This window comes from Fringilla coelebs (genome assembly GCF_963513975.1).
Source record: "Fringilla coelebs genome assembly, chromosome: 2".
In the NCBI taxonomy this organism is placed as follows: domain Eukaryota; kingdom Metazoa; phylum Chordata; class Aves; order Passeriformes; family Fringillidae; genus Fringilla; species Fringilla coelebs.
In genome coordinates, this window is record NC_140029.1 from 77,026,573 (window position 1) to 77,167,414 (window position 140,842).

Consider the following 140,842-nt stretch of genomic DNA (forward strand, 5'->3'; position numbering starts at 1 on the left):
ACTTCTGCAGTCTGGAATTGATGGATGGCAGTTGAGGTTTTGACTGTTTAGAGGCAGTGTGAGCCCACTAAAAATTTGTTCAACAACTCAAGAACAAAAACAATGTATGTTCTGGTGATGAGACATTTCAAGCTGGATGATATGAGTTAGGATATACCTAACTTGGTATCAGGAAAATAATCAATATAATCTAATTAAATGAAAAGGCTCTTAATTTTAATTAGCAAAAGAGGTCATAAACCCCCTAAAATGCTTGAGCATAAAGGCTCTGATATTTACATTCATGCATGTACACAAATTAAGAATCATACCAACTCCATCTGCAGTGTGGACTTTGGTTCACACATGCAGGGGGTGTAATGATTGATTTACTGATGTTAGAGTAGGATCATTTTATTTTTTCTTTGTAGCAACACAGCTGATGATTTAAGAATACATATGCATAGCATAAAACAGAAGTAAAAATACTGCTGAACATTTTCAAAACTGCATAATGTAATTGACAAATTTTTAAAATAATTATTGAATAAACTTTGCATTATTCTGATTTCTAACACTGCTACAGTTTGGGTTCAGGTAAAGAAAGTTCTAAAATAACAGTGAACACTCCAATACTTAAGCTTTAGAAGTATTTCATTATATGCAAAGCTCCAAAGCCCTCAATGGTATTTGGAGTTCAACAGAGTAGTTTGTCACAAGATCTTAAATTATTTCTCTTGTGATGCCCAGGTCTATCAGGTTTTGACACTCAAGAGCTCTACAGACATTTGTAAGAGAGACCTCAACAAATTAGAGGGCTAGACAATCACCAACCACATAGAGTTCAACAAGACAAAGTGCCAGATTCTGCACCTGGGATGGGGCAGCCCTGGATGTACAGACAGACTGGGGAATGAGATGCTGCAGAGTGCAGTGCTGCAGAGAGGGACCTGGGGGTCCTGGTCTGTGGCAGCAGTGCCCTGGCAGCCAGGAGGGCCAGCCCTGTCCTGGGGGCATCAGGCACAGCATGGCCAGCTGGGCAAGGGAGGGGATTGTCCTGCTCTGCTCTGCTTTGCTCTGCTCTGCTCTGCTCTGCTCTGGGGCAGCCTCACCTCCAGTGCTGGGGGCAGTTCTGAGTGCCACCATATAAAAGAGACTTGAAACTGTGGGAGAGTGGCCAAAGGAGGGCAATGAAGGTGCGAAAGGCCTTGAGGGGAAATTGTATGAGGAGTGGCTGAAATCACTTGCTCTCTTCAGCCTGCAGAGGACTGAGGGGAGACTTCACTGCAGTCTGCAGCTTCCTTGTGAGGGGAAGAGGAGGGGCAGACACTGATCTCTGCTCTGTGGTGACCAGTGACAGACCTGAGGCAACAGCACAAAGCTGACTCAGGGGAGGTTTAGGTTAGACAGCAGGGAAAGGTTCTTCACCCAGAGCATGGCTGGGCACTGGAACAGGCTCCCCAGGGAAGTGGTCACAGCACCAGCCTGACAGAGGTCAAGAAATGTTTGGACAACACTCTCAGGCACGTGGTGTGACTCCTGGGGATGGTGCTGTGCAGGGCCAGGAGTTGGACTTGAGCAACCTCGTGGGTCCTGTCTAACTCAGCATATTCTGTAATTGTGTGAACTATAACTTAGAACTTTGAAATATTTACATCTCTAATAGTGTACTTTTTTAGATACTGTTTTAAAATTGTGCCCAGCTGCACAGGTCACTTTTATAAGATCAGCTTTTTAAAATTTATTTATTTTAAAAATTATTTATCTATTTACATCAGGCTAGGAGGGTATGTCCTTCTCTTCCAGACACAAACCAAGAAAACTTCGCTTAAAAACTGTCAGCTCAACATAAGGATTATAATAACACTCTACAGCCATTTATCAAATGAACTCAGAAACTAAATCCACTGCAGAAATGTAGTTATCTCCTTGAGAGAAACTTTTCATCACAAATATAAGACATTTGTGCTCCAGTAAGTGTCCTTCCTGTAAGTGCCATGTGGAGTGGAGTAGTTTTGATCCACATAACCATCAAACAGTCTAGACACACTGTTTAAGCCTTTCTGTTTTCTGACAGAAAATTCTTCAGCATGTTGTTTAATAGAAACTGCAATTTCAGAATTCTTCTTCACTCCACAAATTTTCAGAATGTGCAGTAATGCCCAATTTTCCTCCAAGGATACAAGGAGGATAGGCTGCTCTGCATTAACACTGGATCTTCTTTTGTCCATCTATTTTGTTTACAAAATTTGCTAAAGTTTGGTCAGGGTTTTGTTTGTTTGTTGTTTTTTTCTTTGTAGTACTGATGATATTTAATGAATGGCCAACACAGTTAGGGGAGCTCTTTAATGTCCATCTGCCTAAACATAGAAATCTGCAAAGTTCCCATCAATGCATTTGATTTAGAGGTGGGAAAGGAACAGTAATAACAGGAGAACATCCAGTTACCAGGGTTTTGCCTTTTTATTTTTATTACAGTTTGCAACATAGCAGAAAGATAAATTTTGATACACCCATAAAGTGTTTATTTTCAAAAGCCTTTTATGAATCATACATAGTACTTAAAAGATGACCAACAGATGAACAACTAGGCTATTGGCAACCTACAGGAAAGTTTGTGCAGTCTGAAATGACATCAGCTACTGCTGTTGAAAGTCGGTACGTTATCTGACATTTAATTATCACATATTCTGGTTACTCAAGAAGAATTTGAAGTAGTTCATCCTACTGTAACAACTTAAATGACAGATATGCTGAATCTAGTAAACATGCCAGTTCTCAAACTTATCTTGATGGTAAATGTATGATTTTGCAAGGAAAACAGATAGGAATGAGACTTGACAAGGGAGGGGAAAAGAGGTTAGCGGTCATCTCACTACCCCAGCCTTTTTGTATCCTAAACTTCCTCGCAGTCTTTACAAAACCAGATACAATACAAGCTATTCACAAAGCTCTAGCATCATTTCAAAAAACAGAACTAGGGGAAGTCAAGCGTGCATCCTTGATCCTTACTGTTAACTCAAGTTTTATTATTATCTAAACATTTCTTTTTTTTTTATTAACTAGTTTCTGGATGACTATTATGACTTCTTCCACTGTAATCCAGTAAACCTATTTTTAGTGAGCTACCAAATAAAACTTTAGCTGGTGGTTACTAATGAAGAGTTAGTAAAGAGGATGAGAAACAGGATGAGATCAGAGAAAGAGTTCATGAATAAAAAAGTGACAACTATGGGAAAATAACCCCTTACAATGGAATATTATATTTGCTTTGTGTAAAAGTAAATTCATTGTTTTCATGTTATGTATATTACTGTAAAATCCCATATAAAAATTATCAATACTTACATATGCAGACACTCTGAAGACTGTAGAAATAATACGTATTTCTTTTGTTTCAGGGTTCTTTTGAACACTGAAATACAGGGGTATAATACATACTTAATATATATCATAAGTACTGATAATTAGACTCTTTAATTTATTAAATTAATTTTAAACATATGCGCTGTATCCTTCCTCAAATTTCATGAAGGCCAAATTTATAGCTAAAATTCAACTTATGTCATATTGAGCATGAAAAGTTATGTGGTCATTGTTAGGTAACGTTATTATGACATTTTACTGAAAAAAATTGAATATATCTAGTAATCTGACTTGGTTTCACTGTTCTCAGCTACCAAATCACACCAATATTACCCAGACCTAGATGATTCCAAATACAGAGTTTTCATTTTGATAGATATGAAAAATTATGCAGCTAAACATTTCATAAAAATCTTTTCACATATTCTTTGAGAAAGAAACCTGCAAAGTGAAATGCATCTTAATACAGACTACAAGAAGTTGCAGCAGTACTGGTGAAGAAATACATTCTTTAGCTCATTTTTAATTAGTATGTAATTATAGTTTAGGTTTATTTTTTCTCCTTTGGAATTTTGTATATATAGTTAGCTATGCAACTAGGGATGGGATTAGTTCTGAGCTTTTACATTTCTAGACTGTTGTTGTGAAGATTGCCATTTCTTTAATCACATTTACTAATAACACAATATTATTGCAAAGAATCCAGGCATCTCAACCTATTTGAAGTATTTTAATATATCATTTTTCCTCAAGTCTGCCTTAAGTGATGCTTAAATTTCTTCAGAAATTAGATCATGCAACTGCTATTAATTTATCTAATTTTGCAGATTCTCACTTTCATTAACTCACTGTGGAACAGCTGAGGCTTAAAACTTCCATAATTACATGCTTCCAAGAAATGCATGTCTCAAAACCTGCCTTGTTACAAATAGGTTCCATTCCCAAGAAAGGTCCCAGTGTAGACAAGTTACAAGAGGATGTGTGAAACGCAGCCCAGCTGAACACCGCACCAGGTCCCAGCCGTGACAACAGTCCCCTGTTACCAGTGCCGTGGCAAAGCTTCTTTTGTAAGAACAAAGGAACCCCAAATCAACCAACAGCACCTTTGTTGATTCAATCTCTGCAGCCAATAAAAGAGATTGACTCTCCAATTAACTGATTTCATCTGTAGAGTAATGACAGAGTTGTGTTTGAACCTATACTGTGAGGCTGATCTTCCCTGTGGTCAGTCAGTAATGAGGCTTTCTCAGAACTTTTTGTTGCATCTGACATGTTGACATACTCAACCGTGGATGAAGACAGCATTGCTGAAATCAGTACTGACCCCAGTTGTGTGCCTTTCCACCCCTCCTGAGATGATTGCCTTCCCAGCAGGACAGCTCAGCTACCTCATGACTCAGCTTCTGAACCACTGCAGTTTACAGACCAGTGCATTAAGCCAAACTAACCCAGATGTCACTTTAGGCTGACCCACCAGGCTGTCACTGCAGCAGTTCAGAAACTCTTCAACCATCTCTGTGGAAAGAGTGACAACTTTCAGAACTAGACATAGCGGATTAGTGCATTATTGCCTTCTACCATATATATCACCACCCCCAAAAGCAACAGTTGTATTTAAGTTACTCTGCCTTCAGATTCTTCTGTCAGAAAACTATGCTACCAATTTCTAGTTTCTTAATTTCCATGTTATATATATATATATATGATACCAAAGTAAGAGTCGACAAAGAATAAGTTTTCCTATTTATTCCATGACCTTGAGATATTTTCCCCTTGTGGTTAGCTTCCTGTAAGTAATTTTTCAAAATGTTTATTTTCAGTACTTTGGTTATTTTTTAAGGCAAAAAAAATGTGTCTGTTAAAATTGGATGAGATTCTTCCTTTGCGGACTTGAAAGAAAATCAGAAGGCTGCTTTTTGCTCATTTGCTCTATTTCTTTTTTCCCCCTGAAAGGTTTTAGAAAAAAACTATCTTGTCGTTCTGAAGAGGATAGTATTTCCTTAAAAATAATGTTAATAGCCCCACATTCTTTCAAATTGTTAACTTCTAAACTATTCATTGGATATGGTAGTTCATCATTTTAATGTGCATCTATTCTCTTTTTATGAAAAGCAAACATCCTCATGGTCTCTCTATTCACTTTGGGCTTTATTTATATCCTAACCTTACTGGCAATATTTTACTAGGCTTTCCAAACAATAAAAGAACAATGTAATGTTTTCACATACATACATTCATTCATTATGGGGAAAAGGGCATGGAGATGGAAGTTAAGAAAAGAGAAGAAAACAATCACTACTAGATGCTACAGCAGCTGTCACCATGGAGAGACACTGTCAGAAAAATCAGGGATTAAGTACAGAGGACAAGATTTATCAACAGAGATTCATAGATTATATTTTAATTAACAAGTTTTTGTTATGTAAATATATCCTTTAAATCAAAAAACTAAAACAAGGGATAGGGATTTGAAATTATTTAGGTTATACAGGATACAACACTAGAATTTTGGATGGATTCAAGTGATCACAGACTAATTACCGATGGGTTAGTAACAGACTACAAGTTGTGCATTACTTTTTTAGTAAGAATATATCACTCTGCCATTTAGTATGTCTGTCTGCCATTTAGTAGCTGTATTTGGAAGTCCCTAGCTTGTAAAATATCTAGAGTTGTTAATTTCAAAAAAATTATTGCAATCTCTCATAATAAAGCAATGCACTTAGAAATGCTTCAATCAAATGAAACATCAAAACTTTTGACACTATTTTGAATGCTATGCCTTGGAGTTAGAACTCAGGTATGGCCAGAGAAAAAAAGCTTTAATAAAGGTAAGTAGGAAAAAGCTCATTAACAGGTCTGCTGCTCCCTGCAGTAAAGGCACTTCTGTGGAACTCTTCATGCCAAGGCTCTTGCCTATAAGGAATACTGTAAAAGGACTAAACAGTGGCAGTTTATACATCCATAAGCTTACTGTTATTGGACTGAATTCATCTGTGGCAGCTAATTTTTCAATGCACATCATCAGCCAGCAGCTAATAATTATTGAAGTATCCATTTGTTTTTTTACCAAGCCTTCTGATCCTCAAAGATAAAAATTAAACCTTAAGGTCAGTACAGTTTACAGAATTTTTAATACCATGAAAAGCTTTTAATATCACTTGATAAAGAGTAGAAAGTGTCCAATGCAACTGTAATCCACGATACAATGAAAACACACAGAGGACAGCAGTCTAAAAAAAGAATTGAAACAAAACTTGGTATTCAATAGGAATTTGAGGATGAACTTTTTGGTAAAGATAATTTAAAAGATTACTACTGTAATCAACAATCTCTTACTGAAAATAAGAGGCTATAAGAAAGTAATTTTAATTGCTATATTTTCTGGTGTAATTTGTAGTGTAACACAGCGGCCAGAAATTAGAAATTAAGTCAAGATTATCATTAGTGTCCCTATTCATAGCCTGTTACTGTCTTTTTCCTTCTTAACATAACGGAAGCATCATTTTGGATAAACTGGGAGCAGGGGGATATGAGACCAAGAAAAAGACAACTGTGATTCTGAAGGGGGAAGAAAGGTCTGAAATGTCAAGATCAAAAGCTTCTCTCATGGGACTGAAATAACTCAATACCAAAGGAGAAAGATAAAAGATTCAGTGAAATGGTAAGTTTTGTTTTCAGCTGGTAACCAGTGCTAACACCAGCTCCTCTGGCAGTGAGAAACCAGCAGACATTTACAGGCAACAGAGAGACACATGGTAGACAAATTCTGAAGATCAGTTACCTCACTTGAAAACTTGGGAGGATAGAAAGCAATCAGCCAACTGGCAAAAAAAACCCCAAAACAAACCCAAACAGCACAGGAACATACACTTGAAATATTTTCTTCTAAATATTTTATAAAGGACAGAAGCAGCACACAAGAGGAAAATACAAAGGGCTAATAGGGAACAGGTCGAGGATACAGAAAAGGTAAACTTTGAAAGCAGGATGAAATTGTGAGAGGATCTTGGCAGAGGCTTTTTTTCTGTTTTAAGTAATAAGAACTATTTCACATCCCTATCAAATTTTACAGCATGAAAAGGAAAAAGAATGGAAGGAGGTTTAAGGAGATAGGAAGGTAAAGAAAATGAGTGGCTTAGAACAGAACCTGAACATGTTTAGGAAAAAACAACTCAGTAGCAAAGGGGAGCAGTAAAGTGAAGGAACTGATTGGATTTTCACTTTGTCCTAGATTAATTCGACAACAGAAGAGCAGAAATAGCTGCAGTCAATGCAGAGTCACCTATGGCCCAGGATTGAAGGAACAAGCAACTAGATTCAAGTGCGGAATGAACAATATAAAAGAAAAGGGAGGGTAGAGTTAAACATTGATGAATCCTTTTATGTCAGATGCTGTGTTTCTGAAGAACCCACTTGATTCCCATCTATGTATGAGATGAAAATACCAAAACTATTAACAAAAATATAATACCCTACTAACAAAAATTTTAGTGATGTCTTTTACACTCTTTATATTCCTATAAGCTTAACTAAGAATGAGTCTGTATAACCAATAACTGCATTCCATTTCCCAGCAACGAGAACATAAGAAGTTTTGTCAATCAGAGAAGTCAGAATATGGATAAATCAAAGTAGGGCAAAAGTTGTGTTTTTAGTCTGAATCTAAACCTCTGATCAATTACCTCTAATCTCAGTGGAAAAAAAAACCCTCACATAAAATTCCAAACAATTCCATACACCAAACCTGGTAAAAAAAAAGTGTGTTAGTTCACCCTGTCATAATAGCAAGATTCTATCACTCTTAGCTTTACATTGTCAGAAGAGTATTTGCAGAACTAGGAAGACCAAAATCCAACTGTATTAAAAAAAAAAATCAGCATGGATGAAGGATACATGGAACTGAAAGTTTCAACTAATCATTTCAATTTTTAAATCCTAAATTAAAAGCAGTCCAATTGAAAGTAGCCCAAGATCATACAGGCAAGACTTGATATTTTATCAAAGGCAGTGGGAACAGTCTGTTTCCAGTACTATGCTGTGTTTTCAGCAGATGATTACAGAAAAAAAGAATCTTTAAATTGGGAATGAATTATAATATATCAATGCCCATAACTGTAATATTAAAAATGTTCTTATGTAGGACTAATGCAATTAAAATTGCTTATATTTTGCCACTGAACTACTGCCATTGTTCCATGGTATTTTGATAGTTGGACACATATAAGCTTGCAGATGGATTAAATAACAGCCCCATTTTTGAAGCAGTACTGTACAATAAATTTACACAAATCAACACTAAGCGTCTATGGATAGTACATGTACACAGTTGTACAAAAAGTGAGTAACACTTACCTCACCAAGTCTTTATAAAAAGCTTTCGTAGTTTCTAAGTATGGGTCAACTACATCTTCAAACTGGCAAAGAGTTCCTCCAATGCAAAAATGCTTAAAAAGACAGAACAGAAATTCCTCGCGATCCAATTGAGTGAATAAGTCATAATGGTCCGAATCCTCTAGAAGCAAGACCTTGTGGAACAGGGAAAAAAACAAGGAAATCAAATTGTTGAAAATTTATTTAGGATTCAGTTTATAAATAATGCAGCTAGTATGCTGTATGGTACACAGAAGTTATGTTTATCTAAAATATATGGATGAGGGACGGTATTTCTAAATCCTTCTTCCATTGATGCAATTAGGTTCAAAATTCTTACATTTAATATAAAGCAGAATCACTGTCAGATTTATGGCCAAAAGACAAAAAAAGGAATATTTTTCAAGTCTTGTTATTTCACTGGTTAATTATCTGTCATGCTAGTGAAACAAGCAATCTGAAAATAATCTACCTATATTTGATATGTCAATTGCTGTCAATCAATTTGATAATCAATTGCCGTAATTGCTGGTAACTGTTTTTGGTAACATTTGCTTTTTCATTTTTAAATTGACACAGTTATTTCACATTTCTAAGGAAATTCTATGATCTCCCAGAGGAGATCACTCAAACTCCCATCATTCTTTATTACAGACTCCAGTGAGCCCTGATCTGTAGCCTGGATTAGCCAGATATGCATCCAGCTGCCTCCATGCATGTCACCTGCCTTTTGATGAGATATTATGTGAACACAGAGGACTTTCTAGATCAGTGTCAACACTGGTTCATGTAAATGTGTTCAGGAATTGTAACTCACAATGGCTATGTCAGCCAAACTGCAGATGCCAGCCCAGGCAAACTGGTCAAAGTTAGACATGAGCCCACTGCTCTCTGGCTCTCTTTATAGCAAAACTACACAACCTGAGTAAAAAGGGGTCAGGGCAACAACTGTTCTGGATGGCCACCTCATACATATCCCAACCTCCTTGGCTAAAACTAGAGAACACATGGCAGGTAGGAAAGAAACATGGAGTCTTGCAGCCAAGGGCTAGCCTCTGACACCAGGAGACAGTTTGGTGCCCCCTACAGTCTTCTGTCCTAGAGCCCTGACTAATTAATTTGGAATTTTGATGTCATTCCTGGATTTTGACTTATTCTTTCTGCTCTCTTAGGTCCTAGGAGTAGGAATCACCTTTGTTTCAAACCAATGTTAAACCCTAAACTTGCATATGCTGATACACACATCACTTCCACTGGAAGGAAACTGAGAAGACACTGAAACCCCAACAATCTCTAATTTTAAGTGTTGCCTCTAACCTTCCTACATACAATATATTTAATTTCCAGAAAACATTTCACATGTACACAACTTATAAATAAATACATAGTATTTTGAACTGCTAGGCTACAAACTACATCTGAAATTCAAACATGAGCTTGAGTTCTCACCTTTTCCCAGAACTTTACAAGACAGACCAGTATTTCAGGCCACATCCTGTAACCAGTGTCACTGGTTCAAATACATTGCCTTCAAAGGATTTGCCAAGTGCAAATGAGTGCAACTCTATAATTATTTAGTACTTATGTTGATTATATATACAAGGAAGAGCAAAATCCAGTTCTCCCACACTATGCTTTGCTAATGCTACACAAACATAAGTTTAAAAAATGGTTTTAGCTTATGAAGTCAAAAGAAACACAGGAAAGACATACATTGATTAAAAGGGTGCCACTGCTAGAGATTCTTTTTCAGATAATCTGCTTTCTGATACTTCCACTAGAGTATAACAAACAGTTTCACATTGCAGGCCTGTTCAGAAGTTGTATTTAGTCATTTTCCAGTACTATACTGAAAAACAATTTCCTCTTCCATAGTTCCTCTTGCTTTAGAGAAAATGTATTAAGATGGCTTTCTTTAAATGCCTTCAGATATGATATAATCAGCATTCCTGTCCAGGAATGCTTCAGGATGTAGCTAATGAATACATTCAATTTTGTCCACTACCTGGAAGGCTGGGTGAACCTACAGTTCTGAGTATCACAGCACCTTCTCTTTGGACCCTTTGTTTCCCCCTCCTAAGCAAACGAGCAGCTGCATTTCCCCACACACCCCACAGCACTGACTGCCTGATTCATAGGTGGGTAGAAGAAGGCTTTACCTTTTTCTCCCACCTAAAAATGAAAGAGGGCTCACCTGGAAAATTAATTGCTTTTACATATTCAGGCACTGTAGTGCCTCAGTTGTTTGTAAACCATGGCTACTGATGCCTGTTTTTACCACTGTCAGAAAAAAACCAACCTGAAAAATGCGTCCTTATAGCACCTAATGGAATAGGAAAAATTATAATAAATTATTCATTACTATACTGACCTTCCTTAATTCATCAGAGATAAGAATATCATCATAATAGTCATCATAACATTTCACAATAGTTCCAGTTTCTCTAACAATTCCTTCAGAGTACAGCCGATCAAAAAATGACATGGAAATCTGTGTACAGGGTACCACTGTAGCTTCAATTTTTGTCACTTTGGAACCTGGAAGATATAGAAAGCTGGTTGCATGTTTCATGTTTTTAAAAAAAAACCACACATCATGTAAGTATGACTCAATCACAGAGTCCCTCAAAAAAAAAAAAAGCCAAAAAAAAAAAAGCCAAAGAAAGCTAAGAAAGAAAGAAATAATAAATGTAAAGAAAACATGAAATTCATCAGAATACTACTTTCCATTAAGGCTCAGGTGTCTGCTCCCCCTGTTGGTAAATACCATCAACCGAAACTAGGGATAGATGATGGAGCACCGTGTGAACCCAACATCGCATTAGATCACACCCTTAGAAAATCATATTCCACAGCTTAAGCATTAAAGTATCTCAGGACATATGCCAAATTTGGCATGATGAAGTACGGAAGTTAATAGCTGCTAACAGCACCCCACAAAGTAAAAACCAAAATAAACATGGCCTCGAAGAATTTTTGATTTGTTAAGTATTATATTGAACTTTAAAAAAAATTACTTTGTAGCCACTGTAGGCTTTATTAAGCAGTTATTTCAGAAGATGAAAGAGGTACTATCAGCACTTTCTGCATGAATCTGGACTATTACCTCTGTAATCATTAAATGCAGAATTTATTTTTTTATCATTTTTTCCCCTTTGCTTGCAGATCACCCAAGGCTGGATCCTGTTGCTCAGAGACATCTAGTGCCATTTGAGATGCCTGCCCTCCAGTATTTTCCTTAAAGAGGTATCAGTCCATAAGGGCACATACTTTCTCTATATACAGTGTTACATCTACAAATCTGTCTGCATGGTGTTGGATAACTTATGGCATCTCAAATAGCATTAGGCCCCATGTTTAAGAAGCTTTGGACTCGGCCCAGTTCTGTCTGCTCTCTGCAGTCCAAGTGTTCAGCCCAAATGTTAGAACATGTTCTCCACCCATCTCTAGGTCTGCCTGAACAACCTTCAAAGTGCTTCTGAACAGAAGAGGGGAAGAGAGCGCAAGTGAGCATTCAGCACAAGGGCAATGTGTCTCAGCAGAGAGAATATTCACAACATTCCAGTTGTCCATGAGTTTATTCTTATCTCTTCTCCTCTGGAGGTTCCCTTGATGGGAGACTGGCCAGCAACATCACAGTATCTAAAGGCTTTTTACCATAAAATTTAAGATAAAATTCAGTGCTGTCCTGATAAACTGACCTAAAGGATTACTAAGCAATACTCTTCAGGAAATGTACAAATTTCTCTCTACATGACTGTATTTCAGGACCAGAAACATGCCAGAAAGGGATGCATGAACCATGATGCTTCCAAGAGTGTACCAATCATTTCACTCCAATCCTAATATTTGTAAGCACAGCATAAACTAAATTTTCTCTTGCCCACACCTGCAGCAAACCTTGGGATTTCTGCCATATACTATTACATAGATAACATACATACTTATTCATAGGTTAAGTAGGGCTGGCATTTTAATACCTAAACCTGGGTAAACTGTACCACCTGACCAATCAATACGAGGAAAAAAAATAAAGAGAAATTATAAATTGATAGCTTGAAAATATGCCTACTAAAACTAAGATACTGACAGGAAATTTTAAAATTATTTTATTGGACCATTGTGATGCTAAGAAAATCTGTTAAAGACAAAACCACAGCATTTAATTGCTTGGCTTCCTGTCTACCGACAATGGTTATGAAAAAGGGCACCTTTTGTTAAAGAATAAAAGGTTTAATACCTTTGCCTACCTGTACAGATAGTGACTATACAAAATAATCATATTGCATAACCAAGAACAAGTCAGAAAAATCATGAATAACAGCTTTACCAGCTATGCAAAAAACCGAAACTGATTTATATTTATTTATTTGTACTTCCTCCTACCCCCTCACTTTCAGTTTCCTCTAACTTCTAATTCCCCAGCTCCCTTTCACAAGGATTGAATTTTTATTTTATAACGGATTTATTATGAGACAAATGAGCTTTTATCACATAAATTATTTTAAAATTAACATTAAAACTTGAGTTGACTAACAAACATCAGATGCTAAGTGACTTGAGAAAAGTGAAAGATCCAATTACTGAGTTAAAAGTATGGGAAATTTAGATATTTATAGGCTTTAAGTTATAAGGATTTTATTAGTGGAAGGGAAGGAGACTTCTGCTGTGAAAAAAGGTTTTATGAGAACTTTAATAATGAAAAAAAAAAATCAAGAGCTTTGTAATTTATTCAGCAGTTCAGAAAACGAAACTACACATGGAAAAGTTTAAATACACTGGAAGGTCCTTCTCTCTATTTGAGAGGTGAGATTTGAAATTCAAAATTTCCTGGACAAGAATGATAGGTTTTAATAATACCATAAAAGTAAGCAGTGAAAAAGGAAGAAGAAATGCCTTGACAACTCTACAAGTAGAAAACAAAGAGCTGAGAAATCCTGAAACAGTTTAAGCTTATTACAACAGCCAGCTCTGGAATATCTATAAAGTGCTCCCAGAATACTTTTAAATTAGCACATCACATATCTAGTATAGGGCAGATTTGGATTTGGTATATTTAGAATTCCTCCAAAATCTAAGAAAGTTTTTTATATCAGAAAAATATCTTGTAACTTACTATTTACAAAACAGTTTATATGTAATGCAAGTTCAGTGCTCAGTATTAAAAAAATATGTTATTTCAGAAGTAAAAGGTGTAGGTTGATGATTTATGATTTCATATGGCATCTAACATTCTTTGCAAATTATAACCTATAATAGTAGTTTAAAAATTGCTGATTTAAGATTACCTTCCAGATTTTAAAACCCTATTGTAAAGACAGAAATTGTTGAAGCTTTAAGCACACATAGCAACTCAAGAATCCTTTTTAGGCAAATCCTAATATTTTATTTACACAAATAGATGGTAACTTTACCCCTTTGAAGATAAATTTTCAAGCGTTAATTGAGCTTAAGCAGATACAGTCCTGCCTCCCTAAGACTGCTGACAGGTGCAAGGCCAGCAATGTATCCAGGGAAAAACGACTATTTAGTTCTCATTGCAGCTATTTAAAAAACACAAGACTCAATACATAAATGGGTATGCATCAAATTTGCTCCTTTTGCTGCTTCTATTTTTGAAATATCAGAGTAACAGATGGATAGGTGGCTTAAAGCACACCAGAAATATCAGATACTCTGCCATGCAGCCATAACAAGGTGAAAAAATATCCCTATTAGGGAAATTGCCCTATAGGCAAAAAAGTTTGGTGTGAGACTAAGTCATTAAGTATCTTTCTGATGAGAGGAAGCAGACTAGAGAATATCCTTGTGTATAATTTACCTAAAATGTTTTATTTCAAGCAATGTTGAAGCTGAACTCATTGAAACAATGTATTATTGTGGAATTCTACCCGGACAAAAAACATGAGTAAAAAGGTGAGAGGGGACCACAGCCTTAAAAAAGAAAAAAAATTTTATGAAAACAAGCACTACTGTAATATTTTATTAATTTCCTTTATAATGCTGACATCTTTCTGTGGGTCCATATATACTTTCTGCCCAATCTCATGGAGGGCAGGGGTAGGGAGTTTTCTATGGATCTATCTAAACCCCCCCTATATGATGCATTCAAACTATCTATCTCCCTCATTAAAAAAAAACAAAACACCACCCCCCCCACAAAAAAAACCCCTAACATTTTTGTTTGTAACAGAATAAATGTAGTATTTGAACCAATGTAGACTATGTATTTTCTTCAGATTTTCCAAAGGGCAAAATAAGCATGTTTCCAGTATTTTTTAACAGGTATGTTGTTTTAAAGTTACTCCACAGTGATAAGCAAATGGTATATCTGGATTAATGTATCAGTATGTCCGAAGAAGAAAATACTAGAAGATGGTTTTTACCTCCTCCCACTCACAGCTAATTCTTACTATATTTTCAAAAAATGCACATGAAGACTAAGTATAGAAAAATGTGCCAACATTCCTCACCAAAAATAGGCAAAGAATGGGAAGATGAAATTTTAAGAGCAAACAGGGTATACCAGCTGTTCAGGATTTAGAAAGGGAACCCTTCCAGTCCTTGAGACAAAATGCTTCACTTCTGTGCAGAGGAAGATTCAGCAGAACCAAGAGTTAAGCTGGGTTACTTGGCAAGAGACCCTCCACTCTTAACACAAGGTATGTAACCTGCTGACCTCCACTACAGGGACTGTCAAGTTGCAGACTAGACAGATAGCCTAAAACAAATCCTGTCTAAAGCAAGAAAAGGTTTACTACTGGCTTAAAATACATCTATTTTCTTTCTGCTTGCTAGAGAAAGAGGTACCTGAAGGGGTACTTGACAGATTTCTTGCATTTTATATATATTTCAATTGTTTTAACGTTTGGATGAAGTATTTGGAAAATGGATTTTTGCTGACAAAAAAGTGGCAATGTCTAGTGTCACTGTATATAGTGGGAAAAACCTATGCCAATTCCATAGAGCTGAAATGGAAAAGTTAGAAAATTCCCAAAGCTCTGTTAAATATTTACACGCAGTAATGTTTGCAGACAAACCAAAAGAAACGAGGGCTTCCCACTACCCTCTTCTAAGATACTTCTATTATGGAAAATCACTTTGGCAATATCAGAGATGGCATTATGCATAAAACACCATTACATTATCACATGCAATTGCCATGAATTTTTGTGTGCCATTTACATCATGAAAAATGCAATTTCAAAGTGGAGCCACAAATTTGCTGTTTGCTTTCGGCCTTCCTGCTTTACTGTCTCATCAGCATCTCCAGATCTAATGGATTGTGTTTAGAAGTTTCTGATATGACAACAAAGTTGAAGTGACCCTCATAGCATGGCTGCAGGCAGAGCAACCTGTCCCATGGGACTCTTCTGGGCCTCCATCACCACGGCTGTACAGACAGCAGATTTACACGAGCTCAGGGTGTGCTCTACCAATCCTCTGCTCTCAAATTTTATTTGTAACAGAGCAATCATCTCAGACCTGTCCCAAGTCAGGTCGCAAGTTTGCCCTTTTCTAACATTTGCATATGTTATCTGCATAAGGTACTATTATAATTCCACAAATAATGGAGTTGTTTATGTCTGGATACATGATCAGGTCAACTGGATGCTACAAACCATTTATAAACAGCTTCAGGTGCTTGATTTATGGAACGATGCAGGGGTCAAAGAAACAAAGGCATAAAGGGTGACTAGTTATTTTATTCTAGAAGTAGAATCTCTTCCTATTACTTAGTAAAAGAAGTAATTCTTTAAGATATTTCAACTAGGTGAAAGCACACATATATGAACTGTCATTATGGTAAATTAGAGTAAAATAGTTAAAACAGACTTTTTTATTTAAGATTAATTTATTCTAAATTTACCCAATGTGGTCCATTGTCCTGAAGCTGACAGTAACTTTAAACTGGAGTTCACACTTGGATCATTAAAAAATGCCTATAATATTCAAGTAAGAGAATACAAGTTAATGAAATGAAACAGAAAATCATCAATTTGAATATTTCAATCCAAATTATAAGGCTCCAATTAGTAAGCAGATTATGTATATCTACCAGTATGTGTACTAAATATCACACCACCAAATCCATCATTTTGTAACTCAGTGTAGGCAGTATCTTCTATACACAGAAGATCTCTTCCGGTGCATATTTATGCATATGTGCAGTATTAAATTTTTATAATAAAACCGTTTTAGTCCAAGAACACACAAAAATTTATGAAATGGAGGTACTAAAAGTTGAGATTGAAAGTTCTATCTCTGCATACAATGTTGGGAGTTAAAAATGAAATGCCAAGTATGATTTTAAAATGTACTCTTTTTAACTAAATTTCAAGTTTGGAGAAGTGTAGAGACACCCAAAAATTATTAAACAGATAAATAGTAAGATCTGAATAATTCAACTTATTGATTTATCAGTTAAAAGAAGGAGACATCCATAGTAATGTTGATAGCTGACAAGTTTCCATGATGATAAGCCAACTAAGAAAACCCACACTTACAGAGTGAATAATCACTGAAGAAACTGCTAAGAAAATGAAATTACGGATCTTTCAGTTTCTGTATCACTAAATTTCTTTATCACTCTTCTGAGACAGAGACATTGGATATGACATGTAATGGTCCTTTTTTCCCAATTACTTCACAGCTCTTCAGATTTCATAACTTCACAGTGATATCTTTACATTTTTAATTCAAAAGAGACAAGCATTGAGACGGTAAATGTGTATTCTGTAAACTTCCATAATTTGAAATGCTTATCAATAGAAGATGAAATAAATATTGGTGCATCTCTGTGTGAATTTCTTTGGGATATAAAGAGGCTGAATTCTTTATCCAGGATAACAATATAAAGTAGACATATAAAATAATCAAAGAGTTGTTTTTAAAACAACAGATGTAAAAATCACATAGTTCTTAAAACCCCAGGTTTGGGGTTTTTTCTGTCTGCAAATAGATGAAGAGATTTGACTTTGCAGACAAGAGAAATGGAGGACACAAAATCATCAAGCTTTTTGAGTCTCAAAAAGCTGGGAGTTCAAAATTCCAGCATAAAGCAGCAATAGCATTCAATAAATTTCAAAAGTTATATTTCCAGATATGTGGTGCACATGCACATCTAATTGCACTCTGAATTTACTGTGAGAAATTTACTGATAGCTGTGAGCCCGTACACTGTTTGAAGTCTCACATTACGTGGACTTCCCAACACGAAACCCTGCAGCCAACATCAGCATCCAGTTCAGATTTCCATTCTTGGGAATCCTGAAAGGCTAAATTGTTCCCTCTTAAAGCAGAGTAACATTAGTACAGACTAAAATATTTTTACTGGACAATACAGTTAACCCACAAAGTCAGAGACTTGAGTACCACACCTAAATCACCTCCTTTCAAGGAGACAGTGAGCAGGCCAATAGCATTCAACACTGCTAATGTTGAATATAATTTCATGGTGGGGGGGGAATACTTAAAATACAAAGGATTTAGAACTACCATAAGAAACTCATCCTTTTGATAGGGCTTAAACTGCTGGTCAAAACTGAACGCCTGTGCTGTGATCCTGCCTTGCATGGACCTGAAATGGAAAATGGAGATTAAATATTCTGAAGACATACATAAAGCCCTATTCTGGCCGATTATACTTTATGTTTTCACCCCCATTCTCAGTCACAAGCGCCTCCAGCCCCTCGTTGGAGGGCTCGGGCTGCGCTGGAGCCCCGCTGCGAAGCTGAAATAGATCTCGGCTCGCTGTGGGAGGCCAGGACACACGCCTCGCACCTCAGAAAGCGCGGGTTGCCTGCCTGGAGAATACCAAGGGGACTTCAAATTAAGGGGTTGGGGGGAATAAATGAAAAAGAAAAATTAAAAATTAAAAATAAGAGAAAGAGACGCGGACCCTCCGCCACCGGAGCGGGCGTCCTGTGGGCGCGGCCCTCAGCACGGCCCGCCTGTTCCCCCGCCGCCCCTAGACAGAGGCATCCCGCAGCGGGCGCTCCCCCCACCATTTGAGGAGTCGATCCGCGATGTCCCTGTCCTGCAGGCAGGAGAAGGTTTTCTGCGGCAGCGCTCGGAACACGAACCGCGCCGCGCCGCGCCCGCCCTCCGCGGACATCTTGCCGCGGCCCGGCGGTTGCCGTGGAGACGGCGCCGCTCCGGCGCAGAGCCCGGCCCCGCTCCCGAGCGTTCCGCCGCCCCTGAGGGCCCGCCGACTCGGCTGTCCCCCTTCTCTTCCTTGTTTGCCTACAAAATCCCTTAATTCAACACCAGCCTTCTCCCCTCTCCCTCTCTCCCTGTCTCTGCGCCACGGAAACTCAGGCTTGCCCAGCAGGCCGAGGCAGGGGCTGCCATTGCTGCCTTCGGCGAGGCCACCCCGGTGCCGAAACACCAAAACTAACTAGGAAAAGGCCAAAGTTATGAGTTATGAGCTTCGAGCGAATCAGGGCTGCTGCTTGCTTCCCAGGATGCAAAGTCATTTGGGAACAGCAAGGCCGTGCTTTCAAACTCTTCCCAGTCGAAATTAAAGGAAAGACTATTGTTATTTCAGGAAATTATTTCCTCAAGTCTAGTAATGTAAGGGACACCTTACACAGGTTGGGGAATTTCCTGCCCTTTGCAGGGAAAGCAGTGAGAATTTAAGGCTACTGCGCATCTCATGCTATTTCCTTCTGCAGCCTACCCCCTCCAAAGCCTGAGCTTGCTTAGCCACAAATTTCCAAAGCTGTAATTTCCCCATGGATCTATTGCTCAGGCTTAGCAGTATTCCCACGTCTAAGAAGTTTGGCAGTGCTTTTGTTGGTTTCTAATGATTAAAAAAAAAAAAAAAAAAAATTACTTAAAAAAAAAAAATTAATCTGGTTCACATCTTTGATTCAAAGTCAAAACTGCCAGCACACATCACCTGGTCTCATCGGCCTCTGAAAGGCTCCCAAAGATTTAACTTGTGAGACATTCATCAAACAGTCTTGTACCAAAGGAATTCAGAAGAATTGATATCATAAGCCTGTTAAGAAGCCCTGTGTTAACACAGTTTCAGTAGAATTAATTGCTCACCACATACTCACTAGATTTTCTAACAGTGCAGTGGGCTGCAGTTCAGCAGACCAAGTTGCTGTATAGCAGCTATGCATGTGAGATTTAAGGAGCCATTCTCCTATATTTTCTCCATTCTGTTTTCTCCAAGCATTTTGCAACACTGTTCTGTGGTTTTTTTCCCCAATAAATTTTGTTCACACCTCAGCAATGAGGGAAAATAAGGCTATGGTATACTTCAAGATGTTTAAATGTTTAAAGATTTTTTAATGGTAGCTCAAGAGGGGATAAAGAAAAATTGTGCATTTCTTCTCAGTGTTTAAATATAATGTAAAGTGGTAGCATGTGAGACAAATTATTATAACCTTCTTCTCAACAAGTCTCCACCTACTCCAGCACTACCCCGTCTGTTAAATTCCTCTTGCCACTAATATTATTAGCCGGTGATTAAATAGCCAAAGTGAAAGAACTGGTTTGGGCAGGGAGTGATGTGTAGCAACAACTACCAAACACATAAATTCTTAATTTCAAGTTGTGTGGGCTCAAATGCAGGATTTAAAAACCAAACAAACAAAAGACTGAAACTTTAGGTCTTTATGGAAAAAAATCCTACTGACTTCAGTGAGGATTTTATTTGATTAAAGTGTTGAATCAGCTAGCATATGCTCAAAGTCCCACAGAAATCTAGAGTGTTTAAACACTCAGATGAATCAGGAGTAAGGAAATGAGCAAGGACTTCAGGACTGGCCCAGAGGGATCAGGGCAGGAAACTCTAAACTATGGAATTAATTTCTTTAATGTTGTGCCATTTACCTATCATAGATTATGATTCAGTAGTTCCAGTTTAAGCAGTACACAATAATAAAAGCTAAATTGGGACTTTCAGTTTAAGCACTGACCTCAGTATCCTCTGATGTCATGAACAACAGCCATGTTCATGGCTGTTGAAGAAAGTCAGGCACAGTAGTCTTTTAAACACAGACATTGAAATCGGTTTTTTAAAATGTTGAGGATTTTATCGTCTCACAGTAGACATTTGGAGGGTGGAAAGTGTATCTTTCTGCTGTAAAATGAAGTCAGGTAAGTATATACTGTTAAGCAATAGTAGTCACTCCCTTTTAGGCAGACGAATTTGCAGCACTGTTTGTTTTTCACTTATTTTCTTATGTGTGATTGTGAAGAGTTTTACACTGCTGAATAAACTGCAGGCCTTAAGTGCAAAGCAAACAAACCAGCCTTTCCATGGCAAACAAAAATCAAATTACAGAGGACCAGCCCTGTTGTACCTCTGCAAAGTGCATCAGTCTTTAAGGCAAAGGTCAGATGGTGACAGAGGAGCAGCCTGTTCCAGTTGGGGTGGTAGTGAAGAACCTGAATGACAGCACCTCCCTCCCTCCTGCAGAAGTCTTCAGCGTTGCTGAGGGATAGTTAAGCCATGCGAATTAGCCAAATGGAGGAGGAAAGGGGTAATTATCAGTTTATACATTAATCTGTGAAATAAATTAGTCTTTCCAGTGTTAAAATAATGTGGGATAAGTCTGATGGAAAGTGAGTTAAAATTCAGATCCTGCATCCAGTTTGTAATGAGGACTAGAAACACCCGGCATAGAAGGCACTGTACATTACAGTGAAGTTCAGATCCTGCAGAAGATTTGTGGGGTATCAATGTCCAATTATAGGCACTTGCACTGACAAAAGATTACAGGTTCAAGTCTGTGAGAGACAGGGGCTAATTAGAAGCCAAATAAGAATGTGTCTAAAACAGTGAATAGAAGTCTGTGGTATATTTAAATTTTTCCCTTTCCCCACCACCACCCCAAGGGTTACTCTTCAGTAATTCAAGATTGCAAGGCAGGAGTCATTTTCTGCTCCAGAGTCAGACTCTGGATCCTCAGGTGAGGGCAGGAATTAGCACCTCTGCTTGCTCTGCTTTTTTCTTTTAAAAGACGACAAACTGCAGGCATCACCCAGGAAGAGGAAGCTCAGGATTTTACCATCTTCCAGCCTGAAGAAGTCCAAGCTCAAAGCTTTTATATCTCGAGTACCTCAACCACTAGGGCTGTTGTCACATCCTGAGTTAACTTGGTGCTGTGCTAGGAAGTGTATTTCTAGATGAGTGACAGGACCCTACAGAGACTCAGCAGCCAGTTTTTCCTAGTGGTAGGCCTGCTACACTCAGTGATCTTGGATCAGACAGCTGGGTGGGACAGAAGTGTAAGGCACCTTGATTTGAACCGTAATCCTCTTGGTTTGGGAGCTGCATTTCAGCCCCAGCTGTTGCCCCAGCTTCTTGTTAGAGTTGCATGGACAGCATGCTTGTGCCTGGCCATAAACCCACCAGTCCTGGGCCTGACCTGAGATTCAACCTGTCTCATCCCTTTAGACTGGTCTGATGATCTGGACTCATGGTTAAACATGGTCACTGTTGCCAGACCTGCTTTGCTGGTTAGGGTGCTGTGGGATAGGGCTGTGTCAGGGAGGGCACTGCCCTACCAAATTTGCTGTCACCCTTGCCTGCCAGCTCAGCTGATTTTACAGAGCAACCCCCTCATGCAGCTACCTGACACTCAGTGTGTGGTTAAAAGGTTGTTATATTTATGGCAGATTTTTCCATATTGTCTTTCTTAGTTTAATCATCTATCTGAGTAACTGCTCCATTAATAACCTCTGCTTCCAAAGGGTGTGTGGTGCATTGCTTTATACACGCACTACAGGCTATTATGAGGCTTAATTAAAAAAAAAGTAATGTATATATCTAACATGTAATGTATATATCTAAAATATGGGTCATTTACAATTTGCATCTTAGAAAGTATTTAGAAATAAGTAGTAAAGAAAATATGTCAGGTTTAATATCTACAGTAATAGATATAATAATAGAATAAAATAATGTGAGTTTAGATATCAAAGCAGCAATCATTGCAACATCTAGATTTTCTTTGGTCCTCAAGAAAGAGACATGAGATGCTGGAGATGCACAGTTAGAGTTAGAATGAGGCCTGGGAAACTCAGCACAGTGTGTGTGGAAACCATCCAGGCCTATTCCCTCTTCTCCAAGAGGGAAAGGAAGAGGATTCACACTTTTAAGTCTCATCTCTCAATTGCAGTTTATATACTCTCCTGAAAATTCACTGCCTTCTTCGAAGGTTGGTGTCTAGGCACTTCCTCTGAATCAGATATGGGCTGCTGCTACTTTTAAAACAAGCAGAAGAAAAAAAAGGTTTCTGAGCTGCTAATCCTCTTTTCAAGCAATACATGAGTTTATCATTTATACAACAACTGAGATGCCCAGTTTCAAATTCACCTTATTCTTTGAGAGTTCAGCAGTATACCCCATTTCTTCTAGGCCCACAAGCTAAACATATACTTGCATACACGGTTTTCCTGCACAGTTTACATACAAAAGCTTACAAGGTGTCTGGGTAGTTGTGTCTCAGAAACTGCTTCACTGTGTAGAAAATAATTTTTTACTGTAGTAGTTGGAAAACATAAACATGAATTTGTATCTATAATTTCTCAGTTAAGGACTTTATGACTCTGGGGCCTGTTTGAGTTCCAAAACACTCTTTATTACTTGGATTTAGGCCTGCAAATTCTTCATAAATCCTATTGTTAAATGTTTTTTACTTATTCTGGCTAATTTTGTTCCTTATTATTTCTGTAGCCATGCTTCAAGGAAGTTCTGTTACAAATTCCTTTAAAGTTTATCTCCCTGTATGTGCCTAAGCATAGCAGAACCAGGCTACCAGATGTGCTGTTTTTCTCTGGGTGTTTGTAGGAGTGACTGAAGGTCTGGGTGCTGGAAGATTGATTCAGTTGCTTGAGCTTTTTGTCTACCACTCAAGGAGGCTGGAACATTGTCATGGGGCTGTCAGATATGACACAACACCTAGAGGAGGCCTGTACTGCTCCAGACTGGTGGCTGGAGGCCAGCTGGGAATTTTAAATGGCAGTAGACTTAGAGGTGAGAGCTGACACCTGGGGGTATGTTTCAGGTTCAGAGACATAATTTTAGGTGTCTACTTGTAGGTCTTTATAGATCAGATAAACTTCCATTATCATCAAAGGAGATCAAGATCTCAATTTAATTGCAGAGAGAGGCATTTCAGATGCCCAAGGTAGTTTTCAGATTGCCCCAGATACCTCTTTTCTGGTTTTCTGGAATGGCAGCTAGAGGCTTAGTCGACTCTTAAGTAGTGGTGTATCTGCCAGTTCCAGAAAGGCCATACCCTTCTTTGTCTCAGATGGGACTAGGAGACTGTGTGCAGGCACCTGAACTGAGTTCCAAGTCAGTACTGTGCTTAGAGTGAACAGATTTATTCAGTTGATGAGATGAATAAATCTCCATAAGGTGCTCAAAACTTCCTAAACTCCATAACTGAACAACAAAATTGAAAGCACAACTGTCTCTTCTGTTGTAAAATTACTTACTATCCCTCTGGGTTCTGTACACCTTACTCTCCACCTATACTCTCAATAAAGCATCTAAGACTATTACCTTCCCACCAGTATTTTGTACCTCCCAGTTTAGCCCCTCTCCTCCAAGAGTAAATGACAGCAATCTACAGGATCCTGTCTCTCTCCCTCCCTCCCTCGCTCCCAACTCTCTCACATTGTACCCAGCCTTGGGTTACTTTGTTCCTTTTACCCACACTGACCCTCAGGGTTCTTTGCATCCTCTGCTGCTCTCTGTGCCGTGGCTTTCAGATCTCACTCACATGACCTTCACTTTGTGTACCAAAGCCAGAGAGTTGTTGATTTTCCTTACAAAGAGAGGGCAGAAATATATCACCACTATCTTTTCCCCACTTCTTCTTCTCTGAAAAGGGGACACAATATTTGTTCTCTATTTAAACATCTTTTTGCATATTTTATATCAGACTGCTGAAGTATAGATGGGTTCTAAGCAGTTCACTAATGTATATTCTTTAAGTGTTTATTCTGTTAATTATTCACCTTGATATTTCTTGGCTCTTCTTACTGAATGGGACTTCACAGGGTTTCCATTTTTGGGATATCAAATACAAAATTCAGTAAGTAACGTAGGGTTTTACAGCGTATAATACTGCATTTGAGGAATTTATTAAAGGTTTCAAGGAGGGAAAAGGAAAGCTCCATTTCAGAAGGAAACCATGGGTGCTTATCCAGCAGGACATATTTACTAATAATATTGTTGAGGTGACTTTGGAGGTGCATGTGTTAAAATTAGCAATGAACAAGCAAAGGTTTGCCTGCAATATTGATTTTACATTGAGAGGGATGATCATGACAAATCTAAATGTAGTTTGACATAAATAGTTTGAAGTTAGGATATTTAGGACCCACAGAGACCTTGATTTCCCTCATATGTGTATATGAACATGTGTCATGTATGTGAGCTACCCATCAATACATTTCACTTAGAACATTTTTGCCTAGTGAAAAATCAGGATGTCCACAGCTGCTGTCAAAGGCAGGAGCTATGAAGGGTTAAGCCTTACTGTGTGGGGTTTTTTCTCATCCAGAGACTGAGGCTAAGGTAAGGAGGGAAGCTATTAATATGTTAGATTTAGAATTTAGCACTGTTGCCTATCAAGACATCTGGTTTTGGCATTAAATTCACTCTTTTTGTGGGCTGACAGGCAAAGCAAGTTCCGTTGCTCTCTTAAAAGCTGGGTAATAGATCATGTGACTTTTGCTTTTATAAAAATAGCTTTTATTGCAAAATCAATTTTTCCTTTGTCTACTGCTTATACTGTTTAAACAAAGCTTATGAAGCATTGTAAAATAAGGTACCCAAATGTCATCTTCCCGTCTGTCTGACAAGCATCCTTCATTGCATAATCATGGATCTTGACCTAGGCTGTCAGAGAGACTGGCAATCTAAACCCCGATCCAGTCTGGAAGGGTAGAGAAACTCTGGTTTTGGATTTGTCTACTAAATTGATGAGGTTTTTGCTGAACTGCAGTATTTGTTCTTTGACCTTTATAAAATGCCTTATTTGCTTGTGAACTTATTTTAAAACCATTAAACTGGTCTAAAAATCCTATGCAGATTTTTTCTTGCTATTGTTTTCAATCATATAGGGAAATCTAGTCTACCCTGTTCTTCCTAGCCAGGGGAGGAAAAGGTGGACTCCATTGTGAATTTGCTTCTTCTGGACTTTGCAGAACTGAAGTCTGTTCCCAATGTGACCACAAGCTTCTACTGCAATCTAAGCGAGTGATTTAGCACTAGACCACAAAGGGCAGAGAAGGTAATGCTGTTGGGCTGAGGTGACCAAGATCCAGGTTCTTAGTTGTATGTCTGAGCTGCCACTTTGGAAGGTCCCACTCTAAGCAGAAGGATACCTAAACTAGCCAAGAGGAAACAATATCTGACAAAAGGACAACTTCGGTATGAACGATGAGAACTGAGTCATGCCCTCAAATTGAAGTGTCCCTGATTTCAGTTAAAAACTCTGGCTGCCAATTCTTTGGCAGAGCATGTTTATGCTCTTCAGCTCAACAAGTATGGCACTTCTACCCAAACAGACATTTTCAACTGTGAGGCGGATGGACCCCTGTCCTATACTGCCCTCTGATCTGGAGGTTATAAAAGGCAATACATGAATGCACATTTCCCCAAGGGTAAAATCCACACAGATGAAAGGAGAATGGTGACACAGCCACTGTGTCTCTTGTTTTATGCAGGATTCTCTCTACCGCAGGGAATGCTTACTGAATTGAGCATGGGAAGTCACATCAAAGAGGAAAGTCTACACTTTGAATCCTGGTAGGTCTAGGACAGATATTCTGTGAAGTCAAGCTTAAGATTGTTTTAGACTTGTCCATAAAAATAAAGAAAATACCAAGAAAAGGTTTTCTGGGGGGAATTTTCCCCCCTTTTAAATTTTCCAGCCAATTATCTTGCTGTTTCCCTTCACAATTATGATTTCTACAGCAGCCAATAGACTACCAGCCAAGACATTTTTTCTCAAGATGATGCCAGAACCTCCTGCAATGGAAAAGGGAGAGATGTTTCATGCAATTTGACTCAATATTGTTCAATATGAGATAAAGATTTTTCCAGAGACCTGGAGATAATGGATTCCTTGCTAAGCATCAGGTGCTATGACTGTCCTAGTTCACCTGTACAAATTCAACTCTGGGACAGACAAACATGTCTAGGGACCTAAGCATAATAAGTACAGGGGAAGAGAATGCACTCATGTAAATGTCTGAAGCAAAAGGTTCTTGTTATTCTACTTAACCTAAGAGACAGGCTGTAGCAATCAGGAGTAATTGAAGAGTGAGGGTAGCCTTTCAAGGATATCTGAGAGTACTAAGGCAGCACAGCCTGAAGTCAAATATAGGGTCAATTTAGGAAAATGAGCGTTGTCAAAACAAAAATGTCACTTAGTTTAATTGAAAACTTGACATTTCTACATTTTCTATGGAAGAAACAGGAAACAGGTAAACTTTTTGGTTAAGTTCCAGAAATTCTGTGGTTAATTCAAATCTGTTGGTGGCTCTGGGACTTTTCTTCAGTGTTGCAAAAGACTGCAGGGTTTCCAGGAAACAGGAAAACCTAACATAGTCTCCCAGAGCAGAGCTGAAAATCTAAAGCTTGGGTTCCACAGCTTGTGATAGAGGTCACCAAGTGTCCAGGCTTCTCCCTCAGTGCAAGACTGAAGTTCTCAAGTTCTCATTAGTGTTGGAAATTTTAGGCTCTGAGGACAGAAATATAGAGTTTAGGAATCCAGATCTATTTGCACAATAGAGCTATCTTGAGTTCACAGAATAGGAAGATCCAGGTCCTTATTATTCTACCAAGCAGGAAACTAGGAGGGTTTTTAGGGAGAATTCAGAGTTTTGGTTTTGATTCATGTAAATTGAGATTATATAATGCAAGTCTGCTTCTCCAGAACTTACAGTTACACAACAGAATAAAATAACATATCAGTGAATGTGATTGTTATCTTTGCAAACTCCTCCTCCTAGATCAGCTGGTGTTTTTCTTCCCTACTTTCCATTCTAAGCTTCTGTGTGGTTGCTTTATAGTGTTAAATAGTAACCTTCTGACAGCATTGAACTTCAAAATCCACATTGAAGGAGGCAATTCCTCTCTCCAGATGCAGGTTCAAGACTGAAAGGAGAGGTGGAGCTCTTCTTTATGGGCATGAAATGTGTGGCCTAAATCTTGTGTATGTCCTCTGGTAGGAAACCAAATGAGAGAGCTCATCACTTTGTCTACAGATGCCAGAAGATAAAAGGATATGTACACTAGTTTGCTTCCGTAATTTATCTGGTGAGAATGAGTTTGCACCTGCAAATTGAACAAAAAAGCTGTCACCAATCCACAGCAACTAGATCATGATAGTATTCTTGCAAGTGCAGAAGATTCTTCTAAAATCTGTCCTTATATTGTCTTCCCCACAAGGTGTTTGCATCTCCTTTTAGTCCTTGAGTCTTACAAATCATGCTGTGTAGTTATGACATCAGCATCAATCTTGGCTTCCCTTTGACTCCATTCTGGATCAGTATGAACGAGAAGAGCATCCTCTTAGCTCTTCAAATGAGTGTGTACATCTCAGTTACTAAAGCAATACTGTCCTGATGAGGAAATGACAAACTCATTCTAAGATATGACCCAGTGAAGGGTCTCACTTGTGTTTTGTGCTGCACTGTTTCATTTGAATAAAATAGTATGTAAGGGCTTTCTTAAAATGTTTCCAAGAAGATATACATTTTACTTGGAATAGCAAGAAGCCAAACTGAGCCACAAACTATGAAATTGAGGAAAGCAATCTATTCCATCCCCTGCAAAAGACACTGAATTGTCCTTTCTGTTCAAATAATGTGATGAAGAACGAATAGTCTTCTTTTATTCCTTAGCAATGAGTTTGAAAGAGAAATGGCAACATTTTGCTTTTGATTTTAATACTTTCTGTATTTCAATGTCTAAGTTAAAATTCCTCCTTGCTAGAGCTCAAGCTAAGAAGTAATTCTAAAGTTTTCAATTTACAAACTTAATAATCAGAAGTCCTGGCAGAAGGATGTGAGGTTTTTCTTCTGAGGGATGCATGATTTACAGTGCACAATCTGGCTCACAGCAGGAACAATGGGATCATTGCCATTTTCTCTAAAGCTGCAATTCTCTTCCTATTCATGTTGTAGTTCAGCTGAGGAATATTTAGACTAGAGTGGTAAATGTTTGGGTATTAAAACCCTCTTAGGAAAAAAAAATGCATAAGGGGCATTTAGAGAACATTTAGAGAACTAACATTTAAAGAAATTATTTATATAACAATAGACCAAGAGGTCCTTGCCAAAATATAGACTAATTGTGCCAGACATGTGCGTACAATAAAAGAGTTTGTAATCTGGAGGAGAGGTGTAAAGGGTTTTCAAGCTGTATCCAAGACACAGCAAGTAGGGAAAGGTTAACATGCTCTTAATAAATCCATTACTTCCTTCAGAGCTTAATCTATTAAATGCTCTCAGAATAGTACACAATCTGACACTTCACAATTCTATTTCGAGATCTCCATACATTTCAGAAAGCGCTGCTTAATTTTCTAGAGAGCTTGTAAGCATTTCCTTATTTCATAAGCACAAAGAAATACAATGATTTTTCCAAAAGGCTTGTGAGAGAACTTCATACATTAATATCTTGAAATGCAAAATGATCACTTTTTGTGGATACTCAGGTTTACAATCTTAATACAAAATTTTACAGAACATACTTTTTAAAGTTAGATGTAGAACACATTGAGAGTTATTAAGAGAATATGCAACTGTTCAAGGAATAAACACGGGATCTCAGGAAGCAATTTTTCATACTGATATATCTTTTAATTTGTCATCAGACAATTCAATCTCTGATGTCATATATCCTGAGAACTGTAATTTTAGCAAATCATCAGGCTCTAAGATGCCATTACTGTTGCCATTACTGAAACTTGGTGGGTCAAATTCCTTGACTGGAGTGTAGCAGTTGATGGCTGCAGGTTGTCTAGGACAGACAGGCAAGGAAGGAGGATCAAAGCGGTTGCCCTCTACACCAAGAGGGGTGTGTGTGATAGAGCAGGAAGAGATCTCTCTGAAGAATAGCCATGAACAGATTGAAAGCTTATGGATAAGGATCAAGATACTTAGACAACAGAAGGAACCTCATGGCTGGTCTCTCCTACAGCTTGACTCATGAAGGGAAGCCCATTGGTGAAGCCTTCTTGCTCCAGCTACAGGAGGTATCACACAGGCTCTTGTCCTGCTGGGGGACAGTAACATAGCAGGATCAAGTACACCCCCGGCAAGTTTGCAGATGATACCGAGCTGAGCGGCATTGTTGACGTGCCTAAGGAATGGGACACTGTCCAGAGAGACTCTAACAAGCTCAAGAAGTGGGCCCATATGAACCTCACAAAGATCAACAAGGCCACATGCAATGACCCAGCAATGTGCATTTGCAGCCCAAAAAGCCAATCATATTCTGGGCTGCATCCAAAGCAGTGTGGCCAGCAGGGTGAGGGAGGTGATTCTGCCCCTCTGCTCTGCTCTTGTCAAACTCTACTTGCAGGGCTGCATCCAGCTTAGTAGTCCTCAGCACAGGAAAGGTGTGGACCTGTTGGAGTGTGTCCAGAAAATGGTCACAAAACCAATCTGAGAACCACACAGCCACTCATCCCATCCTAGTGGGATGGGGAGAGAATCAGAAGATTGCAAATGAGAGAACTCATGGGATGAGGCAAAGGCAGTTTGATATGAAAAGCAAAAGCCACACATAAAAGCAAAGCAAGGAATTAATTCACCATTTGCCATGCACAGGCAGGTGTTCAGTCATCTCCAGAAAAGCAGTAACAGTTGTGTGTAACAGTTACTTGGGAAGACAAACAACCTCACTCTGACATTCCACCCCTTCCTTCTTCTTCCCCCCACTTTACATACTGAGCATGATGCCATTTGGTCTGGAATATCCCTTGGGGCAGTTGGAGTCAGCTGCTCTGATTGTGTCCTCTCAACCTCTTGTGCACCCCCTTGAGCATCCTCATTGGTGGAATGGGGTGAGGAGCAGAAAAGGCCTTGACTCGATAAGCCCTTCTCAGCTATGATGAAAACATCTCTATATTATCAACAGACTTTTCAGCATAAATCCAAAGCACAGCCCCATTCAAGCCACTATGAAAAAAACCCTCTATCTCAGCCAAAACCAGCACAATGACCTTTAAAGGTCATGTGCAACCCAAACTATTCTATGAACCTGTAAAAGAAATTTGATTACATTGGAGCACTGAGGGTCATCATATATATGTAAGGTGGTCCCTGCATAGAAGTATTCAGATGTTAACAGAAAAACTTCTAACTCATTGCCATCAAGCTCCCTAAGGTAATTGAAAACATAGTCAGAAATAGCTTATTCCTGTTCATTATTTGGTTAGCAACCAACTATAAAGGCTGGCAAGCTACACCTCTTGCTCTCTGGGCAAAAATAAAGTGAATGCCCTTCCTAGGATCATGTTTATTTTTAGTGTCTTCCTTTATTCCAGACATTTATTTTAGCAAAATCAACATGTTGACTATGTCCTAGTGAACCCTTGATAGTAAATGTGAACACTCTCTGCAACATTATCAGAACAGACAGATTTCTCAGACTCCCATCCTGTCATTGGACAAAAGCCCTCAGCTAGACAACACAACTGCTTGATTTGTGGGAAAGGCAATGTTAAGAGCCGTAAATTGGCATTAAATGGAATCAGAATTGTTTGCTCCTTTTCATCTCATTGAACATACAGACTGTTTGGCTGTGTTTATACTGCTGAGTTGATTCAAGCCTGGAAGCTGAATAGCACTGACTGGCTTGTGTCCACACTCCACAGGGTCAGCTCCCTGTAAACTGGCTTCTCTCAGTGACAGCTGAAGGGCTCCAAAACAGAGTCAAGGAGAGCAGTAAGAATTAAGCCATGTAACAGTAAGTGTGAATGCCTAAGCTCATTACCTGGTTCCCTTTGGTTTGGAGGTATAGATATTCCCCACAGAAAATATACCCAGGTGCTGTGAAAACTTAGAAGCAAGTGATTGGAGCACCAGTGATAATGCATCCATCTGACCAACTTCTTACCCTGCATAGGACCATTCCCAGGAATCACACCATGTGCCTGAGAGCATTGTCCAAATGCTTCTTGAACTCTGTCAAGCTTGGTGCTGTGACCACTTTCCTGGGAAGCCTCTTCCAGTGAGTCTATAGGAGCAGATGTCACAGCCTAGAAAGAAGGCTCCTCCTGGAGACTTTCAGGGATATTCATGTCTGGGGAAGCAAAGCAGAGACCTGCTTCTCAAGACCATTGTCACAGCAGGAATCACAAAGAATTCTGTTGAAAGCTGGACTTACAAGAATCACATGTACGTTGGCATAGCCTAGGCAGCTGTGCCTGCTTGCACCCAAGGGTTGGTTACCCCTCCTGCATGTATGTACACACACACACAGCAGGGACACAAAATTCATATACATGGACATGCAGATAGAGCTGTGAAATAAAACTAGCACAAGTCCTGTTTGTATAAAACCAGATTGTGCTATGGCACTCAGTGTAATATTAAAACGCTGCTAAGAAATCTTCCCAACAATGGAGACATTGATTTGCTGTGGTCCTTTTAAGATGTTGCCCTGGGCTGCTATTGGGAAGCTGCTTTGCAGGCTGCCAGATATGTCTTTTTGTTGTGTAACACCAAGGGTGGCTTAGGACATGAGGCCATCTGAAATACTGGTTAGTCTGGGAGAAGCCAAACCCGACATGAGTCACACTCACACTGCATCTTGGTACAGTGTGGGGGTGGGACACTGGCACACACTATCTCCTCCTCTCTGCCTAGCTCTTCGCAGCCCATAAACAACTAACCTTTCTCCAGATTTAAGCTTGGGGGCAAACTAACACTTGGGTAGCATGAGCACTCAGGAGATAACAGGCACAAAAATCCAGCAGATACCAACAAAATAGTATAGATGTACTTTGTGTTTACTAAATTTGAAATAGCATTTTTCCTTTGTGTTTAATCTTCCATCCAGAGTAACTCAAACTTTTGTAGTGGAGTTGGTTAGGTTGGATTGGAATAATTATTTAGGTAATATTGAAAACTCTGCCTTGGAATCTTGAGTCTAGAGATTAGGAAGGTATAATATTAAAACTCCACCAGTAGTAAATATTGAACATGCTACTGCAATATATTGATTTTCCTTGATATGCTCACAAGGTGATATGATATTGAAAATACAGCCAATTGTCCCTTAGTGATGGCCAGATTATCTTTGTGGAGGTTAAACCATGTCCTAGGCACACAGACATGTGATCCAGCTGACTGGTGGAAACTGTAATCCAAATTCATCGGGCAGAATGTCTGAGCCTATGTATTTTATTCAACTCTTAAACTACCTCTGTAGCCTTCCTCTATAGGAAACAAGTGGGCTTAGAGGGAATGTGTTTAGGCAGTGACCTAACATTCTTCTACTGTTGGTCTGTACACTTTAACTGGCAGCACAGTCCTGGGACTCTTCCCCAATGCCACATTAATAAAGCTACCTGGTCCAGGTGAAAGGAGAGTTTATCTGTGTGGTTGCAAGCTGTAGTGTGTCACTTGTTTTTGGGGCCAGAGAATTGTCTCTGATCCATTTTATTTACTGACAAATATAGCCAAATTGATCCATGCAGAGCCAGCTTAGCTTCTGAACCCCCAGTGTCCCAGTTGCAGATATCTCAAATTTTCTCATTTTAGGTTTGGCAACACAATTTCGCATTTACTTTTGGAATTCCAACACTTAAGTCACTTGGATGAAGGAGAATGGGCTACAAGTGAACAAAGTTTTGTCTACAGGAAGGTGTTCAGTTTGGCCCAAGATATGCCACAGGTGAATATACATTAGTGATCATCATGTTTGCGTGTCACATGTCCTTTTATAGCCAAATTTGGTCATCTCAGCTTGACATGTATTTTTTTTTAAAACAAATCACAATATGACAAGAGGGAAAGTGAAGAAGTCAGTAGACCTCTTCTTAGTCTGCCTCCAAAGGCATGCGTGTGACCTAACTTCTACACGGTGCTTATAGCTGAGCTCATCTGTAACCTCTCTTTCAAATCATTAGAAACAAATAAATATTTTTAGGGACTGATTCATCTTACCTATTTCAGATATATAGGAACAGGTGGATCATATCTTAAAATTGCCTGTTTCTTTCCAGTATTTATAAAGGAAGCACTTGGCAATACTCTTATACATAATTTCTTCACATTTACAGGAGATGTACATAGCTTCTAATTACTCCCTCTACAATGGTGCCATACAATTATTTGTTACATTTTCTTCACCCTTTCTGAATAAATCCATACACAGCAGAAGCAGTCTATCAAGGCATAGCTTTTGCTCATGTGCAGTTCTCCCCATGGTAGTAAGGCAGTGAAGGGTAGGAGCGCAGACCTCAGTGGGGTGTAGGTGACACGTGGTGGCCCAGGGAAGGGGTGCAGCTTGGGGGCCCTCCTCAGCACACAGCAAACACAGTGGCCATGGACCTGGTGGGACCTGGGCTCTGCTACAGCTGCAGTTTTACAGCGTGGTAAATCTCCGGCTTCTCAGCTGCCAAAGGAAACATGAGTGGCCACAGGAGTCGCGTTCTTTATAGGAAATGAATAAGCACAAAAGGGCCATCTGATACCCCACAGGCTAATGTGTGAGCACTATCTTATTAAGGACAAAAGAGATCTGAGGAATTGGCAGAGATGTCAAATTTAGTACTCTGGCTTTTTAAAATATGTTAATAATTTCGTCTTCTCTAATCCTTCAGATTTTTTCTTCTCCAGAAGAAACAAAAAAAAACCCAAAACCCCCGTAACTTTTAGATTCATTTGGTTTAATATAACTTGCATTTTATAGCACCAGAAGGATTTTAAAATGCTGAATTAATTATGGGCCAGATGTTGTGTGCAGGGCCAAGCTAAATTGATAGGACTGTTCAGGGCTGCCACAAAGCTGTGTGTTTGTTGTCAGTTCTCAGGAGAAGGGTAACGTGGCTGACAGCTATGTATCACGTAACAAGAATTTTGACTGAGAAAATCTGTATGATTCTCAGAGTTATAATGTCTTTTTAAGTGTTTTCTGCAAAATTTCTATAAAGGATTTATACCTTGGTATTCAGAAACTGAACTAAGCATTGTCATTGGATTATTTGATTCACCTCAACTTGCTGCAATGTGCTCTGTGCATTTATTGCTCTTTTTGGGTGCCATTTAAATGCTTTTGTGCTTGGTTAATAAGTCATACCTGAGATTTAAAAATCTTTCCAAAAAATGTGGACGCATAATTTCCATTAAAATGAGTGGGAACTTTGGACCCTGTCCCTAACTTGGACTATTATAATGTCATACGAATAATTATTCATCTCAGTATATTGAATACTTTATTTCACCTTCTCTCCTTTCAAAACTAAGAAGAAAAATAGAATAAAATAAGTGCTTCTGATAAGGATTTAATTGCAACATATTTGTTTTGAATTTGGATTTTTATCAATAGCACAAAATCCAAATTAAAGTATTTTGCAGAGAATAGTCCCACTTTTCAGAATCATCTTGCTTCTACGTTCAAAATTCTCCTCCCATGTGTTCTATATTCCTAGCTCCATGCAGCAAGCCACAAAACTCAAGCTCTTCCTTGGCTTCCCATTTTGCAGAAGACCCCATATAAGAGTGCAATGATATATTTAACAACATAAAATAATAGATATATACAATTTAGTATGTATACACTATAATACTTATTACATATCTTGATATAATAATATAAGAATATTGAAAAGTAGCATTCATAATGCTCCCCTCCATGTGGTACACATCCCCAATGTTTAAAAAACCTGTGAGTAACAGATTCTGAGCTATCAACGCGCTGAATTAGTAGGGACATCTGACTCCCCAAATGGGGTCTGATCCATTTTATATGACTGTTTTAGAATATAATCATATTTACACAAATTGGATGTAGTATCTCGATATTCATCTTCATTGAAACTTTAAAGCAAGAGATTTTGTCTTGCATACAGTTTAATTTACCAATCTTTGGTATGGCCAATAGGAAATTGAAGTATGTTTTGGTGGAGCTCCCTGTTTCTGCCAATCCTACTAGCCAACAAAGGCCACTTGAAAAGATAGATGAAAGAATTTTAGTATTTACTTATCTTGGAAAAACTGAGCCCAGATGACAGGACTGCAGAAAATAGAGCCGTTAGGTGTTCTGCAGGAAGGTGGTACTGACTTTCTTCATGCTGTGCTGGTGTTGGGTTGAAAGGATATTTTTCTTTTGTGTGGGGTCTCTTTTCCTCCATTAATGGCAGATTCAGAATAACTTAGAACTGGTCTCAACATTTTTTATATTGGATGAGGAATGGAAATGAGCCACTCTCCAAACATTTTCAGCACAATTTTCTGTATGATATTCAGGCAAAGCGTATCCTGATGATGTTCTCATCATTCCTGAGGATGTTCTCATCATTTGGGTTGCTATAATGCAAATTATGGAGACTTACAAGCTGTCTGGAGAGGACCTTTTCACAAGGCTATGCAGCCATAGGCAGCCATAAGAAAAAAAGAAATGGTCTTAAGCTGAAGGAGTGCAATGTTTAGATTAAACATCAGGAAAAATATTCTCTACTGTGATGGTGGTGAGGCACTTGCACAGGTTGTCCAGAGCAGCTGTGGACTCCCCATCCCTGGAAGTGTCAAATGCCACTTGGGATGGGGCTCCGAGTAACATGGTCTAGTGGAAGGTTTCCTGCCCATGGCAGGAAGTTTGGAGTTAGGTGATCTTTAAGGCTTCTTCCAATCTCTACTCCATGATTCTGATATTTGTACAGAATCTCTCAAATGACATGTACCCCACAGCATTCTTAGGTGAAAGAAGAGATGAGACTGAGTCTGCTACAAGTGCTGATAAAAAGTAAAACAAAACTAGGGGCAATATGCTCTCTCCAACTCATAAGCACAAAGGACAGTTGCATTGGACCTATATGGTCAATAAAGTAATACATTTAGGCCACAGCTGTGCTGGACACAGTTCAGGAGATCTTGCTGTTCAAATTACCATGTGTACCCAAATGGCTTTTGGCAAGCTTTGCACCTTGCTGCAGGATCTCCTGGGAGTGGTAATGCCATAGTTAGCTGAGTTTGAAACTCCTTTCCCTTTCCTCTTCTCCTTTGCAGCCTGCCAAAGCTTGGATCCAGAAGCTTCTGGCCCTGCAACCATTTTCCTTAGGTATTGATATGGCAGTGGATTTAATGACACAAACAGAGAAAAAAAAATTAAAAGTAGGCCTAAACTGAGAAGAAAAGAGGAATATTTTAGTATTTTAGCTGCAATCATAAATCCCGGAGGTATTAATCTGTGTAGCCAGCATTTATATTTCTGTGTAGCCACTGTGCAGTGCCAGGAGCAGTTTCCTTGTTGAAAATGGTCCCTATATAGTGTTTATTGTTACAGTGCCATTTCCTCTCCTTTCCTATCATGTGCTCATGGTCAGAAGAGCATAAAACATCTACCAGATCCCTGAAAACAGGAAAGGTGGGTGAGTACTGAGAGCATACAGGGGGTCTCCCTTTTGCAAGTATATATTTTCTAACCAACAATTTCTCCTTTGAATGTCCCCTATGTAACAGCCCTTGAGGATAGCCTGGAAAACACTTGTTTTAGCTGCAGTGCTGTCCATGACAAGGCTCATGAGTCAGAGGCCTGAGGTGTCTCAGGTCCTAGCCCTGGGTGTTCATTAACATGTTTTGGGGCTGTGAAGTACAGCTGAGCCATGGGGATGCAAATATCCAGAGGAGGGGAGGATGGACAGATCGAGTCTGTGACACCTTAAGTGACTCAATGGTTTGACTCAGAATTCTTAAGGGGTTTTTTAAAACCTAAATGACTCTGTGAATTTAACATGAGCTATCAGATCTTGTGAGCAAGGGACCTAATAGGGGTTCAATGGCACCGAGATCGGACAATGTGGTTGTACCATTGCAAAAGCAGGAGACAGACTCAGGACACAGATATTCATTTATAGTAGAATGTCACCTCAGTAGGGTTGGAGAAGTATTTTATATTCCTCTTCTCTGTCCTAATTCATTGGGATAATGAGGCAGCACAACTGCTATGACTACTGGTCTGTCTATCTATCCATCTATCTTAGAGTGACTAGAAGCCAGAGCTAATGACTTAGTTCTCCCAAGGGTATTAGCCCCTGGAAGATTCAGAATGACATGATGTACCTTAAGAGGATACATAAGGTACATAAGGTAAGGACACAGGTGCAGTACCTAATCCATATCCAAAGTTTGGTTCTCACCCAGGAACAGAAATGCTACTACCTTGAGTTAACAGACTACCTGGGCAGCAGTCATTGGTTTGAGGCATTTGAGACTCCAAATCTACTTGTCCTTGAGTGCTCTGAAAAATGAGGCACCTGTAGAGAACACGTAACAAATGTAGCTAATGGGGAACACACATTTCAGAGCGAGGTAAGGGGTGGGGTGGAGGAGCTGGCCTTGGTAGGCTGTTGTGGAGGGGTCTAATCCTCGGACAGTGAGTTTGCCATAATGGTTTGCAGTAGAACTTTCTGTCAAGTTCACCTTTTTTCAAAATCAAAGTATGGGGATCTATTTTCGTATTTCATATGACTGAGTGTGTGAATACAAAATATGATTTAAGACTCACTGTGGAGCTTGTTTCCAAAGCAGAGGACAAAAGCTTTCTCCTACAGTTCTGTTTGACCTGTGCCCTGCTTTTCTTACTCTGGCACTAGGTCCCCAAAAACATGGAAAGGGCAGTTTTCAGAGGGGAGGCTGGGTGATCCTGCTGTAAGCACTGTATTGGGTGTGAGTGGCAAGGAGACTAAGAAGGTTAACACAAAAGGCAATTGAAAACTTTTTTTTTTGTTGTGAAGATTTAACATAGAATTCATTGCTTTAAGCCTGGCCTTGTCAGATCATTGCCCTTTGACAGGGCTTTAATAACTGGAATAAAACAAACTGTCAGGATTGTCTCTCCAACTCTTTGTAATAAAGCATAAATGCTAGAAATCAATTGCACTTGGATAGGAAACTTGTAAAGGAGAACTTTCTTTCAAGAAAGTAAGATTTATGGGAAGTGTGGCTTTTGTGGGAGATAAAGAATAGTTAAAACATTTGGAGGAAAAAAAAGAAGGAAAAGTTCACCTTTTTCTATCACTTAACACTAAGCATTCAGCCAAAGGAAAAAAGGTATGGATTAAGCAGAAGACTACCAAAGCTAGATAAAGCTTATAATTCACATATTGCCTAGAAAATGTCATTCATTCCTATCCTAATTATTTCAGATTTGGCCTGTCTGGCATTCAGTGATAAGTCATTAGCAAGACAGACAAGCTGCTATTGCAGTCCAGTCTGAACTCTTCTGGAAAAACATGCAAAATATTGAAAGGCACAGAAAAAAGTGAGCAACATGTTCCTATTTCCCCAGGCTTACCAGAAAGCAGAGGTACAGGATAGGAAGCAAAGATCACCTGAATCCATTTCAAAATGTGTTGGGAAAATTAAGGTGAAAAATTCTATGCAACTCTTCTGTAACATTGAGGCCAGGAGTTGATGAGAGGATGTTGTATAGTTTCATTTAAACTCTATTGAGAGTTCAGGCAGAGGAGACCAAACAAAGGTCTAGCTACAATTCCACCACAGGATTTAAGGATGACTATTGCTGTTCATTCAACATGCAAAGACTCAGCTGTTGTGCCTTTACTGCGTCCTATTGTCACAAACTGAACACACCAAAGGTGTGCTATCAATCTGTACAACGTCCACTGTCCTCTGTGCTCCTGTGCTGCAGAGTGTTTCTGTATGTACAGTCTGGCCAATCCATGTTCTTTACAACAGGAGATGCTATTTAGCAGCAGTTTTCGGTGATGTGGAGCTGGCTACGGTCTGAAGGTTTGCCTGACATGTTTCTGCTGCCCTGTCTCCTCACCTACTCTTGGGCACTTAATATGTGGAAACTGCCATCAAATTTGGGGTTGAGGGGCCTCTCACCTGACATGTGCATCAGCTGTCTGGGAGAACACAGCTCATGAGAGTATTACTACAGCACTTGATATTTGACAGGACCTTGAATAACAGGCTAATAGAGCTGTGTGCTTATTTATACCAGCAACAGCACAGTAGTCAGTGCAGGTGAAATTGGGAAGTCACATGCTGTGATAATGATAAGCTGTCCATGTTTCACATGAGTATGAGAAAGTGGTGATGACAGCTGTGTGGCACTTTGAAGCCAGATGCCTCCTGTATTCCAGATACAGTGCCCTTTAATCTCCTAAGAGCCATGCTGGATTTTGCTGTGCTCTGCATGACTTCATGTCTTGCTGCGACACTCCAAGACAGCCTCCTGCTGAGGTTCTCCGAGCAGAATTGGTCTGCGGGCTTCAGAGCTGCATTGTGTGCACATACGGACAGGTCCTATTTTCTAGCATGGTGAGCATGGAAAAGAACCTCCATTTTCTTTCTACTGGTGATCAGGTCAAATTGCCTGGCAGCATTACTGAAGAATTAATTAATGCGCTGTACATCTTCTGGATGCACAATGGCTGCTTGGCTGTTCACAAAAGAGCAAGTTCTCAGCACAGAGGCTCTGGGGCAGCAGGAGGAAAAGTAGCTCTCAAGATGTTATTTCACCTTCTGTTGGTTCTTCTGCACTGGAAGAACGCTCTTTTGGTAATTATGGATGATTTGCAAATATTAGTTATTTTAGAGTGACTCAACCATGAACAAACATAAATATGTGAAAAGGCATTTTAAGCTATGTCTCCAGAAATCTTTACATGTAATAAGCTTGAGTATGATGTTTCAAGTAATCATTCTGAAACTCATTAAGGCCAGAAACATAAGCCTTAGCTAAGTGCAGATTTAGACTACTCTGTATGTGACTAGCTATTTTCCTGAGAACTTTCTGACCTAACTGTGTGACAGAAGCTTTCTTTTTTAAATAACCTTATGAATGTTTGCTGGCATGGCAAAGCAAAAGAACAAGATACAATAGCCTCTTGGTATAAATCTCTGTTAATGAGATCAGGACTAGAAACCTCATTGTTCAACTCACATTCTGTCTGAACACAATCTGCTTCTCAAATTATAAATCAGGGGCAAGACACTGTACCATTGTGTAACCCTACACTCTGGCTCTGGAATGTTTCCTAGTCATAAGAGGATTGTCATCATTTCATTTACGAGAGAACTATCAAACAGGCCTGGGCCATATTTGGTCCACAACCCCCCCTCGAAAGAAGACAAATACCCCTGCTTGCAGCAGGGTATTTTTGCAGCAACAGCACAGAAGCATGCATTATAGTGTGCCACATCCTGGAGTCTAAAAACAAAAGAAAAAAGCACTGTCAGAAGCAGTGCTCATTACTAAGAAAACTAATTTGTTTATGCATACCCTATATATCTGTATGCCTCTATAAAACAAACACACATATGTGTAGTAAGATCATTGAGTTGGAAGGTTTAGTTCTGTCTGCAAGGGCGCATTTTGTGCATGAAGCCTCTGCCATCCCAGGAGACCTTACAGCATATTCTGCTTCAGAAAGAAAGAACCATCCCCTCTGACAATCTCAAGACAGACAGAGAGAAGGACTTAGTCACAGGGTGTGGATGGTACAGTCATTTGAAGAGCTCTGAAGGACATAATTGCTTTCACATTTTCATCCAGCTTTCTAACAATCCAAGAAAATGGGGAAAGACTTACTAATTTACTGGCTTAGAAGCTGTCTAGGAAATCCCAAGCTAACTCATTAGCTCCATCAAATGCAGGTTGTTAAACAATTAACCTAAATGCACAGCCTGACAGCCAAGTCACCTTTTGTCTTTGGTAGGACTTAATCTACAGGAAGGGAAAGAGGTTCACCCTTAGCACCCTGTGTTCTGTCTCTCTAGTTCTGCTTGCTGTTAAGAACAATATCATGAAAGTTCTGTGTAAATATCATCCTACCCCCATATCCCCACATAGCTCTGTTCTCCAAAGGGAGACTGTGGGCATGTGCTGACTGGACAACACAGAAATCAGTGCTGCACTGTGAATAACCATGAGAGAGTAACACCAGCACTCTGACTGAATGGCTTCTGAAGGCTGTCTTCCCCAGTGCCAAACCCTTTGCCTACAGCTGAGAACAGAGTTCAGACCTCTTGAATAGATTGTGTAAGTTTTGCTTTTTATTAGATGGCCAAATGGAGAAATCAGAAAGGGAAATAACTTCCACAGGCAAGAAATTACCAAATATTTAAGTCAACCTGATACAAAACACTTCACATAGCTTTTGACTAATCTTATTAAGCTAGTCTCAAAATCTTACTTTGAAGTGAAAAGTCAAACTTTTAAATATAAAAAAGAAATATTTGAACTTCAGGGCTTTTTTCTTTGATAAAAACTCTGAATATTAATTATTTCAGCAGCATTTCCTTTTTTAGAAATAAATGTTTTCACTTTTTCAGTTTGCTTCATGGCACAACGCTTGAATGACCATTCAATAACAGATAGTGGTCCATTCTACTGGCATTTTTACCTAACTGCAGGATGACACAACCTTCAAGAGATTCAGCATCTTTTAAAGTCTTATCATGGCACAAGTAAGATGGTCAAATAAAAACATTACTGAAAATTGAATAAAAAGCATACAAATTGACCTCTCCTCTCCTCTCCTCTCCTCTCCTCTCCTCTCCTCTCCTCTCCTCTCCTCTCCTCTCCTCTCCTCTCCTCTCCTCTCCTCTCCTCTCCTCTCCTCTCCTCTCCTCTCCTCTCCTCTCCTCTCCTCTCCTCTCCTCTCCTCTCCTCTCCTCTCCTCTCCTCTCCTCTCCTCTCCTCTCCTCTCCTCTCCTCTCCTCTCCTCTCCTCTCCTCTCCTCCTTTTTTAATTTTTCTTCCTCCTTTCCATTTTTCTTTCCTTCTTTTTTTCTTTTTTGTTTTTGTTTCTCTGATAGAGCACAAACTACTGGATACAGACTAAATAAAAATGTTAAACAATTGCTTCCTTCTCAAAAAATGAAGAAAATTCATATATACAATAATAGAAATGTTATATGTACATTCGCGTCACCCACAGACACTTCGGTCACCCTGGATCACTACCACCATTGTTGCTGGTTTGGGATTTATGGTCACTATTGAAGGAATCATGTAGCTATGATTTGAAATACAATTCCAAAAATATTGTGGAGTCATCTCTAGTTATAGAGGGTCAAATTCAGTTTGGGTGAATTCTCTCTTATAAAAGCATTGGTATTAGAGAAGGAATCATTATGAGCCAGATGATTATGAATATATGATAAGGATGAAAAAAGGCTATGACACCTCCTGTCTACTTGATGGAGCAGATGTGTTTTAGTGTATTTGGTGAGAAGTAAGTCTGGTCATTCCCACACACCACCAGCCATGTTTTAGATGGCACTCTGCCCACTCGTTTCTGTTTCCTTTTGTATTTTGCATTGTCATTCTTGTCTTGTCTGCAGAATTTGACAGTATCAGTCAGGTTCTCCTCCCAGCAGGGGTTTTACCAAAGACGCTGCCACAGAGCTCAAGACTTGTGTACTCTATACTGGCCCAACACAGGCAAATGCATATTTTGAGGTATCCCTTTTGTCTCAAATGATTTGATGCACCCTCCTAGCAGCCTGTGGTTGTACAGCACAGTAGTGTTCACTGCTGCAATTCTACACACATGTTGGCTTCCCCCAAACACTGTCATAAGGGTTTTCTTGTGCCTGTTTTGCCTGCAAAACAGAGTGTTCAAAATGCTTGAAACATCATTTACAGGTGTCAGTAGTAGCTCTGCAAAGGCCTTCCCCCTTCACTGGGCTGCAGTTCTTTTAGCCTGTGAATCTGGTAGCTAAAGAAAATACTTTTTTCCCCATGAAAGCAAATTAACCGTGAGCAGTGGCTGGAGGAGGAGAGTCTCTGACTTCTCCCAGTCGCCCTCTTCCCACCCATTACCGCTGCAGCTCTTGCTGCTTCCAAGACCATATCAATGAGCATAGGCAATGACCCTGCAGTCTAATGACCACGGCTGGAAGAAAGTTCCAGAAGAGAAAGGAGAACCAGAGCCTTGTTCAGAACTCCCAGGCTGATGTGGCAGCTCCAGCTGCAGCCCAGCCAGTCCCTGTCTCGCTGTCTGTCCCTGTCAATGCTGAGGACTGTTCACAGTGCCCATGTGTCTGTAACTGCACCTACCCCTCACATCCACATGCCTGTCACTTCTGCCTCCAATGCTAATGGCAGGCCTCAGGTACATTGGCTCCTGCCATCCTAAAGCCTAGATGCAGGTGCTGGAGTGGATGGTGGCTATTTGCTGCGGTGCCCTCCCAGATATAGAGGTAGGTAATTTTCTTCCTGGCAGCACTGGAGGCTGCTACACAGGTGATGGAGGAAAAGGCGGACCTTGGTAGGGTACGGGTGCTTTCACACCCTGTTAAGCCCTGATGGGGCATAAAAGTTGTGCTAACATCAGCCCATTTCTTCTAACCCGGGCATTCTCCTGGACATGTCTGCACTCAGAGGTTCTTTGTCAATGACACCCTCATGAGGCTCTGCTCGGCCTTTTCACAAGTGCTCAGAATCCAGCTGCTGCCCCTGGGCCCGCTCTCAGTGCACATTCCTGATGCCCAAGGGTCACCCTGTTTAGACACCTAAACCAAAATTATACTTCACTATTGTCATAAGAGCCAAAGTGACCTCAGAAACAAGGTTATTACCTTATTGAAGGTAATATTACCTTAGTTTTAGCCTGTAATGCTAAATCAAAAAACTAACTTGAAATTACTTTCTTGGAAATGTAAATGCAGGCACCTGCTTTTGAAAGAATGTCTTCAGGTAATTGAGGAAGTTGACTCATGGGCTTTACTTTTGCCACCTAAATTGCCACCCAGGAGTAGAAACCTGGTTAAGCTGCTGCTCTGGCTTGCTGACTAGCACTACCATAGCCTCTGGTATTTGGATTATTTGCTTTCCTCTCTCTTAATCTCTTTTGGGAAACCTTCCCCCGCTATTTAAATATGAAGTCCTCACCATACTGGAATGTCACAGGGGACTGCTGACAAACAGAGATGTAAGGGCTCAGTATTTCAGGGCAAACCAATTTTGAGTTCCAACTCAAAATGCTCTTTGTTAGTTTGTTTCATGCCTTTTTCTGGGAATTCTACATTTATTTGAGACCAAAGACCAAGTAAGTACTGACACACATCAACATCCTTTAGGCATGTGGACTTCAGCTATAGTTTCCTTTTCTGGCAGACCTGTCAGAATAGATGGCAACAGTGGTCATAAGAAACCAAGTTTCTGCAATTTTGATGTTTAAATAAAGTTTATCTTAACAGTCTCCAGACTGAAGTCAGCCCCTTTCAGCCAGATTTTTCCTCCAAAAATGTAGTAATGCCTAGCTAGAGGAGAAAGGTTATTTATTATTTATTATTTATTATTCCATTCTTCAAAATATTTTTTTGAAAAACTCAATCTTTCCCTAAACTTCTTTGTAAAATTTAAGCTGCTATTTGCTGTATGTAGTTCACCTTAGTCTTGGCTGACACAATGCACCAGCAGGTAGCTCTAAACCCTGAGAAACTGTCCATTGTTACAATAGGCAAGTTTTCCTCTTCTCTTTTTCTTGAAAGGCTGGTTCCTTCCTAAGCAATGTCAGCACTTTTTAAAGACAATGATATGATGATCTTGGTATGATGGGGAACAACAAAGTTTTTAAAATACTTTTGCTAAATGATCATTTAAGAGCTTCTTTTGGGAAGATGCATTCCATTTATAGAATACCAGTGTCTAAACTGGGGGAGATGTTTCTGTGGTTGCACTCTTATGGCACTGAGTGCACTCCTGAAATAAGGCTCTCCTAAGCTTCCCTACACTTTGTTTCAAAGACTAGCAGTAACACTGTGTAGGGATCAGGCACAGCTCTGGTGGAAGTAGAGGAGTGCTTAACCCCCGAAACCATCCCTACAATTGTTACTGTGTAGGTATGAACAGAAAATCAGGCATCTAATACAGAGTTATAAATTGAGAGATTTTGTAATTTCTTTTTATTGCTTCTTGCAGCTAATTGCAGCCTAAATTTGTTAACTGATTCTGCTTGTTTAACAAAAAAAAAAAAAAGAGATATGGATGTGGCACCTGGGTACTTGGTTTAGTGGCAAACATTGTGGTGTCAGGTTGAACTCAATGATCTTCCAACTGATATGATTCTGTGATGTTATGATTCTATGAATGTTTATCTACTTTTTATCAAAACAGCAGAAGAAGTGAAAAAGAAGAAGTTAAAACTCACCATTTCTTAGCAATTAACTAACGTCACAGATTTAGGTATCATGCTGGTTAATAAAAGGCCTTTAATCCAGAACTGGCATAACAATTCAGATGGGTTTTTTAAGATTGATTTTACAACAATGTGCTGAATAAAATAGACTTAGTTATCCTAAAAATGCTTACCAGTCAATTGACATTCATTATTTGAGTTTCTGCTTTCTTCTTAATTTTGTTGCTAATTTTGTATTGTCAAACATTATACACACTGCATATAAAGTACATAAAACCACAAGATCCTGTAGCAGATAATGTCAGTGTCTCCTGTACAATTGCAGTAGGTTGCCAGCTGGAGGTAGTCTGGTACTGCTGTGAGGCTATTGCAGGGCTCACCGAAGGTGAGGACATGCATTGCTGAATACTCTATAATAAAACAGAATATAATGAGATATGCATGTATATAAACAGAAATGTGATTATGTATAACATTCAAGAAACATCACTTCCATTCTCTAAACAACTACATACCTTCATCTGGATTTAGAGGTTGATATTACAGAGGACAAGGTCCTTCACAGAAATTACTGAGTAAATATCCATATTTTATCTGGATGCTCTTAAACAAGGACAGCTGAAACAGGTTGTTCTCTTGGTAGTAAAAATTTAAAGCCCCATTGTTTCTCCCAGTAGATTTGATCTCATTCATCTGTACTTTTTCTGCAGCTGGATACTTGTATGACAGTTCATTCTTATCATCAAGAAGAATTCCAAACCAGTGGCTGAGATTTGAATGTATATCTATACTTGGACACCTGTTTCAATGCGTAAGTATATACTTGTAGTGAAAGAAGGGTCTTAAATGTCCATCAGAGAACTTAAAGTTCCAGAGACTGGACAGCCTGAGCAATATCTAGTGTTTGTATTTTATTCATGAAATAAAAATCTTGTAGATGAATTAGTGGGAGAAAGCTTTGTTGCAGACCAGTCAGCCAAGAAAGAATTCTGTCTACTGAAAGCCAGGAAAATGCATGGGTGAGGAAAGCAGCTTTGTTTCTTTCTTTTTTTTTTAATGTAGGACAGAGCATGAAGGACCAGAGAAAAAGCTCAAAAATGCATTATTAAAACACACTTAGATCCAATAAAGGTAACTGTGCAGAAAAAACCAAAATTTACAAGTTGTTTAGCCATAAACAACTACATTTATAAGATAGGAGGCAGAAGAAAGGAAGCTGAGGTTCCAAGTCACTCCTATTACTGAGATTCACAGGAAGAAGGCACTGATGCACAGTTGTCTTTTCAGAGTCTCACTTCAAAACCAGGCAATCATTTTGAATTTAGGAGCTGGGATGCTTCCTGGGGTGTTTCAGTCTCAAATTCAGAGAGTTGCAAAAGCCTTATGAATAAAGAGTATTTTCTTCAACATTTTTGTTAACATCTTATCCAGTAAAGTATATGCAGTATGTGAAGTAGATCATCTTGGGTGTGATCACACAGCATGTACAGGACCACCAGAGTATCAGGCCCAGGCAGCTATAGGAAAGGCAGGTCCTCTTTCACCAACCTGATCTCCTTCTATGACCAGGTGACTCACTTAGTGGATGCAGGAAAGGCTGTGCATATTCTTTATCTGGACTTCAGCAAAGTCTTTGGCACAGTTTCCCACAGCAGTCTCCTGGAAAACTGGTTGCTTATGGTGTGAATGGATGCACTCCTCACAGAGTAAAAAAACTGTCTAGTTGACTGAGCCCAGAAAGTGGTGGTACCTGGAGTTACATCCAGCTGGCACCCAGTCACAAGTGGGTTTCCCAAGGGCTCAGTGCTGGGGCCAGTTCTTTATCACTGATCTGGATTAGGGGATGAATACACTCTTAATCACTTTGCAGCTAACACCAAGTTGGGTTGGAGAGTTGATCTGCTGGTGGCTCTGCAGGGCAATCTGGACAGGCTGGATCGATGGTAAAAGTTGGTCAAGGCCAACTGTATGAGGTTCAACAAGGCCAAGTGCTGGGTCCTGCATCTGGGTCATTGCAACCCCACACAGGGCTACAGGCTGGGGGCAGCGGCTGGAAAACCGCTCACTAGAAAAGGTCCTGGGGATGGTCATCAACAGCAGCTGAGAATGATCCAGGGTGTGCCCAGGTGGCCCAGAAGGGCAGTGGCATCCTGGCCTGGATCAGGCAGGGTGTGGCCAACAGGAGCAGGGCAGTGACCGTCCCCCTGTGCCCAGCACTGCTGAGGCCACAGCTCCAATGCTGTGCTCAGCTCTGGGCCCCTCACTGCAAGAGAGACATTGAGGGGCTGGAGCCTGTCCAGGGAAGGGCAACGGAGCTGGGGAATGGGCTGGAGCACAAGGGCTGGGAGGGGCAGCTGAGGGAGCTGAGGGTGTTTAGCCTGGAGAAAAGGAGACTCGGGGGAGACCTTACTGCTCTCTACAACTGCCTGAAAGGAGGGTGTAGCCAGGTGGGAGTTGGTCTCTTCTCCCTGGTAACAAGTGACAAGAGAAGAGGAAACAGCCTCCAGTTGTGTCAGGGGAAGTTTAGACTGGATATTAGGATGATTTTTAGCATGGAAAAGGTTGTCAGTCATTGAAACATGCTCCAGGGTGGTGTCCACATCCCTGGAGGTACTTAGAAGACGTGCAAATGAGCCCACTATATGGGCTAGAGATGCCACTGTTCATTGCTGGGATAATGGTTGGACTTGATGATCTGAGAGAAGTTTTTCAACCAAAACAATTGTATATTTCTAAGTCTGTGGTCATATCTATAATTTTTCTCCAGTGTGAATTTAGAGTATAGAAGAATGATGATACAGAATTATAAATACTAGCTCCTGCATCATACACTGAACTTTTGAAAAGTAAATTTTATACTTCAGACACTCATATGCCTATTCATTTCTTTACATTCCAGGTATCATATTTTGTTTCCAGCTGACAAGATCTACAACACATGAAACAAAATACAAAAAGATAATACCTACCACTTGTAGAAAATGGTATATCTTCAAGTCAAAGTAGGAATTCATTGCATTAGCAATAATTTTATGAACTACCATGCATAATTTTCCCTTTTCTCTCTACTTTGCTAAGAACTACAAACTATGAGTTACATATACTTCAAATGGACCCTGCTAAATGACTGTTCCTTAAAAGTTCTTGGGACTTCCTGGACTTAGCAAATGTCTTCAAATACCAAAATGGAAATGAAGCCAGAGGATGAGGCAGTCTGACATAAACTGTTAAAGCCTGTTTACAGTAATATAAAGTTCATGTTTGTTGGGGCTTTTTTAACATATACAGAAAATAAGGCAAGCCAGCTGAACAGATTGATATCAGTATTTTCAATTATATTTTTACAATAAAATAAGCCATAAGATTAGTTTGTAGAAATTAAGTGGAACACATTTAAATTAAATACTTACTAAGGGTTGCTTATCTGCAAAACATGTGAAGCAAATGGGTTTCTGGTAATGGCTTTTTGAACATCTGAAAAAAGCATTAAAGTATATAATGAATATTAAATAAACAAAATACTTCAATAAAAATAAGATTCACAGTCAAATATTCAACTAAAACTTTCTGAAGATTGTGAAAATGTAATTTAATAGTACTGGTTTAATTTCCCCTACCAACAGCTGCTGAAGTATAGGCCATACCTCTATTTTTAAAATTTGCATCTAATAGTATGTGAACAAAAAATTTAGTACCAATAAAGACATTTAAAGCTAGAGAAAAGAATGCCATCTACTCTCCAGCAACAAATATTCCAAATGTAGATTGGCTAGTGATTGACTGCTATTCATTAAAAAGACCAACATAAAGCTACATGATTTTTCAATTTGGTAACATGTGAAAACAAAGCCAAAAGAAGGGATGCAAAAAGATAAGTTTAGAAAAGCAATGTACTTGTATGACGTGTAAATACCTACAACACTTAGTTACTTACAAGTACTTACATGTAAGTCTACTTGTAAAATTTCCCAGCTTCCTATTACCAATATTAATCCCCAAATAATTAGGCATTGTAATTAAATTTCTGAGATACATATGTGTACGTGTATGTATTGCACTAACTTTCACAGTTACTTCATTTACAATCTGTTAATTCCTATGATTCTTTCACTGTTTCTTCTGTATTTGCTATGTACTTTTCTTACAGTTTTCCTCTTCATATTTCAAAAATTTCAGTGTTCTTGCTCCCAGTTCTTTTGCTGAATTCACCTTTCCCTTCTTTGTAGTTTCTCTGTTACTTACATCAAAATTTAATTCTATATACTCATATTTCTCTTTTCATATCTACTTTCTTAACCTGAGGACATCATACTGAAAACAGTTTTCTGGTAAAAAATGGATTTTTTAATTTCCATTTGCCTGGAAGCAATAACCACAGGTTCTGATAAAATGAAATTCTGAACAACAGTTTGACAGAGCAAGAATTGTAAGCTACAGCTGCCCGAAGTTTCTAAACAATTGCAAAGATCTTTAATTCTGTTGCAGTCTATAGGAAACTGAAGCCTTTTTCTTCGAAGTCAGACTATTCACCATGTAATGTAGAAATATATGGATAGTGTGCAGAAGTTTAATAAGCCCTGGTTTAGTTTGATTCCAGTCAATAAGGGGTAAACTTGGGTAACCGGACCATAAATGGTGCAGTCCAGAAGGAATAGTAGTGGAATAGTAAAATGAAATCAATGGCCTTTAAGAAAGCACATTCTAATAAACTCAAATAATTGGTATGTAAAATTTTATATGAAAAGAAGTGCAAGGAAAATGTAAAATTCAGGAGAGCTGGCAATTCCATGTAGAGCACAAATGGCAAGCAGTTATTCCAATCACAGAAAAAGCCAATCTGCCAAGCAGAAGAGACTAAGTCATAAGGTCCCCATTGATTTCAAGTACAGGAGGGAGCACACAAAATACCAAAATTATGCCAAACTCATGTGAATTTTTAATGGAAGACCTGTATGATCACATCAGTCAAAGCAAATCCTAAAGAAGCAAGAGACTCAAGGAGTTTGTTCTTCAAGCGCAATATCATAGGATGACTAATGAAAGTGTTAGCTGATTAATCCCTGGGGAAAAAATGATTAAGAACAAGTACAGACTTTTTCCCCACATTCTTCAGCAAAATGGAAGCTGTGACTGGGGAGTTCATATAAAGAGCACAAGTATAAAGCAGGTAAGAAATCCACCTGGCATAAAGGAAGAACAAGTTAGAGAACACTTAGGTAAGTCTGCCATTTTTTAAATGGTTGCACAAGTAATATTCATTTATACATTTAGATTTATCAGCAGCAATGTCAGAACTCCTTGTTTATTATTTCTAGCCTTTCAGAATTAATGGAGAAGAGGAAAATTCTAAAATATTAGAAGTAAGAAAATGAAAAGCCCATTCATTATAAAGGGCTACATTTGCAAAACTGTATGACATAGAGGGCAATAATTTGCAAAAAGAATTGAAAAAAAATGAAGATGGATAAGCTTTGGAACAGATTTCCAAGTGAGGTTGATGCACCTGATGCACCTTGATGGAACAATTTTGACAATCATCTCTTACAAACAACAGGTATCTGAAGGTATCCTCCCATCACATTTAGAGTTATTTTTTACAAAGAAAAAGTCATCATAATTTTAAATTAATTTCATTGACTTAAAGAAGGGTTTCCTGATTTTGATACACTGTTTGATACATTTAGTAAATAATAATAATGATGATAATAATAGTAATAATAGTAGTAGTAGTAATAATGATGATGATGATGATAATAATAATAATAAAAAATAGAATAATAATAATAAAAAATAGTAATAGAAGAAAATATTTATATTACAGGATTCCTGTTTTTAATCCAAAACAATATATGGCAACAAAATATAAAGGTACTTAATCAACTGATGTAGCATTATATTTATTATCCAACTTACTTTGTAGCTTTTGATCCAGACAATCCAGAGACTGGAAAATCTTCTGTTCTTCTATGGAAAGAGTACTCCTGCCTGGACACAGAGCCCTTTTAAGCAGTGAGAGCTGTTTGGCTGGTTTCACAAGGTCCATGACTGCCAGGATTTCACCCTCTGCAATTGGTGTACTTGCTAGTTTTTCTGCCACTAGAAACTGAGCAGTGCTTTCTGAAACTGAAGAGATTACAGGGGGAATTTCAAATGAGAAGGGCTCATTTGAATAAACATTTAAATAAACTGCTCTTTTTCATAACCATAGGTCTGTGAAACACACAAAATTGACTTTAAAAGAAGAAAAAGGTGGGAAAATCAAGAAACATGGTATGTTAGAAAATGAAATAATTAAGGACACTAATTCATCTTACAAATGGCACCAGAGTAGGTACTATTGAGTTTGGAAATATGTAATTATAGCGAGCAATACTTGTCCACATCATACAGTTATATGTGACACATACAGTTAAAAAACCCCAAGAATTGAATAAAAATTGAATTTATGTTGTAATGAATTTATAAAACCATTAATATCATGCTAAACAATGCTATATCTTATCTTTACAGGAAAAAAAAATGGTGTATAGAATTACCCTTTCTTAGAATCACTGATGCCAAAAGACACAAGCCATGTTACACAGTGGGTATATTCTGTCATTCTACTTTATGTATAACAAAGAACTGAAGTGAGTTGTGTTACTATACCTTCCTCAGATTTAGAGATGTTTTTCACCTCTTGTACTGGATCAAATGCAGATTGAATGGGACTCAGCTGGACAGCACATAATGAATTCTATCAAAAATATTGTAAGAGTATTTTAAGTATAATTTAAAGTAACTATACTACCTTCTGAACAAGTTATAATATTTTGCATTGCCAAATGTTTTCAAGTGAAAAAAAAAATATGGTACACAAATAAAGAGATGCATTATAGTTGGTTTTATTCTTTTCATTAGCAAATTGATAACAAGCTGACTATGAGCATTGATTCAAAATCACATGACCAGGAACAAATCGTTGATATTCTGAAACTCTTTCCATTTTGAAGATAAATAACATTTTTATTTTTTTATGGTATTTTATATTAACCTGTGCATGATGAGCAGGCTTCCATATTTTAGCGATGACACTTTGTCTTCTGCATTCTGAAAAACCTTGGTGTTTATTTTCAGAGTTGCCAAAAACCTGATTTTGTCTTGTAACAGGACCACCACCTTAAATGACATGCAGACAAAAGTAAACCAAAATGTATAAACAACATGATAAACATGGTATTAGCAGAACTAACAATGTGGAGTAAATCTCTCTGTCCACATTTAGATTTTTACATCTGATCTCCATAAATTGTCTTGGATGTGGACATAAGCAGCTTAAATGAAGCCCCACGTTGACTCCCAGAAAGTAAAGATGGTCTGTACAAGGGTACAAGGTGTTACCAAGTAAAAAGCATAATGAAAGGTGAGTGTGATATAAAAAAATATCAAATAAGTATAGTAGTGGGCAGAAAACATGTAGTAGTTCACAAAGTTTACATGATTCACAAAATCACAGAATGGTAGAGGTGGGAAGGGACCTTCTGAGGCCATCTGGTCCAGTGCCCCCACTCTAGCAAGGCTGCATAGAGGTCATTACCCAGGACCATGCCCAGATGGCCTTGGAGTGACTCCAAGAATGGAGACTCAAGAAAGTCTCTGGGCAATTTATGCCAGTGCTCAGTCACTCTCACAACAAAAAAAGTTTCCTGATGTTCAGAGGGAACTTCCTGTAATTCAGTTTGTATCCACTGCTGAGGTACTTCCAGTGGGCACCATAAGTCTAATAAGTCTAAAAGTCGTCTTTACAGCTTCCTTCCAGGTATTTAAAGACATTGGTAAGACTGCCCAAGGCCTTCTCTTCTCTAAGCTGAATACTCCAAGCTATCTCAGCATTTCCTCATAGGAGAGATGCTCCCATCCCTTTACCATCTTTGTGGCTCTTTCCTAGACTCTCTCCAGCATGTCCATGTCTCCCTTGTACTGAGGAGCCCAGAACTGAACACAGTATTCCAGGTGTGGCCTCACAGGCATTGTGAGGTTTAAAAGTCATGGATTTAAACCTTATTTCTATAGCTTGGCATTTTGTAGTTAATCTTATTAATTCCTACATCTTTGTGCTAATTTTTAAAAGGCAGTACTGTTGTGCAGCATTTTCTCTCAGTCAGAGAGGTCTAATCTCAACACCATACCTCAAATTTATCTCAGTTCTGCCTGGTGTAGCAATGCATTTTCAAAATGGAAGCCTCAAGTTTCAAAATTAAAATTATGTTCTTAATTAAACTTTCATGCATACAAACTGGAGATGCAAATTAGTATTTTCATGCGCAACTCAGGAATCTACATACCAAGGAGATAATATATTCCTATTTGTAAACACAGTTACTAGATTTGTAAATGGAGTTACTTGATTTAAACAAATTACCTATTTATTTACACAATAAATATTTACATGTGCAGTTTAATGAGCAGTTCATAATTTGACCAAGAGCTGCATTACTGATTCTAACACAATTTTATTTCTTTTCTGGTTATTAGTGACATTAAAGCAGCATTCTTATCACTCATAGAAAAAGAAAAGAACTGATCCTAGAAACATATTCGAAACTAGTTATCTGGCTGCTGTCATCAATAGTAACATGACGCACATTAGCTTTGAAACATTGTCATTTAGTTATATGCAAATTATTGTAACACAATACATGGTGCTGAATAACATCTGAAAAGGAAAGGAAATGTGATCATGTTATATTAAATATGAGATAAAATTTAAAAAAATAAAAGAAAAAGAAAAAAGAAGAACCCCCTTGTTATATTAGTAATCACATAATGTTTTTCTGAAAAAATAGAATTCAAAGTTGCTTTATGTCTATGCATCAATACTTAATTTAATTAATTTGCAAGACTAGATCAATGCCAAAGAGAGCATTCATTTGAGATATATAAGACAAAATAATAATAATCAACAGTATCTTTAGGGAATGAGATTTTGAGCAGTCTACTGCTATTTAACTTTATGCACGTTAATTAGTCCCGTATTTGTCACAGGCTAAAGGTTATTTTTAAAGCCTTTACTGACTGAACAAGAAAGGTGTTAGAAATTCTAATATCCAGCTAGAATAATATGCTATGTGCCAGGCAGAAGATATACAACTTGAAGCCTGGAAGCCAAACTAAATTAAGATCCTCATGGACAACAATTGTATTCATCTGGTTCTCACTTTCTGTACATTTGGCAAAGCATTGCAACAGATCACATTTTCTACAGTGTCTTCACGGACCTCATGGAACTCTGCAGATATTTTACTAGAGAGCAGTGCAGTATTCAGTCTCACTGCAAGCATTTTAGGACAAGACTATGGTGTCTATGTGCATTTGCAGGCAATTGAACAAATAGCAGCAAGTCAGTAAGAGTTATCTAGAGTATTTAAAATAAAGAAGACTTTCAAAATACAAAATATAAGCAGCTACTGAGAGAGGGCAACGCATTTTAAAAGGCAGTTACTCAGCCCTTCTCTAAAAGAGCTGGAGGTATGTGTCATTTAAAGCTGCAGTGAAGACATTGTTAGTAGAGCACAACTTGGACCCAGGACATTTCCTGATTCATTGATCTGATGTGCAGATAAGGCCGTCAAGAGACAAAAATCTCTGCTGGAGGCAAGGCGTGGTAAAGCAAGTCTTCATTCATTTCCAGTGTAAAATCAAATAGGTTAAGTCACACAGATCTTAAACTCATCTGTTTGACTTTGAACTGGAACTGACAAGTAGATAATATTTTCTGTTCCCACCCCTGCTTTAGGCCAAGAATATTCACCTGCTTGCATCTGCTCTTATACAACAGAGCTGTTCTGAATCACTCCATTAAAACTGTAAAAACTGTTAAAACTGCATTACTGTAGATAAAACTAAAAATGTGTGGGGGGGTTAAAGTTAAGGATATTCATAGTTTTGTCAGAAAGTATCTTTGAGTTCCATGGCCAATTCTTGGGGTGATCCCAGTATGCAAAGCAGTTTGAAGTACTGCTTGTATCTGAAGCAGGGACTACAGCTCTCAGGAGCTCCAGCTGCAGCCCTCAGTAAGAAGCAAACCAGCATACTACATAGAAATTACAAGCACAAGGATGTCATCAGTGCGCAAGGCACAGAATACAGCTAGGCTGAAAGGGACAAACAAGGCAAATCAAAAAGCATGAAATGTCAATTGAAATGTAAACTCCAGGAGATTAAAGTTTATTCTCCCAAATATTTCTTATCCATCTTTCCTGTATCTTATTAACCAATCTGTGCCTCATATTGTTCCCAAGGTTAATTTTTAATAAAATGCAGAATTGTTCCTCAAATTTCTTAAAATTCTTTATAAATCAGATACACCTTGCAGCAGAGCAATATTTGCCTGGCAGAAGCTCTTTAATTTTAACTAATCTTTAATTTTTGCTCAGCTTTTAATATTATTATTGGGACTAAGTCATAGTAATTGTAGGCATTTAGAGTGTTAGCATTTTAAAAACACAGTAGAACTAAACTTCTTTCACTCTCACGTGGCAGTTGGACAACAAGCTATCACTCTTAGCTACCTTGTAAAACTCACTTGTATAAACTTAGTCACTTCCTCTGATATCATTATTCAGACCATCTGTCACATCTGCTCATTAGTCATGAATATCATCTCAGGGAAAATACTTCCTTTTCATTTAATATTGCAGAGAGCTATTATATATATATAAATGAAGACTGATGTTTGAGAGGCCTCTGGGCACCACTAGAATAGAAATGAGAATGACAAATGGTGAAAGCTTGTTAAAACTGGCTGTGTTGTGTGAATGGATGAAAAGGTTGGATGTTTTAACTGAAAACAAATCTGTGATGTATTTGAAGAAGACTTTTGTCTGAACATTCCCCCACCCCAGACCCAGAAACATGACTCTTACCAGTAGCAGAGTCTTTTGGAGCTTGAGTAGAATGTGCTCCGTGCCAGAAGGTGCTTGTTTTTCCAGCTGCTGGGATATGATGGAGATGTAATCTATTTTCTGTGTTAACAGGTCTTCTCTCAGAGCAAGTTACTGAATGATCTTGACAGGCGCTTGCCTTAACGTTATTTACAGAACAAGTACTTTTTGCCCAAGGTTTGTATTTGGCTGTGCTGCAGTCAGGTGTAGAGATGGCAGTGGCCAAGCCAGCACAGCCAGCAATATTCTCACTGTTTTCTTCACTGTTCCTATTTAAAACCTGACTGGCTGGCACAACATGCCTGTCATTGAAATCACTGCTGCTAGCAGCAGTAGCTTGCAGGCTGGCAGGCGGCAGTGACTGACACCCAGGGCTGGCTGTGTTCTCAACACTTCTGTTTCCTGGCAGAGGTGTGGAAGGTGGGTGAGGTGCGAGGTATTTCCCTGGAGCTTTTTGAGTCTTCTTGGCTTCAGTGGCTGGCTGCAGTTGGATAAGAGTGCCTCTTCTCTTCTTGGGCACAAAACGTGACTGGACTCTTACAGATGTAGCTCTTCTGGTCATTTTTGCCTTATTTTTGAGTTGATCACCTTCTTTAACTTTAGCATTATTGCTACATACTGGGGGTTTACTTACTTCATCTTTTGATAACATCCAAGCTTTCTTAGCAGAAAAGGATCCTGTAGATGTAAATATATTCTGAGATGGGTATTCTTTATTTGATTTTTCAGTGTTAATGTTTGGTTTTGGCATATAAGAATTTTCCTGATGATTTTTTATGAACATGGGGTTTGAAGGCTGAGCAACAATACTTAAATTATTCTTAGGAGTGTTATTTGCAATTTGAACACATTGCAGTTTTGAAGACCATATTTCACTGATGCTTTTTTCACAGCATTTTTCCTTATTTTCTATTATTATCTGGTCAATTTCATCACACCATTTTAGCTTCCTATTGCATTTTTCAATTTCTGAACTTTTCTTTTTTATTTTTGCCAGTTCTAAACTGTCTCTGATAGATGACATGAGTTGAGTTCCAAAACTGATCGCATGGTCTGTAACCACAGCTTTGAAATTACTAGGTTCATATTTAGAACCCTTCTTCAAGATACTTCTGAATAACTTCACTCTTTTTCTTTCAAGAATATTATTTTTCAGGATTTTGTCCTGTGCAGGAGTGCCAGAATTGAACTCTGTATCAGGTAACAGTGACATATTTTCAACTATATTTCCCTTTCCTTCTTTATTATTCTGTTGCTTAACTTCCAACAGAACTGAGGCATTTGGTATGTCCTGAAATAAAGATGTTTCTGAAATAATATCATTCATACATTTAATATTTTCTTCTTTTGTTTCAGTCATTTTTCCTAAGGTATTTTTTAAAAAGCCTGTAATGATGTTTTTGTCCTTTGTTAATATATCAGCTGTGCTGGGAATGCCAGTGGAACATCCCTGATTAGGAAATAAGATTACAGATGTTGCAATAGGTTGACTGGATGCTTGCATAGATTTAGTTCTCTCCTGTGGGGTCATTTTAAAACTCTGATCTTGCATCAGATCCTGAATTCTTTCTCCTGGCATAGAATCAGGGCTGTCCCAGGCTCTGCTAGGATTGAAAACAGGATGACCAGTGGCAAATGTGCTAGCTGTTCCAGAAGATGGCTTGCTTCTGTCTTTTATGTTTTGCAGAAAACTAAATTCATTACTTACAGAGCTCTTTTGCTTACCAGAGGGAGAGAGTTCTGCAGGTTGTTTTCCAGATCTGCGAGAAGCAGATGATTCCTCTTCTGAAGTGTTTACGTGTTCAGCAGGAGTTAGAACATTATGTTTAGCTAAAAGATCATGAATAGGTATGTTGTGGTAGTGTAGCAAATCTACATTTCTCAGACAATTATTTAGATGCACATTTTTAGAAGTACTTTGATCTGTATGAGGTAAACCATTATTCCTAGTCTGGCATTTTTCTGGATCATACAGGGCACAGTCACACTGTGTGGTAAAAGATGATTCACTCTGTGTTGTGCAATTTCCATTTTGTTCTCCAGCCTCAAGACTGTCAAGGCTCATCAGGCTTTCTGAATCATCTGTTTCTTTGACTTCTTGATGAAAATTCTGAAATACAGACATAAAACCAAACTCTCAGATTTATCAGAGATGGGGTTTTGCTGATAATAATTTTTCTTTAATGAGAGATTAGACCAAATAAATATTGAGCCTAGTGTTTTTGTGACTTGGGGTTGTATCTCCATGCGTGTTTCCATCAAGTCAAAATTTACCTGGGTTAAATTGCAAAAGAAAATGACATAGTTTGGGAAGAAATCCAGAGGAGAGAGCAGCATAGTTCAACAAATTTAATCTTAAATTATATATAAATCTGCAATATTAAAAAAGGAACTAGATTTATATGAACAACAGTACTGTTTCTGAATTTTCCTACGAGACTGGGTGGTTTTCATTCTCTGTAAGGGTACTTGAGTTATAAATTGAAAGAAAATCCATGAAAATGAAGTTTTGATAGGGGATCTACCCCAAACTGCAACTTTTCCATATTAATAGACTGAGTATATTTCTTTTGATAGAAAGTGCCACACGTGATGAGGAATTTAGCCTTGTCATGGCAAACACAGAAAAGTCTCTTGGTTATCATAAGCACAGTGATTAACAACTTCCCCCAGTGAAACTCCTTCTTAAAGTCTTTCAGAAAGAAGAAAATATCTCCTATTCTATGAGGACAGATCAAGTCCCAGGGCATAAGGGACTCATCCACTTCCCCAACCTTTTCATTAAATTTTAATGGAGTCATGAATAACAGCAACTGGCACCATCTGAAACACAGTGGAACAGCTGTGTGCATGCATATACAAATATTTTCTTCACTATTACTCCTCTATCAAAGCACTGAGATGCTGACATGGTTGCAAATACATACTTTGTTAAGTACAAGACTTCAAAATACACATGAACAGAAAGGAAAAAAAGCGTGTTGACAATTTTCAGTCTCATACACTCTTGCCTGGAAGTTCACTTTCACACAGCTCAGAAGCAAAGTAATTTTAAACCTTATGTTGGACAAAATTGGTGTGAAAAATTAAGAGAAGCTGAATTAGATATGCACTCTTACACAATAAATGGAAAATGTTTCAACTAGCAAAATCTCTTAACCTAGGATGAGTGACTGTATATGCCCTAGCAATGACACTGAATTAACATTTTGAAAACTCACCAAACAAACACAGAATTCCTTAGCGAATAATAACACATTTTTGTAGTAAACATTTTTTATTCCAATAAAATTGTTATATCTAAATATTGTATATTTTATAGCTGTACAAATATATTAAACTGCAGAAGAAAAAGCTTAGGAAAGACTTTTTATTATTGAATTAAATCTTATCTTGCACTAAATGTTTAGAGGTTGGTGCAGTTTTCCGTTATAGTTATGATCTGAGATAAAGATATTAAATAGAAGATCAAAGAAGGAAGTGTAGGGAAAGATCCCTTTAAGGAACATTTTCAAACTAAACCTAAACAAACTGGAGTCCTTATAAAAGAATAAGTAGCACTTTGGTAGTTATTTATTGACCTTTATTTTTTCTGAAATTATATGGTTAACCTCAGCTTGAACTTCCCCAAACACGGAAAAAGCATATACTCAGAGTTTTTTGCATCAGGCCAAATTTAAGAATTAACTTTGAAATTTTCAGAAGGGGAAAAAAAAAGTGAAAAGAAATTACAGCTGTCAGGCTTACTTCTTGTCTAATTTGGAAACTGCACCTGTACAGCAAAACATGTGTTTCTCAAATGACAGGCAGAAGAAAAATTTTGTAAAGATAGATTTTAAAAAAACTTCTCTTGATAGCAGGTTAGTTTGAGCAGATAAATCTGGAGGGCGCAAGAAAACTTCCAACTTTCAGAAATTAAAATAAAAATATCTACGTAGCTGTGCTCCAGTGGTTGAAAATAGATTTGTTCCTACATTATATAAATAAGAATGCTCCTTATAAATCAAAGCCCCATGGAAAACAAAATCTTAGTTAAGGTAGCATCCAGAAATGTTAGGAACTAAAGAACAAAGAAGGAGTTCTCATTTAAACACACACTCACTCTTAGTTCATGCAAATTTAGTTCATTTACATTTATTTTGTTGCATCATACAATTTCATCCTTTCACATATTAAAGATGCTTAACATTCTCATTAAAATATTTACATATTTCCCACTTTACAGTACCATGTAATGCAAATGAATGTCCCATTTCCTTGTAAAAATGTATAATTAGAAGTACTTCTGCAGAAATAAAAAAGCATTCAACAATTATCCTTTTTTAGTGATCAATGAGTGCAGGGAAATAAACCTAGAAATCCCAATGACTTTATTTAATCTGTGAGAAGATTATAGGATGATAAGAAAACAAAATGTTGATAGAGTACTATATTGTTATTTACTGGATTTACATTTTTCCTGTTATATAAGTGCCATTTATTGTACAGCCTATTGCCTGCATTATCTTATGTTATGATGCATGAAATCTAACACCCGCACATATCCACATTCCTAGGAAAGAAATACTTCCGAGGAGTTAAAGAGGTCACTTGTATGTCTTAGGACTTAGAACAGCTGTGTCAAGCAACTTCATTTTAGTAAAGCACTACAACAAAGGGAAAACATGAGCCTAAAAGATCTTTCATAAGGCCAGTGAAAGAACAACATAGCAACAAGTAAGATTTTAAGTGAACCTGACAAGTGAATTTTCTGGCAAAGGACTCCATCAGAATGCTATTACACTAAAGAGCTACTACAAGCGTATTTGACATTTTCTGCAAAAGAAGTGCTGACTGCTCATAATTCCAAGACGTGAATAGGAACACTCTTCTGAAGATAAAATCCTGAAAAAATGCTACCTATTATAAAAACCAAGGCTCCTCACACCTCTCACACTGCTTGCTATTTTTGATAATTTCAACTGGTTTATTTACAGAAATTCTTTGCTTTTCATATGTGTATATTTATCATGTTAGACTTGACATTGACTGTGAAGTAAAAGACATTACTGAACTTATTTAGATGCAAAACTCACTTTCAAAGCCAGTGAGGTACCTAAACAACTCGTTTCAAATTTACCAACTGTGGAATTGGAAAGTCCATTCAAAACTAATAATCGCATTTCTATATAAGTTTGAAAAACATCATGTACATAGCACTACACAATACTTATTTCTCAGAAGATTTGGGTAGACTCAAGAGAGCAAGTGACACTGGGAAAGGATTTTGGTGCTTACCTTACACAAGAGTTCCATTCCATTGTGCCAAACCCACCACAGAAGCTCTGAAGGTGCAGGATGACCAGAGAAAAGCTTACTATCAACACTGCTGTCTTTCCCGGTCTGATGCCTAGGTGTCTGATCTCCTCTCAGGCTAAGAATACAGAAACTACCTATATATGAATCTATGAGTTTTTGAAAGGACCTATTTGAAATATCATCACAGGATGCTAGAAATGCAGTTTCACACTTCTCAGTATAAAAAGAACTTGTTTCTAATTTCATAGGCATGCAGGCAATATCAGTAAGGCCTGCCATCAGAAGATTTTAAAAGAAAAGCTATCTGAACACCGAATACCAATGTTTCACTCTGATTTTCAGTCTTAATAAGCCCTGAGGTAAATGTACATAATTGTGTAGGAAACAAATTTTCAGCTGAACTTGTCTCTGTTGGTTTAGCACCTCAGTACTCAGAGTGTTGTTTCTCAGGTACCCTGTCCCAGGTGTCTAACTCTTACACACTAATCTGGTCATTCAGTTCCAGGAATGCAATTTATAATGCTAGGTAAAAATACGATTAAAATTGTTAAATTATAAAATGGTGAGGCAGTGTGCGTCATAATGCATTGTTCCCATTTTTTGCTTCTAACCCATTAATAAATGCAGTTTGAGCAAGCATCATCTACCCTGGAAATTTGTCTTACAACAATAGCATGGGATTGCCTAATTAAAAACCATGATAAGGCAGATAATCATATAGAAATACTGGGCATGGATATGAACTATGAATTCTAGAAGTTCTGTAGCGTTTAACTAATAATAATTTTAATTACTACAGTTAACAGATTTGAATGAACTGAAGCCATAATATCAGTAAAAAAGAATAGATTAATACTATTTGACCAGTACACAGTTCCTGAATGAATCCGTGTGTGAATATAATTTTTAAAATATTCTCTCGTTCAGCTAAGGAACCCTACCAGAGCTCTTTATTAAAAAAAAAAAATAGTATACATTTTTTTAGTCGATGAAAAAGAATCACTTTTACTTTTAGCAATGTACTTTGTAAAGATGGAAGAGTTTTTAACATGGTCTCACTGTTGTGCAATGCACAGCAACAGCCAGGGCAGAAGGTGGATTTATGTAAGGAAATCCTAAAGGTCAGATACAGAAATACTTTTAGAATCAGGGAACATCTCGAGTTGAAAGAGATCACAAGGATCACTAAGTAGAAAGCTGACTCCATACAGGAAAACCTGAAGGCTAAACAATATATCTAAGAGCATTTTCTAATACTTATATTTATATCTTTCTAGAAATAAATTTACCTAATAAGGAAGTTTCATGTAATTTCCAACATTCACCGCATGCTTCAGTTATCTTGAAAAAAAATTCTGTGACTTATATGTTACCTCTCTTACAAATTCAACTTTTTTCAATCAGATATGTTTCAAGACATACATTCTTCCTAAGAACTTCACAGATTTGATTTTTAAGAATTTGTACAAGCTTTCAGCATCAATCTTCCCCCAATGAGCCTACAAAATTCAAAGGCTAATTTTTTTAATCTTGCCACTGTTTGAAACAGTGAAATTCTTTGTTTAGCACAAGAACTTCCAGTCTTCTGAAAGAGGTCCCAGTTACTCTCTGCTTATCCTTGTCTTCTGAATTTTGGCTGATTGGTTTGATGCTTTATTTTGTACTTTATTTATGGTGAACCATACTTATGGAGATATGCAAGTATTTGGAATAAACTGTCCAGCAAAGCTCAAGCTACTAAATACTACAGTAGGACTGCTGCAGGTTTATAATAATTAATATTAGAAATAATTAAATAATTGATTTGGCTCCTGGTTACCCAGGCCACCATTAGAATACTAAGATATGAACAGAATACTAGGATACAAAAATGTAGCTGAATTCTGTGTTGCTTTAAAATTCACAGAAGTCTTATCTTTTTAAAAAAACCTAAAACACAGCTCTGCCATCTTCAAAGGGGCAAAATTACTGTGGAGATTGATACTTTAATCTTCATGAGAAATCAACAGATTTTCCAACATCCCCTTGAGACACCTGTATATACTACCAGTGATAATACCATGTTAGTATAATGCAGCATTCTGATAGACCCATATGCACCAACTTTATATCTTCCAGTCGCTTCCTGCAAGCACACGTTTTACTGTAACTGCAGTACACTAAAGATTTGGTGCTGCTATTTTTTACTCTGTTCCTTTCTTTCAGCTACATTTATGAACATCTTACTCTGTTGCAGTAAACAAATCTCTCCAAAACCAGACAGGAAGTATGACAAAAATATTTTAGTGCATATCTATATATAGTGCATATCTATCTATCTATCTATGAATGTAAACCCAAAAACGAAGTCATGTTAATATGTATGGCAATTCTTATGAAAAAGCTATATCCTTGTAAAAAAGGAATAGGTATATATTAAAGGACAGTATCAATTTCCTTGCTCCTGTGGTTTGTGAGCTATGCTGTATATACAACAATCAGACAATTACAATTAATTATATATCCACAAGCAAAACCTTATCCATGCAAAAGTCTAACTCTGAAACAACCTGTTTTGTACTGAAAATCTCTTTCAGCTTCAATCCTACATTATTACCCATTCAAGAAGGGCTTTGAACTGAGGAAAGACACTGTTGAATGAACTCCAGATGGTCAGGTATGAAGATTGCCATAGGATTTTACACAGCACAAGCTTAGAATAAGTTATTTTATGAAAAACCACCCCCAAAACCTCAAAACCTACTCTTGAGGAATATACACAATCAAAACAAGTTGGAGCATTTGGGTAAAATAATTTAGTCTGGAGATACATTTCAATTTGTCTTTATAGCACATGTGAATTTTGGATTACTGAAATAATGTGGAAGATAGATGTTAGTCACAATATTGGTTCAAAGCCAATGAAAACTGAACACCTCTCCTCCTGCCAAGACGAAAATAAGTAAGGAAATCACTCAGGCCTGTCATATAATTTAAATGATCAACATAAAAACGTTAACACTCACATTTACAAGTTAAAAAATAGCCAACATTTCTAGATTTAAGGTGACTATAGAAACCTGTTTCAAGTTGTTGAATGGTCTCTGCAAAATCGGGTTTGACTTCTGCTTCAGTGTCATTTTATCCTAAGCATCCTTATCTGAGTCTGTTTTCCCACTAACTAGCCTTGAGCACTCTCAAGGTTTTTGATGCTTGGGAAAGACTCTGTACACAGCACTCCTTTCTTCCATGCTGGTCTTGCCTATGGCTCTAAAGAATTAGACTGGCAACACCTCTTGCAGAAGGAACTTTTGGTTAACTCATTCCAAGTCATACAACAGTTTTTCCATCCGTTACCTGAAACATCTCCATTTCACAGACACTGTGAAACTCAAAAGCACAATAACACCAACAGCTAACAGCTTTACAAGTGAACTCCTGCAAGGCAGGTGGTGCCCAGACCATTCAGTGGAACATCACTTAGAAAATATTCTTCATTGTTTCTCAGACAGTTTTGTGATTTTATATGTAACATGTATAAACACACACAGTACAGTAAGATACAACTTTTTCCTGTATTAGACAAAATATATTTTGGGTTGCAAATTCTGAGAAATTATACCAGTGTTCCATTCATATTTCAATAAATATTGAAGTATTTTTTTCCAAGGGGAATGGTATCCATAGAAAGAGAGGTATTGAGTACTTCAATGGCTGCCTAATATTCTCAGAATAAACAGCAAACCAAGGTAAAAATACTGCTTCAAATCAGCCTGAAAGGGATCTAAATTCAGATTTCACAGGTACCACTTGAGTAACCTAATTATGGTCATATAAAGGAGGGAATAGGAAAATACAATCTCCATGTGATAATCTACACCTATTTTGTCTTGAATTAGCTCTTACTTCCAAGTATTTTGTTTAAAAAATGAAACTATAGACATAAAATATAATGCAACCAGTTTAATTCAGGCATAATGCAAATTTTTTTCTGGTAGAGCCTAGAAATATTGTACTGATCAAAATAATGTTGCATGGCCACAAAATTGAAGAGGTGACAAAAAGAAAAAGAGAAAAAATACCTGAAAAATACTCGTCCTTGTCACAACTGAGCCATTTAGTGGAAATTTTCTAAATTATTCAGTCCAAGACAGGTACCAGAAATGGAAAATTTCAACATAAAGAGTTAACAGTTCAAAAAAATGTTGAGCACTTTGGGACTAATGTAATTTGGTTAAAAGCTGCATGCACCTTTAGCTAAAGACCATGGTACTAGCTCCACCTTAAAGGATTTATTTATGCATGCAATAAAACCAGGAAAGGATGGAGAGACAAAACCTTTATTTGTTAATGAAGTTAGCAATATTAAATTCTTCAAAATGGAACATATTCATGAACATAAAACAGTAACTTGATGTACTGGCTTGGATGAAACTATTGCACAAAATAAAATCTACTGCTCTCAATACTTAACACAAAATAATTTTGGAAAACGGTAGAAGCCACTAAAACCCTTGGCTTAGCAATGAATCTGTACAAATATTTAGAGATGTAAAGCAGGCAACACAACAAATCTACTGGTAAGGGGTCACACAGAACTTTATTGCCCTGTAGGAAAGTAAAGAATTTTAGGAATCTTTATAATCCTGTTGGGCCTGTAAAAACAGAAACAAAGAGAGGTCAAAGGATCTCAATGGATGGCTAGGTTGCAAAGCATGTGCATAGTGAAATACTTTAATTTCAGAAATTACTTTGGACAACAGGTAGTATCAAGACCACTGAAGTGTATTGATTTCAGTAGGAGTATTTGAAATCATTATAAATGATAAATTTTATTAATAACAGTATTATATAAATACTATTTCAGAATACAGGACATCACAATGCACATGCACGCCAGCCATCAACACAATCCAAGTATTAAACTTCCAAAACTCAGGCCTTAGAACAAGGTCAATAGCTTTCTTGACTATTTTTCTAATCAGAGTCCAAAGCATGCAATTTCAAGAAAGCAAGTCCAAATGTCTGAAGTATAAATATTTACATTTTGAAACTATTCATCAGAGGAAAGAAGCTGAGCAACCCCTAGTGGTAGCAGAAAAATACCTTCTGGAAAAAATTCAAAATTTTTTGCAGGTATTTTCAAAAATACATTAATTTGTAAACACAAATTCCTATATTATATGCACTGTCCAAAGTTGATGATAACATTTACAAAAAACTAAAAGTAAAAATTTATGCATGACTCATAGCCGTTTTCCCCTAGAATTCAATTAGGAAGTGATAATTCTGTTTGATAAAACACTCCAATATAGAAGTCTTAAAATATATTTAGAATAATATTTTTATATATTTTTCTCAAAGAGAATGTGTTTTGTTTTCTAATTCTAAGATGTTCTAATGCAGCTACTGCCAAATTCAGCATCATCATTTAGGGAGGGACTTGCAAACTCTCTACAAGTGAAATGCAAATGTGATATTATTAAAAAAAAAGCTAATATTTTTTGGATTTTTTAAAAGAGGTTATCTAGAATTCAGTTTTATCAGCTCTCTATAGAAATTTATAGAAAATTGTCACTTTCTCTTCCTTCTTTTATGCTTAGAAATAAGAACACTGCCAGCAGAACTATACTTTCTCTCCATTCAACTTTTTTGAACCTCACTCCAGTTGAGTGAGATTTTCTGTGTTAGCCATCAGCTGCTCAAGATTTTCAGGCATAATCATCAGAAAAAAGTAGATACAAAGGCAGAGAGGAATGCTCCTAGAAATATCAATATCAAACCATATCTGAAGTCTCTAAAGTCTTTCACTAGTTATCCATACACTTGTATTAAAAGGGAAAGCCCTTGCTCTATGGCCCCCCATGATTCTATGCCTGCAGCCATGACCAAAATAGAGGGACGGGCTTCATGGAGTCCAGGTCATTTCAGATACCACGACTCTGGACACCAATAAGATATTCTAGAAATAAAAGAATGAGCCCCAAACAATGCCCTCTTTTTTCCAGAAAATGTAATGTTGAAGACAGTATTTCCAAAATCAAAGACAACACTGAGTCATAAAATCACACTTAAAGATGCACAACTAAAAATCACCTCAGAGCTCAGTTCTTGATTTTCACTGTTTCTAAGGTGAGTTTTAAAACTTATTTTCAATCTAAAAATTAGTTTAGGCAGAAAAAGCTCATTATTGGAACACCTGCAGCTATTCCAAGGATGATAAAAACGGATCTCAAGAGTCTTGAAGTCAATCTCTAACATATCATCACACCAACATTTCACATGCCATCATAATACTGCTATAGCATTTTGTGCCGTCACAATCAGCACAGCAGAAACTTGGGTGTTCACTGAAAATCATCAATTTAAGTTTAGAAACTTAAATCACAAGATCACAAGACTCCTGTCATCAACTAATGGCTACCAATGTCAGATACAAGAAGTCTGATATACAAATCTGACATTAACAGGAAAAAAGGACAACATAACAGGTATCTTGGATGAATTTGTGAAAACATTCTTATAAGTATTTTTAAAGATCTCTGACTTCTTACTGGAAAATATGTATAATTTTACTAAAAATAATCTATTGATAAGGCACAGTAATGTCTCCCCTCCCGTACTGTCTAATTGATAAAGACAGCTGAACAGAACTTTAATTTTTTTTCACATTTAAGAGACTTTGTGTCACACTTAAAATCATCTTGCAATGAATCATATGAAAATGAAAATATCATACCTCCAAGTTATTGAGATGCTGTTTTTCAAGGAGCTGCTGCATTTCTTTCAGATTTTTCTGGAAGAGAAGTTGGCGACTGTCCGTGTCTGTTCTACTGCTCTCCTGTATTATTTCATCACAGCCAAACATTGCTGAATTCCGCTTCTGGCAGAAAGAATCACTTTTACATGCACGACGTGATGAGCATGACGTGTCATCTGTGGTTCTTGATATAAACAAGCAAATTATTACTCTGTCTTATTTCTATTCATCAACTGTACATTTTTAAATATGTTTCTTACCAAAAGTATAGAACTTTAATAAGGGATAAAGAGCCCAACAAATGCTGTTAGTACTATTTGAATGTGTCCAACACTTTCCATTTTAGAACTTCTCACTTGTTTATTTATAAATAGAATGTTCTGATTGGGTTGTTGGGTGACTGCTCCAAGATACATTAATATGGAAAATATCAGCCAACACTTTGGTAATTTATAGAAACGGAACATGGAGGGGTTTTTTTAACAAAAGAAAAAAATCCAAACAAACAGGAAAATGGGCTTTATTTTTCCATAAAGTTGGCTTATGCAGAGTATAATTATATTGATGCTGGAAGGTATTCCCTTACTTCAAAGAGCAAGAAGGCTTTCCAGTATCCAGAGAACCCAAATCTACCAATGATGTGTAATGTCAGTATTTGTGGTCTATTAAAGAATCAGTATTTGCTGCCTGACAAAAAAAATCTTTAGAGTAGCTAGTGTAGTTGGGCCCTCTGACCAGCTCTTAGTTGAAAAGATATGTTTTACATATGTACAGAAATTCAATAACCTCTTTCCTTCATTTCTATCTATTTCTTCAGCTTAAGGCTTTTCTTCTGAGCCTTCTCTTCCTGCACCTAAAATTGTCCCTTTTCTTTTTACTGGATCTGTTTCAAGTGGGTAAATAATCTAATAAGACCTTTTTTTTTGTATTTATTACACTTATAATTTTAGGGCAATGGAAAATGGAAACTTTCAAACCCTTAAGATTATTGTTATTTTCCAGGAGATTTTATACAAGACTACAAAAAACATTGGCTCAATTGCAGTGACCTAAGGAGAGCATAAAATGGAATTTATTATTTCTGAGGAGATGGCTGACAGCAAAAAGGGAGAACAAATTCACATATTTTTTTACTGAACTTAGAAAACTATGTGCTGGTTTTTTTTGAATGGTAGATATTCTCCCTATCCCAAATCTTTTTTTGTTATTGTGGACCATACTGACTGACACCTGGCCCCCAAAAATGGATGGTTGGTTTTTTGGACACACAAAACTTTCTTTATATTTATTTGAGTGCTTAGACCATTAAAATTGATAAAAATTTCTACATGCTTGGACCATTTATATTTACAAAAGTTTCAACATTCCAACTTTTCTACAGACCATTTTTGATATGTCATATTAAAGTTTATATCCCAAGACTAAACTTCATCAAACATAGCAATTTTAAACACCAATAGGGAAATATATTCTATAAAAAGAGCAGCATGCCATTTACACACCTAATGTACAAATATCCCTGTGCCTGTTGGCTAATGAGTTCTCCAAAACCTTTGCTTTAGCTTTCAATAACTAAACCCTACTAGAAGCAAAATGGCTCTACTGCAGCATGGAATACACTTATTAGGTGTTTCAGGACTTTTGCTTTCTCCAAGAGGAGTTAATATGTCTCCATTGTTTAATTTATTTTTTTACACCTTTTAAACGACAGACATTATGAATCCTAGAATCTTGTAAAATTCAGATATTCACTTGGGTCTGAAGCTATCTTTATCTTGCATACTTAATACAGTATTCATTTCTTCCTTTAAGAGGGAACTGTCAATTAATTATAGGCATTATCTTTCTGAGGAAGGGTAAATTCTAAAGATGACACAAGACTTTTGGCTTCAGCATTTATAAAATTGTAAGAAGCAACAGAAATACAGAAAGGTATCTACTATTTCATATGAGTTAGTTATTACCTGTCCCAAAATTTCCAATTAAAGGGATTATAAGAAATGTTTAAAGCTTTACAGCTCAGAACTGGTGACTTTTTAAGAACCTTCTCAAAATACTCTTCTGTTTTGTCTGTACTAGCTGTCTTGCAACCTTCCAACGGGTCATAGTGGACTCAACTTTTCAGATGCTGGGGTAACTTATTTTCCTTTTTTTTTCCTTGAGAAATTTCTAATTTCAAACTTACAGAGATATAATTAACCTCAAGATTCTTAGCTTTCTCTCAAATTGGTTACTAGGGGAAAACAAATTGTAAAAGATTATGAACATATAAATATAATTTTCTTAGGAAAATAAGTTAAGAAAATGAAAGCCAGAAAAAGAACACACGATCATTATTAAAGGATAGTGAGTTTTTTACATTATACAAATAAAAATAGAGTGAAAGTGCTCTAAGAAATGGTAAGTGGTTTGTGCAATGTGTTGCACAAGAAGCAGCTTGAAAAAAGTTGAAAAATAAGGAAAGTAATGATTAAGGCAGTGAGATGCTGTACTTAATCAAGCTTATGAGTGAAATGAGACAAATGATCAGAAAATCTGAGATAGGGTTCAAAAACAGCTATGTTTTTTGCCATAAATGAAACTTAGATTTAACAGGTAGATTCCTTGTTTGTTGCTATGGTTTTATTGCTGCAATCTTCCTATGAATGTTGACTAGAAAATAGCATGAGCGTTAAGCTCTATGAGTTATAAAATATTTTCTCCACTGACCAGTTTATCATCTGAAAATGTGTTAATCAGAGCAGAGATACATAAACTAGTTGAGTATCAATGTCAGACTGAAGAACACACTGAAAGCCAAAAGTAGGGAGACCCCTTTCAGGCAGAATTTATCTCTGTTCTGAAAATCTGCACAATTTATATCATGCAGAAAATGACTGAAATGCAGAAAGGAATAACAAAAGAAGCAACAACAAAAATAGCCCCCTGATCTGAAATGTTAAAGAAATGAGAGGTTAGGAAAGAGATAATCAGGAACTAGTAGGAAATACAGCAGATAAAGTATATATGAAGGAATATTCTGTTATAAGTCAAGGTATCTCAGAAACAGTGCTTGGGTAGAATGAAAAGTATGCAAATAAAATTTTATGTGATATAAAATGAAATTTCAGGTCAAATTGTTACCAGGACACTCTTGATTCACATAGAGAATGAGCAATATAAAGGAATGATAGCTGGAAAGAAGATCCTTGGGTGAACATATAAACTAGTATATCCTTGAATGTCAAAAGGAGAAAAATCTGAATAAAAAATCACCTAGACAGAATAATTCTGAGAACAGCAAATGGTTTGATAACCATGGCAATCTGAGTTGGACTATAACTGATTGGAGATTGGGTTAGTCTTGACTGTTCCCAGAATTTGACCGAGGGGAAAAGGTTTGTGTCATGTCCTCTGCTGTCTTACCAACTGGAAACAAACAACTCTACGAAATTGTACAATATTTCATTGGATAAGTTCACAGAAATGATCTCTTTGCCACAAGAGAAATGCCCTACAATTTCTTAAAGGTAGTTGTCTGCTGTTTATTGAATACAGTAAGAAATTTACTTCCTTTGATCATCAGAATGAACAGGAGTGCTTACCTGAGGTTGAGTTTGTTTATGTTTTGCAAGCACAGTCCTGGGGTTAAAACTGATCCTTTAATTTGTTCAAGAGCTTCTTCTAACTGAAAAGCTGCTTTTGTCTGGACTGGAGGGATCAGAGCTAAAAACATACAATGGGGAAAGAGTTTTTTAAAATTGGAATATTTTACCATAAATGGTTTGGTTAAGTTGCTGAAGTTTGGAAGCCTAAATCCAGACAGTTACAATAAACACAGTAGTTTAGCATTATTAGATATGCAAGAGCACTTTGAGTTCCTCTGAAACAAAATCCCAGTCTATTTAAGTGTTTACAGTCACACATGTATTCAACAGTTTTGCTATTTGCTTTTAAACTGCACCATTGAAAAAATACAAGGTTAAAAAAATCTAACTTTGTTTTTACATCATGATTATTCCACTCATGCACTAAGCCAAAGTTATGGCTTGCAGATATTTTACAGAGGCCAAATTGTAACTTAATAATTGAACCAGTGGGGAAAGAAAAAGTCCAGACAGGCACAATGTGTTGCCACTTTCAAGTGAGTAGAAGTAGGATAGAGAGTAGCCGAGGCAGAATTTCTATAAAGGAAAACCAAGAGAAAAAACTGTTATTCCTTCTATTGCTACACAGTCTGGGCTGTCAGTAGAGCTATGAAGAAGCCTTAAACCAGCACTGCTCTATTTTGTTATTTTAATCTGACATTTGATCTTGAAGTCAGAGACATTACCTCACAGCTGGCACAACTGCAGTTGGGAGAGTAAATCTGTTAAAGAATACCTAAGTAATAGACCATATCTTAAGCATTTGAACACTGGAAAGTTGACGGGAAATCAGACTTGGCCAATGCTGCTAAAAACTCCTGCCAATCTGCGCTGATTCCAAGAAAGCAGGAACCAAGCTGAAGTGATCGTTGCTTCACAGCAAGAGAACGGCTTAGAAAGTGGACTAATTCAGGAAAAAAAAAGTTATGTATACCATATTTATATATACTGGGACTGCATTTACTCAATGAAAAATAAAATGCACATTTTGGAATATTTTATATCCAAAGGTTCAAAGACGGGATCATTACACTATCCTAGTAACTGGCTTTGTAACATCTCTCACCCTGCTGTGGAAGCACAGTACTGCAACCAATAAGCACACTGCAGCCAAAAAAGGGGGGAAAACCCAGGAAGCCACAATACCTCAAGGAGGTCATGTACTTACTGTGACTGGAATAAAGTGAAATATCTCAAAACAGAGTTTTTAGAAAACAAAAAATCTGGTTTTATTTCCCCTACCCAACTGTCTTATCTATCAGATCTGAGCTTCTTGTTAGTTGTTTGGCTTTTGTGAATTCAATTACTTTGAGTGAAGTTAATTTTTCTGTTTACTAACAGAAAAGACTAATGGCCTCCAGAGGTCCCTTCCAACCTTAACTAGTCACTGATTCTGTGAATATAAAAACACTTGTATTGTGAATAACAGTTAATTGACAAACCTCTTTGTTTCTGCTGAGAAAAGGACTGATGAGCATGTTGGAACTTAGCAGTTGCCTCCTGAAATTTAATTTTCCTCTGCTGCAGAACTTGTTCTCTATATCTTTGTTCTTTTGCTTCTTCTTCCTTCTGTCTTTTTTCAAAGGATCTGTATATAAGAAGCAAAAGTAGATAATTCCTGTGTTTATGAATTACATTTACTGAAATACTAGTAACTTACTTGCTTACCAACTTGCCATTTTAGTACAAAAGCAAATTGTTTGTTCATAAATTAAATGCTATTAACTTCAGCACAGCTGGATTTTTAGAGCTTGTTGGAAGGTAAACAGGACAGTGGGTGATGAAGAGTCATAAAATATTTCAATTTCTTAGCCTCAACCAGGGATTTTTTATATGGGAATTAACACACAGACTTGACCAGTTCTTGTCACCAATGTGACTTTTACAAGCCTTTACAGTACCACATAAGTGTACCATAGTGAGCAGATCAGTAGAAAGGTTAACTGCAAATGCTCTGTGTGTGCTTTTCATAAGCTGTTGGGGAAGTAAAAACAGTTAAAAGTTGTTATTTTGAAATAACACAAAGGAACTACCGCTTTTATTGATAAATATACAAGAGTAAGTATCAAGTTGTGATTGTTAAGAAGCTTCCGGAAAGACAATCAGTTTAGCAGCACAAAACGGTATAAAACAGTAACACAAAACTATACTTGACAGAATCTGTTATTATTAAAAATAAATTAAATGGCTCCTCTCACTGGTTGGAAAGCAAAGCAGACTCTAGTCAAAAATAACCATCATCACAAAAGTTTCCTTCAGTAGGCATGAGCTTCATGAAGCTATGTAGAATCTTTTCTCCTGCTGACAGAATCATCAACTTTTACTGACAAATTAGCTCCCTGAGTGAAATATACCCAGAATATTTATTGGCACAGTGTCTATGCAGGCAAGTCATATTTAATGGTTTTAAACTAAAAGAGGGTAGATTCAGACTAGATATAAGGAAGAAATTTTTTTACAGTGAGGGTGGTGAAACACTGGAGCAGGTAACCCAGAGAGGTTGTAGATGTCCCATCCCTGGAAACATTCTATTCTAAAAGCAGTAATACTGTAAAAGTAATGGTCTTCACGTGAAACTTCCAAAACCTGCCATGCAAAGATCACTACAGCTGGGAGCTTCCCATCTGTGTATTAGAAATGTGATTTAACAGGTCACTAATACACTAAGTAGGGTCCCCTTCTAGCCAGCATTAGTGCAAAGTTTAGCCAAGTTCTTTGTTTCCCTCATCACAATAAGATACCTTCCCATAACTCTAATCACTAGCAGTCGCTTCATAGTTCTTCTTGCTTAATGAAGCAATGCTGCTACTTCACAGAGCTCCTCCTTAACTCAAGCTATTTTAATTATTATTCCCTTTGCTTTTCAGGGAAAAAGTTCAAACTGAAATAATTAACTTGACCCTCTCTAGTATCCCTTCAATGTGATGACTTATCTCCTGTGAAAACAAACACAAAAATGATTTGAAATAGGTACTTTTTATTTTAGAAAGCTTAAAGGCTGTAATTGCACAATAGTAAAAAAATAGAAAAACTGCCAACTAATTCCCAAGTACACACTTATACAGGAATATTCACTTTAATCCACTTGGAAGCCAAAGCATAGCAGAGAGAGAGAGAGAAAGAACTTTTACTATTTTGAAAACTCATATATACATAGCTGTCAAAAAATGTTAGAATGAAAAAGTAGAACTAAAGTTCATTGTCCACTTTCAGTATTCCTGAATTTCACTCACCGTAAAATCCAATACAGAAATACGCAATTTTATCTTGACTAAATGAAATTCACAGGAGAGGAAACAGACTTGCTTATCCTCATAAGTACTTTAACCACATTCATCTTGAAGCCCTTTAATATCTCTAGAAGCTGATCAAGGCCTTTAGTTGAACTATAGTTGTTAAATTCAGACATGTGGCAAATTCTACAACTTAACACCTGGAGTAATTCCAGCGTATAACTCCAAAAAGGAGAAAAGTCAATTCTGTCAGAGTATTTTTTTTCAGATTATTTTGAATATGGCTTAGCTACACTCTTCCACATTCCTAATAATCAGTATTAAAAGTTGTTCCATATACATGGGAATGAGAAAGTCCAAATGCTGATGCAAGAGGTCTTTTTCAGCACAGCTCATCATGACCAATATTTAGTTTGGATTAAGACAAGAAGGAGAAAAAAGGATCTTACTTCAATGTAAGAAATACATTAAAGTTATTCGGTGAAGCCTTATTAACTTCTTGACCTTGCAGAATGTATATTGGAACACCTAGGTTCATTATGTAAAATAAATAATTTTAAAAATGCACATTTCCCTCTTACAGAAAAATATTTAAAGCAAGTGTTTGTTCATGCACTCTCCTTAAGTCACCAGCTTAGGTTCATATCACAGATGTAACATTGGCAAAAGAGTATGGCTTTAAGATGGATAGCTAGCAGAAGAATTTCCTGACTGCTGTTTTTTTAACCCAATTTTTCTGTCTACTATAAACAACCCAGTAGTGCAGCAATTTTTGAAATGGCTGCCAAAATATTTATGGAGAATTTGGAATACAAAACTTCAAATACTTAGCTGTCTCACATATACAGACATTATGTGGAAGGCATTTTTATGTTGAAAACAGTATGACTAGATGGTAGAACAATTTCCTGGTTAATTTTGTTAAATTCTCTTCACAGTGAAGTGATAGATGCTACATTCCCAGGTGGACTAAATGCTTACTACTGCATTGGATGAAAATGATAATTAAAAAGGAATATATACAGTGTGTATGGAGTGCTATGAAATGAACATTTGGATACTGAGGTGATATTATTCTTCACTTGCTACATCATGTTGTAAACCAGTGCACAGTAATTTTAAAATTGAGATAGGGAAATATTTGTATGGTCAGTAACTACAGTAGGATTAAGGAAAGGCTAGAATGCAGTGTCCCACTCAAAATTCCCTTCATGGTCAAACAGGAAGCAATCTTATATCCTTAAAAAGATCTGTGGACATTGCCTAAAAATCAACTTTTTTATCTGACACTTCTCAAGAGCAGGAACAGATATTAAATCTATTCCTTAATCTTCTTTGATTATTGTATACTGAATACAAAAAGACAGCCTGAAATTGCTGCAAGAGCTTCAGAAGGACCAACCCCTAAAATACTGTATGGGCTCATAGAGGGCTGTCCTGCAATATGCCCCAAAGATCCACAGGTGGGCTGCCTGCACTATGTACCATTTGTCACATTCCAAGCCTTGTTCATAGGCAAAACCCAAGCACACCTTATATAGTCAAGCATTTTTTTTTTCTTAGCATAATTCAAATCTTAAGAGTACAATTCTCATTAATCCAGAATTGTTACTGAAAAATAATAATACTGTTAGAATACTTCAACACAGAAAAAGGCTCCGTAATAGTGATATACCAGTTTAAACTGTCATTCACACATTGAGTTTCTATCCCCTTTCCTGATGCTCATTCTTGCATTGCTGTTTTGCATCCCAGGGCTTGTAGTTTCATTCTGGTTGTGCTGGAGTGTTAAGGTGAACTGGCAGCATCTGGAGTTCTTTCACCAGGACCTACAGGATCTTCATGTAAATGCTTTCTTCTCCCTCACCTTAGGATCCACTTGGAGTAATTTTTGTATTTGCTAATACACTTTTACACCTCTGCTCTATCATCATCAATCTGTAGCTCCACAGTACCTCCAAATATTCCATACATGGTGCCTTCTATGTATGTTACATACTGTTCTTTTCTTCTCTTCATTACCTCTAAAGCCAGGTTTGTCAGATCTAGTTCTGCACTTCTTTAGCTGGCTATTGGTGAGTATAGCCATGGGGTCTCCAGTGCCAAGCCTGTGTGACATCTCTGACCATTCCCTGCCTGCACTCCTCTATGCCACATCCTGCACCTACAGTTTTCAAAGCCTCTGCTACCATACCAGGCCTGCGTTTCTCTATACTACTTCATTATTTTAGAGTCATAAATATCCAATTCTCTGCATAAAATAACTGCTTCTTACTGCTATCTATATAAAACCACAGTAAAATGATAAATAAAGGCAAAATTAGCCAAAGACACATGGTCTTTTAGAGAAATTGCAGTTACAGCTAAACCAAGAAAAACAAAGCTTCTGTCAGGTCAAGAAAAGTTCAGAGAGCAAGTTTGGCAAGCATCTGTTCCTAGGCCTTGCAAATTTAGCACAATCCTGTAGCCCATTATCAGAAATGGCAATACTGCAAGTCCACATCACAGGGGTTACAGTGATCACCTACTTTTCACAGTTTCATTCTGATGCAGAAAGAAATACAAAATTCTTAACATTCTCCCCTCTCTGTTTACCAAGTGCTGACATTGTTCTCGTATTTCTGGCCATAGACTGCTTTTCATTCTCTATCAACAAAACTGGGGAATGATTTCAAGAGCTTTTATGAAATAATCGATGTTAATCAGCCAGTAGGTGGAGCACAAAGCTTGTGCATTTGTTGAAAACAAAGTATTACGGAAAGAACAATAGATTGGAAATAGATTGGAAATGGATATAGATTTCCTTCCCTAGTTTCAATAGATGGATTAGCTTTTTCAAGGTAATTCAAAATGCTGAACCAAGATAACCAACTGTAAGGTTTATTTTAAAATGCACATAAACAATTGCATTTCCAGAATGAACCAGCTACCTGCAGACAGTAACATCACAGTAAAATGGGAAACACATTTTGCACTGAGCAGTAACAGCACGAAGTCTATAGTCCCCAGCAAAACTGACAGCTGGTATTTAGAAAGCAGTGTGTTACAGAAACATAAAATATTATATCCTATTCATTTGCATTAAGTATGTGCTTAGTCAGTAGCTCTTATTTCCAGAATACTGTTATTTAAACAAAATATCTGCCAGCTACTGCCCCAGAGAATATTCTTAATCTGATCTTGAAATTGCAAATTCATGTATCAGAAAGACAATAAAGAAATTGCTTTCTTGATACTCAGGCAACTTGTAAAAACTGTAGGCTATGGTTTTTTGCTGTCTTGAAGTACCGTTCTTAACACAAAGCTAAGAAGCTGGGTCAGCACAAGAGATGCAAAGAAACAGATGACATCAGGGGGATTGAATATGATCTGAGATTTAAGTTACTGAGACTTTTGTTTCCAAAGCTATCCTTGCTCTTTCTGAGCAAGTGATGCTTTGTCTTTAACTACTAAACCAATTAACTGTGTACAGCTTGTAGAAGATGAGTATCTTTAATGCTGCATTTTAGAAGTATTGACAACAAATCAACAGTAGACTGTCAGGGAAAATTTTACTGCAAGTACATCTAGAAAAGGTTGAAAACAGAAGATCTCAATCTACAAGAACCTTGCATATGCAGGTCTTGTTAGCTTAAAAAGTGCTTTGGTACAACCTTGTTTAAAGGAGGCCTGCTGGTGGTCCCTGAAAAAAAACCACAAAGAAAAACCCACAGAAAAGTTTCCCTCCACAAAGCAACATGAAAAAAGTGAACCTAAATGACACAAGATTAAAGACAGAGCAAAAACTCTTCTGTATCTTCATTAGGGCTTCATCCTAAAGGGAATTCACTGCTTTTATTTCTTTTAGTAGAAAACTTATAAACTTAAGGTTGACACAAAATTTGGTTAGGCTTGATCAACTTCATAAAATTCTGCAAAGAAATGACAGTCCTGTAGATGACAGGAGAGCTGTAGATATTGTCTATTTGGCCTTTACTAAGGCTGCTGGCACTGTCTCCCCAATGATAATCATAAACGAGATGCTGCTGCTGTAGAGGTGGAATGAGCAGAGAGTGAGGTGGAATGTAAATATTCTGAATGGTCAGACCTCAAGGGTGCTGATTAGTGACACAAAGTCCTAATGGAGGCTAGTACATAGTGGTGAACCCTAGCAGACAATATTGGGCCAAATCTTCTTTAACATCTTCATTAAACATAGAAACATAGAATCATTTGGGTTAGAAAAAACCTCTAGGATCATCAACTCCAACAAGCCCAGCATGGCCAAGTCCACCACTAAACCACATCTTGAAGTATACCAAATGCAACCACTCCAATGGGCAGCCTTTTCCCGTGCTTGACAACCATCTTCATGAAGAAAATTTTTCTAGTATCCAATCTAAACCTCCCCTGGTGCAATTTGAGGCCATTTCCTCTCATGCTGTAGCACTTGATACTTGAGAGAAAGGACCAACCTTGCTGCAAACATGGTCAGTGGTATGCTGACCTGCACTAGCCAAAGCCTAGACAGCACATAGAGGAAAGTGATCCTTCCCCTCTGCTCAGCACTAGGCAGGCCACAGCTGAAGGACTGTGCCCAGCTCTGGGCTCCTCAGTACAAGAGAGATATGGACAGACTGGACACAGTTCAATGAAGGGCCACAGAGATGATGAAGGGACTGGAGAATCTTTCTAGGAAGGCTGAAAGATCTGGGACTGTTCAGCCTGGAGAAGAGAAGGCTCCAAGGAGTCTTCCCAATTTCTGTAAATACCTGGAAGGAAGGTGCAAAGAGGAGAGAGCCAGGCTGTCTTCAGTGATGCCTACAGACAGGACCAAACAAACACAGAAGTTTCCTTTGGAATATCAGGAAACACTTTGTTTTGGTAAGGATGATAGCACTGACACAGATTGCCCTGAGAGGTTGTGGAGTCTCCATTCCTGGAGAAGCTCAAAAGTGATTCCTGGGCAACCGGCTCTAGGTGGCCCTTCCTGAGTGGAGGTGTTCAACCAGATTAAAACCTCAACCATTCTATGTGAAGGTTAGAGGTAGAAAATGGACTGTCACACTCCACAGTGCAGTCATTCCTACTCTCCATATAAAAAATGTAAAAGACACAAATTTTCTTTTGAAATTTTACACTAGCAGTGCCAAGAATACATCCTGATATATGCCTGTAAGCCTTGGCAGGCAGAATTTTGGGAGCTGCCAGATGAGAATGTGGAGCTTAAGAACATCATGCTACCCTTGAGAAACTATCATCATATCTAACACCTTAACATGTGTAAGAAAGTTAATGGAACTTGGTTCATATAGACTTGAGACATGACCTAAGGATTGTCAATTCCTAACTGCATAACTGCCAGGAAAACAATATTTACATTCAATGAACTTTATTTTCAAATTACTTTCCTGCACATATGCAGTGACCCATAATTTTTACTTATATATGACACAGCTTATAACATTGTATTTACTTACAACTTTTCTAACATTAACTCACTTCTTTTCAGTTATTAGGAGAAAACTTGTTACCACAGACTTCTATTTGAACTGCTTACTGTGCTAATAATTAAGCCATTCTCAATTATAGCAAATTGAAACATCTTCCTTTTTTGAATACCATACCTAAATTTTTAAGTGGCTCACCTGAGTAACTGGGATGTATACTGTGTTTCTTAAGGCTACAATGAAGTACATATGGAAATGTATTTATGTATCCATGAGTATTACTTTAACTACACCAGTCTGTCAAAAATATGCAGGCTGTCTGGTACTTGCTTTTACATTAGAGTATAATATTTCAAGACCAGTAATACAATAAACAGTGTTCATCTGAGATGTGTAGCATTACAGTGGTTCTGTTCCAGAAAAAGAAATTAGGTATTTAATTTTTCAACTGAGACTCAATCTATTATCTGTAAAGGTTGTGGGTTGCACTCTGTCTTTAATTACCCACAGGTGATTATATCTCCTATTCCATTTTTATTTTTATTTCAAAAGGTAAGTTGATAGCACATACTCTCAGGCTAAAATGGCAATAAAAACAATATATACCACCTCTCTTATGAGTTATGAACATATGCAATAAGTAAACATTGTACAACAGAAGTATCAGGTAAGGGAACTGTGGGGCACAAGAGGCAGAGGAAGCTGGTCTGAGGTTGGGGCTTGCAAGGAGGAACCCATCTGCCTCTCCAGTACACACAGCTGAGCCCCCCTGTATGTGTGAGCACCACCTCAGTGTGAGGGGAAAAACCTCTATGCCCTTAAACTACTCATAGCACTTCACTGTGACATTTCAGTGTGTAATTTACTTAATACATTTGCCACAGAATATTTCAGGGCTTTGCAATCTCATGTATGCAGAAGACAGACTATGCAAAGCTCTGTTTAAAATGTCAGTACAAAATAAGTTTATTATAAGTATCCTGTACAAGAAAAATGCTGCTTTGTGTTTATTGGGGAGTGGGAGCATAAAGCCTTGGCATGAAGGGGAGGCTGTGCAGCTGTTATGCTATGCAGACAGAAAAACACACACTTCAGAAGGCAACAACTGCCTTCTGCTGGCCCACACTGTACAGCTGAGTGCATTTTTCATACCTCCACTGAAGCTAATAAAACCCAGAACACTAGAAATGCAGATCAGAGCCACAGGATGAAAGTGCTACTGCTACTCACCTTTAGTTTATATGAGATGTGAGTTCTGTGAGTTTCTAAAAATTAGTGAGTAAATCAGAATATTGCTCTTTTTATTTTATTTGTCCCATAGCAAGAATCTGGATTGGTGAAACTTTTCAGCTTAGATTCCTCTAGGCCAAAGCAGTGAGCTATTTATCAAAGTGAACATGAAAATAGTAGAGATACATTGATCTGTCTCAAGGTTTTGACTCTTTTTGCTTTGGCTTTCTCTTTTTTTTTTTACAATCCTCCATTAAAGGAGCCCTAGCTACTTGCCTTCTTCTTCTGTTTGTCTCCATCAAATATTTCATTGCCTTGCTCCGATGCATTTTTTGATCCTTTTTCAATGCCCGACGTTCTTCTTGTAAATCCTGTTCAAAATGAAACATTAAATCTCTGCCGCTAAGACTGTGTTAAGGACAACAGAAACTGGATGGAACTGTAATAGGCTGTGTGATTGGCCTTATATAGAGTAGGTCCCATAATTGTATGTTACAGTCATAACTTACTTTATGGTCACCTAGAAAAAAATGTAATTGCATTTTAATTTTTAAAAGGATTTTAGGAGAGGCTTTGCACTTCTCTTTCATGATACCACCAGCTGAAAAATCCCACCTTTATTATGTTCATTTTGTGTAGTTATCTAAACTTGTAACATAAGGATACAGGTATGCCAGGGAAAATGTAAAATATTAAAGCCCCCCACACACACCCTAAAGGATTAGTTGTTTACACTGAAATTGATTAACATCATTAAATAAAAGCTCTCCAAAGAGCCAGGTCAGCCTTGCATCACGCCAGTAATTATTTAAGGAGCACTGTGCAGGCGGATCTTAAGAGTTTGTGTCAGTAGTTCTTACTACTAAAAAATCAAGAACCCACAGGTTAGGATGGAAAACACTATTCCTGGTAGCATGATCTCCTAGAAAAAGGAACATAACTCCGGAAGATGCTTGAGAAGTCAACTTTCCCACGGCCGTTTAAAACCCGCAATGTACAAGTTTTGATTTGAAGACGCCCCTGCGGCGGTCCCTGCCCGCGGGGCAGGGCGGAGGCTGGCACATCGCCGCCCCGGCCCCGCCGCCGCCCCGCACGGGCCCCACGCAGCCCCGCGGCCCCGGCCCCCCTTCGCAGGGCTCGGCCAGCCCGAGAAACGCCCGCCCCGGCGGTCGGGGACCGCCTCAGGAAGGATACGCAGGGACGCTCTGCCGCCCTCCCGCACGGTCCTGCGGACCCCCGGCGAGGAGCTGCCCCCGCTCCGCCCCGCCGGCCTTCCCGAAGAGCTCCATGCAGCGCCCGGGTCAGCGCCGGGCCCACACCGCCGCCAGCGCCGGGCCCCGCCGCGCCGCTCTGCGCCTCTGCCCGGCCTCGCTCGTAGCAACCGGCGACGCCGCTTCCTTCGCAACGGGGCGGGGCCGCGGCGCGCGGGGAGCGGCGCTGAGGGAGCGGCGCCGAGGGAGCGGCGCTGGGGGAGAGGCTTTGGCCGCCGCAGCTTTTGCTGCCTTCGAGGCTGGCGCAGGGGACTGGGCGGGCCGGGACCCGCCTTGCCCGGCAGGGCCTGGTCGGTGCCCGTGCCGGGGTGGGAGCCACGCGTGGGAATCGCTGCTCACTCTCCCCGCGGGCCCGGCTCGGCCCGTCCGGGAGAGCGGTGTCGGACGCCCTGCCAGGGACGGTGCTTGGCTCTCGCTGGGCTTTCCAACCTCTGCAGCGCTGTGCACCGCGGGATGACCTTTGAAAGCCCCAAACACACGCGGGGTGCGAGCGAACGCGTTCTCCTGGGCAAACACCGCCTGCGGGTTTGCAGAGCTCTGCGGGCGCCTCTTAGGCCTGCCGAAGACTCGGAGTTAACCCCATAAACTTTTTTTTTAACCACAGGGTGCAGAAATAACAACAACAACCACCAAGAGATGTTTTGTGCAGTTGATGCACAAAATGATGACTATTATAGAAAAAAGATTAAGAAGTCCATAAATACACTTACACAAAGAAAAAAAAAGAAAATAAAAAAAACCCCAGTTTGTTCTCAAGACTGCAAAACTCTTTTTTTTTTTTTTTTTTTTTTTTTTTTTTAAGCAGGGTGTGTAGTCTTGGGATATTGCCCTGCCTTGGATGAGCTGTCAGCAACAGGCTAAATGCCTTGGTGGTTTCCTGGCGAGACATTTCTTGGCTGATGTATTTGAGCTTAAACCAATTCTTCCTTTTTTTTTCTTTTTTTTTTTTTTTTCCAGTGTGCAGCTGTTCTATGTCTTTGACTAGGAAGGTAAAAAATAGTACTCTGCATTTGTAAAATACTTTTCTGCACAGACCCCTCCTCCATGTTTGTAGCACAGTTTGGGAAGTGGGTGTTGCTGTTACCATTTTACAGCCAAGACCAGTGGTGGTCAGGTTGCCAAATGTGTTTAATATTTATAGTATCCCAGTTAGTGCCATTGAGAAGATCACCCTAAAGTGGAAGTCTTTCACCTCTAGTTCAGAAAATCAACTCCAAATTCACCATTTCTTTGCCCCATCTGCTCTGTTATGTTGCAGAAGGGGGAAAAGTGGTTGTCAATTACCACTGTGTGCCTTCCAACCCCCAGTCACATGTAAAATCCCAGTTTGCCTGATAAAATGCACTGTTTCATTATGATGCAATAGAAGGCTTTATCAGGTTGGAGAACTGAGTCAGCCAAGGTGAACTGAGGCAGAGCTGGGACGCTGCAGAATTTGGGCCCATGTCACATCTTGGAAGATTGAAGATCATGGTCAACTCATGCCACAGACAGATTTTGAGCTTCCTTAGATTTACTGAAAATTTTCATCTAATACAGCTCAACTTGCAGCTTCACCTTAAGATACCTTCTGAGATTCAGAATTTATTCAGTGTTTATATATATTTATGTCTTTCTCTTGTTTATTTTTTATTCATTCTTCATAGTCCTCCTTTATGGTTATTGGATAATTTCTCTTCATGAGTAACCTCACATCTTTCAAACTGTGGGACAAGAAGGTGACAAGCTGAGGGCCATGTAATTCAGAAGTGTGTGATTATTCTGGGGCATCAAGAAACCTGATCTTAAGTAGTTGCAGAATGGAAGGTCCTGCTCTGGCAGCTGGTTTGAAAGAAGTTTCAAAAATTTTACTTTGGGCTGGATACTGATATTCAGGATAAAGATCAGTTCTTAAAACTTTGTGGGATGGATCTGAATTTATTACAAGTCTTATTTGAAGGCTGGAGCATAGCTGTGCTGCTGCAGAAACATATTTTTTTTTCCTTCTTGTCCCAGTAGAGGACTAATCTGCTGATTTCCTCTAGTTTTTCTCCAAGCTTTGTAGGCAACTGCATGTGACAAGTTAATGTTCCGACTATTTTAACCATTCCTGCCTGAAATTTGTCACTCTGCCTATTTATGTACATAGAAAGAGGAAGAAAAACTGCCCTTAATGGGATATATAGAGAGCCATGGAAATCTTTTCACCTTTTTCCTGAGACTGAACTAAGATCACAACCTGAATCTTCTTGAGAAAGCATCAACTGATGCCTTAATTAAACCCTAGTAAGTCTCATATTGGAAAACTATTATGTACCATGGGGTACTTTAGAAAAAATTAAAAATTTGATTTTGAGAGATACAGAAGAGCCAAAGTTGTTCAGAATTACACAGGCAGTTGAATATACTCCTCTCAGTTACAGGTTCTTAGTAGTATTTAGTTATTGATTTTAAAGAAAACATTGGATTAAAAAGTTTTGTAATCCCCACTCCCAACAAATGTTGGTTGCTCCCAACAAATCTTAGTAGCAAAAGCTATTTCTAGTGTATTCCAGCTTTAGACAGAAGTGGAGATTAACTACTCCACAAGAGGTGGAGATTATCAAGCCAAATTTGGAACATTGCCTTTTTGTACCAGTGTAAAGTGCAGTTGAACAGTGTATTCTGAAGATCCTTTAGACAATGTATTTTCCAGTGGAAGCTGAGGTTTCATTTATTTAGCCATATCACAAACAATTTAAATTCTCTAATGTGTCTAAATTGTCTAAATATGTTGGACCTTTCTGAGTTTTCTTTTTTCTTAGACTATCAGATCCAGTTTTAAGATGCAAAAGTAGTGGAATGGAGTGACATCTTAAGTGCCTCGTAGTTTTAATTAAGCTTCTGTGGAGTACATTTCATTTTCTTCTTTTTCATGCCATTATCTTGTACTTTGACTTTTTTTCAGGATAAAAATCATTGTACTGAATGATAGTCTCAGTACCCGTGTTACAAGTGAGACCAAAATACTGCTATTATTCTCCTGGTAAAAGATTTTCTATTTAGTACGAGGTACTAATTTAAAATAATGTCTATTCAGTTTTCTATTTTGAAATCACTTTGATGACATATTCTAAAATTGCCTCCACAGCCTGTTCTAGTGCACTATCACCACAGCAATACAGACTCCTTAATTTTAATGATTAAAAAACTTGGTTAAAAAATTGAAAAAAATCAAGTAATACTAGTTTTTCTTTCAGGCAGCCCAGAACACTCATGCCAAATGTACACAAATGCTCAAAAATAGCATATAAGAAAATCTGTCAGAGTTTATCACAATGAAAATATATATATTTGATGTGTTATATAGTGGTGATAAGCAGTAATTTTCCTTCAGGACGCAAGTAGTAATATATAAAATCTACTGTGCAGTTGAAATGTGGTTTATTAAATCCAGGCAGTAAAAGAGTGATGTGTTGGCTGCCCTTTGTGCTGTAGACATTCCCAAATAGTTAGATCAGGCCTTCATAGTGTACAATTCTTTCCACAGAAATTTGAAACCCATCAAAACATTTGCATTTCTTCAAGTAAAAGATGAACCACCACTTTAGGGTAACTTCATTTATTTGTCTTAATGTTTTTTTGTTTGGTTTAGGAGAGACTGTCATAAATAATGGCGAACCTTGTTCACCTAAGGTAAGATTTTCTGTTACTTTGTTCAGATAAGATAATGAATCTAACTGAATGATTTCTCAGAAAAGTGACAGATGTTTTAAAAATATGGATTGCCTTATTCAAGATAGATATGAAAATACAGAAGAATTGGGTATTTTCACATAGTGAAAAGAAACTACATTGAAGTTGTAAGAATTCAGTATATTAGAACATTTTTGTGTTAATGTCCTGTATCACAGCTCAGTTGTTATGTCATATTTTAATCTCATCTGCATGACTTTAAATGCAGAGTAACTATTGGTTTTGGCAGAGTCAGTTCTTGCTTGAATTGCTGAGATCAGACTTAATTGCTTGTTTCATGTTTGCTTTTGTTAAAGATAAATATTGATTAAAAATATTTGCTTAACAGTGTTTAATTGAACATCTGGTGAGTAGCTGTGATAGCCCTGGAACAAGCCATACTTTCAAGTGTTCTATTTATAAATTTCTAGAGATCTGTTTATAACTCTTGCGTAATTTATCTTTCTTTATTTTGTGCTTATTTCAAAATTAAAGAAACACATTCTTTTACTTCTCTATCATTCTCCAGGCATAAAAGGCAATTATACTAGTAATTCAGAAACCTTTTTTAGTAAAATTCCTTTGTTAACAGTTTTCTGTAATTTTTACTTTCATTTTTTAAGAGCAAAAATCAAGGAAAAAACCCTGTTCAGTGCTTGCTGGTGTAGTACCAATTGCAGAAAGAGAAAACTGGAGCAGGAAAGAACAACTATGATGAAGATGTATTTAAGTCTAAAAAACTTTTGTTTTTCATTAAAATCTTGACATTTCTAAGGATCTTATTTACATTTGAAAACACAGTAGATGAACATACTATAAATGATTTGCTGAGATGATTAAATCATCAAACACAGACTCGTACAAAAATATGTTGCTTAGTCTTTTGACAATGACACATATTTTGGGAATTACTTTTAGTAATTTCTTTAAGTGATGATTCAGAGGCATTCCCTTATTTTATGACCTATGGCACCATAGAAGAAAAACTACTAAATATGAAAACATAACTGAAATAACAGTACTAGGCATAACTACTTTTACTAACGCTATTATTGTTGCTGTTTCAGATAATTGTGTGCCCATGAATACTGTCCCTTTATTCTTTCCCCTATAAGAACATTTAAAATTTTTTTTTTCTGCTGAATTTGTCTGCAAATCTTCTCATGACTGCTTGTGTGCTTAAGTTAAAAACTTATACAAGTACTTCCTTGATCAGTGTCTAAAGAATGAATTTAGGGATTTTCAAGAGTAAAAGTACTTTGCTAATATCAGGTAAATCAAAACGCCTGCTCCTTTCCAGTGAAAATAAGTTCATTAGCATTTGAGATGTCTGTTGGGTATGGTGATTCCTAAAATGCAGTACTTGCAAGTATTTGCCTCCCACTTACAGTGCTTACTAGTAGACTACCTCACCAGAAATGGTGGTGGTATTTTTTTAATTTATGGAGGTTATTCTTTACCTCTGACACTACTTTTTTCTTGTGAGGTATGGCTAAGCAGAGGACATCTAATCAGTTTTCGTCTCAGCTCTGTCAATTTCTGTTTGATAAAGCTTTTAAAAAACAGGTTTTGAAGGAAGTCCTGTGAAGCAATATACTTCATTTTGACAGACTGAGCTATTTTATGTGTGCTTTATGTTCAATTTATTTCCCCCTCCATTGTTTGGTACAACAGGACACAAGGAATGTTGGAGCTGTGGAGGAACCACTCCAGGCAGAAGAGAAAAATAAATCTGCAGATATTTCAAAACAAAAAGAACAATGCCTTGTACCATGTGATGCTCAAGCTAAAATTTTACGAGGGGACAAACATTACATGTGCAGTATGTATTCATAAAGAATACTTTCAGTGATGAGCTGTGCAGTGCCGTGCTATGCAATCCTCTCCTCTGCTACGCTATGCTGTGCAAATTTATTTTTTAATCTTCTTGAGCACACGTGACAGCCTTGTGACCTTCTGCCCAAACTATGTGTTGTCCAGAAAATCTGGGGTACCCTGTTTTAGGGATGCAGCTGGTGTGCCAAAGTATAATCATAGGTGAAGACAGGCAAATCCAAGCAGCCCTACAATCCACCTAGATCTGTTGTGCTCTGAATGTCAGTATCTCATTCAATTAGAGAGGAAGAGGAGGATGTCTCTTGCTCATTTAAACATCATAGCTGGGTGTGGGGGTGTAAGTGGGAGGTAATTAATTAATTAGTCAGTTACATGGGAGCAAATGTGTACTTCACGTTACTTTTATGGAGGCTTATACAGGATATCCTCTATGCAGCAGCTTGACAAACTACACAACAAGCTATACAATCAGCTTCTGAAAATAACTGTGCAAATTCTTGGTTTTCACATATGATTTCAAAATATATATTAATTATATGCCATTATGATGCTGATCATGATTTTTACCATCAGGGCAAAAAACAGGACTAGTACAATGAATGAACAAATGTAAGGTGACAAGAAACCTTATATATATATCTGTCTTTTATCATATGCATTTATATTTATGTGATATCCATTGGTTGTCCAGTTTACCCAAGGATAAGATTAATTTATTCTTCAAAACATGAGAAGATACATCACTTCTTAAGATGTTTGTACTGCAGTCAGAAAGGCCAGAACACATTATGGCATATAATTAATAATATGTATTTTGAAATCATATGTGAAAACCAGGAATTTGCATAATTATTTTCAGAGGCTGATTGTATAATATACATAATATAATATAAAGAAGATTTTAGCACCTTTGGCTTTAATCTGTGATCTCTGTATTACTTTCATTTCACTTTTAGGTGCTGTAAGGTAAAACACCTTCAGTATGCACTTTGATGTCATAAATAAGTATGTTGTCATTTAGTCAAGAATATTTCTAGAGTTATGAAAACAAAGTGGATAAACATATTTCTTTCTGAAGGAAATTTGCAGAACTCTCTTGCTGAATATGCCAGAAGTACAAAAAAACTGGTAAGAGACATGATGGATGATCAACAGTCTTCACTGGATTTCCTTTCTAATCAGGTACTTTTTTTCTTTATTATAAAGATTTGTATCTGTTATTTCTCACAGCAGGTGTTGTCTTTCTGAGGAAAAATAGGGCTCATTAAGCCATTAAATTGTCATTAAACCAGTAGGATTAGAGTGTCTTAACACTTGATAGGGTGTGAGTTCCATTTCTACGAGGAGTGGTAAGCAACCCACTTCACAACTTAGTGTCATACATTGCAGTAGAGAAAGTGGAGGACCATTCCTTCACATTGGTACAAATTACTACACATCACAAAAATTAACTTCAGATTATGTTTATTAGGAGTCAGAAAAAAATCTTTAGAATGTAAAATTTCCCATTGCAACCTAATTAAAGATCTTTTATTTGAATTTGCAGGTAAATGAACTTATGAACAAAATCGTTCTTTTGAACACAGTAATTTTGAGAAAACATCTGGATCCACTTCCTTATAAAGCAGTTCAATCTCATGGTAAGTATTTTTCAAATATAGTTTTGACACCTTCCCTTTTTATCTTTGTATCTTCAAAAGGAGCTAATTAAAGCAAAGGTAAGCAATCGTACATTGACATTTATCCTTTGTTAGTAACATATAAACTCTGGAAAAATTAATAAACTGTTTAAAAGTGTTATCATAAATACTGCTTTAAATCATTTGCAACTGACAACTCTGGGCATCCTATTTAGCATGCTGATTTTTATGTAAAATACCAAGTATGATTATTAGCTAGTAAGTGATCTGAGGCTGCTGAATGGTGCATTCTTTTGCAATGTGCTCTACATCTGCAGTATCCTTCTTCAAATGGAATGTTTTTTATGTATACTTTAAGGGGAAAGGCTTTTACAAGTATAAATATAAATATGTGTAGGAAAAAGACTTCATTTCTCAGATAATATGTCTTTTTCACAGTCCAGGTGTAATAAATAAAATGAAAAAAAATCTGTAAATGGACCCAGATATATAATCTTTAGTTTCATATAGGTATGTATCATATCTATGAAGATTAAAAAGAACTTTGTCAATACAGTGTCATTTGTACTTAGAAGCTCAATGGTGTTTAGAGAATTTTAATTTACAAGATAAATTCATGACAAAGCATGATTTTAAAGTCTGCATAGGAAGAAAAATATATTTTAAATAATTCATGTCACCAAGAAAAGTAATATTCCTGTATTAATCTGTATTTTTTTTAAACATATTTTGCTCATTAACTTCCTTGTGTACCTTTTTACTCTAGGTTTGGATTGCACTCATATTAAAGATACTGTTGGTTCAGTTTCAAAAACTCCAAGTGGTCTGTACATTATCCATCCAGAAGGATCAAATTATCCTTTTGAGGTAACACATTTATTATTATAGTAATAATTTGCTTGAGAATATACATTCAGAATATTTTTAATAGACTTAAAGTGTTTTCCATGACAATTCCTCAACAGATGAATGAAAAATGTATTAAATTATCTGCACGCGTCTGCTTTTACTATAATTTTGACAAGTTTCTTATTTTCCACAAGGAAATTTAATCTCTATCATAAGAGCTCATTGTCAGTTTTCATATGCAGTGAAAAATACCAAAGATGAAAACCCAAGGTGTTTTCCAGCAACTCTTTTGGATATGGAGAAGAGCTGTTCTTTTCTGTTTTAGAGATGGAAAACTGAAGATCAATTGACTGATCCATTTGGCTTTTAAGACAGGACTTTTAGATTTTGAGTGATTCTGCTGTATAACATTGCATTCCCTTGTGATGGGACTCCGCGGATCAATCATCCAAGCGTAGGTGCAAATGTGCCTTGGTTTGAGGAGTAGAAACCTTGTCTGAGTATCATTATACATTATAATCCAGTCTTGAGGCACAGAGGCATCTAAAATTGTGGTTTTCCTATCCAGTTTGCAGGATTTATATTCTTAAAGCAAGGTTATATATCCCTAAAACAAACTGCAGCAATCCTGTTTACTATCACTGCCTGCACTTTATGTAATTGGTCAGATTAATAGTGCTCATCTAGAAGAATGGAATTTTGGGTTAATTTCCTCAGACTCAGAATATTAAGATCTTTGCAAACACAAGGAATATTTTGTTTTATGTGTTTATTCCATTTCAAGGGTGTTCTATTTAGAGAAGGCCTTATGCATAGTGGAAAGATAGACATGGCACTTTCAAACCTTCAACTTGCCATACAGGTTGAGGCCATTATTTTTTGAAGAAAAAACAAGGAATTTAAGACAACAAATAACTAGCAAAGCTAATATCTATCTTCAGAGTGTTCCTTTATATGTAACAAAGGAAGAATGAATTCCTTTATCTCTAGCCAAGTGGAGCCCTTCAAAATGCTACAAAAAGGAGCTACAAACTGGTTAAGAAAAGGTTTCAGAATTATACTCGCATCTCAAAAGAAAAAATCAACTTGATTCTGCTACCTTTGATATAAAAACCTGTCATTCTCTCCATACAATGCAGTGAGCTCAGGAAAATGATTTGTAACTCATCAGTAAGTCCCTTCCATGTAAAAGAAAGGCAAAGAGATTGCAGTGTTCACAGAACAACCATATTTGTAGTATGAGCAAAATGCAACCATAGCAAAAATTGCATCTGTTTCAGAATTTCTTCTGGATTGAAGGTGATTCCAGAAATACAAAAGAAAAATCATAGCAGTTTGATTAAAAGAACAAGGTAACAATAAATAATGAGAAGAATGTTTGCAGTCATGAGTGTCTCATTTCTTGTCTGGTAAATGTTGCACAGAACTTGAAAGACAGTGCCAAAAAGCTCTCAGAGAAAAAATTTCTAAAATATGTGTTCCATAAAGGATGTTATTTTAAGGAAAACTATTTAATGTGAATTCTTTCACGTGTTGAAGCATAAAAGGAGTGTAAGAGAAATGGTAGATAGACAAAAATATCAAGACATTTGAATATAAGCAAGATATTATAAAGCATCTTTTAGAGTCTAATAGCCAAGAGTTCTAAAAGTTCTGCAGACCAGCAAAATACCATAGTAAGAAACTAGAAAATGGGAAACAAACCCAACATGAGACAATTTATATCAATGAGGACCTTTGCAACAATGTCTTTTTATGCAATGAAACCTAAATGAAAATGTGTTTAGAATACTATGCATAACGATATCAGTTAAATGAAAACTATTTAGAAAATGTGATCCCATTCTTATTTTTCATGTTTGATACCTCATGTGTCCAAAAGTGAGCATAGATTTTTGTGCTTAATTTGGGCTAATTGAACGCCAGATTCCAGGAGCAATAAGAATACCTAGCTTTAGTGGTAATGGCAGGTTTCTGTCACCTCAGAAAGTTACTCTCAAATAGGCTTTTTCCTGAGCATTTATTAATGAGATGATTTAAAACCAATTTTGGAAAAAATGAACCATGACCAATTTCTGATACATTTTTCAGTTGGTAAATTTAGATCAATGATATTTCTCAGCTGGATCAGACAAATTAAACAGTTCTTTAGAACATACCTCTCATACACACTGCAGGTAGAAAGGCAAGAAATATTCAGTAGAAGTGTCCTCCTTCTCATTTAATTTAGGTTGTACCTGGCACAATCATGCCCTTCATACCTTTCATGATATGAGATAGAGCAAACTGTAAAGCAGATTAACTGTTATAAGGCTTTACAATTGCAACATTTCCATAAGAGATTAAGAAAACTACACAGCCATAACTCTATTTTTCTGTATCTAATATTTTTGTTTAGCTGGTGTATGTATTGGCGCTGTATCTAACTGGCTGATAACCTCTCATGTAGAACCATATCTGCTCCTTCTGTGAATCATCAACACTCACACTGATTTCTGTTGGGCTGAAGATTGATGTTGTGACCAAGTGGGCTCCTCATAGTATTTCTGACTCATAATCAGAGGAGTAGCCAAGCATACAATTATCTTCTCAAGCCAGTGGATGAGGCAATGGGATTATTCTGAATGAGGTTTAGGTATTTTCATCTAAATATTCCTTTTGGAATCTTCTGTTTTTCTTTTTATTCCAGTTCTATCCTCCTTGGGTGACTGAAATAAGCATGTGACTCTCCAGGGAATAAAGGTCACAATTATTTTTTCATGCACAAGAACCTTAGTATGATTCATGTAGTATTTGTTTTGCAAGGATTGCCTAAAGTATCTTACTTGAAGATCCAAGATCCCTCAGGCTGTATTAGATCAAATTGCACCTCTGTCCTGTTGCTTTCTTGTCATTCATTGAGAAGACATTATTAAATCACAGAAGCTCTAACGATGATGTTGATGTTTTCCTGCTAAGGACCAAGTCGGGTTTCCTGAAAAATATCTGGCTACTACAGGCAATGGAGGTGCAACATATAATGCTCTGTCTGCCACAAATTTTTTTGAGGCTTAAACTGACTTACACCTAGTTTCACTTTTATCAGCTGGCTAAGACTGCAAATCTCTCTTTTCTAAAACATGTTTCATTTTGTACATTTCCTGTAACATCAAAAACATTTTTTACTTTACTCCATCACTTGTGCATAGGCTTAGTGTTATCACAGCCAACATTATGTTCTGAACTTACTTTTGTTAACACAAGGAGCTTACTGGCTCACTAGCTATAAGCATTTTCCAGGTTAATTCTCCTGATATTCATCACCTTTGGAGACAAAAATGAGCCCCTGTTTTCAAGCACTAATTATGGATACTATCCCTTAGAACTGCATTGAATAGCTTAGGTAGTGCAGTGTATAAATGTGCAATATGATCTTTCTAAATTAGATTTCCAGACTTTATAATCCCAGTTAGATCTGATCAAGATTTGGCACTGTGGATATACTTAGTAAAGTCGATTACAAATCTTAAGTTAGATGGGCTGAGGAGAAAATGTGCCACATAATGTGATATTCCAAAGCAGAGCAGATGGCAGCTGGACCACTGCCATTTGACATACTGCTGGGCGCAAATTTTAGGAAAGACTCATAAAGACTCATAAATTTGAGAGTTGACCTTATGTATTCAGTGGTACTGCTTAGTTGCAGGCAGTTATATGTTCACATTGGGACTTCCCTGGATCGGGGCCACTTCTTATGTAGAGGTTTTTGCTGCTGCAAATTATTGTTGTATGCTGGGTTATTGCTATCACTGTTTTCCATTTCCTCACCCTTATTAAAGGCTCTAAATTTCCCAGGCACCACAAACACAGTATTCTTTGGAAGAAGGCATGGTGGTGACAGAGAACATATAAGTTGTGTTTATTTTGCTTTGCTGAAATAAAAGTTTATTTGGTGTTGCTACCTGTATCAATGATATGTTGCCTGATTAATGCACGACATTGCAAGTTGCTTCCCTTTCATGTTATATATGTTACAGTGACATTTATCAAAGCTTATTTATTATATCTGTTATGAGCAGACTATTACACACAGCAGTTTCTACTGGTTGAAGAAATATCCAAATCAAACAGTTCAACAAGAACATGTAAGAAAATACTGCAGCTTCATTTTTTTAATTTTCTTAGGTTTTTTTTAAGATATTTGAAAAATATGTTACTTAGCAAAACTTTGAATAGTCTGCCTTTATTTAATTAAAATGTGTTTTTCATAAAAGCTTCTTCAAGAATGCTTAATCATGCCTATGTTTATTTTAGGTTTTGTGTGACATGGATTTTCGAGGAGGTGGATGGACTGTGGTTCAGAAAAGAACTGATGGAATTGTTCAGTTTCAGAGAACATGGTCTGAATACCTGGATGGATTTGGTGACCTTACTGGTATTAATTTAAAATACTCTAAAGTGCTTTGGATCCCACATTTCTTCTGCTTTTATGTGAGCTACACTCCACTAAATTGAGTGGTTGTTTTAGCAGTATGAAGTTCTTGTTTCTTAAAAGTCTCGTTTTTACTTAAGGATTTTTTAAATCAAATCTGTTGTGTGATCTTCCCAATAATAACTATTACCCCACTAGAGTCTTTAGCTATTGTAGTCTTACACGAGTGTTTAAAATATTATATTTTATGCATGAAATAATAGATTATATTTCCTCTCTTTTCAGATTAAAAAAAAAAGTTCCTTTGTTGGTTTGAATCACTCATTTTCTTAGAGCAGAGAAAAATCAATAATATTTCACCATAGGGCATGCAAAGTTATTAGCAACACAACTGTGATATTAATTTTTTATTGCCACCTTTAATCCTGCCACTCTAAACCCATTTGCTTTTTCAGAAGTTTATCTGGGATTGCAATGGAAGCATGCAGCTTTTCTGTACAAAGAAGTGCAGCTCATATGAGGCTACAAGTGTGATTTATGGAGGCAGCAAATCTTGAAAACAGAGCTTAAATTTTGAGAATAGGGTTTGCTTTTTTTTTTTTTTGCATTTCATAGAACGCTAACATTTATAATTTCTCAGTACTGCCCTTAGGAGTGCTACTGAGTTCTGTTCATACAAGTGGATCTTTAGCCCATCCAAGTTTTGTGGTCTTCTAAGATATATTGCAGACAAATATTTGAAATCTATCATCTGGACAATTTTCTAAAAAATATCCCAGAGAAAAAAACCATGATGCACCCTTGGGTTTTCTTAGGGATTTCCTAAGGAAATAGGAAGATTACTCTGTTCCTTCATTAGTCTTAAAAAGGTATATAAGTGTATCATGCGACTTTTATTACATTTGGTTCAGGAAGGAAAGTAAAAAACCAGGAACAATCACTTCTTCTTTTACAGTTTCCATTTCTAGACTATATATTATATTTCTCTTCAAGGAGAATTTTGGCTTGGACTGAGGAAGATTTTTGACATCGTAAATCAAAAGGCCACTCATTTCAGTCTTTATGTGGATTTGGAATCAGAAAATGACAAGCATGCCTATGCATCATATGATGGATTTTGGATAGAGGATGAATCATGTTATTTTAAGATCCATTTGGGGCATTATTCAGGAAATGCTGGTAAGAACTTCCTTCTTTGAAGTATTTAAAGGTAGTTATTCCCTTTCTTAATATGAAAAAAATGCATCCAAAAGAATAATAACTGACTGCAAAAATTTTATTTCTAATGTGTTTTTCTCTGGTATATAATGAACATTTATGCAGATAAATTTTTAATTATATGGTGATCTGTTATGCCTGTAATAAAAAAAAAAGAAAGTTGAATGGGATATATATAAAATAAATAAGGGATTTAGTGGGTGTTAGTGTTTATTTACCTAATGGTTCCATTATTTAGATGCCCGTTATCTCATCACAGATGTTACTGGCAGTCTTCCTGATGATGCTATGGATAATTCAGAAGTGCCCAGATAGCCATGTACAAAGGATAGAGAAAGAAACTGAGTGGAACAAAGCTGTCCTACAGTGTTTAATAGTTGCTGGGTGATACATAGACACAAATTAATTCCAGACCTCCCTTAACAGCATAAATACACTAAACATACAAAGATTTGCATTAAGCATTGCATCATGTCTTACTGCTTTTTTCCACGTTATACAAGAATGGTCCTTATTATCAATGAAATAATTACTCTCTAATGGTGTTAGTGCTTTACTCTGTATTTGTGAAAAATACTATTTCTTCTGTAAGTTCTTTAGTAAGACAACAGAGACAGTAATGACTGACCTTCGTGTTTTAGCAATTCCATCGTGTTTCATGACTCACTCTGGGGCTTTGGGCATGTTACTGGAAAATCTGAAGTTACAACCCTTGTTGTTTACTTTTATCTCTTCTTTCCTCTGTCTTTGAGGACAGAAGCCTTTACCTTCATAGCCAGCATGCATCGCTAAAAGCAACGAAAATACAAAGACATTTCTTTGAATTTTAACTTCCTCCATATTTCTCAGTATTTTATTCTTTTTTTCCCTGCATCTTTAGCACTTTTGCAGCTCATTAGCTGGTGCTCTTGAACCGCTTTTGAAGAATTCTACTTTTTAAGTAAATTCAGAGGAAAAGTTTGCTGTGCATCAAGTAAGAAACATTTCTCCGTAATTAACTTTTTTATTGTTCTGTTTATCTGTTGTACTTAGGTGATGCATTTAGAGGATATAGAAGAGAAGATAACCAAAATTCCATGCCTTTCAGCACTTTTGATGTTGATAATGATGGATGCAGGCCAATGTGCACTATTAAAGGACAGCCGGTAAAGAGCTGCAGTAACTTCAGTGATAACACTGGATGGTGGTTCAACAAGTGTGGCCTTGCAAATCTTAATGGTGTTCATCGCTACAGAGGTAGATTCCTTGCAACTGGCATTCACTGGGATACATGGACAATGAACAAAAAACCAGTCAAAATTAAATCAGTTTCAATGAAAATTCGGAGAACCAATTATCCATATTTCCATTAACATATGAAAATAGAAATATATTTCTCTTTGCAATTATGTAGGATGATGTATCACTACAATCATAAATACCTTTCATCTTCACTTGAACAGTTCAGTCTTAAAAATTTGTTAGATATTTCTATATTATAATATAGTTGCTAATTAGTTAGTTATTTCTATATTATAATATAATTACTAATTTTTATTATGAAATGTCAGCATTTATAGTGTTACAGCTTGAGAAAGATCCTAAGAAGAACTGGGTTTTCAGAAAAAGTATTAAGATGAGTATTGGTCAGTTTTTATTCAGCTGTTTCTTAAAAAATACCAGAACCAGCAGAAAAAATTATAAAAAGAAGTGTTATGCTGACTTTTGAATGTACTTTCTGTGCTCTCCATATCTAAATTGGCAAGAAGTTTCAGCAAATTTTATTTTAAAAAACCCATGTACCTGCCATTTTTATCGTAATATTTTGGAAAAATACTTCATCTTAAGTTAAATTTCCAGCATCAGCTTTTTTTTCAATATTCCTTATCAGACAGGATATCAATTGTTTCAATGTATAAATAAGGTTTTGTACACCATAAGGGCCTGATTTTTATACAAGTAAGGTTGATAGTGACATTCAAGAACTATGATCAATTTTGTATTTCATTTTCATAGTCAATGTATTTCATAATAGAATTTTGACTCTACCATTGTCTATTTCACAATTGACTAAAATTAAAACTTTTTTTCAAAGAAAACATATCTTTTCATATAACCTGTGCAGTTTTAATTTTTGGATATATGGGCCTGATCTTATGTTTTTCATGCTTAGTGGCTTTCACTTTGTGAACGATCATTTGGTAATGAATAAAACCAACTTAAGTTGTGTAAACACATTTAAAACTAAGGATTGTGAATTCTTTGAATTTCTGTCAGTAAAAATAGAAAAATATCAAAAATGTGGCTATTACAGTGTTCCTGGAACCTAGCATCAAATCTGTCTCAGCTAGGCATGTTATTTCTCATCTTTGCTTCAGTTTCAGCAGACCAGCTCTGTAATATCATGTGGAATGAAAATAGTTAAAAACTCCATGAATTTCCTCTTTGCTGTTTTTTATTTTATCCAAGCATTAATACAGTGAGCAGAAACCATCATCAATTCAGAACCACCATGATTTAGGGCTTCTTCCCAAAGATCTATGTAGCCATAGGAGGAAACGAAGCTTTTCATAGGGTATGTTACAAGGTTAAGGGGGAGAAAAGATCCCTCTTTTGTTGTATATTTGACTAGCCTTTAACAGTTGGAGGTAAAAAGTTGCTAAAGGCAGGTTTCCTCTCTGCTAGAGAGAAACTGAGGACTGTCCTTACTGGGAGGCTTACAGGAGAAGCATGGTAGGAAGTAGCTTGAGGAAAAATTCCACAGGCCTTGTAGAGGCATTGTGAGAAAGGTATAGGTCCTGCTCTTAGGGGAGACTGAATTCTCTAAGCACAGTGAAGGTTTGTTTTTGTCAGACACTGAAGTATTTGAAATTAAAGGGGAAAAGATTGTCTGCACACCCTTTTCAGCCTGCCCTCACACCAGCGTTGGCTTGATTAGCTGGCAGCAACAAATCTTAAAGGAGATGGACCTGAAAAGATAATTAGAGAATCATTCTTGCAAATACACATTGTTCTAAAATGTAGAGTATGCCTAGAAAATAACAGTGTTAGAGATTGGTTGGCAGCTTCCTGGTGCATATCTGAAATACAGCAATAAAAAGAGAACATTTTAGATGTGATGGATGGCTATTGTCTTCAAAGGTTCATTCTATTTCCTCTCTAGTAACAAAAAAACTGGGAAAACAAATAATTTTTTTAGTTAAACACAGAGAATTTTTAAGGACATTAAACTTTTTCTGGGGCCTATGTTTCATATCTGCAGCTGATGGCTCCCAACTGTCATAAGATAGCATAAGATTTGTGTGGCCATTTTTAGGACTGGTAATCAGTTGGTTTTTTCCCAAATAGTCTTGTTTCAGCTATAATATAAGGAAACATGTAGGGTGTAGCATATTAAGAGAAACCAATTGAGTGTTTCAAATAAAGAGTACTTTGGTATAACTGCACTTAATATCTACTCCAGGAATGATACTTCAAACTATGAGAAGTTGCCATTTAAAGACATATAATCTCTGATGCTAAAAAACTGCACTTCTTTTGTTTTCTTTTTCCAATAGAATGACTTCAATTTGTAAATCTCAGTTTGGTGAACTCAAATTGTTTGGTTATTTGACCATTCTGGTCACAAGAAACCTTTCTGGTGACTTTAATTTTGTTTTGCATGTCTCCCTCTGAAGTATGCCCTGTATTGTCCCATCGCCAAACCAGAAGCCAGCAGAGACAATCCCTTGGCATGGGATTTGTGGGGTTTCTGTTGGAATGGCTGTACAGAGAATTTAAGTTATTTACAGAAAGGGTACTGGAAACCTGCACACCCATTTCCAGGCTGGGTATTGATCTGTCAGGTATTCTGATCTATAAAGACAGGATGCACTTCATTTAGCAGCTCATTGTAAAATGAGTTCAAATTGAGGAGAGAAAAGCATCTATGGCTTTCAGTGGACACAGACTTTGCTGACATATTCTATATTCATCAACCAGAAGTTAAGTTGTTACTTTACAACATGCTCTAATGAATATTTCTTTTACAGAACAGTGCAAATGATACTATTCAGAATTGTACAAAGATATAATACAAGTATAGAAGGGAATGGTCCTTTAATCACAGAAAGCTTTTTTTGCTCCATCATTTCAATTTTTAGCTGTGCATGTGTCTGTGTGTGTAGAACTCGTGAGCAGACAAACCCGGGTATGTATTTCCAGTGCAATTCTCAGTGAGACAGAAGGTTGCTAATACCTGTATCAAAGGGGCTCACAACCATATATTTTCCATCTGTTATCCTCCCTTGCCTCAGCTTTTCTCCAGCCTCATCTGATCCAACGGTTTTAGGTTTTGTGTTTGTGGCAGGCTGTCCTGGTAGGGGGCTCACAGGCGAGGCTGTCTAACAAAAACATGCCTTCAGAAGCAAAAACCAGGCTCAGCTTTGAGTCCAGTAAAGCTTTGTTATAAAAACCATTCAAAACTGAGAGCGTTTTTCCAGGTCTCTCGTCCGCTGCCAAGGGCCTGAATCCCACGAGGTTCCAAGCCCGGCGGAGCCCGCGGTGCAGCCCTTCTGCTCGGGGAAGCCGCTAGGGGGCGCCAAAGCGCCGGGCGCGCCGCGCCCTCGGGCCCTTCCCTTCCCTTCCCTTCCCTTCCCTTCCCTTCCCTTCCCTTCCCTTCCCTTCCCTTCCCTTCCCTTCCCTTCCCTTCCCTTCCCTTCCCTTCCCTTCCCTTCCCTTCCCTTCCCTTCCCTTCCCTTCCCTTCCCTTCCCTTCCCTTCCCTTCCCTTCCCTTCCCTTCCCTTCCCTTCCCTTCCCTTCCCTTCCCTTCCCTTCCCTTCCCTTCCCTTCCCTTCCCTTCCCTTCCCCTCTCTTCTTCTCTTTTTCTGAGTGTATATTACCTGCCTGAACTGCAGCAGCCATGCACCGGGTGTCAGGAGGCACAGCCTGTTCTGTGTTCTCTTTGCAGCCCAGAACTGCAGTCACCCGTGTTTGCTTTCCATGAGAAAACCCTCAGACCAATGCCCATCAGGGTTTCCATGTGCTCTGGTTTTCCTTATGCACTGTGTACAGTGCTGTGCAATGGTTTAGGGGGGATTTTATATTTAGCTCTAGGGAAGAGTGGCTCATGGCAATGAATCTTTACATAGAAAAGTCTGGTGAAGATAGTGAAAGTTTGCATGCTTTCAAAAAGGAATTAAACTGATTCATGGAAGATGAACCTCTAAGATCAAGTCCTCCCCCTTAACCTGACATTGTCAGGTCCACCACTAAACTATATCCCTAAGCACCACATCTACACATTTTTTAAATTCCTCCAGGGATGGTGATTCCACCATCTGTTCCAATGCTTGACCACCCTTTCAGTGAAGAAAATTTTCCTAATATCCAATCTAAACCTCACCTGGTGCTGTTATGTTCACAGATATTGCCACTAGGTCAGGGAGCCCCTGCACTAGAGGTTTCTGGAGACTAAGTTCTGTTTTACCTTGATAGCTTCCACAGGCATCTGCTCCAGGCTCCCATCAGGTATGAGGTTTGCTTAGATGGACCTCTGAGTGAAGACTGTGTAATTGCAATATCTGGGGTGGGTAATCATCTGCAAGTGCTCAGAAGTTGCATTTATAGAGATGGATGTTGGAAGAACTTCCCAGTTAAGGTGGGAAGGATAAGCTTTGGCTGTGGTTTAATGTCCCTGTGCTTAACTCCTCTTGTGCCTGGGTGCCTGTCAGGCCCTCATTTCTCTGATGCACCTGACTTTTCATGAAGAAGAAGTGCATGGCATTTCCTAGGCAGGCATTAGAGGACACTTTGACTAGGTGCTGGTCAGAACAATCATCAGATCAGGACTTCTGAGTTCACCATGTACCCACACTAAGGGCAGAGGGAGAAGATGTCACTCTCTCCCTCCTTGTGCCTCTGTTCCTGGACCATGTACAAAAACATAGGTTTGTGTCTCTCAGCTGAAGCAGGGTTGGGGAAACTATGAGATATACAGGAAAATGAAGTCAATTCTTCCAGTTTCAGCTATTTTGTGGTACTTAGCTGCAGACAAAAAAATGTCAAAATCCAATTAATTTTCTACAATGAACAGATGTAAAATAGAAAATTTTTTTTCTACTTTTTTTTTGGATTGTGAAACGAAATACACAAGTTATGAAACAGAACTCAACACAGGCATACAAGTACAAAACAGAGTATTTAAAAAATAAGGTTTCATATTTTATGTCTCCTGCCTATTACAACAGATTCATTTTTGTATTTGCAGCTATTTCTGCCTCATAATATTCAATAAGGTCCTGTATTGTTGCAAGGTTAAATATTTTTCAAACTTTTCTAGCATTCTGGTTTAATTCTGATCAGATCACGTTGGCAGTCCTCTGAAATGCCGAGTAATAAACAGAATTCAGCAGGCCAGAGTACAAAAGTTGAGAAGGTCCTCACAATATAAAAGAAGATTTTGTACAAAACCTTTTAGCTATTGCAATTTTAATAGCTTCTTTCTTATCCAGAAATTGCAATCAGAAGAAAAAGCACACTCTCTTTTCTAGTGAAATATTTGATGGAATTCAGCTATGTAACTTTTCAGATGTTGCTTTATATTATTTTCCTAATACCTTTTGAGATGCTCCAACTGCTTTTCTGCACTTTCTTTCTGTCCTTTAAAATTAATAATTCCAAGACATAAGCAGAAGTAACTCCTGCATTCTGATGGAAGTGAATGACTGATTAGTGCTTATCCTTCTAAAACACTGCAGTCTGTTTGTGTGTCCAGGTTTTGGTAGTGAGAGGTCTGCACTACGGGAGTGGCTTCTGTGAGAAGCTGCTGGAAGCTTCCCCCATGTCCAAAGGAGGCAATGGCAGCTGGCTCCAGGGAGGACCCACTGCTGGCCACAGCCCAGCCCATCAGAGGCAGTGGTAGCACCTCTGGGATGGTGTATCTGAGATGAGCAAAAACCCTGCTATTCTTGTTGAAGATCCCTTGTAGAACTTGCACTTTTTTTTTGCTTGGGATTAACATCAAGCAAACTGTCATCAATTCTGTCAGACAACCTGCAGCCAGAGAGAGAAGGGAGAAAGTGTGAGAGGGACAGCCCTGCAGACCCCAAGGCCAGTGCAGAAGGAGGGGCAGGAGGTGCTCCAGGCACCAGAGCAGAGATTCCCCTGCAGCCCATGGTGCAGCCCATGGTGAGGCAGCTGTGCCCTTGAAGTGCTTGGCGGTGCATGAGAGCTCTATCCTGTGGGAGACCCCACACTGGAGGAGGTGGATACCCAGAGGAGGTATTTTTCTGGAAGCCGAAGTCTCAGTTTAGGACCCACAAGTAGTAAATCAAAGCAAAAGATTTTTAGCTGAAATATTTCTTTCAATTTAGTATTGGACATATTGGGGCAAGCTGTTCCTTTGACTTGTATTTATAGAGTGTGCTCCAGCTATTTTATAAAGTTCTCTATTGAATTGAATCAACTGTGATTAATCTGCTTCACAAAAGTAGCTGTAAAATAATTTTAATCTAAAAAGCAGTATGCTTCTGTTCACTTTGAAAAATCTATGTGACAAACTTTTATTTGGTGAGTTTGTCGATAATTTTACAAAGGATTACTTGGGAGAAAGCCTTGGCTTAATTTATTTTCTGGGCTGTAATGAAACAGGATTTAAAATTATAGGAAAATTCCACAGTCGGTTTGGACACAATCAAACATAATTTTATTGAATAGTTGATGCTGTTCCTTGAAAAACCTCTGTTTTTTCCTACATTGCTACTTACAGAGTTACTGAAGACAGTAATTGTAGGTATGGATTCACTAGCAGATGCAGTTAATATCATCAACAGCAGGTATAGTCCAATTATTTACAAACTTGCTTTCTCAAATTACATCAGAAAGGAAGCGCTCAAGCTCCAGATTCAATATTTTTAGAAGCCACCCAGAAGCAGGGGGTATATGCATCATGTAGCCAAATGTGCCTTTCCTGATTATAGTTAAGGGAAAAGACTCTTTGGAATAGGGACGCTGCCTGCCTGGAATTTTCTAAGTCAAGGATATGAAGGAGGGATACATGAGTCTGCTTTAGGCCTGCTTCATGGTAGAGAGCCTTGCAATGCACTGAAGCATGTAATCTTAGATTAAGAAATGGCTTAAAAAGAGAGCCAAACTCTCTTGAGAGAAAACTATCAAAACCCATTTTAAATGAGAGTAAAGTATGTTCTTCTGTAGTTTATGTTTATTATGGAATCAGGTTTGCTGGTCGCATAAATATGTGATTATTCTTGTTGCTGGATAGGCAGATCTCAGCTGATTGATTTGGTCCATTTGTAAATTGCATAAAAGTTTTTTGAAGAGGCTGATCTTTAGAAAATGTGAAGTTCCTTAGCTATAAAGTAAACACCAAAAATCATCTCAATACAGTGTGTGTCATTAAACAAGAAAATTGTGAGGTTTATTTTCCACCTCACAATAGTTTGAGTATTATAATGTTACAGGAAAATGAAAAAAAAAGGAAATGCTTGTAGAACTGCCCCGAAAATGAGCAGGTTTGACAGGGGAAAAAAAAGGGAAAAAAGACAAAAAAAAAGTGCCACTTCATGTTTAGGAGTTTCAGCAGAGGAAGCCTTTGATATACTAGTGCCAGTGTTATAGGACAGGAAAAGCAGTGGTAGCTTTTAATGCTAGAAGTAAAAATACAAAGATTTTGTGAATATGTATATATGACTATATATGTATATAGTTACACAAGTCTCTATTTGGTTCTGCATGAGTGTCTACATAGACATTTTTATTAAATGATTGGAGTGGGGAAGATGTAGAGCAAGTCACTTGAAAATACATGTGCACGACTAAATATTTCATGACAGCATATTCTCTTTGCAGATGTAGACTCATGCAATGGACCAGATGTGCTGACTCTGTTGCACTCATCACTGTTTTGCCCCATATTAATTGATCAAGCTATGGCTTTGTCATTTGTTTACTATACATCTCTCTGAAAATAAACCTAACAACCCCCTTGGGCTTTCCATTGCAATCATCATGTGAAATATAAGGCTTTCTAACATACTAATTTAGTTTCACAAAAATACTGTTAGAAGCCCTGTTTTTATCTTCATTTCACATCTTGGAGACTGAGACACAGAGATGTCTACTAAAGACTAAGCTTTTCAAGATAGCTTTTTTTATATAATACAGATAGAAATGCTTGTTGCTTCAGAAAAAAAAAGAGCCTGGGGCAACTTATCAGGTATCCCAAAAAAAAAACCATGCAGTTTAGCTACAACTCAGTAAAATCTTAATGTTAGTTGTGCATAGTCAGATTGTCATTCAGAGGCAAACACAGGAATAAATAAAAGGCAATCACTGAGCTGATCTGTGATCTTTACTGTTCCTCACTCAGAATCTACAGTGCCTGACTCAAGCTCTTAGAGATGGGAGGGGCTCTTTCTGTGCATTCCTGGCCCGGTCTTGGCGCCTGCTCCCTCCTGTGCTTTTAGAGAGGCAGTCTCCTCTCTAGAGTATATCTAGACCAGCCAGGAGGAAGGGTTGTTGAACCTCGAGGGGAATAGAGTGAGGGATTGAGTATTTCACATTCTCTCGTGTGTGACTGACTGACAGTCAGTCACAGCTTGGAAACCTACCCCTGATTTGGGTACTTTAACTGTGCTTTGAACTGTAAATGACTAGCTCATACTTTGTGTTCTGAACGGAACTGCTTTTTAGGGGATGAAACAAGTGATTGGAGAGCTCCATAAAGGCTGCTGCAGTCTGAGACAGACCAAGTGCACAATTTCCACTAAGTGCATGATTAAATTTGATGGTGTACCCAAAGGCAACATTTCATATTTCATTAGATCTTCTGTTTCAGCTTGAACTTGGTCACCAAGAGATTGCCCTGTTTTGTTTATCTGCTGTGTATGGCAGGCATAATGGTAACTATTGTGATTCTCCCCATGAGGCTGCTGTGGGTTTCTGTGCTTGGAAAAGCAGGTGATCACTATGCCCACACAGAAAATCCAGAAGTATGGTGCATCAGAATACAGAGACTAGACTAGACTAGTAGGAAGAGATTAGTAGGGTAAAATAAATAAACTTCAAAGTTCTGGAAGAAATGAACAAAGCAAAATGAAGAAAAATAAGAAAGATTATAGTAAATATCCCCCCAAAATTTCTGACATTATTTATTTTTCATACTGGACCCTGCTTCATTGAAGACAATATTTGCCACAAAAATATTGAATGTGTAGGGTTTTTCCGCAGAAGATGAGAGGAGCACAAAGTCGTCTAAGCCAAGTTTTGCAATGAGGCTAGGGCAGGGTCACAGCTCCCAAGCAATCACTAGTGATGGGGAACAGTCATAAAATGAGCTGGTAGCTCCTGATAGCTGTAGAGAAAAGAGGCTTCCTTTAAAATGTCACCGTATAAGCTGTTCTTTGTAAGGAGAGACTGAGTCTCAGCAAAACATGTGGCTGTCGACAGGGATGTAGGTAAGGAAAGGTAAGGAATGCAGAAGGTGGGTTGAGTTAAAACTCAGTCTGAATAGATTATGTGATCTGCTCCAGCCTCATGATAACAATGTGTAACACAGATGGACTGCAAATCCACATGTATTCAGTCAAGGAATGATGCTACTGACTGATTGCTTTAATAATGTTCAAGAAAGTCCAGCTCATTGTTTCTGGAACCTGCAAAAGGATCCACCTGTGCAGGTCCTTAATCCTGCTCATAGCTGTAAATTGATGCAGGGACACAAATGTTTACCCCTTCCAATCTCAGTGTAGGGTCAATCTCTTTATTCTATCATCAGATCAACTCAGGTTTCTGTAGTCTCTAATAAGCATCACTAAATATCTATGAAACCTCTCAGAGCACTGTGGGACACATCCAGAGACTGTAGCTATCCAGGTTCTTATGGCTGCGGGTTACTTAGGGCCTCACATCATGAATCCTGCTTCAACAGGAGCACAGGTAGTTACCAGATCCATGATGATTAATGCTGTGGGGACCTTGACATTCCAATAGTTTTGTGAACAAGTTGCTATGTGATTTGGTTGTTTTTCTAGTGTAGCAGAATACAGCAGTCTAGGTGACACTCACTGAAGACAAACAATATTTAACTCCTGGTTGCATCCCTTGTGATTTATTTCACTCAGCCTTGCAACTTTTCTCATAGGAAAAGTAGTGATAAACGTATATGTAGACCTGAATTTGCTGCTTGGTCAGCTGAATTGGCCCAACTGAAAATGAAGTACCAATTCCTTATGTGAGAATCTAAGCTGGTGTTTGAACAAGCAGAGTACCAGCTCCCCAGTAAATATATCAGTAGCATATTTACACCAATAATATGTTTAATGAAACAGCTTTAAGGGAAATTTATGTTACACATCCAGCTTTTGCCCTGCCTAAAATTGTACTGTGAACCATGTGGAGGTAACCTCTGAGGATATACTACACTGGATAGATCTCCTACTGTAATGGTTTGGTAACATGTAGCATGGAAATCCACAGGGCATGATTCTGAACTTTATTGCCTTTACAGCCATTCAAGTCCATAGTTATTAGTTTTATTGTCACAGTTTTCCTATACTGTGAATAATAAAAGAGGATCACTAATATTTATGGGATCCTAGCCTTTGCTTACTGAATCTTACTGTGAAAGGAGGTTAAAATTGTGTGCTTTTAAATCTTAAGAAAATAGAGAGGAAGGATTAAGTCCTGGTGTTCTTTTAATGCTACTGGCTAAGTTGCCAAAGGTTTACAAAAGATTTACTGGGCCTCCTGAAGTTGTAGGATTTGATTACTAGTAATGTCTTCAGAACCTTTTTGCACTCTAATAAAATTGAATTTTCTCTCCATCAATATCCATTGTGTTTGCTCAAATGTTTTCTTGCTTTTTACTTTTACAAGCTCATCTTCATGAGATTCATGTGCTGAATACTTCTCTTTGAGTAATTCTGGTGATCTCACACTTCTATAAATTTTGCTTAACCTGTCAACAATATTGGATTGACCACCATCCTATTTCATCATAATGATGAAAAAGCTGCACTTACAAATTTGGTCAATGCCTTAATGAGGCCCTATTTCTTGCTAAGTAGTTCCTGAATATACTGAATTAGTATTTCAGAGCATTATTCTTTGCTTTCTCTTCCTTACAAGAGCAGCACTAGTACAATTTTATGAAGACTCATTATCAGTAAACTGGGTGATTTCTAACTCTGTATAATAATGCCTACTCTTATTTGCAATTAATTACTTTATGGTTTATTTATGCTTTCTCCTGTTTTCACTCAGAACACTAGCATGCATAAGGCTAGAAGCAACACAAAAATAGTTGTTCTTAACAGATGTCTTTGATTCCTCCTGAGTAATTGTTGGATGGCTGTTCAGTTTTTAGGAAAAAATTGCTCCAGAAGGAAGTCTTAATTTTATTTATATCCACTTATTTTATTCCCTGAGACTGTATTAACGGTGAGTTCAAACTGAGTAAACTGTTCTGTAATACTTTTCAGCTCTTGAAAATAGAAATTTTTAAAATAACTGCAAATACAGAGAGCTATACTATACAGATATGGTATAACAAGGGGAAATGGCTTCAAGTTTTACTAGAGGAGGTTCAGGTTGTAATTATTGTTGTTATTATGAAAAAAAATATTCACTGAAAGAGTGGTTAAGCATTGTTACAAGCTGCCAAGGGAAGTGTTGGAGTCACCATCCCAGGTAAGTTTCAAAAACTGATAGACATGGAACTTCACAATATGGTTTAGTGGACAGAGTGGAATTCAGTTGAAGGTTAGACTTGATGATCTTGGAGGTCCCTTCCAACCTTAGTGATACTATGATTCTATAAGTTGATAGCAAGGTTTCCATCAAAACCAGAAAAATACTGGTGTTACTACAAAAAACATATTAGCCCTTGGGTTCTAACATTATTTTTTAAGAATTGGGTTTTTCCCTTTCATGGGGAAGGGTGGGAGATTTTAATGCAGAAGAACAAAACAGTGAATCAAAGTTAGTGTTGACACTGGGAATATGATTTTTTTCTTATAGGTATTTATATGTCCCCTCTCACTAAGTAACATCTGAATGCCTTGCAGGTTTTTGTATGTTTTCATTACACACAACACATTTTTCCTTTTTTTCTGGTGACAGCATCTGTCCCTTGCTGGCACATCAGTCTACCTTAACTGCAGCTGAACTTAGGACAATCATTTAATCATTTCATATCTGGTTGAAGGACTCTCTTTCTGCTCCCTTTTGCTCTTGCAGGGACCGTGGTCCCTTCAGGCAAACTGCAGCTTTGCTGAACACGTGCCTGTCACATTTTCCCATCACTCTTCAGCTCGACTCAAACTTTTGCCCAGAGTCTGATACCAGTGGGTGCATGAGGGGGCTGGTTTGCCTGGCCACTGCTATCTTTATTAAAACAACCTCTCCTTCTGTGATTTCAGCATAGTCTGAGCAATGGTGAATCAGGGCAGAGATCACAGTGCTGAATTCACTACTGAGAAGACAACTCCATAGAAGTTAGTAACTTTTGAAAGGTGCTGGTGGCACCATTTGTCTCCATAGCACAGACCTAGAGATAGGAGTGTGGTTGATCACTTCTGTGACTTTCTCCTTTTGTCATTACTTTCAGCATATAAACTGAGAGAAGCTGATCCTGATTTTACAGGGGTGTCACATAATTGATTTCAAAGAAGACATTGATGTAAGGTTGCTGTGATTGACTGGCACGTTGGGATCCTGCTTTCCATTTGTTTGGTAATGCTATAGGCAGACACTAGCACAGAAGCAATTACTAATTTTATGCATAAAGGAATGAAATTTAAAAAATATAAATCACTTTTCAATTGGAATCAAAAAGAAAAAGAAGGAAAACCTTGCTGTATACTACCCACAGATCTTGAGCTCAAATAGCTAACAGAGACTGGATATATAAATCTGATCTTAGATTTTGGCATATTGGAATAACAATATGAAGCTACACATTTTGCATCACAATAAAAATATTTTTGATTGCAATTTGTTAACATGACTCACTTTGTTTTGTATTAATGCTAAATTGGAACTTTTTGCCCCCGGATTTCTTATTGCATGAGTAGATGGTCCTCACTAGATATGCATCTTTTATCATTGAAATAAAACTATGAGCTTGTGTCACCCACTATGAGCTATTTAAGGAGTTTCTCAGCATTTAAGGCCCCTGGAATTCAAACAGGAAATGTTGCATGTTGTGGGAAAAGATTCTTGTGTAAATGTTTGAACAATACTGACATAATGTAAAAGTCCACTGCAGGCAATTGGAACTAGAAATAAACCCTCAGTGTATGTGTGCACCAATGATACAAATCCAGTTCTGTTAAGATGGCAAAGATCACAATGAAGTTCATGAGGATGTGTGCTAACTCCTGCTATGATTTATTCATAAGGTTGTTGTGTAGGACAATATTCTGATGAAGTCCTGAGTCACCCCAAGGAAAATCTGACCTTGCTGCTGGGTATCCTTCAATCCTTTGACAAAATGCCAAGTCTGAAATGGCTGGAATGCTTCCTGTTCAAAGAGGAAGGAAAGAATCACGGGATTGGAGTCTAATGTAACAAAGGAGAGGAAGTTTAGGTCCCAGGTCTGGCACAGAGAAACTCCCCAGAGAAAGGTGGGATACTGGTTTTCATCTTTTCTCTTAGTGCTGACTCTCCAAGGAAAATATCTCAATGGATTTAGGAGAAAGGATGTCTCCTAGGGAGTTTTCAGTCCCATAGAGCTCTGCTTTTGGTCCCTACTCTGTTTTCAGTGTCCAGGATTTTTGCATGGCTCAGTAGCATGGTGAGCCAGCTTGTTTCAGGGATCCCTTTTGCAGAACTGCTCTGCCAAACAGCTGTCTCAGCTCAGCGAATGGGGCTGCAAGCTATGGCTGGGGGAGGGAAGATCTAGGGGACAAATATCTTCAGATGAGTCAGGATCAGCAGGCCCTCTGAGCAAGTGATCAGAGCCCAACAGATTCTGTTCCTTATCACTCTTCCTTGGGTAGATTCAGTTCTGCATTACTCTTCCTTTTGGGGCAGAAAGGCTGTAGACCTAAAGACCTGTGTTGGAGCTGCTGCCAGGCTCCAGCTGAAGCTGAGGATGTTGCCCTTGCTAACAGAATTCACCTAAGTGCAGAGTGCCACAGTGCTGCTGACACAGCTGGTTAAGAGGTAGGGAGACTTCAGCATCACCTTCAAGATCAAAGGTCCAGAGCTTTATATACCCTGTTGGGACGAGCCAAACTATGCCAAGTCCCAGTAGAAAGGTGCTGATGGGTGTTAGATCATGTTTCGTGGCCAGTGCTGCTCCTCTGCAACCCTTCTCCACAGCACCCAGCACAGTGGTGCAGGTTGCTCATCTCTGATGAGGTCTGCCCTATTGCTTGCACATCCTCCTACCACTTTTCTTGAGGATAAGAAGTAAATTTGTTACTACCTCTGCTCAGTTCTTGCTGTCAGACTTGGAGTTTCATGCTCCTTCAGCATGCTGAGATAAAGATGATCCTGTTTATACAGTTAAAAATCCATCAAGCAAATGCTGAAATTTGTTCAACCTTAGGTACAGAAATTTTGATTTTTTTCTCATTCCTCCTTAGTAACCTGGCTTTGTCTCCAAGCTCAGCTTTGTAACTGCATTCAGGTAAAGAAGTTATTGTGGGAACAAGCTGAAATTATTTATTGCCATTCTTCAGGAAACCTTTTTTCCCTTTTCTCTCTTTCTTTATCCCTGTACTCCCTGGCTTCTTCAACCATAAATTCTTTTCAAAAACAGGCATAAAAAAAATTGTACACTTCCTATTTCCACTTACTATCTTTTTGATTCTTAAGTCTTCAAATTTTTTCTTCCAGTACCTAACGTACAAATTCAAGTTAGAGTTTGACTGTTTGACTTGTTGATCTGCGATTTTACCACTCTGACATCAAGTGTGTCCAGACTTGAGGACATACTTAGAGGGAAAAAATGACCAGAGATATGGAAGTGAACAAAAAAGAGGTTAAAATGCTACATTGTACCTCATTAGTCCAATATCTTTATTTTAAAAGAGTAACTACATAAGTGATGCTTTACACGCTTCACATCACTGGTTGAATTGCTTGCCTAAACAGTGATTCAGTAACTTAATTTAGTGTTGCTTTTTGTCAGTTTAATTAGTTCTGTGCATTTTCAGCATTACACAGAAAGCCTTTAATACCCTGTCAGATCTACAGAGGCAGTCCAGGAGCGCAAGCATGGTGTTTAATTTAGTGTTCATCTTCCTAAAAGTGAAGTTTATGGAAAAACTTTATCCTGCGTCCCTGCCTGCTCTCCCCAATACATTACAGCAAAAAAACCCCCACCAGAATGGTTCTTGTAATTTGCCTGGCTCACTGGGGTGAGAAAGGGTGAGAATAATTTATCACTCTATCTTTAGTCAGTGAGATATGTATCAGTTCCATTTCCCTGGAACAGGGATTAAATCCTAGTGGAAAAATTTTAAACTCATGGTCGCACAGTCCTTCAGCTAGCAAACAAATGAGCAAGCACAGTAGCATCCACTGTCATCACTAATCAGGGATCTAAAAGGCCTGGGAAGACCATAAAATTGCTTTAATTGTTTCTTCTCCAGGAAATTCTAGTGCTTCAAAGCAAATTGTTATTATTTGATAATAACAAGAGGTAAGTATGTTTAAAAACAATTTGGATTTGTGCAAAAAAAAAAAAAAAGAATTGCATCAGCACAGACAGCAACTGTTTCACACTGTGTCTAACGTGACCACCCCACCTCGGTCTGCTGGAGTCATCTGCTGACTGAAGCCCATTTTATTACTTTGGATGCCGTCAGCAAGGCTGCTGAGAGATTGTACTTCACAAACATCTCCCTTTCTCCTCCAGCTAATGGGCACAAGTGTTTAATTTTGAACTTACAACGAGGTGTTTCTCTGCACAAACACCCACTGAGACCGCAGAAATCTGCAGGATAGAACCTGCTGCTTATCCATATTTCAGCCTTGACAGTGAAGAAGCCCAAGCACAGACCTTTGGTACCTGTAAGGTAGCAACAGGCTGAGAAGGATTTAATTAGTATTAGCTTACTTTGAACTCAGAAGTAAACACACTAATAGAGCATAACTGGAACAAATCTATGAAGATTTTTGTACGCAGTGTTCCAGTACAAATAATATTGTTGCTGCCACAGGACATGTGCCTCATGATGTACCTTGTGCTAAAAGTGCCTTATGCAAACAACACAAGCTCCAGTCAGGGCTTGTACCAACTTACTCTGTGATCTTCCTGAGTGAAGTGGAGCTTGGTACCAGTTATTCCCTGTTAGGATGCGAAGCTGAAACATGAGATAGCAGTGAAAACCTTGAATGTATGGGTGCAGGTTTAAAATTGGGATCCAGGAACTGTGACCAACTTGCTGATGGTCACCCATCTGCTAGGAGCTGGTGCTGCTCTGAAGCAAGAAGGTGCAGGCAGGTGAGGAAGAAAAACAGCCAGGTGATATAGTAAGATACCTGCTGCAGCCTGGAAAATAACCCCAGCAAAGCATCACCCATCTGTAATTCAGGAACCCAGGAAAAGAGCTCAGAACCATCCAGAGACTGAAAACACATGGGAAAGGAGATCTCAGATTTGCAAGTGATGGCAGGGGATAAAGAAAAGGCCTGTGTTAGGTCCAGCTTCTCTTGTCAAAGAGCTCTCATTGATTGCCCACCCTGGGTAAAAAAAAGACCATTTGGTGCCATAGCCACCAGTACAGGCTACAGGGCTTGAGTTTCAATGTGTGCTTTGTTTCAAAGTTTGATTTATCAGTCTCCCACCCCAGCAATCTCTAATTTGTAGGTATATACATTTATTCAGTATAAACAATAGGCAAATAAGGAAGATGCATTTTGGCAAAAAATTGTATTTTTGTTGGAAGTGCTAAAAATTCCTTATGATAATCTTAAGCCATTCAAGGTTAGACAAGACTGATGAGCTGTCATGTCCTCTGAAAGCATCAACCAAACTACTTCTGCCATTGTTGCTCACTGTCAGGTATTCATTGAAAAGGGTCTGTAGCAAAAGTGAACTTCACCTTATCTCTGCTGTATAGTTAAGTGCTCCCTGAGAACAGCAAACCTATAGCTGGATCTTGACTGATCAGTCCTCCTGTCCTTCTTCTTCACCCTCTGTGTTTTGACTTTGTAGCTGGAGTGTTCTGCTCTCTGTGTTTCGTTCGAGAGAAGAGCTACTGTACAATTTTAAAAAATATTATTAAGGTTCTTAAGAAGCCAAAATTATCTGATTAACTGAGCACTTGCTCCCAGTTGACAGCCAACAGCTGAAAAATGCAGAAGAATGAGTCCTGTATCCTTTCTGGAAGTTAATTTAGTTCATTTGATGGTGCAGTAGGAAAGTAAAAGCTGATTTTCCAGCGGACTGACTCATCAGAGAAGGATTTAATTTCCAAATGCTAACAACAGGTGATGTACTTTGCTGGTACATTACATGATTACTGCTTGGAAACTGGCTTTCAAAGTAAAGGTGATGCAGGAAAGAGAAAAAATAGGGCACAGCATATTGTTTCAAGTGCTCACTAACTGCATGGTGATGTTCAACCCTTAAAGATTTTGAGAACCACTGAGCTGATTTTTTTTTTGTTGATATCATCGTGCTTCTGCCAAATGGACTGTGCCTGGCCTATAAGGACTTCATCCCTGTTTCTCAGCATATGAGGTCAAGTAATCGCCATGGCTCACTGGTGTGGCAAACTGATAAAATACACTGGGTCACTTTGACAAGTGCAAATCTAAAAGACAAAACCAACTTGGCTTTGGTAAACTTCTGTGAGCCGATTTTTACCTGCCTTCTGATCTGCACATGCAGCTAATTCTGTGCTGCTGGACTCTGAATTAATTTTACACTCAGTACCAAGGCTCTCTCCAGTGCAGGAGAGTGGGAGATGTCTTGGCTGTACCCACCTTAATTTAGGTTAGGCGTACACTTCAGAAGTGAACCTCAGGCTTAGCACACATAACTGTGTGTTGGTCAAATTGTCTCACAGACTCAATACTTTCTGAAGGAACTGAATCTGGTAGATATGCCTCAAAATCCCCTCCAATGCCCTCTGCCTTCCAAGGGCTGTTAAATTCCCAGCGACAGAGGAGCTCCAGTATAAAGTTAAACCTCCCACTGTGCATCCACTGTGCACACTGAGTCCTTGGATCCAGCCCACTTCCATTGCACTGCTTTTCAGGATGCAGTGCCTGCAGCAGCCCCAGTCCCCATGCCCTCCAGGGAGAGGACTCCAAGCAGAAACAGTAGGGAGGGCAGGAGCAGCATTCAGCTGTGCTCAGCCTTAGAGCCTCTGATGCTTGAGAACAGCAGGACAAGACCTCCTCTGGAAAAAAGTGCCCACATATTTTTCTTTTAAAATTAGAGAAAGGGTCAGTCTTCATAAAAGAAAGCAAAACAAAAACTGGGTGAACTTTGCTGATGCTCTTTTTCTTCAGCAGCTAGAAGGTTAGAAAATCTGCTGGCCTTTCAGAAGGTTTTTAAGGTGGGAATTGGAAGTTTTCTGTTTTGTATTTCAAAGTCAGGTGTCTTGTGTGTACTTCTGTTCAAAGTAGGACAGGCCACTCCCTTTCCGGTGTACCTGCATCACATGTTCTTTTTTTGTCTCTGCTGAATCATGCAGTAGAAATATCAGACAATATTAAACATATTATAATTAGTAATGCTACATGTTCAATTATTACTCAAAATCATTCCATACACTTACTACTAACTTAGGACTTTGCAATGTCCTTCCTTGAATATGTACTTAGGGACACATTCATTTTGGCAAAAGCCTAAAAATACAGTTTGAATGGAAGTGTGATCATTATAACAATAGAAATTGTTTCTGAGAGCTAGTTATTCTACAGTAACCAAATTACAGTGTTTTTTGAAATTTCTGAAGGATTTGACTAGATGGGCTGATTACAGTTTCAAGGCAAGAAGAAACCATTGTTCAAGCTATAAAGTCTTAAAAACAACAACAAGCCCGTGTGTTACAACCTCCTCAATATTTTTCTGATCCACTTTTCTTCTCAGACACTGAGAAGAAACCAGTAAATTGTCTGTAAATCATACAATTGAAGACAACAGATTTACAAGTATCTTATATTTCTATAGCTGGAAAGTGGATAGAACATAATTCTCTCCTCCTTTTGTCTGAAAAATAGCAAAACTCCCTCCCCCAATAGGTTCTATAACAGAATTCAAAACCCTTATATAAATTTAATCAGAAATTTCATTATATGGAAAAAAAAACCCAAAACAGTCAAGGCAACTAAATCATGGAAAAAAAAACCCAAAACAGTCAAGGCAACTAAATCCAATGCCTTTTACAGTTCATATGTAGAAGCAGAAGTAAAGGTTGTCAAACCAAAAAATGTGATTTATTCCAATGTGATTTATACAAAGTTTAAATAGACTCATCTTAAAGTTTTGGACCAAATTTGTTTTAAGCTAGTTTCAACTCATTCCCTACCAGTAGGTCTAACACTGGTAAAGCCTTAAGTTAACTTGAACTTAAATTCAGATATGAAACTTCAGATAAGGTAAACTAAAACAAGATGCTTGTTAATAAGAACATTAAGAGGCCAAAATACAGAGTTTTTCTCTAAGCTGGTGTTGACTACAGCCATCTGTTCTAATTTCAAATGCCATAATATTGCTGAAGCGCCTTTAAACTATTTACTGTGATTTAGAAAATGTTTGATGAAACCATTTGATGTAACTTGTTACAACATGACTTGGAAGAAGGTCAGAGTTTGACCTTGCTTGTAGCAGTGAATTAAATATCTCCTCAGAAACTGATGGTCACATTTACAGAAATGGAAATGAAAGCAAATCAGATCCATTAAGTGCACACTTGCAAATTATCTGTTACACAAAATAGTATGAAAAGAAAATCAAGGTCCTGCTGTTAGTAGAGTAATTGCAGAAATGCAGCATGAATAATGTAATTCAGATTACATACTAAAAATGAGGAAGAAATCACTTTTCTTACAGCAGATTTTGAAAAATATATACTCTGTCTGAAATGTTCCTTAGAACTCTCAGTGTTTTCATAACTGAGGTTTAAAAACTCTGGTTTTGGACAGTAGAAACTTTTGCTTTGAATGTAACACTTCTTCTGAAACATTAACTTTTTTAGCTTAAAATATATAAGATTTTGTAATGAAAATTATGTGACTTAAGAGCAGAATTCATGATATGGAAAACAAGTCACTGTAAAAATTTTTAAAATACTATGCGACAGAAGCAAAACATAATTCTATTTTCTTTATTTCTTTTTTTAAAATTATTATTCATGGCTAAAAGGAAGTGGCATTTTTTTGGTCAAAAGACAGTATTTGAAAAATTCATGATTAATTCTGGCACATACGTTCCACTTTTAGGATACCATTCATTTGGTGAGCCAGTTTGAAGTACAAATACAGTTATTTTCCAGAATCTAGTTTCACATTCTGTGTTTTTATTTTGTTGATTCTACCCTTCTGAAATAAGAATGTGCATGACTTGCATTGTTTGAAATCTTGTTTGACCTCTGACTTCTTCATGCAGAGGCAATGCTGCTAGAGGAGAAAAAGAATAACTTGTTGGAGTCATTTTGTCTTCTATTAAAGTGGTTCAGGAGCAATGGACAAGGTTGCTGTATGTGTTTTTTAAAACAATCATACAGTCCTAGAATATCCTGAGTGGAAAGTTCCCACAAAAATCATCAAAGTCCAATTGCTGGCCCTTCATAGGACAGGAGACCCTGTACCTGAGAGCATCATCTAAACACTTCTTGAACTCAGACAGGCTTGGTGCAAGTTCTAATTTTTGATATTTTGAGATGGTTTTCCAGTCAGTTTTTACCTCTTTAGTGCAATTTTACCAACCTTGAGTCCAGGTGTCCCTTCAGAATCACCTAGCATAAGTTGTGGAGCAATCACTCTACAAATCTGTTGAGAAATCTGTTGTGCCTTAGTATTGAAACCGCTCTTTGTGCATGTGGAAATATTTAACCATTGCTCAGGGAAAAAAGCAAAAGGCCTACAGAAGTCTTGTAGTTCTTAGAACCTGTGTGTTATATGTATATATATATATGTACATATATATGTATGTGTGTATTGTATGTATGTACAGAGACCATAGTGTTTTCAACATATGAAAAATTTGTGAGGAAGAGGATAGAGATTGAAGTTAGCCACATTGATATTTTCAGGTTATCTCCTCAGAGCCCTGTTGTCAACAATAATCCTGTGACAAGGACGTAATCCACCAAAAATTAATGCTATGCCCATACCTCTAAACAAAGTGTCCTTGCTATTAGGGGGCAAGTTGCCTGGCAACATGAAATGTCTTTGTGTGAATGTAAGGGCCATAAGAACATCTTGTATATAAGCATTTCCTCTGACCTATTCCTCTCTGATTCATTTTGAATGTCAGTTCTGGCCGAATCAGCAGATCTCTCACTACTCACAATCTGCAGCTAAATGAGAAGCTGAAGAGAGATGTGGTATTCCTACCCCTCCATACATTTTTTAAAATCAAACTCAGGATTTCACTCTGTCAAGTCTCCTTTAAGTGGATGATATTCTGGTCCTCTGATTTCAGTCCATATTCAGTTAGGAAGGATAATGGTCTATGGAATGAAATCATGGATTCCCACATAACAGAAAATAGCTGCTAGTGCCTTTCTGTGAAAGCATCACTGCTTTGGGAAAAGGCCAGAGAAGGGCTTCTGTTCAGTGCAAGTCTTGTCTTTACAAACTGTAACAAGAGCCAGAGAAATATAGACCAGATATTTTCTGGAGACTCTTCAGTGTCACCTCTTTTGTTTTAATGATTTTTATTTGTTAAGTGGTCATTTCCAGTTAGGCAGTGTACTGTCTTGGCTATTCATCTTGGATTCTCCATAAACAGCAAATAGAGAGAGACAACTCGAAAGGTAAAATCTTGGCCTCATGGAATTCCTAAATTTCTTTTGGCAGGTATTTCAGTGTGGCTGGGATTTAGGCTTTGATATTTAGGGACTATTGTAATTAAAATCAGTTCTGCTTCTTGGTGACATTTTAGCTGAAGAGCTACTTCTCATTTGATCACAGGATGACCCCTTAATGTTTCATACATAAAATAACTGGAGTAAAAGCAGAAATAAAAAGTCACACGGAAAAACTAAATTTTGGCAGAAAATTGGTCCACTGATCCTTATAATGTGGATAATTAGAGATTTTCCCTTTCAGAAACCTCTTAGGTATTTTTTTGGTAGTTAATATTTGTAAGTTATCTGAAAGTAGACAAAAGGCAAGCCAGTAATTAATCATCTTAACGATTTTAATAGTAGAGGGTTCAGATACTTCCCAAAGTGCTTGAGTTGTGGAGCCACTGGGGTCATTGGGAATAATCTGTGTGTAATGTGGCTGCATTGAAATTTCCCAGGTGGCTGTAGAAAATAGGGAGAGAAGTTTGCCTTAGCTGTCCTGCATGGGTTTTGTGATTTAACACATCACTGTGCATCATGCAGTAGCAATGTCTGACTGCATGCATGCTCTTAAACCTCCTTGTAAATGTCAGATGAGCTGGAATAGCTACAGCCTCCTCCATCACTATGTACCATTTTGTTTTTCAAAACCTGAGAATACAAACATGACCCATGACTGTGGCCCAATGGATAAACACAGTTTATGAAACTGAAATCTTCCTTGTGCCCCAGATTTTAGATAAGAGGAAGCTGCTGGTGAGAGTCCTTCAATATGAGGTATTTTGCCAGCGCTCCTTGCCCTTCCTCGCATATTTAGGATGAAAGGGTAGAAATCTGTGTGCATCCTGGGGTAGGGGATTTGCTTTATTTGAGTACTGATTTTTATTTAACATGCTGAAATGATATGTAGATGGCTTTAGAGAGAGTGCTCTTCAGTGAAGTGGCCTCTTAAGTGCATGAGTTAAAATATCCATGGGAGGTGAAGAGACTGCAAAATGTACAAGTATTCCCCTGGAGGGAATTCTGGGTTTGGAATTAGACAAGTATCAGGCCTGTTTGGTACAATTCTTCGAAATTAAAGCATGGCCTCTGTTAAGAAAATGTTGGATCCTGGTTAACAGTTTTCCTATATTTTGCTCCCTGAAAAATACAGAGTACTGTTGACAGGAGCCATTTTTCAAACTCTATGTAGAGGCAAAAAAGTCAGGAGAACTTGTTCAATGTAAACCGGCCTGCTTTAGGAGCAGGTGGAGAGCATGTTCTTTGAAAGATATTTTTCAAATGCCTCCCTTTTAGGATCATTAACCTTATGCCATAGGGCACAGAAAATTCCAAGAGAAGCTGACTAAGCCTGTGAATTTTAGAATGTGCTTTGCTAGTGACCTTTTAAATCATTCCATAAACTGGAAATAGTGGTGCTTCACGGAGAAGGGAAATGCACAGTGCACTTGAACAAGCAGATCACAGGAGGTCGTGGAAACAAAGACCACACAACCCCAGGGAGCAATTCCACTCTGGCCCACAGTCTTTATTTGTAAACGCCATGTGGTCTGGATGTTAAAGCACTTGACATTGCTGCTTTAAATAATCTGTCATCGTTGCTTTTAAAGTTCAGAGCACTTGTTCATGGCCTCTCTTGAAAACCCACAATAAATATTATCATTGCAGATGAACTTGACGGTCTTTGAAGTTGTTTTGATTCTAAAAATGGTAATAGACCCTATGTGCAATATTGTATTTTACAAAATTAAGACTCTTGTACACTTCTGGCAGAAAAAAGATATGTACAAATCCCTTTTTTTTCCCCACCTGAGATTCATTGCTCCAGAAGTACTGCAGTAGGATGCACTTTGTTAGCACTTTCGGTGTGACGTTTCACAGGGAACTAAATTGCAAAAGGCAAACAAGATGGGGAGCTTGATTCTGCCTCATTAAACCCCAAAACATTACAGCCAGGTTTAGTAGAAGCAATATCACAGCTAAACACTAGGTCGTCCTTTGGGGGCAGGACGACTGATGGACCACTGCCCAGAGAATCAGTAGAGACAAGATAGTAAGGGGTTGCAGAAAGATGAAAGTTGGGAAGCAAATCTCAAGAGTTTTCTTCCTTCTGGAGTGAAAAGTAGCCTCAAGAGTCATTGAAGAGTAAAGTAGTTTGATGCCAGAAAGGATGATTGTGGTATTAGAACTGCTGGAAGAAAAAGTAAAGTTATTGTTTTGGCAAATAGCAAAGCATTTAACATGTAGAAGTGTTTTTCCCCCTAAGCCCAGCAGGAAGAAAGGTCTAGGCCTGGAAAGTTGAAGAGTGGGAAGAGTGATTGGAAAAGGCCCAGATAACAGATGAAAACTTCATCTACAGCCTCTTTGTGACTTGTGACCACCAATATTTCCAGCCTCTCACACTGAACTTTGGAGAGACAGGACCTTACTTGTGAGAAAGGCTTTAAAGGTACATATTTTTCTAAATGCTCTCATACAGAAGTTTATGCAGGTTTTATGTGTCACAGGAGGTTGACAAGATTACATTTTCTTTAGATAACCTAGGTGTATTTTAACCTTAATAGTTTACTTTTATCCAATCTATTTTGCCATAAAACCACCCAAATTTAAAATAGTAACTGAAAATAAGCTCTGGAGGCTATGGTCCCATTTTCCTAAGTAAATTCAAGTGAAACATTGGTTCTCTGAGTGTCTGGATGAATATTTTGCGTTTTCCTTGTTTTGAACTAATCAACAAAGTTGTCTTGTTTCTTCCTTTTCCTTATTTGGCTTTTAGAATTATTTTCTTAGCTTTTTGTCCTTGTTTAGTTTAGCTTTTTATTTTTGTTTTGTTGAGATCCCCTAAGAGTAATTTTTCTATCCTTTTCTCTTGCTTTTGAAGGAATTAATGCTTTGTTTTGTATGAAAGATGCTGTTAGAATGAAGCTGCTCTTTTGTATGATTTCCTCGCTGGAAGAACCAGTCTGTCTCAGTCTGACCCAACGCTTCTGTCATATGTGTCTAAATAATATAAAAGTGTAAGTTCAATTTATAAGGATTTTCACTTTAAATATTGTTAAAGCAACTGCAGCTCATGCTCCATTCTAGACACTAAACTGCCTTTCTGAATGCCTCAAGAAAAGCAGCACTTACACACAGACAATATTTGCATCTTCCCTTAAGGGGGATAAAGGCTCTCCTTTATCTGAGGGAAGGAAAGCAGAGTTATGATATCCTCTTGGAAAAACAGCTGGTAGAGTTACAAATGGGACAGACTGGCATTCTGGAAGAAATTGTGGCAATGTTCCTCAAATATGTACTTCTCCAGCTGAGAGGTACTGATGTGACTAAAGTCACAGCCCTTCTTTCCTGCTGATGTTGCACTTGGCGCTCAGTGCCTGGCTCCTGCTCAGCTCACTACCTGGGACTAAAACCCCCTTGCTTTGCCTGCTATCCCATGGCTGCTCCTTTTACTGCTTCTGAACACTGTGTCTCTGCTTTTGTTTCTTGTCACTGTTTTGCTGTTGCTATTCCCAGTTTTTCAAACACATCTCAGCACCGCAGGATTTCTTCTCCCTTGAGGTACAGCTGCATCAGCTGTGGGACAGCACAAAGCTGAGCCCTAACCCAAACCTCGTGATTTTAAAACCCCAAATCCAAGTTTTACTAAAGGTATTTTGTATGAAACTAATCTCTGTCTCTGCTCATAAAGCCACTTATGTCTGAATTAAACTTGCTTGATTCCCTCTACAGTTAAAGCAGAAGTAACTACTGTAGAGCAAGATTCATCTCATTCTGATAATGATGCTTAAAGTAGGTCAGGCAAATTTCACCAAATCCATGTTCCATATAATGGGGCTCCCAAAGTGATTTTCCCAGATGTTGTCATCTTTGCTGTATATCTCTAAATCTAGATAAGAACTAGGAGGGTATTATGTCAGAAGAAGAAGAATCAGGAGGGTATTGGAGTGAAGAATCCCATTCTTTTTCTCACTGTGGAAGATTACTAGCGAACAGAATGAGGGTTCTTCCCTAGATGGGCATTTTGTTCACTCAGTACAGCCATTGCCATGTTCTGATGTAAGCCTATCTTTTATGCCTAAAATGACTTTTATGGTATATATTTGCAAAGCTGGTGGCAGAGGTCTAAACTGAAAAATCAAAGTATGAGCTGCAATTTGCAGTCAGAGTACACTGCTGGGGAAGAATAAAGTCACACAAGCCCTCTGCTTCATAAGGCTTCAGCCCTCTTCCTTGACAGTGAATATTCTTTTTCTCTTTGGTCATTTCCTACCTTGTTTTAAAGATTTTCTTTCTGCTGTGGCACCTGTGTAACAGCTAGGTGTTACTTCCTCACCTCCAGCATAGAGCAGGAGGTCCAATAGTTTCTTGAATAAAAATACAGATGTTAACACAGTACTTGAAATGTAGAATTTTTTCCTATAAATTACCATAATGTATATCATGTACAAGAAAAGAAAAAGAAGGAGAGAAAAAACTTTAAAAAAATCAAGCAAATATTAGTTATTTCTTCTTCTCTTAAAATCACGAACATACCAACTGAATAAAAATCAGGCCAAACAGAGTGGTTGATATCAGATGAATTTCATGAAAGGAAGGAAGTATGTAGTTATCCTAAATTTTCAAAACCACTTTAAATCTTCTTATGAAGCCACGATCTATTTTATTCAAATTGGATCCTATTTTCAGCTCATTTAAAATTCAACAATTCAGAAAAATCAAACATATTTTGTCTGTCAGTGAATAGGGTGGGGATAACAAAGAGAATGAGACAGCACTCATATGGAGATGAGGGATAGAAAACCAAGTAAACCAAGTTTGCAGAGAAAGGATTTGACACTATAGATGTGGTTTCTTGCCTATAAAGCAATAACATTGCTGTGACAAAGCCATGATTATAACCTGAAAGGGGTTTCATCAGTCAAGCAGAAAGGCTGAAGCTGGGAGGCACCTCAGGAGATTGCCTAGTTCAATCACCTCTCTGAGAGCAAGGTCTGCTAGAGAAGGTTGCTCAGGGCCATGTGCAACTGGGTTTTGAACACCTCCAAGAAGGGAGTCTTTACAGACTCTCTAGGCAATCCATTTCAGTATCTCACCACCCTCACAGTGAATTTCTCTTTTCTTATCTTTAATGGCATTTTGCGCTTAATTTCAATTTGTGTCCATTTCCTCTTGTCCTGTCACTGATCACCACGGGGAAGACTCTGGCTCTGCTTTCTTTACTCCCAGCATGAGGGATTTATATCCTATGCTAAGATCCCCCAGAGTCTTTGCCTGTCCAGGCTGAGCAGACCCATCTCTGTCTCTCCTTGCATGATGGATGCTTCAAGCCCTTAATGGCCTTCATGGCCCTTCACTGCACTCACTCCAGGATGTTCACGTCTCTCTTGTACTGGGGAGCCCAGGTCCAGACATGTGAACCCTCCCTTCTCCCCGTGGATCCCCTGATGGGGAGACCCCTAAAAACTTCTGTGCCAGAATTGAGAGACGAATGGGACTTTGTTTTTTTCAGTCTTCAGGTTGTTGTTTATTTTTTCTCTTATCAACAGTTCAGTATGCCGTCTACAAACCAGACTTAGCATACAGGGAGAAGGTACCAAAAGTCACAAGACACACAGGTTTAAGGTCTTTTAAAACTATTTTGTCCAATAAATTCTTAGAATGTACTTTATTTCTACCTTTTTACCAATAACTAATTATTTGTCTGTTCATGCAATGTCTGCATTGTGGCTCTTTCTAACCATTCACTCTGTGCTACCAGCACTGCAGAAAATGGAGTAGATGAAGAACAAGAAGGAGATCAGACAATGCCCAAAATCCTCCATCTTGTCTCCTATCTACCTCCATACTAAAACTCCAAAACTCTCAGTTTTTCCCCCTGTGTTAAACTATACTACTATCTATTTCACACACTTGTAGATTCCAATTCATCCCAAAGTCTTGGAAGCTTTCTTCATGGATGAAAGTTAAAAGCAGTGTTCTCCTGGGGATCAGGACTTCTCAGGACAGGCAGAGAAACATTCCCTGTGCCCTGGGTTCCAACAGGGACGCAGCATTCCAGGTGTGCCTCACCCGTGCTGCACGGAGGCCAAGGATCTCCTCCTTCCCGCTGCTGGTGATGCTCTGCCTGATGCAGCCCAGGTGCCCTTCTTTACCTCAAGGACACTTTTCTGGCTCATGGGCAACTTGTTCCCTGCCAGGACCTGCCAGACCTGCAGTGCAAAGCTGCTTTCCAGCCGGCTGGCCCCAGGCTGGAGGCTGCAGCTCTGCGAGTCTGCCTCTCTCGACCCGACGGGCAGAGATGCTGCTGATCCCTCTCTCAGGGCAGCTGAGGCTGAAGGTCGTGAGGCTGCAGGTCTCAGAGGGGACCCAGCCACCCTGTCCCTCTTCACCCTGAGGCTCTGCAGGCTCCTGGCCTCCTCCTGCTGTGAGAGTTCCCTGCGGATGCTGCGGTTGCATCCTCTTTCCCAGCAGCAGCAGGCACCCTGGTGTTCCTCAAAGGGTTCCCAGGAGTCCCCTGACAGCCTGACAGTGTCAGGAGAAGTTCCCAGAAGACAGACAGGATCTCAAAGCACAGGACTGTGGTGTCTGCAAGCTGTGCTGTGGGGATCTGTGGACTGGAGGGAAGCAGCTGGTCTTGTGCAATGTTTTTTAGGAAAAAAAAAAAGAAAAAAAAAAAAGTGCATCAAGGAAAGCTAAACACAAACAGAGGAAGACAAATTACTTGTCTGTGGATAATAATATGCACTTCTAAAAATACTTTCAGAGGTCCTATGAGTCCTTGAAATTTCTGAGAATGTTTGGGAGTATTGATATATGAGTGTATTATTGTGTTAAAGGCCTCTGAACACTTTTCTCCTTGGAAAGGAGAGATCAGATTAAGTCCTGTGGTTCCAGGAACTGTCAGTTCTCATAGTTGCTGCAAGTAAATTCTTAATGGAGTGTTGTGATAAAGCTGAAGTGCTTTATTCTCCTTTATCATGTTGATTTTTATAGTAGAATTTATCATGGAAAGCTTTAGTGAGAAGAGTCTTTTTGATTCATTGGAATGAAAATCCAGATAATACCCAATAATTCTGAGGTGAATTTTTCTAGAAAATTCCTTTCATGGAAGGTTTGGACATTTTATTTCAGTTTCTGTCAAAAGGAAATATTGAAGAACTAAATAGGCACGCAGAACAGAAATTCCAGAATTCGGGCATTGTAGCATTCTTTGAGATAAAGGTTGGGGTGTTTCTTTCCTCTTCTGTCTATCCTACTAGTTTCATGTCTCTTATGAAATTACATTTTGGCAATAAACTCTGTACTGGGCAAGTAGATTTCAGTGTGTGCCCCAATGAAATGTTCCCATGTGGGAACAAAACCTCTGTGTTTGCAGAGTTGCTTGCATAGGTCCAACATTTCTGGTTGAATCTTTCATGCTTGCTGAGTTTGAGCAGCATCACTTCATAATTTTCCCTGCAGTCTCTTACAAAGATTGAACTGCTCGAGGATGAGTGCTGCAATTGAGAAACTAGTAGTTTAAATGCTTTTATGTGTAACACACTTAGTGTTTTCTCCTTTCTGGAGAATAGCTAATCACAGTGAACTGATTTTCTGTTGGTCTTGACAAGGAAACCATCAAAAACTTGGAGCAAACAAAAGTGTGTCCCAAACACATGTGGCATTACATTCTACAAATTGATGGTAGCCAGAGAATATGGACAGAACTGATTACTCAGGCAGAGGCAGTGTGGTACTCAGTTTATCACAAAATAATTTTTGATCTTTTTTTTGCAATAGCTATCTTCTTTAGAAGGTTCTTTCTTGGAAAGTATGTAATTTTTATTTGAAGATATTTTCCTATTTGAAGATTATAAGATTAAAATCCCCCGAACGTACTGTGAGTAGCATTTATTCCTGCTTTAATGTGACAGCCCCATGAAAGTAAAACTATTTTTGAGGAATAAAACAATTATTATCTGGATCTAAATCCTGAGGTGGAGAACTGGACAAGTAAACACAAAACTTTCTCAGAAATGTGTTCGTCTCTTCCTAATTAATTAGGAAATTAATTAGGAAATTAATTGCCTCTTGGAAGTCTCATTCCAATAGGTAGGTATGGACGTGAAGGTTGTTCCATCTCCTTGGTTCTTCCTCTATCAAGCATCTCATATGATTGCTTTCAAGGGCAGCCTTTAAATAAACAGCTCCATCCTCAAAAAGCTGTCATTTCAAATGCATCCTCCTACCCTGAAGGAAAAAATTGGTGTGAAGGTAGGAAGGAGCTAACTTTTAGTATTGGGAATTTTGTTTCTATGTTTTCCCTAGAGAGGTTCTCTATGGGGAATAAATAAGTTGTTATAGAAAATTAATACTTCTATTAGGAAAAATGAAATTAAAAGAATTTCTTCTTGTTTGTAGAAAAAATTTACTTAGAGCAATAATAAATAAAGCATACCTGAACCTTTCTCATAAAATTCAAATACAGTGTGATTTAATATTAACTGGGAATTATTTATCCCATAGGATTGAGTTTGGGATTAACAAATCCATCATGTGCTGGAATGAGGGGCTTACTTCATCTTCTTAGCTGCATACTCAGTTATTTTCCAATTGAGATCATTGAAATGTGATCCTACCCTGAATAAAAACAAACTCTGGGTTCCTCCCCCCGGTGTGAGACTCTTTATAACACGGTTTTATTTGTATGCCATGACATTCTGTTTCACACATGCCTTTTTTCTGTGAATAACAACAACTTTTTAAGGGACTTCTCTAAGTGACAGCTACTGTGGGTCAAGGTCACTGGAATCATATCTCCCCAGGAGACACATTTGGAGCATCTGTCATTGAGAGCCTCACAGATGTTAAGTTTATTATGCATCCCTCATTTTTGGCACTATCATTTGTTTCTCTGTAACCACTGCAAAAAATGTATTCCACTGTCATTTCCAACAGTAGTCAGAAAGTTAAGCCAGAAAGTTAATCATTGGAAAAGTCATTACCAGGTCATCTATGACTCTGCTCATGCCCAAAGCAAAGTTATCACTTCACAGTTCCACCATGTGCCCTTTCTATTTTGTGGCTGATCTCTGAATTTTGCTTTTTGGGTCTCTCTTCTCCCCACCCACTCCCTGGGGGTTATCTGAGAACCCTTTTTTGCTCTGGTTGCCCTCCCTATCCCATGGATGCTGTGGTTCCTACCCGGGAATATCACCTGTCTACATTTGTGAATGCAAATTAAATCCTGTTTTAGTTGGTAGGAGGGCTGAAACAAAAGCCTGGGGAGCTATATTTGCACTTAACTTTGAAAAAGGAAGTTGAAATAAATGAGAATCTCACTGTATTTTAAGAGAACCTGAAAAGTAATGCGTGTATTTATCTTTTCACAAAATTAAGCACTTGGAATGCACAAAATTTCAGACCAAAGCATTACTAATTTGGAAATATAGGAGTTAAAATCTCTGGCAGACTTGAAAACATTTCATCACCATTCAGAAGAAGACGCCAAAACCTCAAGATAACTCACAGGAATACTCCAGTGCTAAAAGACACTGAGCATCTCCTTTGCTGCTGCCAAGCCTAGCATCTTTCCCTATAAAGTACGACAGTGAAATGACCTTTAAGAGACTGTGTCTGGTAAACTGAGATCAAGAGTGACATCAGTCCTGAAACAGCTGCACGATGAGGGATGACTGATAATTTTTTCAAGTAATTTGATTCTTCAATTAAGAACCCAATTTTCAGAAGAGTTCATAGCTCAGTAGCTCCATCTGCAGCTCTCAAAGCTAAGGCCAGGCTTGAGAAAACACCTCCCTATGGACACTTCCCCCCAAAGTTGTGGAAAAACTCACTAGTACTGCACCCATGTGAGTTGGTGAACATCACAGCACTAACGTGGTGTAGAACTAGCTGGTGCCTTAGACCTTCTCTTTGCTTGCTTGTAAATATCTTATCCAGCACTGCCCTGAGCCATACATAGAAAACTTCAAATTTTGTTTAATATGGTTTGGCTTCTGAAGAGGTTCTAGAAGTGGAAAAGCAATTATGTAGCTTAAACCTGAAGTGCATTAATAGATTTGTGTCAGGAAGTTTTCACAGTGGTTTTGCTCTGTGCCTATATTAAACCAAGGCTATTAATAGGATTGAAATGTTTTGGTAAGTCTCATGAACTTTCACATCAAACTGAGACAGAAACTTTTTTAAGTCTTGAAGACTTGTGTACTTTTCTGTGACTTGCTCTGCTTACCTCTGTTCTTGTTTATTAGAAAAAAGAGGAAAGGGAAGGGTCCAAATGAAATTTGAGGAATTGTTCTCACGGTGATCCCAACCTGCATGACAGCCAGAGCCATCAGAAATTGCCTGAGTACTTAGCTTAGCTTTTCAGAAGAATGGAGCAAGCATGTTCCCAATTACAGCTGGTAACCACATGTCCTGGGGTGACTTTATTATTGGATTTGCTTTCTAGAGGGATCCCAATTTGGAGGTTTTCTCCAAAATCTGCCCTAAACCAGGACACCACAATAATTAATCCAACAAATGTAGCTCATTTTTAACTGGCAACCGCTAGCAATACATTTTGGGAGATGTGTTCATTGTTTGAGCCAAGGAATACCCTACTCAAAAGTAATGTAAGAGATAACTAGCTAGAATTGTCTGAAATATCAGGGGTTGGACTTATGCCAAGGTTTGATTTGCTGTTTATGACTGCAGGTATTACTTCAAGGATTTAGCATGCTTAAAAACTATCATCATTATGTCAAGTGATGAAGAGAATTAAAATAATGCTACTCCAGAAGAAGAATGACTTTGCATATAGTGAAGGTTCTCAAGTAGCTTTTTTAGTCTTCAAACATTTTCCTTCTTTGTACCAGCATGATACCAACTTATGTTTAAACTCTGCTTGTCCTCATCACACGCATACTCACTAACATACAGCAGCACATGCACGTGATTTTATGGAGGAACAGTTATACAGAGCTTGTTTCCATTGGTTTATTCCATGAGGAATGGTTAGTGTTCTGTTTCAGACATTCCTAACTGGGTTATCTCTTACAGTCATTAGCCTCTTCCACCAAAATATTGGATTATGCATCATAACTAAAATTAATAAATGGTCTAATTCAAGACATCAATTATTATCATTGTCAAGCATATGTTCCTGAAAACATTCTCTTCCCCTGTGCCTGGAGAGACTGTGGGGCTGTCTTTATGGAGAGTCTTCCTTGCATCATTATATTGATAAAGTAGAGATATTCACATTCCCAAATCTGACCACTGGTGTGTCCTCCTTCTCATCCACTCATCCATTTTAATATGTTTCACCTATGAGTTCCACTTTGTCCACAGTTTCTAATTTGATTTGTAATACTTTCTGTCTTGGATTTCATTTGAAGAACCTTACACTATCCAAGAATTTGCCCACGCATCCCTGTTTCTCTCTCATTTCATGTTCACTCTCTCATTCCTACCTCGTAACCTGTTCAGTATGTCCCTGATACTATTACTGCACAAGAGATTTTCAAACAAGAAAAAAAGATAGAACTGACACTATCAACCTGAACAGAATTGCTGTTTAAAAATCTTTTATTCTTGTTACCATGTGTCTTAATATCTTCGTATCTTTCAGATTCTGTAGATTTGGTTTTATTTTTTATGGTTTTTTTTTTTTAATTTGAGAAGAAACTTGATCAAGCAATTTTTTTGAGCTACCACAGAATTACCTGCTTTTCTCTATGTTTCCATAATTTTCTATAATAATTTATGTATGGTTTTGAACCTTGTAAAGATGAATAGATTATTAGTGAGCAGCAGAGTTAAGGATTAAAAGTCTCAGATAAGTGGTTCAGATTAAAGTCAAATTCTGTATTTCTGATTTAAATTACAACGAGGACAGAAAACAAGATCCAAAAAATATTTATTATGATGCTTTGTAAAAGTGTAGCATTACAGGGAATCAAGTTATGCATGGCAAACAGGGTAAGCAGGCAAATAACATAAATCCAAGAAAGACCTAAAAAGCAGAGAAGCAGAGTAACTAGTTATAAATGGTTTTGATTCAAAAGACTTGACTTTCTTTCTGTTTTGGAGCACATTTCACAGCAGTGTCTAATGTGCCTTGAAGCAAAACTGGCAGAAAATGTAGTAAAAGGTCATGTAATGTTTCAAATATGGTATCCTAGAACCCTGCTCTCAGCTGTGCTATAAATATAATCTTAGCTGTCCCTCTAAGAGGTGATACAGCTTCCCAAGGAGAACTGCCTCCGTTCTGGCACTGGGTGCAGCCCTGGATATCAGGATGACCATCCTTGTGCCCACAGAGAATTCAGGCTACCAATCACTTCCAGGAGAGTGCCCATGGATCTGACACTTCACAGGCACTCCAAAAATGCACAGCATTGCTTGCATCAATGATCCTGGTGGACTTCCAGATGTTTTTTTCAGCGTCATATGAGTGTTTGTCAATTGCATTTGCCTATTAATAGCTGGCCTATTAATAAATAGGAAATAGAAAATTAATATTGGCTTTGTTAATTAAACACACTGTCCTCTGTTTGGTACCCAAATAACAAGGCAGCTACATACAGCAACTCTCAGATGTGACCAGTTTTCCTGAAATAAGGCTACGTGCTGCATGAGTCTTGCCTTTGTGACAACTTCCCGGTTTGTTGATATTAAACTCCACTTCCCAGGAGCACAAGTCTCATGCAGAACAGCACGTACCGAGCACAAGTCATACTGATTTTGGAGGATCTTTAACACAGCAATGGTAGCCCACAAAAGGAAATTTGCATTTTCTTGCTATGTAGTTACACTGACATAAACACAAAAGAGGCCTACAAATTACTATCCCAGTCCTAAGTAAAATTCCAGTATCTTTGAATTTTAGGTGTAAAGTGTAAAGTCTTGATTACTGAAGGCCCCATGCTGCCTGGGAAGCAGTGTAGTGTCAGAGTAACAAGAGCCCAAACCAAGCAGGAATGTCTCAGGAGAAGTGAAGAGTTTGCATGCTGACAGGGTGTCTGGCTGGCTCTTTAAGATTATTTCACATCCAGTCAATCATACATGTTTTATCTGACAGTTCCTGTTACTATTTATGATACTAATGTCTTTTCTAGATTTAGAATACCACCTTGAGAACTCATTTTTGCCTTTAAGGGTCTGTATTAAACCTACAACTCTAGGATTATGACTAATGATGAGGAGCCACTGATGCATACTGAAGCACAAATAATTTATTGGTAATAAGGTAGCTCAGGACAGCAGACAATTTTTGGAGGCTGCTGACATTATAAACAGAAATAATTTCAATAAGTAATAAAAATAATGTAATAAGGAGAGTCTAGTCAAATGTCTGTATCCTAATGAAGTGTCTCATTTTGCAGCCAGGCTCAAAGTAAACATCCTGCAGTTTGAAGAAATTCCATTGGTATGGTGAAGAAAATTTAGAATGCCAGACTTCTAATATTGGTTTGTTCATGTCTCTTGTTGAAAATTTAGAAAGACAAAACTAGAGCAGTTTTCAAGTATCTCAGGGATAGTTTCCTAGATGTTCAGCCACGCTTCCCTGGAAAATCATCCATAGGCAATGGATAAAACTCATCCTGTACTATTTGGTTCTACCAAAAGGTCCCAGATCATGGTGGTGGGCAAGACTCATTTTCCTCAGGTCGGTGTAGTCAGGGCTGTCTTACCCATTCCTCCACTGCCTGGGGAAGAAACATTCTCATAATTACTCCATCAACTTGTCCTCCTCTGCAAAACCAGTGCAAAGGTCCAAGGTGCCTCAATGGTGCTATATTTGTTCTCCAAGTTATTTGCTGACTTACACACTGAGCAAGGTCATTGACTTGTAGAGGGGCAGAAAGAGGCTCTTAGCCTGGATCAAGTTGAAATGCATCGAATTTTCAAGGGATAGAAAGAAGTATGTGATGCTTCAATTCCTTGGGAAAAATACTGAAAAAACTCACAAGGGAATGAAAACCTTTTGTCAGTCCGGAGTCAGGTATCACTGTTTTGTCAGTCCTTCTGGTACATTTACTATTTTGATGTTATAGGCACATTCTCAGTACATAGGTCATGTGAACATGACTTACAAAGCTCTATTTTTAGCCTGAATGAATACATATTTTATGAGAGGAAGAGTTTTCTTCACAAAAAGAGCTTGCAAATGATGTGAGACTTAGTTTTTTCCCACAGACTCTTACACGTGTTGCAGACATTCAGAGTTACAAAAGTGTTTAATCTGGCTGGCTAGGACAGCTGCATGAGTTGAAATACAGCTCTAAGTTCATTGGTAGATGTCTCTACAACCAGATGTTCAACTTGTTCATCCTCTTATGCACTGAGTAAATTAAAGAATAATCTGTGATTACATTATGCTCTGTACTCTATTGCACTGCAGATTGTAGCAATTGTCTCAAAAACTTCCCAAAAGTTGAGGAACTAACTATAGCTCAAAATACTCCCCATTTGCTCTGTCAACCTTCTTTCCTCATGCAGAAAAGGTTTGGTTGGTTTGGTTATGGCTGGATAAATGTTATATGGCAAATCAGACATGTATTACCCAAGACAGCATTTGCATGCAAAAAAAAAAAAAAAAAAAGGGAAAAATAAAAGGGAAGAAATTTAAGTTTGTTGTGATTGCTGCTAATCATTTACCCAGTGAAACTATCAGTGTTCCAAAAAAACCTGATGGTAGCCAGCTGCTGTTCCTCTGCAAATTGCAGAGTCAATGTAGTGATCAAGCAGCCTGTGCTGGTGCAGAGCAGGAAAGGAGTCAAGTACATGTCTTTCCAGCCAGCTGTTTTCAGCAATTGCCAACATACTCACTGCCTGGGGTAGGCAGAGTCCATCTGCCTGTTACCTACTAAAAGATCATTTAAACCTCTGCAAATACTTTTTCTTTGTTTAGTGTTTGCTCAGTAACTTGCCAATTTATGAAAGGCTGGATGAGCATCTGGGAAATGGAAATCATGTCCCTGTTTGCAGAACAAATGGTTCATCACAACTGCCCTTGCTGGGCTCTCTTTTGCTGCCCTTCCCTACTTTCTGTCACCTCCTGGGGTGTTGACACCAGCATGTATGCCTGGTCTTCCAGTCAGACCATGAACAAATCTAGTGTTTGTTTGATTTTGGTGGTTTGTTTGTTTGTTTGTTTAATATTTTTCAAGGTTTTCCTTAAAGCCCTTCCCAGGCACAGTGTGGGAATCAGCAGACAGGAGGGAGAGGGCTATGTGTTATTTTATATCATCATCTCTATCAAACATATTTTAGACTCAATTCATAGCCTAATCATGGACTGAATAGATCTGCAAAGATTAATGTAGAAATCAGGGAAAATGAAGTTACCTGAATTAAACTAGCCCATACTTGTTTTACTACACAGATAAGCTATCAGCCTTTGGGGAGAAGAAAGTTTTGAAACACGAGATTAGGAGACCCAGGACACAGATTTAGGATTCTACCAGTTTAATTGCTAATTGCATTAGAGTTTAAACTTTATGTAGCTCAGGCACAAAGACACAGTTTTTACAGTTCCTTATTCACCTTCCTCTGGTAAACATCAGTTTCTTCCAGACTGCTCAGTTCAGTGTTATGACTTTGCAGCCCAAGGAGGTAACACTAGTGAACAGCACAGCTTTTCAGAAAAGTTGAAACAAGAAACAGAAAGAAAGAAAACAAGTATGTCTTGTTCATACAAACAGGATTGGTTTTAGTTTCAATCTTCCCATTTGGGAATGTGAAAATTAACTTAGAAATAAAAATACTGTGTTGGTTGATGTAGATACTTTGGCTTCTACAAAGAGCAGCCAGAATACAGAATAGTTTCTTTTTATGTATAATTTGTCATTGGCTTCTCTGTGAAATATGCAGAGGAATCTTGAGACCTTTGAATTACTAATAACTCAGAAAGAATCTATCCAGCCTTAAAAACGGGGGTAATTTAGTACTCCAAAAAGCTTCCCTGTGTTAAGTGTTCACCAATCCAGCTTTTCAGATACCTGAAAGTATCTGTTAAATTTGTTTTAACAGATAAAAATCCACTGTGTGTATATATATATATGTAAAGTAGTCAAAGAGACATAGACCATAAAAAATTATATTTATCTTTGGATATTTATTAAAAAAATTATCCTCAGACAGAGGAATGATTTTTTTTTCCTTGGGAAAGGGAGAAATTTTGTCTTATGGATGCTTTCTTATGGAATCTGAGCAATGCATACACTCACAGAAGGAGATTTTTTCTTTAGGGGGACAGCTGGAAACATGGGTGTTAAAGGACAGACCAAACAATTGTCCAACTATTTGTGTCCAGACGCATCTTTACAGGTAAAGAGTGTTGCTAGAATCCCTACAATTTATTAGGTTACTGTAATTTTGGGGAATATTTAAATATTGGCTTTGCTGAGTCATCTCTGTATGATGTCATTTGTTTTTGCTGTACTAAAGCTTTCATTACTCACTGACTATTTTTCACTTGATACATCTGCATAAGTTTCATTAACATTAATGAAAATTCCAAGTTTATGTCAGATGGAGTCTAAATCTTCAAGACTGGAAATAATAGCTTTAATATTTCCTGTGATGATGTCTGGAGAGAAGACAGGTTTAATTCTAATAGCTGCTTCTTCCTTCCCTGCTCATTATGTCCATGTATTTACCTCTAATTATAAATTGCTGTTTTCAGAGCTACTGTACCTTTATTCTAAGATAAACACATTACACTTAACCAGAAGTACAATTTAAAATATGAAACAATTTGTGGGGTGCTTTGAGAAGTCTTAGAACTGTCATTTAGATTAGAGAGATCTAGAATAATTTTGTAAGCACATCACATCCAGATTTCTCAGAAACAATTACAAAGTCAATTGCACCTCTGCAGCACAACAGGACAAATCCAGGTCTTGTGATGCAATTGTGAGTCTGCTGGCTCTTACCTGCATTTACTCTTGCCTGCAACTGTTCTTCAGTTTATAATCCTTTGGGCACAGGAGACCAAGGATTATTAAGAATCTGTGTTTCATTAATTTGTCATTTACCTGTCTATTCCTGTTTATCATCTTAGGTGTAGCTAAAAATACAAAAAATAATTTAGTTTTAATCTACTGTAGAAATTCTGTATTGATAACATTTTTCATCATTTTTTTATATCAACAAATGGCAAAAATGTTTTTTAATTCACCCTGGATAGGAGCCAGGCTGCCAAAATCTTATCTAATTTGAGACATAGGTACCTAAATCAAAGCTGTGTGCATTTCACCTAGAGAGCAACAAAGACTTGCAGCTTTCAAATATTGCCTAGTCCTGTAGGCACTTACCTACCTAGCCTGGAAGACCTTCAGATATCCCTCACTGGCTCCTCAAACATGCTCCAAAGGGGAGCAAACATTCCTTGGGAGGATGAGCTGGCTATACTTACATCATAACCCAGGTTTAGGCAGACTGTCACCTAGTCTGTGTAACTCCTGGAAGAAGAGGCTCCATATATGTTTTTGCACTCAACATTTAGTGGATAAAGCACTCACTGCCACCTTAAACTTCCTCCCTGTCTATAGTTTCCACTCACTCTTCCACCTCTGAGAAAATGTCCTCACCAGCACTGTTGTTGTTGAACTGGGAATTCTTCCTACAGCTCCTCACGGATCCAAGCCATGGGGCCAAAGGAAGAACAGACACAGGGAGTCTGATTCCAGCCTGCCTCTAGGCATTCCTGAGAGGCTACTATTCTGAGTCAGGGCTTAGATCCCAAAGGCATTCTTTTCAATAATCCACAATGTCTTTCTCCATTCTGTGTCAGATTCGAAGCAGGATGCTTACTGCACTAGAATTGGCCTGTGAAAAACACCTGCATGCTCAGACTCCCGGTCTGAAGGGTTAGAATGACAAGATCTGATTCTATTGAAATGGTACTTTAGGCATCTGAAACTCATAATTGAGCTCAGGCTCCATTTTTAAACATGCTTGTGATAGTTCTTTAAAGATGAACTGACTTATTTTGCTCCCTGCTTTTATTGGCCAAGGCTTGCCTTAGTGCTGCCATGATGATTTTGCCATAGTTGAGGTGCCAGGACTGTGTGAGATGTAACAGGACACAAACCCGTGCTATTCAAAGTTTATATGTCATGTGTAGTGGTGTGCTTAAAGACAGTTTCCTCTCATAGTTTATAACCCTTTGCAATACTGTCACTGTTACAGTTAATACTGTAAAAAGAATATTAGGATAGCATTTATAGAAATAAAATTAGATTGCCTCCACTGCAAAATACCTTTTCCTTAAATTTTCCTATTTTTTCTTTTCTTTCCTGAACTGTAAAGATTTGCATTAATTAGAAATCACTGTCCCTACATAACTCTTAGTTCCTGATACTACTTCCCTTTTGTAGCAAATTCTCTGTTATAGATTCTTCTGTTCATCCACATTTTTTTAAATCCTGCCCTCGCTTCCATAAGAACAAAACCAAACAAGCAAAGAACAAGAAAGATCAAAACCAAAAACCATAAATTCACTGGCTGAGCAAAGCACAAGATGGTGAGATCTTTTCTTTTGGAAAGGGAAGAAAAAATACTTTTGAGTAATGGAGGAAAGAAAGAAATGCTCAAAGCATCATTAGTAGCCAACACTAGCACTCTTCTCCAAGAATGTAGATCTGAAGTTGTGGAAATCCTTAGGCTAAACAGGACCTAAACTTCAAGGTTCCCTTTTCTCTGTTGAAAGGACTTGTGATTAGGTTATGAATTCTATGAATTTTTTTTAGAAAAGCAGGAATTAGTAGATTTCTGAGGACCTGAACCAGTTATGAGTCCCAGAAGAGACATAATTTCTCCTGGTTTTTGGATGATGATCCACAGCAGGCAGGAGTTCAGAGTCCCAAAGCTTAGTTCAGAGCATGCTAATATAGAACAAGAGATTAGGATGCTAAACATTAAGTGAGGGGCACACAGCAAGTTTTGGTGCTTTCAGGATCACTAAGGCAAAGCAAAGGCATTTATGGCCTGTGGATCCCCAAGTTCATGTAAATGCTGTTCCAGAGTGCTGCAGCCCTTTGCTGTCTGTCCCCCAGCACCTTGTCTTTGTTCTGTGTACCTGAAACTTGCTTAAGACAGTACTCTGCAGTCAGGAATCCCAAACACTTCAATCCATGGCTATGCTCATGCTGAGTTATTAATCCTGCCCTCTGCTTGCTCCGCAGCCATGGCACATTAATCCTGGCTTGGAAAACTTTCAGAGCTCCCTGTAAGAATACAGCAAAACAGTTTAAAGAAAAGAGACCTGTTCAGAAGCTGTGATCTGATCCGTTCTGGGGAGGCAGTTCCAGCTAGCCACAGGATAGCTATTATCTTCCACCCTTCCAGCAAAAAGAAACAATTAAATAAAAAAGCCCCAAACACAAAACCCTACAAACTTGTAGTGCTGGGGAGGGAAATTTAGTACCTGTAGCGCAATTTAAAGAAAAGCAGCTCAGCAAAGATTAAAGAGAATTAAAAGCAGCAAGTTCTACCTGCCGCCCAAATTTACGTCAAAGATTTGTGTGGTACTTGCTGCTGAAGTTTGTGGATCTGAAGACTAAACTCTGGAAGAATAATGCCCATCAAGTTGACAGAAGGTATTATTTCACACCTCTGGAATTAAAGGCATGCCCCACCCCAAACCCTGCAGCCATGAGCATCTGACAGTGCTGAGGATGTTCCAGCATGAACTGCAAGACTGGTACCTTTTCTCTCCCTTAAGTGAGCTGAAAATGGGATTGACCTGTGCTACATTCTCTATCTGAACACTAGAAAAAAATATGTGAGTTAGCTTCTGTCTTCATGGGTCGTTGCAGACCATTTCCTCCTCTTTAATGTTTGTAGATAATAGGATTTACAAAATACCTCAATTTTAGCCTATGCAAAATCTGATGAAGTCTACCACAAGTACAAAATCAGGCTAATACCACTTGTGAAACCCCACAGATGTTCACTGGGAGAACATCCAGGCCAAATAGGGGTGTCACTGAAAAATGAGACCCTGTAGATACAAAAAACTCTCACCTCCCAAATTTACTGAAATCTGTTTTTAAGATTAATTTTCCTTACAAATCTTTGATAGAGTAAACTGAGGGCCTCTCTCAGTACTGCCATTGGGAATGTCTCCTGAACTATTGCTGCTGCTGCAAATCCCCCACAGCTTGGTCACACCTGGTTACACCTGACCTGACTCAGGATGACACAAGATGGACATTCTCACTTGGGTGCTAGGGCAGGTCAGTATGAAGCTCCATTTGAATGCTTTCCCTCTGTGTCAAATTTGGTAGTTACAATTGCTTTGCTTTTTGCTGAATGGAACAGGATTGTCTTTTTCATTTCTTAGTTGCAGTGGCTTTCTGAAATCATTATGATTCTGTCAAAAAGATTGGGGCGGATGTTCTTCTTTTTGGGCTGTTACTCATCTTCATTATTAAGTG

General features: G+C 38.0%; 3 protein-coding genes across 3 annotated transcripts in view; 1 reads left to right on the top strand and 2 right to left on the bottom strand.

The window, feature by feature from the left end:
• Positions 1-18,895, bottom strand: part of CFAP300 (cilia and flagella associated protein 300) — a gene marked incomplete at its 3' end in the record, with an annotated part of 20,679 nt that extends 1,784 nt beyond the window's left edge. Inside the window, exons 1-6 of the mRNA XM_084201026.1 lie at positions 18,726-18,895; positions 18,217-18,298; positions 16,589-16,661; positions 11,090-11,256; positions 8,701-8,873; positions 3,328-3,394 (exon numbers count right to left, since the gene is read on the bottom strand). Of these exons, the coding sequence (XP_084057152.1) occupies positions 3,328-3,394; positions 8,701-8,873; positions 11,090-11,256; positions 16,589-16,661; positions 18,217-18,298; positions 18,726-18,835 (672 nt within the window). The 5' untranslated portion in view covers positions 18,836-18,895. The remainder of the gene's footprint in view (positions 1-3,327; positions 3,395-8,700; positions 8,874-11,089; positions 11,257-16,588; positions 16,662-18,216; positions 18,299-18,725) is intronic.
• Positions 18,896-49,469: 30,574 nt separating this feature from the next.
• Positions 49,470-82,926, bottom strand: CEP126 (centrosomal protein 126; the record flags this gene model as incomplete). Its single annotated transcript, XM_084226823.1, has 9 exons — positions 49,470-49,534; positions 51,974-52,183; positions 52,709-52,796; positions 53,094-53,218; positions 56,965-59,092; positions 68,999-69,203; positions 72,604-72,724; positions 74,088-74,233; positions 82,814-82,926. The coding sequence occupies 9 exons, from the start codon at positions 82,924-82,926 to the stop codon at positions 49,470-49,472; spliced, it is 3,201 nt and encodes a 1,066-aa protein (XP_084082949.1).
• A 4,434-nt stretch (positions 82,927-87,360) lies between these two features.
• ANGPTL5 (angiopoietin like 5) lies at positions 87,361-98,807 on the top strand (the record flags this gene model as incomplete). Its single annotated transcript, XM_084226810.1, has 8 exons — positions 87,361-87,462; positions 89,176-89,323; positions 90,416-90,519; positions 90,884-90,977; positions 91,744-91,844; positions 96,120-96,240; positions 97,231-97,416; positions 98,488-98,807. The coding sequence occupies 8 exons, from the start codon at positions 87,361-87,363 to the stop codon at positions 98,805-98,807; spliced, it is 1,176 nt and encodes a 391-aa protein (XP_084082936.1).
• Between the last annotated feature and the right edge of the window lie 42,035 nt (positions 98,808-140,842).